The 121,896-nt window shown below is 40.6% G+C and overlaps 9 protein-coding genes across 10 annotated transcripts in view; 1 reads left to right on the forward strand and 8 right to left on the reverse strand.

Moving 5' to 3' along the window:
• LOC115573111 (extracellular calcium-sensing receptor-like) overlaps nucleotides 1-2,585 on the reverse strand; it is a 6,501-nt gene extending 3,916 nt beyond the window's left edge. The window contains exons 1-5 of the mRNA XM_030403740.1: nucleotides 2,539-2,585; nucleotides 2,035-2,332; nucleotides 1,080-1,874; nucleotides 697-924; nucleotides 481-604 (exon numbers count right to left, since the gene is read on the reverse strand). Coding sequence (XP_030259600.1) covers nucleotides 481-604; nucleotides 697-924; nucleotides 1,080-1,874; nucleotides 2,035-2,332; nucleotides 2,539-2,570 — 1,477 coding nt within the window. The 5' untranslated portion in view covers nucleotides 2,571-2,585. The remainder of the gene's footprint in view (nucleotides 1-480; nucleotides 605-696; nucleotides 925-1,079; nucleotides 1,875-2,034; nucleotides 2,333-2,538) is intronic.
• A 779-nt stretch (nucleotides 2,586-3,364) lies between these two features.
• Nucleotides 3,365-6,718, reverse strand: LOC115572313 (extracellular calcium-sensing receptor-like). Its single transcript, XM_030402247.1, has 6 exons — nucleotides 6,672-6,718; nucleotides 6,160-6,457; nucleotides 5,255-6,049; nucleotides 4,901-5,128; nucleotides 4,699-4,822; nucleotides 3,365-4,272 (listed from the first exon to the last, which is right to left on the reverse strand). Exons 1-6 carry the CDS (start codon nucleotides 6,701-6,703, stop codon nucleotides 3,365-3,367), a joined length of 2,385 nt encoding a protein of 794 aa, XP_030258107.1. The 5' UTR covers nucleotides 6,704-6,718.
• Nucleotides 6,719-8,691: 1,973 nt separating this feature from the next.
• LOC115572320 (extracellular calcium-sensing receptor-like) lies at nucleotides 8,692-14,432 on the reverse strand. Its single transcript, XM_030402259.1, has 6 exons — nucleotides 14,386-14,432; nucleotides 13,872-14,169; nucleotides 12,922-13,716; nucleotides 12,536-12,763; nucleotides 12,205-12,328; nucleotides 8,692-9,614 (listed from the first exon to the last, which is right to left on the reverse strand). The coding sequence occupies exons 1-6, from the start codon at nucleotides 14,415-14,417 to the stop codon at nucleotides 8,692-8,694; spliced, it is 2,400 nt and encodes a 799-aa protein (XP_030258119.1). The 5' UTR covers nucleotides 14,418-14,432.
• Nucleotides 14,433-15,866: 1,434 nt separating this feature from the next.
• On the reverse strand, nucleotides 15,867-19,277 carry LOC115596767 (extracellular calcium-sensing receptor-like). The gene is made up of 6 exons (XM_030442179.1): nucleotides 19,086-19,277; nucleotides 18,646-18,931; nucleotides 17,702-18,526; nucleotides 17,383-17,613; nucleotides 17,051-17,174; nucleotides 15,867-16,918 (listed from the first exon to the last, which is right to left on the reverse strand). The coding sequence occupies exons 1-6, from the start codon at nucleotides 19,229-19,231 to the stop codon at nucleotides 16,005-16,007; spliced, it is 2,526 nt and encodes an 841-aa protein (XP_030298039.1). The 5' UTR covers nucleotides 19,232-19,277; the 3' UTR covers nucleotides 15,867-16,004.
• A 736-nt stretch (nucleotides 19,278-20,013) lies between these two features.
• On the reverse strand, nucleotides 20,014-23,386 carry LOC115596775 (extracellular calcium-sensing receptor-like). Its single transcript, XM_030442187.1, has 6 exons — nucleotides 23,166-23,386; nucleotides 22,788-23,076; nucleotides 21,876-22,682; nucleotides 21,572-21,799; nucleotides 21,110-21,233; nucleotides 20,014-20,918 (listed from the first exon to the last, which is right to left on the reverse strand). Exons 1-6 carry the CDS (start codon nucleotides 23,384-23,386, stop codon nucleotides 20,014-20,016), a joined length of 2,574 nt encoding a protein of 857 aa, XP_030298047.1.
• Nucleotides 23,387-26,551: 3,165 nt separating this feature from the next.
• On the reverse strand, nucleotides 26,552-30,806 carry LOC115571818 (extracellular calcium-sensing receptor-like). Its single transcript, XM_030401437.1, has 7 exons — nucleotides 30,784-30,806; nucleotides 29,396-29,596; nucleotides 29,032-29,320; nucleotides 28,193-28,948; nucleotides 27,867-28,094; nucleotides 27,620-27,743; nucleotides 26,552-27,459 (listed from the first exon to the last, which is right to left on the reverse strand). Exons 1-7 carry the CDS (start codon nucleotides 30,804-30,806, stop codon nucleotides 26,552-26,554), a joined length of 2,529 nt encoding a protein of 842 aa, XP_030257297.1.
• A 3,319-nt stretch (nucleotides 30,807-34,125) lies between these two features.
• On the reverse strand, nucleotides 34,126-37,147 carry LOC115571824 (extracellular calcium-sensing receptor-like). The gene is made up of 6 exons (XM_030401449.1): nucleotides 36,952-37,147; nucleotides 36,578-36,866; nucleotides 35,739-36,494; nucleotides 35,427-35,654; nucleotides 35,194-35,317; nucleotides 34,126-35,033 (listed from the first exon to the last, which is right to left on the reverse strand). The coding sequence occupies exons 1-6, from the start codon at nucleotides 37,140-37,142 to the stop codon at nucleotides 34,126-34,128; spliced, it is 2,496 nt and encodes an 831-aa protein (XP_030257309.1). The 5' UTR covers nucleotides 37,143-37,147.
• An 18,193-nt stretch (nucleotides 37,148-55,340) lies between these two features.
• Nucleotides 55,341-60,668, forward strand: LOC115572324 (extracellular calcium-sensing receptor-like). The gene is made up of 10 exons (XM_030402271.1): nucleotides 55,341-55,600; nucleotides 56,179-56,482; nucleotides 57,240-57,326; nucleotides 57,448-57,555; nucleotides 57,673-57,839; nucleotides 57,952-58,429; nucleotides 58,539-58,769; nucleotides 58,886-59,009; nucleotides 59,102-59,574; nucleotides 59,663-60,668. The coding sequence occupies exons 1-10, from the start codon at nucleotides 55,341-55,343 to the stop codon at nucleotides 60,104-60,106; spliced, it is 2,676 nt and encodes an 891-aa protein (XP_030258131.1). The 3' UTR covers nucleotides 60,107-60,668.
• A 19,401-nt stretch (nucleotides 60,669-80,069) lies between these two features.
• Nucleotides 80,070-119,346, reverse strand: LOC115572390 (neprilysin). 2 transcript variants are annotated; one of them, XM_030402406.1, is made up of 23 exons: nucleotides 118,885-119,346; nucleotides 113,851-114,027; nucleotides 111,980-112,015; nucleotides 109,113-109,274; nucleotides 96,089-96,169; nucleotides 95,578-95,673; nucleotides 95,366-95,484; nucleotides 95,170-95,238; nucleotides 94,471-94,605; nucleotides 93,352-93,453; nucleotides 93,111-93,247; nucleotides 92,839-92,932; nucleotides 91,542-91,670; nucleotides 87,542-87,640; nucleotides 87,355-87,432; nucleotides 87,038-87,141; nucleotides 86,621-86,679; nucleotides 86,411-86,530; nucleotides 85,916-86,049; nucleotides 85,439-85,504; nucleotides 83,872-83,967; nucleotides 83,554-83,630; nucleotides 80,070-83,393 (listed from the first exon to the last, which is right to left on the reverse strand). In XM_030402406.1, the coding sequence occupies exons 1-23, from the start codon at nucleotides 118,925-118,927 to the stop codon at nucleotides 83,294-83,296; spliced, it is 2,313 nt and encodes a 770-aa protein (XP_030258266.1). In that variant the 5' UTR covers nucleotides 118,928-119,346; the 3' UTR covers nucleotides 80,070-83,293. The 2 variants fall into 2 exon arrangements, with proteins under 2 accessions (XP_030258266.1, XP_030258275.1); XM_030402415.1 differs by lacking the exon at nucleotides 118,885-119,346 and adding an exon at nucleotides 115,391-115,671.
• Nucleotides 119,347-121,896: the final 2,550 nt, after the last annotated feature.

The raw sequence follows: 121,896 nt of genomic DNA on the forward strand, positions 1-121,896 counted from the left end.
GATTTTCTTATTCCCCCTTATTGTACACATGCTGTTTGCAATGTAATCCACCATGCTGAAATGTAACAATGAAAATAATTAATTAATTATATTAATTATCACGTTAAAACAAAATAATTAGAACATGATCATGTTTTTTTTAATATTTCCTTGTGTGGAAGCAATATGCTTCTGTCAAATCTGCCGTTAAATGTAGATATAATTTAAATAAAATCTGTTTACTGGGTGGATGTGGTCATCGATGTCCATTTGCAGAAAGACTGAAGAGGGCAAAATCTGTGCGAATGGATTGTTAATCCAAGAGCATGGTTTTTCAAATCTGTTACCAGGGGATTTCCATATCCAGTTTTTTTTTGCCTACCATTTGACCCTAAAGGTCAATAGTTGTGAGGATACTGGGTTTTGATTTGTTAAGATTTTTTTGGTTTGTGAACATGACAAATTTTACATTTTGTTTTGCTTTGCTTTAATGTACTACACCTGTGGTGTTGCTGATTTCTCCTTCTGCACATCTGAAACAGTCATAGCAGCAGACAGGCTTTCCTTTCTGCAGAACCTTTCGAGTTCCTGGGGGACATTTCTCACTGCAAACTGACGAAGGCACCTTCATAAACAAAATGACAACAAGAAATATGTATGGGCATTCTCGTTGACAACGTGTTGTCTTTGCAGACTTGTATTAACAATTCTAATTACCTGTTGTGAGTTCTGTGCCCAAATCAAAGGCTTATTTCGCAAACTCAGTTGTTTGTCTGCAGGTAAAGATGCATCATAAAGACCGACTGTGACAAAGTCCACAAAGCCATTTTCTGTTGGCTGCCAGTTTATAATTTCATACTTTGCTGCTGGGTCTCCATTCTCATTAAAGTAAACCTCATCTCCTTCCTTTGTTGTGAACTGAATCTTTCTTATGTGCTGAAAAATCTAAGAAGATATGCATCAGTGTTGATGGTTATTTGGCAAAAAATGAGTAGGTATATTGTCTTAACAGCATGATTGACAGTCTCCAGCAACTTCTTTGTCAAAATTTAAACCACAACTTGTCAATGCGACTTTTAAGTCTTTGGTGTTCAACTTACCATAAATGGATCTAGCTGCACCTTGGTGTTACATGTTTCATTACAGCTGAGAATATTATGAAGTGCATGGGCCACAGCATACACTCCTTTATAAACATTGTAAAAGATCGGCATGAGCGACATATCAGTGAAGCTGTTTTGCACTTCAGTCACATCTTCATTTCCAGTACATTCTCTCTGATTCTCTGATGATGACTTTGACATGTTGAATTTGCACCTAAAAAATGTCTCCCAAAACTCTGTAAACAATTCATTACTAGATGAATTTAGTGGCTTCACATCCAACATGAACTCTCTCATGCCACTGACATGTGCTTTGGGAATGGACAGGCCTATGGCACCATCCAGAATGTGATGTCTGTCCCTTGCTGCAGTTTCAGAATCAAAGATCCAGGCCTCAGTGCCTACCCACTGATACCCAGTTAAGTTGTGGTTAAAGAACTCATGCATTAACACATACAGCTCCGTGGGGGAGAGAAAAGTGATAATCACCTTGGAAGTGGAAGCCTTGATAATGTCAATTAGCTTTTGTATTTTGACTGATGGATCTGCCCTGTAGAAAGAAACAGAGTACTCCAGACAGATACCCAGCTGCTGGGCAGTTTCTGTAAAAGTGGCCATGCCATTATTGCCATAATCATCATTTGATCTAATAGCTCCAACCCAAGTCCAGCCAAAGTACTTGACCAACTGAGCCAGGGCTCTGCTCTGGTAGTAGTCACTGGGTATTGTTCTGAGGAAAGATGGGTATTTGGTTTTATCACTGAGACAAGCACAAGTAGCAAAGTGGCTGATCTAAAAGAGAAAAGAAAGTATATCTGAGAAAAATACATTCATAATTTACATAATCCACAAATGTATTTTAAATCCTTCTTTTTGATGACACAGATGGACGAGTTTCATTCTCATACTTTTCTTTAATAAATATGATATATATTTTTCCAATTTTACACACCAGTGGGATATGAAAGGGTCCAATGACAGTAGCTATGGCCATGCAGGGAGAGGAAAAGGTCTCTCCCAAAATGGCCTGTACTTTGGCAATTCTTGTACATGGTGCCTCAGCAGGTTCAGATACCACTTCATTACCATTAGCCAAGGCCAGTGCGACCCTCACACCTCTGGCAATGGATGCACAGGCATCATAGATATTACATCCTAGAGAGACGCCAGGCAGCATGTCTGTGCTGTTATTAATCTCCTCTATGGCAAAGAGCATAGCTTGGGCATACTGGAACCCTCTGAAATTTAAACTGGTTGCGGACAGCAAAAAAAAAGTTGTATGTGCAACCACTGTTTCTTTAAAGTAGAAAAAAATAACTCAAATCAAAGAATTTGATGGTGTTAATATACACACAAACAGGAATACTTTGCATGATAATTAATACTCGGTTTGATTATTTTTTGTAGCTGCTTTGTTTCTTTGTTCACTTAGATATTTGAAATCTATGTAATTTACCTGGTGCACTGGAGATGCAATGGGTCATGCATGTAAGTGTCCTGTTGGTCTTTCCACCTGCTATGGAAAGAGAAAATTCCCCCCAACATAATGTCCCCATACTTAGATAGCTGGGGTTTCTCTGGATTGCCCCTCAGCATGCACACCTGATTGTTAGCTTGAGAGAGAGATGCCACCAACAAAAGCTGTAAGAGTGCCCAAACCTTCTCTGGCCACCTCTTTGTGGACATCATGCTGGCTTAGGGATGCAAGCCATGAGTAAGAATCACATGTACCTTCATGCAAACCAAACTGATGTTTAAACATTTTTTTGAACAGCATAAATAAATAGTTTTACATTGATCTTTGATATCTGTGGACACATGAGGTGGATTGAGAGGAGGGAGGTGCCTTAACAGGGTGTTTGGCCGTAGCCTAAGCTGAGTATATCAATTGTATATTCTATCATCATGATGACACAATTTAATTAAATGCATGTCAGTGCATAATGAAGATGACGTAAGGTTGGAAAATAAGGCTCCTTATGCTCCCTCAAATGTCCCCCAGACAATACAGTCAGTATGCAATGATTTATTTAATTTTATGTCTTGTCTTGCTTGTACACAAGTACAGTACAACGAGCACTCACCATTATCATCATATGGAGTGTATATAGCTACTGTGTTAGCAATTACAAGGGCTAGTATTTTTTTTTTACAAATCAAGCTGACACGGAGCAATAATTAATTTCAAGTAATTTTTGTTTCCACTATTTTGTCCACTAGTCAAGTATTCGTTACAATGGTATTTAAATGTCTTTGTCACCATATTATGTAAGGTATTAGAATCACTTTGGTGCCCCCTTTCCCATCATGTTCTTTTTTGTATTCTTCTCTGGTTTCAGTAAGATAATATAACATTTTGGAATAAAAATACAAATGAGCAGTCCAAAACTTGAAGCCAGAATAGCAAATATCTCCACAGCTACACTAAACTTCCCAGGTGAGCTGACATACGCTGGGATAAAAGTGATCCATACTGCACAGAATATCAGCATGCTAAAGGTGATAAATTTGGCTTCATTGAAATTATCAGGCAGTTTCCGAGCCAGAAAAGCAAGACTAAAACATAACATGGCCAGAAGTCCTATGTAACCAAGTACAGCCCAAAAGCCTACAGCTGAGCCCAGAGCACACTCTAAGATGATTTTGTCCTTGAATTCCTTAAAATTCTTAAATGGAAAAGGGGGAGAAATAGTTAACCAGAGGATACAAATGATAACTTGTATAAGAGTGAAACCAAGAACAGTAAGTTTTTGCTGTGCAGGCCCAAACCATTTCATCACATCACTACCTGGGAGTGTGGCCCTGAAGGCCATTAACACCACTATTGTTTTCCCCAGAACACAAGAGATACAGAGGACAAAGGTGATGCCGAATGCTGTGTGTCGCAGCATGCAGGACCACTCAGAGGGCCGGCCGATGAAGGTCAGAGAACACAGGAAACACAGACTCAAAGAGAAGAGCAGCAGGAAGCTCAGCTCAGAGTTGTTGGCCCTGACAATAGGAGTCTGTCTGTATCTGAAGAAAATGAACGCCACAACGGCAGTCATGCATGTTCCAAGAAGAGAAGCTGCAGTGAGCAGTGCTCCCATAATCTCTTTGTATGAGAGAAACTCTGCTTCCTTCTTTACACAGGCATCTCTTCCCTCATTGGACCAGAACTCGGGGTCACATCTCACACAGGTGATAGAATCTGAAAAGTAAAATTAAAGCAGGTTTTGGATTTGTTCATGGCATCTGTCTTTTTTGTGCCTATGTTGCATATGTTCTCCATCTACAAGCCAGACACGTATTGATTATCACATAAAAGACAGATAACACTCAGGGTTGAATGTAATCATGGTTTTTGTACATAAACGAGACATTACACATGATTCACATGTGTTTATATTATAGAATGTTTTTTTTTTTATTATTATTTCAAATACAAAAGTACAAGCTCTCAAAGGTCCATTACTTAGGATTCAGTGCAATGAACACAATAGGCACTTCCTGGAGCCACCATTGACCATTGCAACATGGCTAGTTCTGTGGATATAGGATTTTTGATGTAATGATTTTGGTTTTTGGTTTGCTTAAAATAACTTACTATCATGACATCTTTAACAACCTACTGCACCTGTCATATTGCTGATCTCTCCCTCTGCACATCTTAAACAGTCATAGCAGCAGATAGGCTTTCCTTTCTGTAGAACCTTGCGAGTTCCTGGGAGACATTTCTCACTGCAAACTGACAAAGGCACCTGGATGTGCAAAATAACAATGAGAAATATGTATGATAATGACAAGAACATGAAACATTTTAAAATGTATTAGCTCACCTGCTGTGATTTCTGTGCCCAAATTAAAGACTTATTTAACAGATTCAGCTGTTTGTCTACAGGTAAAGATGCATCATGAAGACCAACTGTGACAAAGTCCACAATGCCATTTTCTGTTGGCTGCCAGTTTATGATTTCATACTTTGCTACTGGGTCTCCATTCTCATTAAAGTAAACTTCATCTCCTTCCTTTGTTTTGAACTGAATCTTTCTAATGTGCTGTAAAATCTAAGAATATATCATTGTAGATCATTGTGTAAGTATACACAGTACGACATAAAGATTGATACTTTTTTTCACCAAAAATGTATTAATTTTGTTAGAAAAGAAGAAACAAAATGGTGTTTAACTCACCAGAAATGGATCCAGTTGCACCTTGTTGTTACATTTTTTATTACAGCTGAGGATATTATGAAGTGCATGGGCCACAGCATACACTCCTTTATAGACATTGTTAAAGATAGGCATGAGTGACATATCAGTGAAACTGTTTTGTACTTTAGTCACATCTTCATGTCCAGTACATTCTGTCAAATTCCCTGCTGATGACTTTGACTGCTTGAACTTACAGCTAAATAATGTCTCCCAAAACTCTGCAAACAATTCATTACTCGATGAATTGAGCGGTTTAACATCCAACATGAACTCTTTCATGCCACTGACATGTGCTTTTGGTATGAACAGGCCTATGGCACCATCCAGAATGTGATGCCTATCCATGGCAGCAGTGTGGGAATCAAAGATCCAGCTCTCACTTCCTACCCACTGATACCCAGTCAAGTTGTGGTGAGACAATTCATGTATTAACACATCCATATCCATGTGGGAAAGGAAAGCGACAATCACTTTGGAAGTGGAAGCCTTGATAATGTCAACTATCTTTTGTAATTTGTCTGGTGGATCTGTTCTAAAGACAGCCACAGAGTACTCCAGACAGATACCCAGCTGCTGGGCAGTTTCTACGAATGTGGCCATGCCATTATTACCATAATCATCATTTGTTCGAATAGCTCCGACCCAAGTCCAACCAAAGTACTTTACCAATTGAGCCAAGGCTCTGCTCTGGTAGTAGTCACTGGGTATTGTTCTGAGGAATGATGGGTACTTGGTTTTATCACTGAGACAAGCACAAGTAGCAAAGTGGCTGATCTAAAAGAAGAAAAAAAAGTAATTTCAAGAATAAAACATTCACAAACCACACTAGAATTATTGTAACATTTTCTTTACAATATTATTTAATTACAGCTAATCTCACCCACCAGTGGGATATGAAAGGGTCCAATGACAGTAGATATAGCCATGCAAGGAGAAGAAGATGTCTCTCCCATTATGGCCTGTACTTGGGCAGGTCTGGTACATAGTTCCTCTGAGGGTGCAGACACAAGTTCATTGCCATTAGCTAAGGCCAGTGCAACCCTCACACCTCTGGCAATGGAACCACAGACATCATAAAACATGTAGCCCAGCGAGATGCCAGGCAGTATGTCTGTGCTGTTATTAATCTCTTCTAATGCAAAAAGCATAGCCTGTGCAAACTGGAACTCTCTGAAATTCAAACTTAATGCAGACATTCATAAATAGTTTGATTGCAAAAAATGAGGAAATTAAAACATTTAATGGTGTTATGACATACAACAACAGGGCATATTTCTCACAATAACTCCCAGTTAGATGACCATTTTTGTACCAGTTATTTATCTACATAGTTTTTCTTCAAAACTGGAAATCTACATAGTTATACCATGCCATCGAATTCTATGATAAAATTTACCTGGTGCACTGCAGTGGCAGTGGTTTGTCCATGTAGGTATCCTGTCTGCCTTTCCAGCTGCTGTGGAAAGAAAAGATTCCCCCCAACATAATGTCCCCATCCTTGAATATTTGGGGATTCTCGGGATCCCCTGTCAGCCTGCACACTGGCTTCTCAGCCTGAGACACAGACACCACCAACAACAACTGTAAGAGCGCCCATCCCTGTTCTGGCCACCTCTGTGTGGACATCATACTGTCTAAGAGAACTAAACCACTAGGTGGCATCACATGTACCTTCATGTTAATCAGAAGCTTGCACTGATATTTATACAATTTAGAGCAGAAAAAAAAACAAAAAAAAACAAAACAAAGTGCGATGAAAGTAAAGAGAAGCCCAAACAGATTGCTTTTGGGCCTTCATCTAGTTTTGAAAAACCTTTTATTTTTATCACAGAGCAACATTCATTTGTGCTATAAAAAGGTTTCCTTTTTCTTTATTTTCTTTTTTTTTTGTAATTTGGAGGGAACATTTCCTCAAATTTATGAATGCAGTTTCAAAATTCAGAAATACTGCAGAATGGGGGCTCACTGAAATGCCCCACAATGCATTTTTTGTTCTTTTTTGTATTTAGGGCAGTGCATCAAGGTGTATATACAACATTATCATATTTTAATGTTGTGTTAGCAGTGTACGTGCATTCAGAGTCTCCACCAACTCTTCAGCTGCTAAATGCTCTACTTTGGAGCTGGGAAGATAGTATACCGTTGGTTCTTATATTTGTTCTGCAGAATGCAGCCTGTTGTTACTGATAGCTGTGAAAGTTAATCAAAACTGTAAAGTTGCTGACTTTAATACCAAAGCAGAGCAACATAGAATACACTTGAAATATGGTGGAATAACAGACGCAACTAAATGATGTCTTTATGCTGATGTCTCAAATAAATTACATACATAATCCATTTAAAATAAATAGATAGTCCTGGCCCTTGTTGCATTGTGCACCTCCATAAATGTCTAAATTGTGTTTATTGCATAACTCTGCCCTGCTAATAATGAGGCCACCATCTTTGGCCAATTTAGCTGATTGTGCTGAGCCTTGCAGTCAGAACAAAATTTACATTTTCAATTAGCAGAACCAAGAGGAGCTTTACCAACAATAGCATAGATCTGCTCTGCTCTACAGACCAGGTTAATTAGCTTTACAGTCCATGGCAGTGCTTCATACGATACGATGCAGTAACACACTAATTGGTACTCAGAATGAAAAAGAGTGATTACACTCAACTTTGGGCAATCACAAATGAGAAGTACTTACAAAGAGTAACAGACTTGCAATAAATTCACCTCAGGACACCCTCCTCTGAAAAGTAAAATTGATAACCAGCTAAATCCTCGACTTGTAAACAGTGACTGTAGTGCTTCACACACACAACATAAACCACTTAATCAACTTCTCTATAAAGAAACATTTATTGATCTAATAACTACATACATATCCAGCAGTTACTGAACATATGATATTATTAATAAATGCAATGACGATCTTAGCACTGATACAGTGATAAAAATGAATGAATGAATGAATGAATGAATGAATGAATGAGGACCATAACCTCCAATTCAAGCAGTGACTCATATCTTGGCAACATGGTGGGAAGCACAAGAAAAATACCTAAAACCATTCTATATTCTTCCCATTTGATGGGAGACACTGGTTCTAACCTATCACTTCGTATTCACTCTTATTAATCTATAGCAGGACCCTCAAATCAAATGGAAAACAGAGGTTTCACTTTGTTTCAGATGCCAAATTGTTTTTGGTTGGGGTGTAGGGGTCAGTCAATGGCGAGTGCAGATTCTCATGTGAAAGACCTCAGGCCAGGGTGCACTTGTACACACACTGCAGCTAAGCCAGAGCTGATCTCCATCATCGCATGCTGGTTACCACTAATTACAGCCCTAAATAAATAAATGAGGGAAGATAGAAGTCTGTTTCACTGGCTTGATTACAAGTTATGATATAAAAATGACAATTGCACTAGAATGCTTTTGCAACCTTTGGGGTCCCCTTTCCCATCATGTTCTTTTTTGTATTCTTCTCTGGTTTCAGTAAAATTATGTAACATTTTGGAACGAAAATACAAATGAGCAGTCCAAAACTTGAAGCCAGAATAGCAAATATCTCTACAGCAACACTGAACTTCCCAGGAGAGCTGACATACGCTGGGATAAATGTGATCCATACTGCACAGAATATCAGCATGCTAAAGGTGATAAATTTGGCTTCATTGAAATTATCAGGCAGTTTCCGAGCCAGAAATGCAAGGATAAAACACAACATGGCCAGAAGTCCTATGTACCCAAGTACAGACCAAAAGCCTATAGCTGAGCCTAGAGCACACTCTAAGATGATTTTGTCCTTGAATTCCTTAAAATTCTTGAAGGGAAAAGGAGGAGAAATTGTTAACCAGAGGATACATATGATAACTTGTATAAGAGTGAAACCAAGGACACTGAGTTTCTGCTGTGCAGGCCCAAACCATTTCATCACATCACTACCTGGGAGTGTGGCTCTGAAGGCCATTAACACCACTATTGTTTTCCCCAGAACACAAGAGATACAGAGGACAAAGGTGATGCCGAATGCTGTGTGTCGCAGCATGCAGGACCACTCAGAGGGCCGGCCGATGAAGGTCAGAGAACACAGGAAACACAGAGTCAAGGAGAAGAGCAGCAGGAAGCTCAGCTCAGAGTTGTTGGCCCTGACAATAGGGGTTTGCCTGAATCTGAAGAAAACATAAGCCACAACGGCAGTCATGCATGTTCCAAAGAGAGAGGCTGCAGTAAGCAGTGCACCCATAATCTCTTTGTATGAGAGAAACTCTGCTTCCTTCTTTACACAGGCAGCTCTTCTCTCATTTGACCAGAACTCAGGGTCACATCGCACACAGGTGACAGAATCTGAAAAATAATAGAGATGCAGGTATTAAACAGACACCACATGATTACAGGATAATGTTATCATGATGAATAATTTGGATCACATAAAACAAACAGCAAACCGCTTGACTGGTTGGGTCTAGTGGACCTTTGATAGAACCTTAGGCAGGAATGCTTAATTGGGGTGGCAGATTACACCCAGCCCATCTGGCAAAAACCTGCAGCATTCAACGTGAACCTACATGTGCTTGGGGGTCACCACTTCTTTTGGTAGAGGTTTTGGTTAACAGAAATGACATTTTAGCAAAAAAAAAAAAATCATGCGGAAGTGCATCAAGTCTTATGGAAAGCCCAAAAGTTTAGTCCTGTGAAGATTATTCCTCTTGGCACCTCTGTTGAACTGAGATAAAGTAACAGTCACCCTTATTGATTGCTCTTGGTTATCAACAACTTCCCTGTCTGGCCAACCTCTCTCAACCCCAGAGATGGACATTGACTTTTGTTTTGCCTACAATCATGCCCTCCCTCCCCGTTTCTTCTTCCTTACACTGGTCTTTCTACCTCAGCTGGGTTTGCAGAAATGACGTTTTTGAGGACTGTAAGTGAGTACTGATCTACTTGGTGAGCCCCATACCACGTATACATTCAAATAACCAGCCCTAGATGGTGGGGCCAGGGTCTCTTGCATTATCTCTGGAATGGACTGGTAAAGCCAAAAATCTGTCTTTTGGTGGGCCAGCCCACCAATCTGAGCCCTGCTGGGAAAAGGTGAAAGTACGAGAGGAGGGAAAGCGTAAAGCAGACCTAGAGGCTATGGGTGGTCCATGGAGGCGAAGTGTCAACAATGTGTAACTTTTTGGAAGTAAACAAGTCAACTTCTCTACATTATTAACATCTGAGGATGTGATCTCTGATCTTATATGTTTGGACCCCTTCTTGACTTGATATATGCTGTCAGTGTTCAGTGGTCACTGTACTTGAGAGAGAGCACTCCACATTACTCTGTTGGCTGAGTTCCTCCACCAGCCCGTGAAACCTCTGCAAAACCTTTACCTTGGTCAGGTGAGGCACCTGTGCGCAAGGCAGCACATGTGCAGGAGTGCAAGGAGAACTACTTGAAACATGGCTATCATTAAGCTCATGATGTGAAGGAAGAGCCCCTAGCTGACTCAACAATGCAGCTAGATATAGCTGGTAAATGAGTAGGTAAATAGGTAAATGAGAAATAGGCCTGAAGGTTCATGATGGTGAACCAGTGCTCTGTGTAGTAATGACCTGTCCCACATAACTGTCAACATTTTGATTCTCTGGGTGGCCTGATGTCCAAGATGGAATGAGACCTCCATCCCGCTTGGAAACCAAAGAAAGGTGGAAGACAAACCCAGCCTGCTGATTCCCAGAATTTATGGCTGCTTCAACAAAAGGTTGGATAGTTCTGCCTACACTTCTGCATTTTGAGAGTTGTTCACTGTGTTGACATTGGCTGACCATGCTGCTACATAATTGACTAACAGGGCTTGCTGGCTTGTCAGTAGAGAGGGGCTTGCTTTGATGGCTGGGTAGCTGGTCATTCTGTTGTCCCTTTCCACCAGTTGTTAGCCTACAAAAAGCCTCCGGCTGGGCCCTCTGGGGTCGGTTGACATACTCCTCTTGGGCCCCTGGTGCACCTGTAAAGGCTACATGAAACCTCTTTCCCACAGTGGGGACTTTCCTGTGCTCAAAAATGTTGCTTCGCACGGTCTAGACTTAAGACCTCAGTAAACAACCCCATTCCTCTCGCTGGAACTGTGACTGAGACAGCCACAGTAGGCACCTTAGGGCCTAAAATGATTTTGGGGTCCTGCCTGCCACTCCTTCATAACAGAAAAAGTACGTCAAGCAACATTATGTAACTTTTTTACGTTAATATAACAGCCTCAAAATAATTTTGACGGTTCAGTGTCTTGTAATAAGGTGAATGGTGTCTCTGTCTCAGCCACTGCACCCCCCATCACATATTTCTGCTCGATGTAACTTTAGTCAGAGGGTAGTATCACACAGTTACATACATGTTTACTTCAAGATACACATTTTTTAAGACATACCATTGTGATGACTTAATGAGTTTTGATGCTAGTTAGCCCCTACATTATGTCTGACAAATTGTTACAGACCTGGGATTTGTATTTACAACAGTGGCGTTGCACTAAGAAACTGTGGAGGGTGTCAAAATGCACAAAGGCCAACTTCTACATGATGTTGTTTTAACTACAAAGCTCTTTTTAATTAACTGTATGGGGAACTTTTCACTCATTGTGGATTCACTAAACAAAAAAAAGACAAAAACTGGGAAAGTAATTTATATCAGTTTATAATGGTATCAAATAATATACTGCTGATGATACACAATTGCTCCATTTTCCTCCCTCATATGTGGCCAAAGAATTGGGCTAAAAAAAAACACAGACTGCACCAATCTTCCCTGGGATATACTATTTCTTACTATAAACAATGAAATAGGAGTTATTTTACACTTAAACTTAATGAACATGGGCTTCAACCTGGATTTGCATGTGACGTTAAACATTTAAGTATTTGTTTATGATTGTAATGCAACTGCAAATAACTACACCTGTGGTGTTGCTGATTTCTCCCTCTGCACATCTTAAACAGTCATAGCAGCAGACAGGCTTTCCTTTCTGGAGAACCTTTCGAGTTCCTGGGGGACATTTCTCACTACAAACTGACAAAGGCACCTGCATAAGCAAAGTAACAATGAGAAAAAAAAATATGGGCATTCACTTTGACAATGTGTTGAAAGCCTCTATCATTCATTTTGATACATTGAAACCAAACATCATGATTATAAAGTATGATTTTCTTAACAACTCAAACATTATAACCATTAATAATTAATATCATATTATTAATCATTGATAATAAGTGATCACATAGAAGCTTACCTTTGGTGAGTTCTGTGCCCATATTAAAGACGTATTTAGCAGATTCAGCTGTTTATCTGCAGGTAAAGATGCATCATAAAGACCGACTGTGACAAAGTCCACAATACCATTTTCTGTTGGCTGCCAGTTTATAATTTCATACTTTGCTGCTGGGTCTCCATTCGCATTAAAGTAAACTTCATCTCCTTCCTTTGTTGTGAACCGAATCTTCCTTATGTGCTGTAAAATCTAAGAAGATATGCACCACTGTTGATCATTTCCTGACAAACATTTTGGATGTTATGTCTCAAGAGATAGAATGATTGCAACAATTTATTTTGCAATACTTACACTATCTTCTTTGTTAATTTGACTTGATATGAAGACAAAATCTGTGTTCAACTCACCATAAATGGATCCAGTTGCACCTTATTGTTACATGTTTTATTACAGCTGAGAATATTATGAAGTGCATGGGCCACAGCATACACTCCTTTATAAACATTGTAAAAGATCGGCATGAGTGACATATCGGTGAAGCTGTTTTGGACTTCAGTCACATCTTCATGCCCAGTACAGTCCGTCTGATTCCTTGATGATGACTTTGACTGCTTGAACTCACAGCTAAACAATGTCTCCCAAAACTCTGTAAACAATTCATTACTAGATGAACTGAGTGGCTTCACATCCAAAATAAACTCTCTCATGCCACTGACATGTGCTTTAGGGATGAACAGACCTATGGCACCATCCAGAATGTGATGCCTATCCATGGCTGCAGTGTGGGAATCAAAGATCCAGGCCTCAGTGCCTACCCACTGGTACCCAGTCAAGTTGTGGAGAGACAATTCATGTATTAGCATATCTATATCCATGTGGGAGAGAAAAGTGACAATCACCTTGGAGGTAGAAACCTTGATAATGTCAATTATCTTTTGCATTTTGTCTGGTGGATCTGTTCTAAAGAAAGACACAGAGTACTCCAGACAGATACCCAGCTGCTGGGCAGTTTCTGTAAATATGGCCATGCCATTATTGCCATAATCATTATTTGATCTAATAGCTCCAACCCAAGTCCAGCCAAAGTACTTGACCAACTGGGCCAGGGCTCTGCTCTGGTAGTAGTCACTGGGTATTGTTCTGAGGAATGATGGGTACTTGGTTTTATCACTGAGACAAGCACAAGTAGCAAAGTGGCTGATCTAAAAGAAAAAGAGAAATTATATTTCAATGCTAATATATATTATTAAATATTTACAGAGCACACTAATATTGTTTTAAAACATGTATTAATGACCAACTAGAAGAGGAAGAATTATTTATTCACAAATATGATTTTATTTCTACCAATACACACCAGTGGGATATGAAAGGGTCCAATGACAGTAGATATTGCCATGCAAGGAGAGGAAGAAGTCTCTCCCATAATGGCTTGTACTTGGGCCGGTCTGGTACATGGTGCCTTAGAGGGTGCAGATAACCCTTCATTACCATTAGCCAATGCAAGTGCAGCTTTCAGAGCCCTGGCAATGGAGCCACATACATCATAGATCTTATATCCCAGAGAGATGCCAGGCAGTAGATCTGTGCTGTTATTAATCTCCTGTATGGCAAAGAGCATAGCCTGGGCATACTGGATCCCTCTGAAATTGAAACTTGATGTGGACAGTTATACATAGTTGAAATTACAAATATGTTGTACTTTATAGCAGCAATAACAGTACAGGACAGCCTTTGATTGGTTAAATCAACACAACATTTTTCATGTTAATTCTCAGCATAATTTTTTACATTTATATAGCTATTTTTTATCTGCTCCCACTTTCTCTTAGACATTTCAATTGTAAATATATTTTAATGGTGTAATTTACCTGGTGCATTGCAGTGGCAGTGGTTTATGCATGTAGGCATCCTGTATGACTTTCCAGCTGCTGTGGAAAGAGAAGACACCCCCCAAAATAATGTCCCCATCTTTAGATATCTGAGGAATCTCTGGATCCCCTCTCTGTCTACACACTGATTCCTCAGCCCGCGAGAAAGAAACAACCAACAACAGCTGTAGGAGTGCCCAACCCTTCTCTGGCCACCTCTGTGTGGACGTCATTCCATCTAGAGCTAAACTACCCAGTGGCATGACATGAACCTTGATGAAAATCATAAGCTTACACTGGTATTTATACATTTTGGACCAGCATGACAATACTAAAAGAACAATGATGTTTTATCCATGGACCTACAAGGCGGGGCGAGAGGAGGGAGGTGCTCAAACAGAAAATTAGTTTTGGGGTGTCCTCTCTGTTTTATATCGTATCTGTGTATGTCATCAGATTAGAATATTCAGTCAGGCTGTGCAAAAGTTTTGCCTTCCTTACAATAACATTGGAGGGGCGGCTGTAGCTCAGTGGGTAGAGCTGGTTGACTGGTGATCAGAAGATCACTGGTTCGAATCCCGGCTCCCCAGGGCGGGACTGAGCTACATGTCGAAGTATCCTTGAGCAAGATACTGAACCCCAAAGTTGCTCCTGATGTGCAGTTGGCACCTTGTGTGAAGGCAGCCACTGCCATCAGTAAGGGTCCTGCGATGAGCTGGCGACTCATTCAGGGTGAACCCTGGCCTACGCCCCTAGAATGAAACTGGATTTGGCCCCAGTAAGCCCCGCAACCCCTTAGGGGGGAAAAGCGGCAACATCCCGCGACCCTCACGGATAAGCGGAAAAGAAAACGGAACGGAACGGAACAATAACATTGGACGTTTATCGAGGCATCGTTTTGAACTTGAATTTATAAATGATGCTCCTTTTTCCTCCTCCTCTCTTCTCACCCCAATATATGGTTTTAGACATGCTTTATTTCAAATAAGATGGGGCCTTCATAATCAGCCTTTAGTTATATGGGTTATAGAGCTCTGACAGTACGTCATTGCAGGCTTTAATGTATTACTGTAAACAGATCAGTACTTAGTTGGATCTCTTTGACTCTGTGTTCATCAGATGGGGTTGTAAGGTGCTGTAAAGACTTCTGAAGTCCACAATTAATTAAATGAGAGTGACAGACTCCACCCCAGAACATTTATTATCACCAAGAGCCTATTATTTCACTGAACATCTACTGAAAATGACTGATATATTCTTAAATTATCTCTGTCATGTGTACTGCATAGAATAGTGTTGTTACATAGTTTTTATATGTAGTATGTATGGTGCTGTACTTTAATGTGAAACCATTCTTTATATTTTGTCATGGCTGTGAAAAACAACACAACAAAGACTGAAGATGTCACGTGGTGTTTTCGTTTTATTTTCAGTTATTTAAAAATTGAACATGGAGGTTCATTCTTGAACTCGGGAGCACACAAATACATCAGATAAAAGTACGAATTAAAGGTTGCTATACATTGCTTTTTTCATTGCTAGGGAATTAGCCCCTTCTCAAAACCATCAGAGACAGAAAAGTCATAAGTCAAAAAATCTATTGTGACTTAACAAATAACTCAAAGGTCTCTTGGGGTGACTTTACCCATCAAATGTTTCTTTGTATTGTTCTCAGGCTTCAATAAAATTATGTAGCACTTGGGTAAAAAAATGCAAAACAGCATTCCATAACTTGAAGCCAGAATAGCAAATATCTCCACTGCAACAGTGAATTTCCCTGGAGAGCTGGCATACGCTGGGATAAAAGTGATCCAGACTGCGCAGAATATCAGCATGCTAAAGGTGATGAATTTGGCTTCATTGAAATTATCAGGCAGCTTTCGAGCCAAAAAAGCAAGAAAAAAGCATAGGACAGCTAGAAGCCCTATGTATCCTAACACGGCCCAGAACCCTACAGGTGATCCTAAGTCGCACTCTAGTATAATCTTATCTTTATAGTGTTTCATATTTTTGAATGGAAGGGGAGGATTTATTGTCAGCCAAAGTATGCAAATTATAACCTGAATTATGGTGAAACCCAAAACACTGAGCCTCTGCTGTGCAGGCCCAAACCATTTCATCACATTACTGCCTGGAAGTGTCGCTTTAAAGGCCATTAGCACCACTATTGTTTTCCCCAGAACACAAGAGATACAGAGAACAAAGGTGATGCCGAATGCTGTGTGTCGCAGCATGCAGGACCACTCAGAGGGCCGGCCGATGAAGGTCAGAGAACACAGGAAACACAGAGTCAAGGAGAAGAGCAGCAGGAAGCTCAGCTCAGAGTTGTTGGCCCTGACAATAGGGGTCTGCCTGTAGTGAAAAAATATCAGGGCTATAGTCATCGCCAGGCAGGCACCGAAGACTGAAAATGTGACTAACAGTATACCCATCAATTCCCTGAAGGTGAGGAACTCAATAGCTTTTAAGTCACAGTTATTCCTCTCGTCGTTGGACTTGTACTCGGGAGGGCATTTGTCACATTTCACTGCATCTGAAAGCATAAATACATTTAGGCTGTACAGCACACACATCTTCAGGTAGACCAGTAAAGTGCCGACAGTGATTTTGCCCAATAGAAACACGATGAGAGCAAAAGTAAAGGCTAGAAATCCTGCAGTCTCACTTGTACTGTTGCTGAACTCGCCGTCAGCACAGGTGATGCAGTCAAAACAGCAGATAGGCTTGCCCTTGACAAAAGCCCGGCGGGTCCCTGGCAGACAGCTCTCACTGCACACAGACCTTGGTACCTGCATCCCAATGAAAGCATGAAAAAAAACATCCATAAGGACTTCTCGGCTCATAATCATGTTAATATGGCAATAACTTATTACTTTTGATTAAATTTTCATAGTGATCAATACTGTCAAAGATTACTTTTTCTTTTTAAAAATAAATAATGTCAAGTCCAAACTAAGATTTTAAAAAACATCAGGCTCTCTATATGTTTTATTTTACCTCAAGATTCTTGTCAGCCCAGACTGCTTTCACACCTTCCTTCATCTCAAACTGCTGACCCTCAGGCCGGGAGGCATCATAATAGCCAATGGTCTCAAAGAGAATGTAACCTGTCTCATCCATCTGCCAGTTTACCAGAGCATAACGTGCCACAGGGTCACCCAACTCATCAAAGAACACATTTTCACCAATCTTAGTGGTGAAATTGACCTGCGTTAAGTAATGCAGCACCTGCAGGGAAATAGTGATGTTTTTATTTAACTACATTATGAATACAATAGTTTTAATGTAGGGCACAGCCTTTTTTTTCCATGTTTACCTGCCATGGTTGGACAATTTTCCTGTTAGCACAAGTATTGTTCGCAAAAGGCCCCTGTCCATCTTTGCAAGTAAATAGCATGTGCAATGCATGAGCAATGGCATATGTGGCCTTGTAAACATTATTCATCAGACTGGCATCTGACACATCAGTAAAGCGTGTGTTTGTGTCCCACAGAGATTCCTTCCCAGTGCATGCTGCAACTAACCCTTGAGCTCGAGTCTCTGCTTGGGGAATCAGGGTGCAGCTGAACACCGTCTCCCACAGCTCCACCAGTCCTTGGTCTCCCGGTGTGGTGGAGGGCCTGCTGTTCGCTAGAAACTCCTGCAGCCCAGGGATGTGAGCATTTAGTGCTGCAAAGCCCACAGCCCCCTGGACCACAGCGTAGTTTACCGGAGAGGCAATGTAGCGGTATGTGATCCAGCCCTCGCTGCCCACCCACTGCAGGCCCGTCACATTCTGAGCATGAAGCTCCTTAATAAGAATGTCAAGGTCTGTGCCATCAGCAAATGCCACTATAACCTTGGAGGTGGATTTCTTAATAATGTCCACCACTTCTAAAAACCACTTCCTGGGATCAGTTCTGTAAATAGCCACCGAGTACTCAACACACACACCTTCCCTTTCTGCTGCTTCCAGGAAAGTTGCCATGCCGCCATTCCCATAGTCACTATTCGTTCTGATAGCTCCTACCCATGTCCAGCCAAAGTGTTTCACAAGCTTTGCGAGGGCTTGGCTCTGATAAATGTCACTTGGTATGGTTCTGAAGAAAGAGGGATAGTCTTTTCTGTTGCTTAGACATGCACAAGTGGCTGAATGACTGATCTGAAGGTAAACAGTCACAGCACATTTTCAGATGTATTATCTACCTAATATGAATCAAACATTTACACGTATTATGTTACATCAGTTTCAACAACAGCTTGCATGCCCCCAACACTCACCACAGGTATGTAGAAGGGTCCCATTGTGCGTGCAATACCTATTGTAGAGGTGGATGTGGTTTCCCCTATGACAGCATGCACATTGGTGAGTTTGTTACAGCTGTCAGCCCCACTCTCATACCTGTTCATCAGGTTAAGTGATGCCCTGATGGACAGAGGGATACTGGGGCAGGAGTCAAAGATCCTGTAACCCAGAGTCACTCCTGGCAGCAGCTCTGAGCTGTTGTTGATCTCGTTAATGGCAAACATCATAGTGTACGCATACTGAAGCTCTCCTGGGTCCAGTCTGAACAAAAAAAAATTTTAAAAAGAAAAAAAAAAAACAACAAAGCAATAATCACATATGGATGCACAGGAATATCATCTTAAAACATGAGTAAACAACACCTAATTGTGATGAGGATTACAGTTACAAGTGCATTTCTTTATCCCTGTCTTACCCTTCACACTGGATTGTTCCTGGGTTGACCTGGAGAGCTGGATCAACAGTGACTGGATTCTGATGGAAGGAGAAAATGCCTCCAATGTTGATGTCTCCCTCCTTAGAAAACTGAGACTGCTCTTTTGTACCATAAGTTTGACACATAGGACTCCCTCCTCTGACAGCCAGAAGGGAAAGAAGTAGCACATCTGCTATCAGCAGCATAGTTTCTTAACTCAATATTTACCACCCAAGGCCCAAAGATAAGACTTCAATTCTGAGCATTTTTATAGGCGTTGTCTTTTAACTATCACAAAGCCATAGGGACCTGGTTGCACCATATGTCTTTCTCTTCACCAATGACAGTGCTTGTGGTGTGACTGACAGATGGATAGGCTTATTGGATGTTGTCTTTTTTTCTGAGAGGCTATTGTATTTTGTAGGCCTTTAATATTTCAGTTTGGAATTTACATTTCATTCCAAGTGATGATATATATTTTTATTTTATTTAGTGTTGGGGACGGGGCTAATAAAAGGTCCTCCTCAAAAGAGGCAAAACTATCCCAAGTAAGATACTGAACTCAAAGCATCACATTCAAACAACGAGTTGTGGAGTTTTTTCAGGCATTTGATTCAGCTTTGCTGAGAATGCTCGATTTAGACATCTGTTTCTGGAATGGCAATTAACTGAAAGTCTTTATTGAATTCAACAGTCTTTGCAAAACTGCTTCAAGAAAAATTCCAATATGTCCAGTCCCTTGTTCCCATTTTAACAAATAACCACATGCAAGTAATCTGTATATTGCTTGATGGCCAAAGGCGGCAGAAAATGAATTATTTCAAGGCATTTAATGGAGTGCGCTCATTTTTCTTATTTCATAATCGCTTTAATAATTGAAAGAAAAAGTAAAATGGCAACATTTCAGTGTTACTATCCCCTTTCATGGTTATTTTGATTGGTTTCTCCCCATCATATGTTTTTTAGTATTTTTCTCTGGTTTCAATAGTAAAATATAGCATTTTGGAGCAAATATACAGAAAAGCAACCCAAAGCTAGAAGCCAGAATAGCAAAAATTTCTACAGCTACAGTGAACTTCCCAGGAGAGCTGACATACGCTGGGATGAAGGTGACCCAAACTGCACAGAATATCAGCATGCTGAAGGTGATATACTTGGCCTCATTGAAATTATCAGGCAGCTTTCGAGCCAGAAAAGCAAGGATAAAGCATAGCACAGAGAGGAGTCCTATGTAAGCTAACACAACCCAGAACCCTATAGGTGAACCTAAATCACACTCTAGAATAATCCTTTCAGTAGCATGGGCAGTATTTTTGTAGGGGAATGGTGGGGCAAGAGTTAACCAGACCACACAAATTAATATCTGCAGTAAGGTGCAGCTGAGAACACTTGTTCTCTGAAGCGGAGCAGAGCACTGAGGGACTGTGTTTGCTGGTCTTTTAGCCTTAAAGGCCATCACCACTGCTATGGTTTTAGCCAAGATGCAAGACATGCACAAGGCAAAGGCGATGCCAAAAGCTGTGTGTCGCAGCATGCAGGACCAATCAGAGGGCCGGCCGATGAAGGTCAGAGAACACAGGAAGCAAAGAGTCAAGGAGAAGAGCAGCAGGAAGCTCAGCTCAGAGTTACTGGCTTTGACAAGAGGTGTGTGTCGAAACCAAAAGAAGACACATGACACCACCAGTGTTAAACTTGCTCCAAACAATGAGAAAGCAGTGAGGAGGGCCCCCATGGTTTCTCCATAACTTAGGAACTCAATCACCTTCGGAACACACTGGCTGTGATCTTCATTTGACCAGTACTCCAGAGGACACCGTGAACACTCTGCAGAATCTGAAAATGAAGAAAACGAAAAGTACTGAAAGGCTGTAAATGAATGCCGTAAGATAAAAGTTATGAGATCCGGGCTCGTATTGAAATAATCACTGGCTGTTTTTAGTAATTTTAAGTTGAGATACAGGAAAGCATTGATTTGCACACATATAACATAATGAATACAAACAGTGAGGAAAGCTCTCGCTCACTGCTGGAGTTGCTGATCTCTCCAGCGGCACAGGTAACGCAGGAGAAACAGCAGATGGGTTTTCCTTTAATCACAGCCTGCCGGAAACCTGGCTGACAGCTCTCACTGCAGACAGACTGTGGCCTCTGTAATCACACAAAAATCATCAATTACTCAGTCTGTTATTTAACTGGTTTATTCAGCATTACGGGTAATTACTTTAGGCTTCATACACTAACATGAGAATTGACATTTTTTACATGTGTCATGTAAATCTATACTGTATACAGTACACACAGTGATGGAATATAACATGTAAACATGTAAATATATGTGTAATACGCTTTTACTTTAACCAAAGTAATATTTCGACAGGTTAGCTTTACTTTTACTCAAGTATTCTAGTATACTTTAAAAAAAACTGAGTGTACTGTACACACATACACCCACATTTGCGTGTACAGTATTCCAACATGTTTAATACCTTTTGGGATTCAGCAGCCCATGTTATGTTTATTCCATTCATGGTAAACTGCTTTCCATTTGGTAGTGAAGCGTCATAGCTCCCTACAGTCACAAACACAATATCTCTGGCTTGGTTTCTCTGCCAGTTCACCAGTTCATATGTTGCGGCAGGGTCTCCATTTCCATCAAAATACACCCTTTCTCCTGACTGAAGAGTGAAATTCACATCTTGGAGGTGTTTCACGATCTATCAATAGAGAGCAGAGGTGAATGATTTTATGTATTGAAAGGATCTATATAACTCATGAGGGCGAACCGCTCACCTGCTTTGGCTCAAAATCATCTTCCCAGATGCATGACTGATTCAACGCTTCACCACTTTGTCCACATTTTAAAATGCTATGCAGGGCATGAGCAACTGCATACACGGCCTTATACACATTGTTGGATATCCTTAGCTCTGACACATCTGTGAAAGGATTGCTGATGTCCCGTAGCTGCTCAGAGCCAGAGCACTGGGTCTGACCACGCAGGCTGTTTTTGAAACTACAACCAAATGTGGCTTCCCAGAACTCTCTCAGCAGATTATTCTGAGGGTCCTGACTTGGGTTAACTTGCAAAAGAAACTCTCGCAGACCTGTGATCTTTGTCTTTCTGATGGTGAAGCCCAGAGATCCTGTCAGGATTCCCGAGTACCTCTTTGTGGCAAGATGACCTGCTGTAATCCAGGACTCACTGCCCACCCACTGCAGCCCAGTCAAGTTCTGTTTCAGAGATTCCTCAAGCAAAACATCCATTTCGCTCTGAGCCAAGAAGGCAACTAAAACTCTTGCACTACCACTTTGGATCACTCTGACCACCCTTGCAATCTGCTCACTGGGGTCAGTCCTCGAGATGGCCTCTGAGTACTCAATGCAGACCCCCTCCTGACTTGCAGCTGTGATAAATGTTGCCAGGCCATTGTTACCATAATCATTGTCACTTCTAACTGCCCCAACCCATGTCCAGCCAAAGTGCTTTACCAGTTTTGCCAAGGCTCTGCTCTGATAGTAATCACTTGGGATGGTTCTGAAGAAGGAGGGGTACGCCTTTCTGTTACTCAGACAAGCACAAGTGGCAAAGTGGCTGATCTAATGAAAAAGCAAAAGATATGAATTGAGTATTAAGTGACAAGAATAACCTGTGATCATCAAGGAGCACAGTGGAACAAGTCAAAAGGGAGCACAAATATTTACCACTGGTATTTGGAAAATCCCTGAAATTTGGAGCATGACAATGGTTGAGGAGGACTCAGAAGCTCCAATAATGGCATGAACAGATGACTGGCTGGAGCAGGTTTTTCCCAAAGTCCTTTCCTGTCCATCCAATAGACCCATCATTGCGCGTGTTGAAGGCAGTGTTGAGCCGCAGCTGTCGAAAACTTTATAACCAATTGAGATATTAGGCAGCAGAGAGCTGCTATTGTTGATCTCCTCGATGGCAAAAATCATTGTTTGGACAAAACGAAATTCTCTGAAATTGATCCTGAAATTAGTAAGAACAGTTTTCGGATCTTATATTGTTTTTCTTCTGTTTAGAAATCAACAAACAAGACAGGTGAAAACAAACAGTACCTGGTGCATTTAAGACGATCTGGAGTATCAATGAAGGACAGCGGAGGTTTTGAGATTTGGCTATGGATGGAAAAAGCTCCTCCAATAGTGATATCTCCTTCCTTAGATAACAGAGGAAAGTCTGGGCTCCCCAGCATCTCACAGAGCGTAGTGTTTTCTTCTGCTCCAAAGGCTCTCATAAAAAGCACAAACAGCAACATGACATAGACACAGTCACACATCCGATACAGAATGACTCATATAGGCCTGTACTCTGTGATGAGTTCCTCTATCACTGGACGAAACAGTGTTTGCTTTAATGGGCAGATATTTAAACCTCTGTGGATGATGAAGATTGAAAGTCCTCCCATCAAATCACTATGTGATGATGTCATATCGCTTTGCTGTTCTTCATCTGAGATGGCATATTCTGTTTTTAGATCTTTTTTTTTCATTTAATTTTGAGTAATGTTTATTTGGGGCAGTAGGCATCACTCCTCAGATACCAAAAAGAGGACACAAACATTTGATGATGTGTATATATGTATTCATACATATATATAGGATGAAAGGATGATAGAATTATGTCTATATTGGATGATTCTACACTTCACAATGTTGTACATGATTGGAAGGGCGGTGTATTCTCTCTGCCTTAGGATTTCCATGAATGCATGTGGAAGGCATGGAGGGTCCCAGACCAGATCCATACCGCCAAATATAACTTACTGCATATTCAGATAAGTGCACTGTGAGTAAAGTGGTCATGACTGATTTACTATTAAGTTGTTAAAGTGAAACTCTCGCCAAAATGCAACCTAGGCTTTTTTTGTGAATGTATATGATTCAAACCTTAGTGTAAAAGCATTATTACGACGAAAGAGGCACTTTTAAGATTTACCGTATTTTTATTTTCGGGCAAGCTCATTTTCAGTGGGAGTTCAAGGGGCACTTTTACGCTAGCATCAAAATCGCCATTTTTAAAACACTAAGAAGGCTCGACACAACATGAAACATTGCTCGTAGTATTATACAGGGTCTCTACAAATGAACAAGAGCATTGAGAACATTGTTTGTGTACACAGAGTTCGCTAAAAAGTAAGTTTCTAAACAACTCACGTTAGCAGTAGCTTGTTCCGTTAGCTGCCGTCATGGCAGCCGAGAAGTATCGATCTCAGAATGTAACCTAGAGGAGAGTTAAGGTGGACCGCTACTGTCTTCCAGCAACAACTATCCAGGATATCTCACGTGACTTTTCCAGCTTTTGATTTTAGCACTGTTTCTTATATGAGGCTTCTTTTTCAACTTCAAGGTCAATATTGTTTTTCACTTACAACAAACAATGACTCATCCATGCATGTATATGGAACTAAGCTTTAGGAGCAGGCCATCTTAACTCACCTTCATGTTAGGTTGCATTCGGAAATCGACACTTCTCACTGGAAAACATCTGCTAACATGAGTTGTCCAAAAACTCTCTCTGAAAATGAGCTTGCCCGAAAACGAAAATACTGTAAACCTTAAAGGAGTCATCACCCGAAAATCGCAATTTCTCTCGTTAAATCATGCATATTGGTGTTGGACCTCTGTTGAAACTTGCCTGAAAAGCTGGAGTTTGAAAGTGGCTTATTTTTTTCGCTTTGGCTCTTTTTCCGAACAGGAATAGCGCACAAAAGTGCGCGTTCCTAAAGCACGAGATTTTGACTCTGCTCCTGTGGTGACGTTACCACAGGAGGCTACTTGCATAAGCATCGGCTCACAGCCGTCCTCAGCCAGACTTTGAGTGAGCACGCCGAATCTGCTTATTTCTCTGTCATTTTCAGGCCATACATCGTGACCGCCAGCATTAAAACTCAGGTCTTACATGTAAAACACGAGTGTGAAAAGTAAGAAGGAAAAAAAAAGAATTTACCATTCAGAGACATCCTGCTGTAAACGTGTCTCTTCCACCGTCTCTGACTCTTCACTCTCCCGTTCGGGTTCCGACTCCGGCTCGTACATAAATGCCTGAATTCCGTAAGGTTCGTCATTTAGTGTGTGCGCCATGACAGGGGGCTGTTTATGTTTTGGAGTCTGTGTGTGCATGCAGGCTCGCCCCCCATTCCGGCTCTGTCCTTCCTGCGGCCAATCAACGCGCCTCATTACATATTTATACAATGCACATCCGGACTGGTCAAAACCTCGCGCATAATCTCGCGTGAGAAAGTCGCGGTATGAAAAAGTGTCAGAACAAGCTCTATGTTTGATTTTTTATTATTTATTTTTTTTCTAATAAGTTTTAAGAATTGATCCAAAGCGATCCAAGAGGGACTGGATATGTAAAAAACCAGGTGATGACTCCTTTAAAAGTAATTATGCTTTTATACAAAAGTTTGACTCATATACATTCACAAAAAAAGCCTAGGTTGCATTTTGGTGCGAGTTTCCCTGTAATGTTCAGCCTATGGCACTGAAGAACAACATTTTGTTACACTAACATGACTTTATAACTTTATATGCTAGCATAACTTTATGCTAGCAAGCAGCAGGCATAGTTAGCATTCATGCTAATGTCATAGCATGATATCATGCACACAACATCTCAAGGCCCAATTTTATATTTGCAAAGTATTTCTCTTGTGTGCATTGCAAACTATTTCTATCCTTACTATGTTTGAATGAAACCGTAGAAGATGCTCAGTAAGTGTAGTATGTAAATCTGTTGACAGCACATGATAAATAATGCATATATGGTTACCTACATACATAATCTATCACAACAGGGCATCACTTGCTTACATCTATGTTTTATCCCATCTGAATTTATTTTTAAAAGTTACGGCAGGAATACTTTATAAATATTGTTTTAAATAAAGCCTTTTAATCCACATGCTTTGCAAAATATGTGTATATTATTCTTGTATGACCACAACATGGCCATTGTCCCTATACATACTATGATAGGTGGAGCTGTTGCTCTAATTGCTACATTTTTCTGCAGATGGGTTTACATTGGAAATTACAGTGTGTCTAAGTGTACCTTGTCTGCTGTATGAAAGAGAAGCAGGAGAATCAACCTGGGAATCAGAAAAAATTAGCAGGACCTTAATGTGGTAATTAACATGAAAAGACAGGCAGTTATTTTGATACTTTTAAATCTTGTTTTATTTATATGACATAAAACAAATATTAACACTGTGCATTGTAAGTTTAATCATCCACTCCTTTGTTGGAAAATCTCATTTTTAATGAAAACAATCTTAAAAGATTTTTACATTGAAATGTTTTATTGTTGCACTGCAGACACAAACACAGGAAAAAGCTGAGCAACATTTATGTTTAAATGGATACTATTTAAAACCACTAGTTTTACATTGAATATAAAAAGACTTAGCGTGATTTCCTCTAAACTGATAGCTACCGTAAATTTAATCAGACCCGGTTTTCCCCATCAGATGTTTTCTTGTGTTCAGTTCAGGTTTGAATACGATAATAAAGCACTTTGGTGCAAATATACAGAAAAGTAGCCCATAACTGGAGGCTAAAATAGCAAATATCTCAACCGCCACAGTGAACTTCCCAGGAGAGCTGACATATGCTGGGATAAAGGTGATCCAGACTGCACAAAATATCAGCATGCTGAAGGTGATAAATTTAGCTTCATTGAAGTTATCAGGTAACTTTCTGGCCAAGAAAGCGAGTACAAAACATAAGAAGGCTAGGAGTCCTATGTATCCTAGTACAGCCCAGAACCCAACAGGTGATCCTAGAGCACACTCAAGAATAATCTTTTCTTTGTAGAGTTTCATGTTTTTGAAGGGAAAGGGCGGGTTAATTGTCAGCCAAAGTATGCAAATTAAAACCTGTATTAGAGTAAAACCCAGAACACTGAGTCTCTGCTGTGCAGGCCCAAACCATTTCATCACATTACTGCCTGGGAGTGTTGCTCTGAAGGCCATTAACACCACTAATGTTTTACCGAGAACACAAGAGATACAGAGGACAAAGGTGATGCCGAATGCTGTGTGTCGCAGCATGCAGGACCAGTCAGAGGGCGGACCTATGAAAGTCAGAGAACACAGGAAACACAGAGTCAAGGAGAAGAGCAGCAGGAAGCTCAGCTCAGAGTTGTTGGCCTTCACCAAGGGAGTGTCCTTATTGATCAAGAAAAGAATGGCCACAATTAAAGTAAAGAGTACACCAAACAATGTGAAAAATACTAGTATTATACCCATAACCTCAGTGAAGTAGAGGAACTCGACATTTTTCAGTATACATGCATCTCTGTTTTGATTGGACCAATACTCTTCAGGACACTTTTTGCAGTCATTAGAATCTGTAACAGAAATATTTTCAATATTATTGTAATTTAATAAATTACATCCTAAAAACGTAAATAGGAGGCTGCACCATAGCTAATTTTACCATGATACATAGAGTGTGGAAAACAAACAGCGTATCCGAATTGCTATATCTCAGGTCTGTTGCACATATACCTGTGCTGTTGCTGATTTCTCCGTCTGCACATGGTATACAGTCATAGCAGCAGACTGGCTTTCCTTTCTGAAGGACTTTATAAGTTCCTGGACGACAGCTCTCACTGCATACTGACACAGGCAACTTCGAATCAAAGAAAAAGAAAGATATTAAATGTAATTAAATAATCATTGCAGATGAAATATTGTTGAATTACATAGCGACCAGCATTATACATTTAGGTGAATTGTCAATTCAGATATTTGCCTCTTTCTTTCCTCCATTCCAAATTATTTCTTCAGTCTTGAGGACAAACTTCTGCCCAGGAGGCAGAGAGGCATCATAGTATCCAACAGGTTTAAACTGGACTGAGCCGTCTGATCCACGCTGCCAGTTCACCACCTCATACTGAGCTACAACTGCTCCAGTGCTGTCAAACCAAACCTGGTCCCCAGTTTTTATTGTAAATTTCACCTGCTTCAAAGACTCCACCATCTAAATAGCATTAATTTAAAATGTCAAAATAGCATACAGAATAAGTAATCTGTAATAGAAATGGGAAATACACATTTTAGTAGCCAGTTCCTTTTTACCTGCCAGGGAGAAACCTTTACATTCTTGTCACAGCCCTGACTTTTGGAGCACTTTAGGATGCTGTGCAGAGAATGGGCCACAGCATAGATGGCTTTGTAGATGTTGATGGGGTATCTCAGCTCTGCCACATCATCATCATAATCTTTAAACTCAATTAGATCCTGGTTATCTCTACAATGCATTGTTTCAGATATGGTATTACTTTCCGTCTCCTTGCAATCAAAAACTGTCTCCCAGAAATCTCTGATTATAAAATCATCCAAACCACTGATAGTGGCCTTTGGCACAGCAAAACCCAGTGAGCCTCCCAGCACACTGAAGCTGGTGGGAGTTACCAGGCTGTCAGCAGTGATCCAGGCCTCCACACCAATAAACTGCAGGCCTGTGATGTTGTGTAGACTCAACTGATGTAGAAGCTCATCCATCTCTACGTGGGCCATGAAACCAACAATGACCCGGGCAGTGCTCTTTCTGATCACGTCTACCACTTTCATTACCTTTTCTGGTTCTGCCCTGTGAAATTTCTCTGTATACTCCACACACACTCCTTCCTCCTGCGCTGCGGCAAGGAAGATGGCCATGCCATTGTTGCCATAGTCACTGTCGCTGTTGACAGCCCCGACCCAAGTCCAGCCATAGAACTTTACCATGTGGGCAAGTACTCTACCTTGGTAGAGATCGCTGGCAATTGTTCGAAAAAAAGAAGGATACTCCTTCCTGTTGCTCAAACACTCACAAGTAGCTGAGTGACTTATCTGACAAATACACAAAGAGGGAGACAGAATGAGGACAGCTTACAAATGATACACACATTGATGCACATAAACAGTCTTCCTACCACTGGTATTTTGAATGGTCCAGTAGTGCGTGACAGCACAATGGTTGAAGTAGATTCAGACTCTCCAATAATAGCATGAACAACTGATTGACCAGAACAGATTTTTCCTGAACTCAACTCATCACTGTTCATCAGAGCCATGGCTGCACGCATTGAGGATAATGTTGAGGCACAGTTATCATAAATACGGTATCCAATAGAAACATTGGGAAGAAGAAATTCACTTCTGTTTATTTCCTCAATTGCAAAAATCATGGTCTGGGCAAATCGAAACTCTCTGAGGTTGACCCTGAGAAAAATACAAGTGTGTATTTACTGTTACGGAACTCAAGAGAATATACATTTAAACAGTGCTGAAAATTACCTGGAACATTTAAGACGTGTTGGTTTCTCTGTAAATGAAAGCGGAGGTTGTGTGATTTTACTGTGGATGGAAAAGGCTCCCCCAATCATGACATCTCCCTCTTTAGACAGCACTGGAAACTCTGGACTCCCTCGTATCTGACAGAAAGGGGCTTCATCCTCCGCTGCTCCAAATGCAGAAAAGAATAGCATGAAAACCAGACTTGTTATTACTTGTGACATTTTCTTCTACCAATTGCTGATTGGCCAGAGCCGCCCAGTCTGGTTGGAGTCACAGTGGTTTTAAGTGTGTAATTTTATAATCTTAGGTGAGGTCAGAGCTCACTCACCTCACACTATCCAATCAAAGATAAGTAGGATAGGACATTTGTGTCTTCTCATGGAAGTAATTCATGGAATTATTGGGCCATGGCACGTGTAGTTACTTAGCAGATTTAGTTTGTTCACAGCTCATGACAAGATATTAAATATGATGCTTTGTTAAAGAGTATACAACAGTAAATAATAGCTCCACAGTATAACAATCCAGCATATTTTAGGACATAAGACCATGTAAGGGATAATTCTGAATATTTAGTATTTTCACTTCTGTAAAGTAAAATTGTAATTACATGATAATTTTACATTGAAGTATTTCTATTCTATTTTATATACTATGAATATATATATAGTAGTGGTATACCACTCTGTCTTCACTAAGCTTACTGTCTTCAGTTACTTCAAGAATAAAAAATACTATATAGAATATATAGAATTCTATATAGAAATGTATATTCTTGAAGTAGCTGACGTTACCTAAAGTAACATGAAAAAAGTAATAGTGAAGGTAAACAAAAAGCACAAACCATTCCAGAAAGCTGAGTGAAGACAGAGTAGTATACCACAACTAGGATACTACTACAAATCAAGTGTAATGGACAACAAAATCAAACAACTGAAAACTGCTGGCAAAGAAGGCCATTATGGAGGTGAAACTGAATAATAAGCAGGCTGTGTTCCAGTCACGTTACTTCCCAAACATATTTGGAGATTCAGACAATTTGGGATATAAGCACGCTCAACAAGTTCTAGAGACCCTCACAACAGTGCTGCCTCAGGATCACCTTTGGTGGAAGAACAAGAACCTTTGAGTTTTATGTCCTTCAATGAGGTATTCTGCAAGTTCAGAAGGTGCACAAATGCAATCTTGGGACAATTGTGTCTGGAAGGTCCTTCCATCAATAAGTACTAGGATTACTGCTGGCTGGTGGTGCTTACTCGGATTGTGCCCCTTGCTCTTTTGAACATACACCCAGTGCAACACTGCCTCATGATCCTCAAACTTGCACGAGGGCCAATGTCGTGTTGCAGTGTGGTGCCAACTGACATCTCCCTGGTAGGCTGGGGTGCCATACACAAGGGCAGAGAGGCATCAGAAGCCAGTTCCATGGATCTTATCATAAGACATCTATCTTCTTGAATTGCAAGCTATCTATCCAGCTCTTATGAACTTTCTGTCGGAGCTGAGAAACCACCATGTGTTTGTGAGACCCATGGATCCCTGGCTCATGACAGAGTCAAATTTCTTATCACGGGGCTGCCCCAGTCTGTCATTTGCACTTTGCAAAGAGCCCAGACTACATCAATTAGGGCAGACAATTTCTAACATCGGGAAGCGTTTGAATCACGGTACAACTTAAGACAGGTGGATCCTCTCTCCTGTATCACCTACGACATACTCCAGGAAAGATTAGAGTTGTTCAAGTTGACTAAAAAGAATGGGAAGAACAATCGGTCTGCGCCTGAACCTTGTAGTCCACCTGACTTGGTCTGATCAAAATCCCACTCCAGTCAGCCTACTGAGTTGTACCCTTTCCAGCCTGCTCAAGACAGTGAAACTGGGTTGAGTGGGTAGTCACTGTTTTAAACAGTTACGGCCTAAAAGGTGTATCTTCATTGTACACAGGGCCACAGCAAACCAGCTCATTGTCTGTTACAAACCTGCCTTGAGCAATCAGTCTCCAGGACTAGACTCTCTCATAGGGTTGTAGATGCAATTCAACAGGCGTTTAAGAATGTAGGCAGGCTGAACCAAGCAGGGGTCCATGTACATTCCAAGACCTCACTGCCTCATAGGCCTTTGTTTATGTGGTATACAGCACCCTGTTCACTGAAGTTGTACAGCAATCAATGACGCAGGACATGGCCTGAAATACCATGTCTCGGGACCACCCTGTTTGGGAATGTTTGTAGTTTGTTTATAAGGGTTTGAGTCACACTTTTCTTTCAAAGCTAGCCTTGAAAACTAGAGGTCACATGTATAATCCAAGTTCATGAGTGGGGGGTCTATATGTCAAGCTAAAAGCAACTCTGAAACGTATTCCAATCAAGGTGGGAGGCCATGTGTATGCAGTGCTTACATGACCATGTGTTTCTAGTTATTGTATGTCCACCACATGAGTCATAAAGAGTATCCAGGTAAGCTGCACCTGTGAGGGTGGAGAGAACATGTGATAATGATTGAAGCTTTAAATAAAAAAATACTAATAAATAAATAAATATATATATTTGCGTTATTACATAATGATTATCCTCAAGCATAAATTACTTTAAAATGACTTTGGCACATTAACATCATTTTGTATTATTTTACTCTATGCGTTTCATCATTTTCAGGGAATTTTGTATTTGGATAAGGGAGCTGATGTTACACTTTTAACAACATATTCAAATAAACAATTCAACACACCTGCTTTAGCAAGGCATTCGACCATATGATATTTAATTTGGTGTTATTGTTATTTTTCAGCCACAGGGAAGGTTATTGTCAGCTGGTACCTCCAAGGCCCTCTTTAATTAAAAATGAATTGTTGTTTGTGTGTTTTTTTAGATGACCTTGACCTACACCTCAGGCTCTTCCTGTTCACAAACACTCTAACAAACTAACGGACTCCCTCTAGAGTTCACAGTGTCTCCAACCTGCCCCCACACCTGAGCTCAAACTGGAAGCATCCCTTTAAGGCTGTTGCATCATAATCCCATTAGGGCCTCTCCTGGAGAACTTGAGGCCTTTGTCAAGACATGTCATGCCCTGTAGCCCAAACTTTTTAATTCTTTCACTTTTTATTTTATCACAGTGTTGCCTTTTGAAGTCAACTTCTATAATAAAGACAGAACAAAGATATATAATTAGAGCTTCTATATTTTTTAATATGTGGGAAGGGGATTCGATTTTGACGTGATGTGCTGAATGGTAGACAGCATACATGCATGTCAAGTTGAATAAAATCCCAAAACAGACCATACATTTAATAACAAATTCAAAATGAATCAATATACAATGTTTTATTCATAAAACTAAATTATCAAAATAGGTGACCAATCCAAGATATGTTTTCTGGATCAACAAAATAAAACATCTGCTCTAAAAGAAAATAACTTTCTTTGTCACCTCTCTTTGCACACCTGGCTGACCAGGCGGCTCATACTGTCCAGAAACTCATGTCATGAGCATTCGGAGGACAAATCCATTACTCTTTTTTGCACAGTTCCCATATCCCTATGTCTTAACACAAAAGGAAAAAAAGATCTAAAAATATTGGTATTGAAGTTAATTAGACCTGCAGAATAATCAAATACCAAAAGTATTAGTATGAGCCTAGTTGATAGAGTTGCTATGCATACACAATCTATGTATATTAATATACAGTATGTACAGATTGAAGAAGTTGTTTTAAGTGAATGAATTTATGAAAGCTACAATATATTACATGTCCAGCAGGTGGCAATAAAGAACAGATGAATTCAGCATTCTAACATGCAAACTGTTGCTGTAGGCTATATACCAGCATGTTTTGATTCAGTAGTTGTATGCATGGATATACTAAGTGTATCATAAGCATGCTATGATACTTAAATTCAAGTCACAGCTGAGACATACAGTATTTGAGTGTAATGAAGTGTTCTTGAGGCATCCTAAAATACAACTTAGACTGCTGAAACATCAAGTCAGATAGAGGTGACCCTGACCTGCTTGATCTGAAATAAAATAAAAGTTTTCTCCCAATTTCCACTAATATTTGTTATTTCTTTGCAGTGAGCATCAATCTTTACAGCCTGAATTCTAGCCATGTGATATTTTAATCAAACCCTGAAAATGTGCTTACTTAATATCATATGTGCTATATGTCTTTTTCTTTCTTGTGACCTGTCACCAGTTCAATCCCCAGACTACTCATGCACCCAAGGCCTTTAACTCCCAGCCTGCTTCAGTTGAGCCATTCACTTGTCCATTAGATCATGTTTGTATTGGCCAGGTTCAAGGTGTGAATGTCTGGAACAGGTTAAGGCTGAACAGGGCATTCCTGAAAAAGAGAACCTGCCTCATAAGGAAACTTCCCTAAGAATATAGTAATAAATAAATAATATAATAAGGTTTAGATGTTTCTTACTGGGGGTACGAAAGAAAGAACCGTCTATGTGATAGAGGTTGATATCAAGTTCAGGTTTGCTTCTTGTGAAAAAGCCCTTTCATGCTCATGCTTTTAATAAATATGTGCATATTGTGCTTTTGTGATGACAATGTCTGGTGAAGTCTTGCACTCTAGAAATCGAGTGCAGGTCCTAATAACAAAATAGGTAACCATGGAGCCTTTTTTATTATTAAATGAAACAAAATGAAGAATAATAGTCTGCATCTTTAGATCAATTACTATCAAGTAACAGTTCATTTCCTTTAAACTTATATCTCTATTATACAGATCTCATTTTCCCCATCAGATGTTTCTTTGTATTAAATTCAGGTTTGAGTACAATAATATAGCATTTTGGTGCAAATATACAGAAAAGTAGCCCGTAACTGGAGGCTAAAATAGCAAATATCTCCACAGCTACAGTGAATTTCCCAGGAGAGCTGACATATGCTGGGATAAAGGTGATCCAGACTGCACAGAATATCAGCATGCTGAAGGTGATAAATTTAGCTTCATTGAAGTTATCAGGTAACTTTCTGGCCAAGAAAGCGAGTACAAAACATAAGAAGGCTAGGAGTCCTATGTATCCTAGTACAGCCCAGAACCCAACAGGTGATCCTAGAGCACACTCAAGAATAATCTTTTCTTTATATAGTGTCATATTTTTGAAGGGAAAAGGAGGGTTAATTGTCAGCCAAAGTATGCAAATTAAAATCTGTATTAGAGTAAAGCCCAGAACACTGAGTCTCTGCTGTACAGGCCCAAACCATTTCATCACATTACTACCTGGGAGTGTTGCTCTGAAGGCCATTAACACCACTAATGTTTTACCCAGAACACAAGAGATACAGAGGACAAAGGTGATGCCGAATGCTGTGTGTCGCAGCATGCAGGACCAGTCAGAGGGCGGACCTATGAAAGTCAGAGAACACAGGAAACACAGAGTCAAGGAGAAGAGCAGCAGGAAGCTCAGCTCAGAGTTGTTGGCCTTCACCAAGGGAGTGTCCTTATTGATCAAGAAAAGAATGGCCACAATTAAAGTAAAGAGTACACCAAACAATGTGAAAAATACTAGTATTATACCCATAACCTCAGTGAAGTAGAGGAACTCGACATTTTTCAGTATACATGCATCTCTGTTTTGATTGGACCAATACTCTTCAGGACACTTTTTGCAGTCATTAGAATCTGTAACAGAAATATTTTCAATATTATTGTAATTTAATAAATTACATCCTAAAAATGTAAATAAGAGACTGCACCATAGCTAATTTTACCATGATACATAGAGTGTGGAAAACAAACAGCGTATCTGAATTGCCATATCTCAGGTCTGTTGTACATATACCTGTGCTGTTGCTGATTTCTCCATCTGCACATGGTATACAATCATAGCAGCAGACTGGCTTTCCTTTCTGAAGGACTTTATAAGTTCCTGGACGACAGCTCTCACTGCACACTGACACGGGCAACTACGAATTAAAGAAAAATGAATAGTGTTAAGTTTTATTAAAAGATTGTTCAAGATAAAATATGTTCATACTACATGGTTATAACTTTGCTGTCAATTCAGATATTTGCCCCTTTTTTTCTTCCAGGCCACATTATGTCTTCAGTCTTGAGGACAAACTTCTGTCCAGGAGGCAGAGAGGCATCATAGAATCCAACAGGTTTAAATTGGACTGAGCCGTCTGATCCACGCTGCCAGTTTACCACCTCATATCGGGCCACAGCTGCTCCAGTGCCGTCAAACCAAACCTGGTCCCCAGTTTTAATTGTCAAATTCACCTGCTTCAAGGTCTCCACCATCTAAAAGGCATTAAGATTGTATGACAAAATATTAATTTATAGAAAAAAAAGAAATAAACAGTTTAATGGGTTTTTTTTTCTTACCTGCCAGGGAGAAACCTTTACATTCTTGTCACAGCCCTGACTTTTGGAGCAATTTAGGATGCTGTGCAGAGAATGGGCCACAGCATAGATGGCTTTGTAGATGTTACTGGAGTATCTCAGCTCTGCCACATCATCATCATAATCTTCAAACTCAATTAGATCCTGATTTTCTTTGCAAGTTGCTCTTTCAGTGACTGTGCTCCCATTTTTCTCCTTGCACCCAAACTCTGTCTCCCAGAAACTTTTGATTAAAAAATCATCCAAACCACTGACATTGGCCTTTTGCACAGCAAAACCCAGTGAGCCTCCCAGCACACTGAAACTGGTGGGAGTCACCAGGCTGTCAGCAGTGATCCAGGCCTCAACACCAATAAACTGCAGGCCTGTGATGTTGTGTAGACTCAACTGTGTTAAAAGGTTGTTCATCTCTACATGGGCCAGGAAACCAACAATGACCTGGGCAGTGCTCTTTCTGATCACCTCTACCACTTTCATGAGTTTTTCTGGTTCTGCCCTGTGAAATTTTTCTGTATACTCCACACACACTCCTTCCTCCTGTGCTGCAGCAAGGAAGATGGCCATGCCATTGTTGCCATAGTCACTGTCGCTGTTGACGGCCCCGACCCAAGTCCAGCCAAAGTGCTTGACTAGCTGGGCGAGGGCCCGGCTTTGGTAGAGATCGCTGGCAATTGTTCGAAAAAAAGAAGGATACTCCTTCCTGTTGCTCAAACACTCACAAGTAGCTGAATGACTTATCTGACAAATACACAAAGAGGGAGACAGAATGAGGAGAGCTTGCATATGATACACACATTGATGCACATAAACAGTCTTCCTACCACTGGTATTTTGAATGGTCCAGTTGTGCGTGACAGCACAATGGTTGAAGAGGATTCAGACTCTCCAATAATGGCATGAACAGCAGATTGACCAGAGCACCTTTTTCCTGAACTCAACTCATCACTGTTCATCAGAGCCATGGCTGCACGCATTGAGGATAATGTTGAGCCACAGTTGTCATAAATACGATATCCAATAGAAACATTGGGAAGAAGAAATTCACTCCTGTTTATTTCCTCAATTGCGAAGATCATGGTCTGGGCAAATCGAAACTCTCTGAGGTTGACCCTGAGACAAGAACAGAAAAATAAAAACTTGTATTTGATGTAACAAAACTCATGAGAATATGCATTTAAACAGTGCTGAAAATAACCTGGAACATTCAAGACGTGTTGGTTTCTCTGTAAATGAAAGCAGAGGCTGGTCGATTTTACTGTGGATGGAAAAGGCTCCCCCAATCATGACATCTCCCTCTTTAGACAGCAGAGGGAACTCTGGATTCCCTCGTATCTGACAGAAAGGGGCTTCATCCTCCGCTGCTCCAAATGCCAACAGCAGCTCCATGATAACCAGACCTGCTATCACTTGTGACATTTTCCACTCCCGATTGTTGATGGCTCAGAGCCACCCAGTCAGGTCAGGATCAAGGTGGTCTTAAGTTCGACATTTTATAATCTTAGGTGACGGCAGAGCATACTCACCTCCTTCTATCCAATCAGAGAAAAGTAAGACAGGACAGTTGTGTCTTGTCATGGAATTGATTTATGTCTTTATTGCACTGTGGTAGATGTACTTAATTTGCATATTAAGTTTGTTGTACACAACATCTGATATGTTATCACATCTGTTGCATTGCCTTATATTGAATTGTCCAAAAATATACAAAATAGGCAAAATAATACCTCCACAGTAACCAGTTGCGCTATTTGAGTACAAGTCAATGTCTCAGTGTTGGGCAGGTTACTTTCAAAATGCAATATAACATATTATGAGTTAACTTAATTTTATAGTAATAGATTACGTTACAATATTACTGTCTGTGTAGAGTAATGTATACATTATTACACCAGTTTTTAGTTACATAAAGAAAAGTTAAATAGCCCAGATCTTTTTTATTGAACGAATGGCCTTGGACACAGGGATGAGCAGGCAGACAAATGATCACAGTTTGATATATTATGAGATAGAAATACATATTTTGAATTGTAAGCTTAGTCATACGAAACACAATAGACCTATACACCTCTATAATGTAGCCTTTAATTACATGACAAGAATAATGTGGATTGTATGTGGCATAACTGTAGTAATGTATTACTAAAATCATATCAGTAACGCGTTATTTTACTCCTGTACTTAAAGGAGAACTTCGGTCGATTTAAACATGCAGCTTCATTGCTCAAGCTACCCTTGACTTGCCAGTACCGAAGACGCGAACACATTTGGTCCAACCATTACAGAGCTCCGTGAACAGAGATTTAGCATTGACAGCTAACAGCATGGGGTCAGAACTTTACACTGTGTTTTAAGCGTCTTAACATGCTCCACATCTCACACCAAAAGTTATGCAACATCAGCAGACAACTTACAACACAGCACTGTAGCGTGTATGACTCAAAATGAATTAAAAAGTAGTTAAAACAGTGTGTTTGTGCAAGCAGCCACATACCTGTTTGTTGACATCGGCGTCTTCCGGTAGCTAGACCAAACTAGTCGATCCGTCGAGCGTGCGCTTACTCCCTCACTGGCGGAGACGGAAACGTATTCCAGCATTTTCGTGTTTATGTTCATAATGTACATGTCCATGTTACAGCCTGTCATGAGCCATGAGCCTTACAATAGCCTGTTAAGCCTGTTAAGTGCACACTCGATGGATATACTAGTTTGGTCTAGCTACCGGAACACACCGATGTCAACAAACAGGTATGGAGCTTCTTGCATAAACACACTGTTTTAACTACTTTTTTATTCATTTTGAGTCATACACGCTACAGTGCTGTGTTGTAAGGTGTCTGCTGATGTTGCATAACTTTTGGTGTGAGATGTGGAGCATGTAAAGACGCTTAAAACACAGTGTAAAGTTCTGACCCCATGCTGTTAGCTGTCAATGCTAAATCTCCGTTCACGGAGCTCTGTAATGGTTGGACCAAATGTGTTCGCGTCTTCGGTACTGGCAAGTCAAGGGTAGCTTGAGCAATGAAGCTGCATGTTTAAATCGACCGAAGTTCTCCTTTAAGTTCAAATACAATTGTATACAAAGAATATTTCTATGCTCAAGCATTTCTACTTTGACTTATATAAGGGATATGAGTACTTCTTCCATCTCTTGAAAACAGAATGACATTCACTACAATGCTCTGCTTGGCCCTTAAAATGCAGTCAATACTGCTGTTCTGTGTATGAAAAAGCAGCAGTTACAGAGGGTCCATCTTTTCTGGTCTGGTCATGTAAACTGAAAAATTGGCATAAAAGCGTGTCATGTAAGAAACAGTTAAAACCAGCAGACCTCTCCTTCTTTAACTTTTTTTGTTGTTGTATGCCACAGTTCCTAAGGTGTGATGTGCATAAGGATATGCACACACATATTGATTATGAAGTTTTCTGAAATAGTTTTGCTGAAAACAGAAATAACTAAGTGACAAAGTAATAGTATAAGTTTTGAACTCATGCAGTTCGCAATGTTCTTATTGCAGTTCACATTTTTTATAATGTCACTTATCAAATACAAAGACTGTTCATTTGATGGCAGTTTCGAATGTACTCGCATATTTCTTCAGTTTTTTTTATATGTATTGTATTCAGAATGAATGTATATGTGCCCCCTCTATAAAATTAATAGTAAATGTATTCGCTTCCTCTGGTTAGGAGTAGACTGATTTGAAAACATCTACAAGTAGATTTTTAGTTTTAAAACTGTGCTGAACATTAAAAAGAGGTGAAGAAGAGAGTCAGGAGATCTGAGACATTTAATGTTCATATATATTTGATCTTATCTGAACATGTTTCTTTCATTGTCATTGTCTTTTCTGTTCAAATATACTGTGTCAACATGCCATAAAGATTTTGTATTAAAAACAAGCTTTTTAAAAGTGAAAAATAAACTTATTTCTTTGTTTACACAATGATTATCCTCATTTAAATGATTCTGACACATTCACATTGCTTGAACTTGTACTTGGATAAGAGAATTAAAGTTACACTTCTGACAGCTGATCAAATTAAACGGATCAAACACACTTGATTTAGAAAGGCATTAGACCATGTGATATTTAATTTGGTGTTATTGTTATTTTCCAGTCAAAGAGATGTTTATTCGTCAGCAGATATGCCTCTTAAGCCCTCTTTAATTAAAAATATTTTTTTGTTTTTTGTGTTTGTAGAGATGAACTTGCCCTACACCTCCGGCTATTCCTGTTCGCAAACACTCAACTGAGCCAACAAACTGCCCCCTAGAGTTCACAGAGTCTTCACACCTCTCCTCAGCTTACTCTGGAAATTTCCCTCCATGTTGCATCATGATCCCATCGGGGTCTCTGCTGCAGAGCCTGAGGCCTTCATCAAGACAATACCCCTAAAAACTTTCATGAGAACACGATTTTGACCTTTTAACTCAACAAACTTTAAGAAAGAAAGAAAGAAAGAAAGAAAGAAAGAAAGAAAGAACACTGACATTTCATTTTAATCTTACACCTTTGACCCTAACTCTTTAAACCAGGATGTGGACTTTATGGTCAAATATATATGGGCAATGTAAGGGATTGAATATCTAAAAGGTATACAGGCATTTCATTGATACTGATATATAGATCAACCCTTACCCCAAATCTAACCCTGCCAAGCCTTGACCCTAACCCTAACCCTAGAGCTTCCCACTGACCATGATGTTGACTTTTTAACTAAAGAGCTGGAAGCTAAGCTCTGAGTTTTTGGCCTTCACCAAGGAAGTTTTCTTATTGATCAAGAGAAGAGTGGCCTAAGGTAAAGTGAGGTGAACAGACCTCTGTTGAATGTATGATGCTGTACTGTGCAATCTGTTCCTATCATCACATAAAATGTTTTTTCAGAATGATGCTGAATATCATATATGTCAAACAACATTGTAGTCACCAAAGCCACTTTTAAGGCAATGAATTCTCATTTAAGTAATGTCACCTTTATTATCATTATTATTTATTTATTTGAACATGGAAAGCACACAATAAAACATTAACCCTGTATATAACAAGGAGAGATGCATTGCACCATTTGTTGGTTGGTTTGTCAGCAGAATTACACAAAAAGAAAAAAAAAAAAAATCACAAAACTAGAATGGAGGATGAGTTTCGGCCCAGAATAGACCCCATTACATTTTTGGTGTAGATCAGAAAAAGGGACAGCTCCAGGAATGTTTTTCTCATTGTCTTAAACACTGCAAAATTAGTGTTTTTTCTTAATTGTTTAGGGAATAATACAAACAATCTTTGGGTGGCTGATATATATTAGTGAGTACAAGTTGATGCAGATCAAAATAAAAATCCGGATGTAGCTGATTTAAAAATGTTTTTGTTTTTTTTATATTGGATTAGACTTAATTGAATTAACGGGGATTGTTGATCACACTCATTAGTTTTAAATGACCTTGTACGTTTATGTTGTTTTTTGTATTATTTTACCTTTAGTGTCACATAATTTTAAAGGAATTCTGTATTTGGATAAGAGAATTAAAGTCACACTTTTGACAACTGACAAATTTACATTGCATTTTGTCTTACATCATGCTTACATCATTGTAATGAACTTGTACTTGGATAAGAGAATTAAAGTCACACTTTTGACAACTAATCAAAATAAACAACACAACACAGCTTATTTACCAGTGCCATTGGACCATGGGATATTTAATTTGGTGTTATTGTTATTTTTCAGCCAAAGGGATGTTTATAATACAGCAGATATGCCTCTTAAGCCCTCTTTAATTAAAAAGAAAAAGTTGTTTGTTTGTCTGCAGGGATGACCATGACTAACACCTCAGGGTCTTCCCACTAACAGCCATAACACAGTAACAAACTAACTAACTCCCTTTAGAGTTCAAAGTGCCTCCAGCCTGCCTCCACATCTCTCCTTTCAGTTGGAAACTTCCCTTCATTGTTGTTGCATCATAATCCCCCCAGGATTTCTCCTGGAGAACTTGAGCTCTTTGCCAAGACTGTGCCCTGGAGCCCAAAATCTGACACTTCTATGTGATCATGATGTTGCCTTTTGAACTCAACAAACTTTAATGATGAAAGAAAGGCATGATCTGAACATTTCTGTTTTTTTAACAGTGGGAAGGGCAATGAGCCTTTAAGCTGTGCAAAGTAAAAGACTGTCATTTCATTGTCCTTAATTGGATCCCTTAGCCCCATTATTTCTTTATTTTGACTATAATCATAACACATTTTGGCATTTTGGTATGTATAGTGGCCCATAATTGGGTGCTAATCTCCACAGCCACAGTGAACTTTAGACTGTGCATGTGCATAGACAAAGCAATATGGTACAACATAATTGAATATCATATTTTTTTCTTAGCACTATGATCATCCCTATTAGTGATAAATGATTTTGACACATTTGTCAATTATTTTGTTGTATATCATTTTTAGTGAATTCCTTTTTTGGATACGAGAATTATAGATGCACTTTTGACATCTAATCAAAATAAACAATTGAACACACCTAATTTGGCAAGGCATCAGACCATGTTGTATTTAATTTGGTGTTATTGTTATTTTTCATCCAATGTGTTGTTTGATAATCAGCTGGTGTGCCTCTTAGGCCCACTTTAATTAAAAATAAGTTGCTGTTTGTATTTGTAGATGTGCCTGTTGAAACACTTTCCACCTCTTTACAGGGTATGTCTTTGGGGGGCTGATTTATGATTTAAAAGTGCAAGAAGCCTCAGGCCTGACAATGACACACCTCAAGCACTTCCCAATCACAACAATAACACATTCTAATGAACTAACAGTCTCTCACTAGAGTTTATGGCATCTCCAGCCTGCCCTCACACCTCTCCTCTCAGCTTGCACTGGAAACTTCACTTCATGTTGCATCATGATGCCCCCAAGGTCTCTACTGGAGAACTTGATGGATTTGTCAAGACTCTTCCCAGGAGCCCAAGTGATATTGCCTTTTCAAACTTTCAAACAACTTCAATAATGAAATAAAGAAAGACATAGTTTACAGTTTTAATGCTTTGTTTTAAAATGTGGGAAGGGGGAACAAATCTCAATGTGATGTGCTGAATGGTAGACGGAGACAATTGAATGTATTTCATTTGGAAGCACAGTGTGCAAAGAAAGACAGAAAGTACAAATACATACTTACAAATGAAAAGCACCATTTATCATGTTTATCCACACAAAGGCACATCAAGACAATCAAATCAAAATCAAATAGGAAGAAAGGACTAACATCCTGGAATTGGTCTTTGCATTGCTCCCCATATTGAGTCCTGTTTTCCACGTAACAGTGTATAAGCACACTAATTTTGGTCCATCTATCTAAATAGCATGTGTTTACCTATACATTACACCATTCAAAGTATGACTGTGTAACATCTCATTCCAATACCAGCCCACCCAATTGGGAGGCCACCATCCAAAGATTTTTAAACTTAATGGCAGGACTTTATCCCACTCAGCATTAGTCAGATTGAGCACTGATGTTGGGCGATGTGGCCTACTTCACAGTCATCCGAAGTTGTCTGATGGGGTTGAGGTCAGGGCTCTGTGCAGTTTCCATACCAACTGCCCATTCTGATCGACCTGGCTGTTGAAAGAGGGAAGGGCCTTCACTAAACTGTTGCCATTAAGTTTTAATATATTATTGTCTAAAATGGTTATTCCCAACCAGGGGTAATGGTGCATGTTGTCATAATGTAGTGGTGGTACTTGGCAAAACAAGATAAAAACTAGAGACCATCTTGCAATGGGATCTCGGGCTGTGACGCCTGCAACGTATTCATGTTCGAACCCGATCACTCAGTAGTCATTTCAACTTTAGTAAAATGGTACTCAGTACTCACGGGTTGTATCACCAACTGACAACTTAATTTTGATCTCACTACACCAGGGGTCACCAACACGGTGTCCGCGGGCACCAGGTAGCCCCCAAGGACCACATGAGTAGCCCTCAGGCCTGTTTTAAAAATGAAAATTGAATATTGATATTATCTGTTTCCCACCTTGTTAAGTCATTGTTGATAATTATTGTGAGAAATCATTAACGTGATCAGTGTCTTCACATAGATGAGTATCATTAATCATTAATAATCATATATAACTAAAGCAAATTTGTTTTTTCAGAAGAGTGTATCAAACTGATAGCCCTTCGTATGACTCAGTGCCCATGAAGTAGCTCTCAGTTTCAAAAAGGTTGGTGACCCCTGCACTACACAGATGTGTGGTTTCGTGACAGCATGTTTAAAAGTTGTGCTTCTGCGGTACTTCCTGTTTTACAATAGGTGTCTTCAGGATATCATTTTGCCGTGATGACACATACACACATAGAGTCATATGGTGAAAATATGACCAGCCAATACGGTCGTAATTTTATTTAGGTTCTAAACTATTTTCCAGTTATGGTGGAGAATCAATCGTACAATTTGTAATCAAGATTTAAGATTAAAATCGCATTAGGCTGGTTCTCAGTGGATTTAGTATCACAATAGCCATGAACCCACAGGTTACAGCAGGTCGACTGCACATCGGTCAGTTGATAAACCTATACCACCACATGCTGAGCTTGAATGTACATGCCAAGTAGTTAACAAGTGAAAAGAAAAGTCAAAATATACAGTATGTGTAAAAGTAATGGATATATGACTATGAGTCCTGAATTTTGTCCTATTGTTTCCTAAGGTTTAGAGGTTAGAGGCTAGAGTGTGAAAGTTTCTACCAGCCCTTATGGTTCTTGTGTGACACTAAACTTGACCAAAAACAATTTAAAAATAGAACAAAATGTAATGGCTAAACTTGTAAACACATTTCCAGCCCCTCGGGATAAACATATGGACACACAATCACACCCTTGTCTTTGTTTTGTAATCTGTCTTTTGTCATACCATGGGCAATGTTGCCATCTCCTGGCAGTGTTGTGCACTTGCTGAACTGCTTACATAGTGACACATGATGAAAGGAGGTTTCTGCTGTATTGTTAAGTACAATAGGAATAAGGTAAAGCAATAAAAACAATTAGTCCAATATAATTATGAATTAAAATAAATGCAAAATATGACACAGAAGTATAAAGGTTGAAATTGACCAATGTTGGATGAACCATAAAGAACCATGCTATAATAAGACAATCAAAAATCAAAAGATTGACACACATTGATTGATTGATTGATTGATTGATTGAGCACAGAACTTAACGTTCATCAATCCTAATATATATATATATATATATATATATATATATATATATATATATATATATATATATATATATATATATATATACCTGTCTTATATAACAGCGCCCACTTGTGGTATAAAGAGCAATAGTATATCTGTTTTATATAATAACAGAAGACAACAAACGTGTTTAGTGTACTGTGAAAGCCGAGAGAATGTGGTCTGTGTGAGAATGTCGTGGAAAATTGAAGGTATTTTAGTAAATGTAGGTTTTCTGTCACAACTTTCACATGAATATGATACTATATGCACCTGCATCCATTGTTAATCGTTTGTCCTGATTGCCAGTTGTGACTGCTGCAACGTTATTTCCTAAATTAATTATAACCAAAATACTATTACCTTTACAACTCCTCCATCATGGCTAGCATAATAGCCTTTAAAACAGCTATTAAAACACCTGGACACTCATTGTGGATCATCAAAATACCTGTTACATGTACCTCTTACCGTTACACAGTAAGAATAAGACACTTTATTAACTTTAATTAATTAATTAATTAAAATTCTGAGATGGTCTCGATCCATGATAATAAGCCTGCATTTAACAGACTGCACTGTTAAATTACGTCAAAATGCGCTTGAATTAATATCTTGCACGTGCGTGATACTAAGTCGCGCGCGCGAGATACAGTAAGTCGCGCACGCGAGATAGTAACTGGCGCATGCGAGATAGTAAGTCGCACTCACGAGATAAAAAAAAAAAAAACCGTCCATGTCACCTCCAGGGCTCCGTAGATTTTTTTTTAATGAAGTGAAAAAAGTTTTGAAGTCGTTTTTTTTGGTGTCATGTTATTAGCCTACCTGTTTGATATTTCGATTAAACATAAAGCTTGCTAACTTAGTTCACGTTGACTAATTTGTGTGATGGTGTTAGATATCTAACGCCATCATATTGTCAGGCAGGCTAGCTGATAACGTTAGCCGATGGCCCTGCACACTGAATGACCTAAGTACAGAGGCTTGCTATGTGCTAGTGCTATGTTATGTTATAATAAGTAACGTCATTAGTGGTCAAACAACAGTCCACAGGCCAACTGTTGCCTGCAGCGCTGCCTGTTTAGCAGCAACAGGTCATGCAGAGCCTGAGTCTATCTTCTCACACAGCCCAGTGGATTACTGCAGTCAAGCCAGCCGTGGTTCACCTTTGCTTGGTCAAATCAGCCGCACGTTGTTTTCTAGTGAGCGAATCTACAAACATTTACGGTAATCGTAATGAAGCTGATTTGAAGAGCTGCTGGTAGTGACAGTGGGGCAGACTGCAGTCACACAGTCAGACCCCGTGAAAATTACATACTTTTACAGTAATTATTCCCGGTAATAAACTGAAGGTATCACGAAGGTATGCGTCCGGATTTCAAAGTAAAGGACGACAGAAAAAACTTAAGGATATTTCACCCAACTTTGATGTGGAATGAAAAGCTTATTTTCCATAAGTAGTCTATGATTCATATACTGCTGAACTTAGTACTTCCTAGACTACCTGCATGCATAATATTAAGTACTTTTACTGTGTACTGTTGGAGTAATCCTTACATTTTTCAATATGCTTAATTAAGTTAATTTAAGTTACATATTCATAGTAAACACACATAATATGCTAATATTATCTGTCAATATGATGTAACCGACCTGTATAAAGCATGTAAAGCAGAGGAATTAAGACACAGTTTAACACACAGACACAGAGGTATTGGGTCATTCTATAATGAGGGGTACATTTCAACCAAAAAGTCAAAATAACAGTATGATTTTTTGATAAATAAACTAGATGTTTCCATAATATACACAATTGGCAAGCTGAAATTAACTTAATTAAGCATATTTAAAAATGTAACTTATGCTCATTGTTTGGATACACATTTCACTGCTCTTTTACAGAAGCAAGGTATGTAGTCTATTGTATTTATAGGTGTTTTATACACTGTATAACTACACTATATGAAAATTGTGTTTGGAAACAATTTATGCTGTGAAATTGACCAAGAGAATGTAATGTATTTACAGAAACTCTTTGAAAATGTGAAATTGAACTACATAAACCTGAGAAGAGGTAAAAAGATATGCATTGTGCTTATGTGACTGTTATGATACATTATGTTAAACAAATCATACAGAGAGGCAATCTGGAAAGGAAACAAGACAAACTGTGTCCTCATTCCCCTGCTTTACCTGCTTATATCGGTCACATAATTGTTACCGTGGCCTCCCAGCCCTGGGACCTTTTTGTGCTCCATCTTCTTGATGTTACTGTCAGCTAGGATTGGCAAATCTATCTCAACTCTTCTCTTCTGCTCCAAGTCAACCACAGTCAGTGTCTGCTGGCAGATGGTCAGCTGAATTCTCAAGTTGTATCTGTGGCCATATATGCTTGGGGTGTTATGACTGTAAAAAGACCTACTCATGAATCCAAGTTTCAGATTTGCACAGTTTTGGAGGAAATACTCTGATCTTTTACTTAACAAAAAGGGCGAACTATCCTTATTATCCTTGTAGTCTGTTAAGGATTTTGACACAGGATTACTCAAACAGTACAAAGTAAAAGTACTTCATATATGCATGCATGTAGTCTAGGAAGTACTAAGTTCAGTGGTATATGAATCATAGACTACTTATGGAAAATAAGCTTTTCATTCCACGTCAAAGTTGGGTTAAATATCCTTAAGTTTTTTCAGTTGTCCTTTACTTTGAAATCCGGACTCATACCTTCGTGATACCTTCAGTTTATTACCAGGAATAATTACTGTAAAAGTATGTAATTTTCACGGGTCTGACTGTGTGACTGCAGTCTGCCCCACTGTCACTACCAGCAGCTCTTCAGAGCGGCTTCATTACGATTACCGTAAATGTTTGTAGATTTGCGCACTAGAAAACAACGTGCGGCTGATTTGACCAAGCAAAGGCGAACCACGGCTGGCTTGACTGCAGTAATCCACTGGGCTGTGTGAGAAGATAGACTCAGGCTCTGCATGACCTGTTGCTGCTAAACAGGCAGTGCTGCGGGCAACAGTTGGCCTGTGGACTGTTGTTTGACCACTAATGACGTTACTTATCATAACATAACATAGCACTAGCACATAGCAAGCCTCTGTACTTAGGTCATTCAGTGTGCAGAGGGCCATCGGCTAACGTTATCAGCTAGCCTGCCTGACAATATGACGGCGTTAGATATCTAACACCATCACACAAATTAGTCAACGTGAACAAAGTTAGCAAGCGTTATGTTTAATCGAAATATCAAACAGAGTAGGCTAATAACATGACACCAATCATTTTAATGCTGTAGTTAACAACTCCACCACTGCTCCCTGGCTTGCTGGCGGCCATGACTTGCTTGTCAGAAAGACGTCGTTGGTGTAGACACTTGTCACTCAAACATGTCTGACCAATGGGGAAGCACCCGCCCACTGCGGGATGTTTGTGTCAAAAGAATTCAATAAAAAAAAAAAAAAACGACTTCAAAACTTTTTTCACTTCATTCAAAAAAAAATCACTTCAAATGATTTTTTTTTTTTCAGGGGGGGATTCAATTTTATTTTTGCATTTGAACAGTTTTTTCTTTGATTGAAAATATTTTTTTCAATCAAAAAAAAGTGTTCAAATGCAATTTTTTGAGTCTCAAATATTTTTTTGCATTCAAAAACTTTTTTTTCCATGATTGAAAATGTTTTTATTTTTGATTGAAGTGATTTTTTTCATGGAAAATATTTTTTTTGTTTGAAGCAACTTCTTTTTTGATTGAATTATAAAGACACAAATGTCCTACCCATAATATGGCCCAAACACAAAACAACATTACTTCAATCAAAAAAGTTGCTTCAAACAAAAAAACCTGTACTTCTATCAAAGAAAACGTTTTCAATCAAAGAAAAACAGTGTTCAAATGCATTTTTTTGAGTCTCAACTATATTTTTGCATTCAAACACTTTTTTTCTTTGATTGAAAAGGGTTTTTTTGATTGAAGTGAAGGTTTTTTTTATTGAAAATATATATTTTGATTGAAGCAAACTTTTTTTGTTTGAATAATAAAGACACAAATCTACCTTCATAAGCTTCTGCACTATGTACAACCTTTCAACTGAATTAAAATTGTTCAGAAATCTGGCAATGCTTTAGGATTCAAAGGATGACCTTCAGAAATACAAAGAAACATCATCTGATGTGAATTACCATTACAGACTCCCAGAGGGACTGGAATCTTCAACAGCACACAAGTGCTTTGTTTGCCAAAGGCCAGCAGAAACCATAAGGACTTCGATAAGGTCATCTTTTGTGATAAGCCTTTTTGGTCTGCCCAAAAACTGGCTGTCTGATGATTACATGGACACCTAAAGAGGCCCAGAAGAGTGTCTTTTTTAAAATGCGAGAATTTCTAATGATTTGGGGGCATTTTCAAAGAGGCTAACAAGGCAGATTTATCTCTCCGTAGGGTGTATGAAGGTGCCTGTAGAGGAAATGTTTTTCAGACCATGCTTCCCAACTCTGGTGACCAGGACAATTACGTACATACGTCAAGGCCAATTAATCCCCTTTAATTCCATCACATCTAATCCAATATCAAATAAAACATGTATAAATCCACTAGATCCAGATTTTATTTGGATCCGCATCAAATTGTACTCAATCATAGGTATCCAGATTTTTTTTCCCCATTACATTACATCAAGATCCATGCGTTATTCCCTGAGAAATGTATGAAAATGTTGAAAATGTATGCAATGCAATGCTAAAGACAGTGATAAGAATGTGCTATGTGTAGCAAATGTAGTTGTGTTATACTTTGGGACAAGCCATAGGGAAATTGGACGATAAAGTTAATCTAATCTAATCTAATCTATTCTAATTTGATCAAAAAAGATGACATAACCTCCTTGGCAGAGGTTCTAATAAGTCAGGTTTATTTTCCAGTTAAATATAAAGTTAAAGCATGCTTAGCCTTGTACCAGCATTTGTGTATGTATGAATGTGACTCTGTGTGTGTGTGTGTGTGTGTGTGTGTGTGTGTGTGTGCGCGCGCGTGTGCGTGTGTGTGTGTGTGTGTGTTTGCATGCATGTTTGTGTGTTATTGAGACATTTATGACACAAATTATTCATTCTGCATAACACAACATGCTTTGTCAGGTTTATTTGTCATACACTTACAAGATGAACGGTGCTGTATCTAAAAGTTTAATGTTATCCTCACTGTCTGAAGAACCATTTGAAACTTTTGTGTTGCTAATAAGCACCTTATGTGAATCACAGAATATGACAAAAAGCATATGAATAAATAAAATCCCAATAAAATTGTTTCATGCACCCAGATAAACTGTGTATTCTTTTTTTTTGCTAACTATTTTATCAACTAATTAGTGTTGCTGATACTGAATGATATTGTTTAATTGATGTGAGCGGCTTGTTTTGAAAGAGGCAATCATCTTCCATGAATGACTCAAAATTAATTAATTTCGAACACAACACCTGGTGAGCTCCTGTTTCACAGCCTCAGGCCAGATGTCATCAGTCTTGTCGGAAACAGTTGCTTGTCTTTGCTTGCCCCGCTGGCCCCTTGTTTCTCTATCAGCCCCCTGGGTAAAGGGTAAATTGGCAGGTTTAGGATGATGCCATGGCACCACCGCCCTTCCAGAATATACACAATAACAACTTCTCCCAAGTGTGTGTTATGCTTCAGTAGAGGTTGTTATTCATGACTGATTAAAATTAGAATTAAAAAAACACTTCAGCCTCAGAAGTTATACCTGATGTGAAAGTTCACAAACAAGTCACCCCCCAACACACTGCACACATATGCACACACAAGTACACACACATACATGCACTCCTCTGCATATTGTGCACTTCTCCAACTTTTCCTTGTTTTTATCTGTAGCTACTCAATCAAAATAAGAAATATGATAAAAGTAGGCCTCGATGTTCCTCAAATGTTCTCTATAACATATATTTGAGAATAAATCTGCTCCTCTTTTTGAATTGTGTTGATTTCTTTAACTGATATTTCTAAAGATTATCACAAGGGCCAATTTCTAAGGACATTTTCAAAATGAACTTTAATATAACATTGTGACACTCATACAATATGGAAACAGATTTAGGATGACAACTTGAGACTATGAAGAAACTTGTGCCAGTGTGTTTTAGAGAATCAATTACATAGCACTTGAATAAAAATCTGAATCTGAGACAAATACACGTGACCAGGCAAGCTTGATCACGCAAACACTTGTGTGTTCCCCTTTGCAGCAATGACCAGATAACCAGATATGTACATTTTAGCTTTTATCATTTTAATCAAATCTGCCCTAGTGTCCTGAACCTTCTGTATTTTCAACGAAATTTCCATGATGTCCAGTTGAGATAAGGATGCCGTGTGTGACTGAAACACCAACATCTCTCTGATTACACTTGAGGCTATCTGCCTTTTTTGGTAATGGCTGACAGGAAACGGGGGAGAGGTTAATATGACATAAAACAAAAGTCCCTGGCCAGAATGGAACCACTGTTGTTGCATGTTACATGTTATGTGAGCCAACATGACTCTGCTTTTAAGGCAATTTTGTAGGAGAAAATATGGCACTATTAAAAGATTTTCTTGTGGCCATGGCAATTGAGATGAATCAGATGTTGTCTGTCAGCAGGGACGCAAACCCAGAATGAGAATGATGATGGTGCACTGTAAGACACAGAACCTCCCTCCACTGCGATGGTCTGTTCCTGACTCAATTCAAATGGCTCATTGCTTCAGCCTGACCAAAACTGGGAAGACAGGACATCACCAAGCTTCTGCTCTAACCTGCCTACACCATAGGTCCACAAGTGGTCCATGAGAGAGATGCAAAATGCCAGACTGCTAAACCTGTAAACCTGTTGGAAAGGCATGGACAATTTAAGGGGCATCGGACACACATTTCTCACAACAAAATCTTGCTATACCACGTTGAATCTGATTAAAGCCACTAAATGTATCTATCTGCTGATGTGGAAACAAGAAGTGGACAAGCAGTTAAAATGACTTTATCCCTTAAAAACAATGTTGTGATCTTACTTTTGAAATTACTGCCATTAAAAGGTAACTTGTTATATTACCGTTATCTACATCTTCGCATTATCTACTGAGAAATACCTCCACACAGTGAACATATCCTTACCGAATGCTTGAATCACATCAACTGAGCAGCTTTAGCATTACTGCTCACACGGTACCGATCGCCATGTAGATCTCACAGGCCATTTTACTGTTGAATTTTTTACTAAGAAGACAAGATACTTAAACACCTTTACTTGGGGCACCTTTACTCATGCTAGCGCTGAGTCAAGATCATGACCTGATGGAGTCAACAGACCGACATCTCTGCAAAAGCAGAGATGCAATTAGATATCATCATTCTAGGTACAATCCTCACCTTGGCAAATGTACGGGTGACATGGTACAAACCTGTGCTTGACTTCCTGCCCAGGATGCAGGCACAGCTCTCACTTAATTTATTCAAGAACAGAAAAATTCAAGAGCTCTGTCAATATCTCACATAAAATGTTACAACAAAAAAAATCAGAAGCTGGACAAGAAGCATAGTAGCGCACCAGTAGCTCGATCGTTAGAGTGTGCGCCCCATGTATAGAGGTCATGTCCTTGCTGCCTCTGCCTAGGGTGCTAGTCCAAGCTGTGGCCCATCGCTTGCAGTGTCATCCCATTTCCTGTCATCTCTCTAAGCTGTCTCAAAAAAAAAGCCATGAAAGGCGCTGGGGGTGCTGAGAAATGTGATATCTCAGTTTATGGAGCCAAGCAAACCAAGGCTGCCAGCCTTTGAGACTGTCCCTGACCCCGGGTTGACATTGCCCAGAGCCTTCAGCATTTCCCCCAGTGTACTGCCACTGTGTAGCATTTTTGACTACTTCAGTGACCTCACCAGGGAAATAGTCAAGGTTTGACCTGCACCTTCCAGCTCTGCCTTCCCCATGGAGGATCTGTCAGTCATGACAGGATTTCTCAAAGTGTTTCTTCCACTGTCAAACAATATCCTCATTCTCGGTCAGCAGTTCTTCTCCCCAGTTGAACCCAGCTGGGACTATGCACTACTTTCCCTCCCAGTATTATCTACTGATTTACTAGAATCTCTTTGAGGGCGACTGAAAGTCCTTCTCCATGGTCTCCCCAGACTCATGCCATTAACAAGTTTTAAAAGGTTTTGCAAGACAGCCCTTCTGGTTTCCCAGAAGTCACCTGGGCCTTTCAAGCATAAAATGAGACCTTATTCTGCTTGGAGGCCTCCTTGACCACAGGTGTGAACTTGTGGGTTCTCGGATTTCCACCACGACTGGCACAGATGACGTCCTGGCCATGACTCTAAGCAGCTTTGAGTTTTACAAACTCATCCTACCCCCAGATGCAAGTGTGGACATGTTTCAAATTCAAAACACAGTTGCAGTTTCCATATTAGAGAGATTCTATCCTTAATAACAGGCCTCGCTGAACAGACCTAAGTGTGGTTTTGTTATTGCTGTTTGGTACTCTGTTTTTTTATGGTGTGTTGTTGTATGTACTGTTTTTGTATTATGCCTCATTGTCTCATTGTCATTGTCTTTCTGTCTTCCTGTCTCACTCTCTGATGCACGTCTTTATAGCTAATTAAACTATGGTTTTATTCAACATACTCATTCTACCTCTCTTGTTGACTAGTTTGTAACTATTTGTAAGTCTCAGTTAGAATCCTATACTCAGATTGCTCTGTCTTGAGTTTTGTTTTGTTTTTTTCTGTGTCTGCTTTTCTGTCTTTTGCCACTTTGTTCATCTGCACATTCAAGGGCTTAGAAGAAAATATGGGGACATCCAATGCTCAGGGGCTTTAATTATCTTGGATCACATATTCTCGTGAGGACGGCTGTGATACAATTGCAGTCTCCGTAATGTTCACCTATAATCAGCTTGTTTTCAGAAACAGAAAGGCTGAGCCTTTTCCGCAGTGTGCATAAAATACTTTGAGTCTTACATCTTGTTAAAGGCTTGCTTACAAGAAAAAAACGAAACAACTGTTTCAAAATACTCAGTATTCTGTCTTAGGGCACCTCAGTTCGTCCTCTTCTGAGTGTCACACTGGGACATATTAAGTGAATAGAAAAACCTGTATGACCTGAGGCAGCACAACATACAGCATTGACTACACAATCAGTTGGGCTCTGTTTTGTAGCCTGGGGGCTTTGTCATGATAATTATATGCACAACATCCTAATGACAGACTAATTTCACCATACTTAACCTGTTTGACCCCCAGCATTGACTACACAATCAGTTGGGCTCTGTTTTGTAGCCTGGGGGCTTTGTCATGATAATTATATGCACAACATCCTAATGACAGACTAATTTCACCATACTTAACCTGTTTGACCCCATGCAAGAATAAGAACAATTAGAATAAAGGTGGCAAAAATAGTTGAAGTTAAATTAAATCATTTATGGACTCTGTTGAGTCTGTCCATTATTTTGAAAGCAAATGAGTTCTTTACCGTTACAGTTTCTTCTCTTTCTCTGTAGTTCTCTGTGTGTAACACATTTGTGTGTGTGTGTGTGTGTGTGTGTGTGTGTGTGTGTGTGCGTGCCTTTGTGTGTGCTTGCATGCTTGCGTGCGTGTGTGTGTGTTTGAAAAGTATATGACTTCATTCTGTAGCCCCTTGTCACATGGGTCGACTGCCTGCCTCTTCACATCACTAAAGGCTGAGTAAGGCCTAGTCAGGCATGACATTGTGACATGACACAGCTCATGTCTTTCTTCATTATGGTCAAGTGCTCATTCCAGTTTCTTGTTGTTGTTGTTACTGTGAAACTGAGGGCTCTTTTTCCATTGATCAGAAGCCCTGAGGAAATTAATTAAATCTGACAGTTGTTATATGAGGCATGTGGCATATAAAGGCTACGGGGCACCATCCACTGGATAGCTTGTCTGTGAAGTGTTGACGTAATGAGGATGTAGCACTCTGAACGTTAACAAGACAGGACTTTATCTTGTGTATATGGACTTGGGTTGATGATAAGATGCTCTGTTACATATTGGTTTGAGTTAGAGATGATTTTGCTAAACTGACTTTCTTTAAAATTTTGCACTCTCCTATACATTTTGTAGATGTGCTTGTCTGAGTTGGGTCATAATGTATTCTTTTCCTTGCCGTAGCTTTTGCTTAGTGCTGTTTGGTCCTTTGTCAGCTTTCAGGGTACATGTCTGGATCATGTGCTGCTTGGACAGGTTATCGAATCATTTATGATTTGAGCTTGTCATACATTTTCTATCAAGGGTATGTGGTGACTTAGCTTTAAGAAAGGATGAATCATTATTGGATGGGGTCGGTTGTACTGAGTCTTCTATGGAGAACAACCAAGCTTGTGTTTTTGAGTTTCCTTTGGTGTATCCTTCTTCCTCCTGCCAACTCCCAACAAGACCAGAGCCAACAGTGCAAAGTAATCCCAGGTTCTATGTCCCTGCCTGTGCTCCAGAAAAATGGGGACATCATTTTGGGGGGACTCTTCTCCCTTCATGATATGGTGGTGGAACCATGTCTGTCCTTCACTTCTAAGCCTCCTCCCACACAGTGCACCAGGTAAGCCGTGTTAAGTCATCAAAATGCTGTGGCTGCAAAGTTTTTGACTAAGCAACTGTGATCGCTGTTCACATGGCCAAATATGGCACAGAGAGAGAGAGAGAGAGAGAGAGCTTTACACTTACACCAATCAGCCACAACATTACAACCACGGACAGGTGTTATGAATAATCTTCTTGATCTTGTTCTGCTGAGAAACCTTGGGATACTGTGTACTGACACACCACAAAAACTGCTCAGGAATGGCTTGAGGGCGGCAACAAAGAGCTGAAGGTGTTGACCCGGCCTCCAAATTCTTCGATCGAGCATCTGTGGGATGTGCCAGAACAAGTCTGATCCATGGAGCCTCAACCCCCCAACAAAAAGGACCCAGAGGATCCACTGCAATCGTCCCTATGCCAGACACCACACAATGCCCCTAGAGGTTTTATGACCATGTTTTGGCAGGTCAGAGCTGTTCTGGCTGCACAAGGGGAACCTGCACAATATTAAATAGGTGGTTTTAATGCTGTGGCTAATTAGTGTATAAATGTGTTGAAAACTAAAAATGCTTCAAACCATCTTCTCTCCTTTTCCAGATTAAACTTTCGGACATTTCGTTGGATGCAAACTATGATCTTTGCAATTGAGGAGATCAACAGAGATGGCAAACTCCTTCCCAACATCACACTTGGCTATAAGATCTATGATTCATGCAGTACACCCCATCAGGCTCTGAAAGCTGCCATGGAGGTAATGGGGAGCAAGATGGATTCAGGGGTTGAAGGAGACATACAGAGAAAAGCCATCTGTCATGGGGCAGTACCAGCAGTCATAGGAGATGGAGGCTCTACTCAGTCTCTCGTAGTGGCCCGTTTCCTGGGAGTCTTCCATGTTCCACAGGCAAGCTCGTCACAGCTTTTTAATAACTGTGTACCAGTTATTTACTATGAGTTACAGCCAGGCATGATAGAGATAGAGAGAGCATTGGATTTTGCATCAGTATGTCTTGGTATTACTACCACTGGGGAGAGTCAAAAACTCAACAATTATTAGCTTTAACATTTGCATACTGGCAGTTAACAGCATTAGCTGGTAATGTTTTCACTTTTTGAGTGTGTCATCAAAGCAAAATGTAGTTCTGTAGACACCAATTATAGGGAACAACCAGAATATTTAGGCCAGTGTTTATTTGTCTGTCTGTGGACAAATTTTTGTTGGTATGAACAGGTAACAACTATGCAAAATGCAACCACCAAACTTTCTTGGTGTGTAGTTAAGATCAAATCAAGGCTGAATTCGAAATAGGCATGGTCTGAATGAGGGCACTGGAACTAGGAGGAATGGTGCCACACTTTGTGCAACACCTGGCCTCATTTTTTTCCACTCCTCTCCAGTTTAGCTGTTATCGTTTCCACCTTGACTGTCTGTCAGTATGTGGACAGACTGTATAAAATACAGCCACAAAACTTCACAGGTATGATGATTACTGAGTAGTCATTGGTCCCAACATGAACATGTTGACATGCCTTGCACCCGGTGTGATCCCATTGCAAGATGGTCTTTACTTTATTTAATTTTTATTTTGGACATTGGAAATTGCTTCTTCCAGTAGGTCATTGTTAAAATAAACTTGCCACTTGTGTTTCTCTCCATTCAGGTTAGTTACTTCTCCAGTTGTGCCTGTCTCAGTGACAAAAATGAGTTCCCTGCTTTTTTAAGGACCATGCCCAGTGACTTCTTTCAGGTTAGAGGCAGCAGACACTATGTGACGTAACCTTTGAACAAGAACAAAAGCATGTCCACGTTTCCATTTCTGAAACAATATAAATCATTCTCTGTCCCTCTCCTCCTCATACTATCTCTAGGTAGATGCACTTGTCCAACTTGTCAAGCATTTTGGCTGGACTTGGGTGGGTGTGATTGCAGGGGATGATGCCTATGGACGTGGTGGGGCAAATATCTTTGCAGATGAGGTGGGTTGCACAGCAGTAAATAAAGACAATGCATTACCATTGTCTTATTTTCTACGCTGAACGTACTTTGAAGGTTAAAAATGAAGCTGTCATATATCTCTTCTGTTGCTCTCTCAGGTTAGAAAGTTAGGTGCTTGCGTCGCCCTCCATGAGATCATCCCTAAGAACCGAGCACAGACTGCTGTTTCATCTATTGTTTCCAGAATCCGCTCCTCTGGGGCTCGGGTGATTTTAGTGTTTGCCGTGGAACAAGATGTAGCTGCATTGTTTGATGAAGTACTCAGGTATAATGATTATGTTCAGAGTCTTGTAACTCAATACCGCAGTTTCGCGGAATTTGAAATTCTGATGTGTTCATCATTGCAAAAATACCATCTACATATCTCTTGTATTTAGAGAGGGGCTCACTGGGATACAGTGGCTGGCCAGTGAAGCTTGGAGCACAGCTGCTGTCCTCTCCACCCCCAAAAAGTATCATCACATTTTGCAGGGTTCTCTGGGATTTGCCATTCGGAGAGCAGACATCCCAGGATTGCAAGACTTTCTACTTCGCTTGCATCCCTCGAGCCCAGATGCCCTTGAAGATCCCTTCCTGAGACCCTTTTGGGAAGAAGTGTTTCAATGTAGCCTGGGTGTACAGGCTGAAGGTCAGGAACATAATGTTGAGGGTAAACCTCGATGCTCCGGAGCAGAAGAGCTGAGGAGTGTGAAGAATATTTATTCAGATGTGACACAGCTAAGGATTTCCTACAATGTCTATAAGGCAGTGTATGCCATCGCCCATGCACTCAAGGCGATGAGAAGTTGTGTGAAAGGAAAAGGACCGTTTCCTCTGCAGACATGTGCTGATACAGACAATATCCAGCCATGGCAGGTACCATACCATATGTTCCCTAACTCGTTCTGCATCAACAAAAGTTATCAACATAATCTATAGGTTTTGGTGATACTACAAGATGATCCAATGTACTTGCTGTCCTTAGCTACTTCACTACTTAACACAGGTGGAATACATGAACTCATTTGGTGATGAAACCAAGTTTGATGATAATGGAGACCCCGTCGCCATGTATGACCTGGTTACCTGGCAGCTGACACCCAATGGAGAAATGGACTTTGTCACTATTGGCAAATTTGATGAGACAACCACAGTTGAAAAGCAAAAACTCAAGATACAGGAAAAGAACATTGTATGGAATGGCAACCAAACTGAAGTAGGGATCTCAATAGTATCAAACAACTTTTCGCAAGTAGCATTTTCTGTGACAATATATTCACTATGTGACTTTGTTGTGACCAATGCAGTAGGTATTTTTAATGTTTTGCTCAGGTTCCCTTGTCAGTATGCAGCAGCATTTGTCCCCAAGGTACCAGGAAGGCGATCAGACCTCACTTTCCTATCTGCTGCCATGATTGTGTGGTTTGTACAGCTGGGGAGATTAGCAATCACACTGGTGAGGAAACTTTGCACATTATGTATATAAATCTGACCTTGCAGTGGTAAATCCACAGTATAGCAGCTAAAGACTTCATATCTTTCCTTAAGATGCCATAGAATGTACACGCTGCCTGCCAGAGTTCTGGTCCAATGCTGAGAGGACAGCCTGTATCCCCAAACAGGTGGAGTTCCTCTCCTTTAGTGACACCATGGGAATCACACTGGTGACGATTTCCCTCATTGGCTCCTTCTGTACCTGCGTTGTGGTCCTCATATTCTCCTGTCACAGGACCAGCCCTATTGTCAGGGCCAACAACTCTGAGCTGAGCTTCCTGCTGCTCTTCTCCTTGACTCTATGTTTCCTGTGTTCTCTGACCTTCATCGGCCGGCCCTCTGAGTGGTCCTGCATGCTGCGACACACAGCATTCGGCATCACCTTTGTCCTCTGTGTCTCTTGTATTCTGGGGAAGACAATTGTGGTGCTAATGGCATTTAAAGCAACACTTCCAGGCAGTAATGTCATGAGGTGGTTTGGGCCTGCACAGCAAAAGGCAATCATTACCTTTTGTACACTGGTCCAGGTAAGACTTCTTCTAATTGCTTTGAGTGCTCAAGAGCATATACATTCAAGTGTAACAAACAAAAATCAAAATGTGTCTTTTCATACAGGTTATTATATGTACAGTGTGGCTGGTAGTTTCTCCCCCAACTCCAGTGCAACTGATGCCACGCGAGAGCGCTATCGTCATCCTCCTGTGTGATGAAGGTTCACAGATAGCATTCGCTCTCGTCCTGGGCTACATCGGCCTGCTGGCCTGCCTCTGCCTCCTCTTGGCCTTCCTGGCGAGGAAACTCCCAGACAACTTTAACGAGGCAAGACTCATCACCTTCAGCATGCTCATTTTTTGTGCAGTGTGGGTAGCCTTTGTTCCTGCCTATATCAGCTCTCCGGGGAAGTACGCCACAGTAACAGAGGTGTTCGCTATCTTGGCCTCCAGTTATGGACTGCTTGGCTGCATCTTTGCTCCAAAGTGCTACATAATCCTGCTTAGGCCAGAAAAGAACACAAGGAAACACCTGATGTCCAAAGTTGTTCTTCCTGACAAATTTTAGGAGATCATTTTTACCACATGTACATTTTAAAGACTCTTTTCAATGGACTTCTTTAAGATAAATAAAAGATATGATATATGTTTATACATGTGCACTTCGCTTTAAAAGAATTTCAGTAACTGAAGGCAGACACAGTTCCTCCTGTACTTAAACATTTACTTTCATGGTATGGGTTTTTTGGTTTAGTTATCGATTCCTGTTTTATTTTGTAAGGTTCATCCTCATGTCTCGTGTTGTGTTACTTCCTGCCCTTGCTGTTGTTATCTCTCCCTTGTGTTTGTCCTGATCAGTTCACCTGTCCCCAGTTGTACTTCTCTGTATTTGATCCATGTGAGGTCCCCTCTCCCCCTTTTGTTCTTTAATATCCTCGTGCTGCTGCTGCTCCTGAGTGTGTTGCATTGCATTTATCTAATCTCCTTCGGTGTGACATTTACATTTCACCACCAGATGGTAGTAGTGTGCTGTCAATGCTGCATTCTGACATTCATCATCTCCTATCTGGAAATGTGCAACAATGCTGTCACACACATTTATTCCTAACAATAACTTTCTCAAATATTTCCCCTCGTACATTTTCCTGTAAACCATTTCAGTCTGATACTACAATAAATTTGCCACTTTGGTGTTATTCAAGATGCACTTTAACTTTATGAATTCATTTAATCAGTGGTGTAAGAAATGAGAACTGGCAGAACAATCACAGAAACAAATAAAAAGAATAGACCAATGTATGATGTAATCCCCTGAAATGTCTTATAGTTTCACTTCCATGTTCAAGAGAAATATATGGGCGTGTACTATAGTTACGCGGGCAACAGTTTACAAAATACATGAATCAACTGAACGTTTTTCATTGTTCCAGCACCATGACACTCCTTCGATATTCTCAGTGGGAATATGAGGGACAGCTCATTGCTAGAGCTGAATGGGGTTTGGCAGGAGTGTCCATGCTGATTTGACCCGAGATAGGATGATGAGGCCCAGGGTCTCTGAGGTATGCTATGTGGAAATCCCAGCTGTCATTGGTTAATTAATCCCTCATACTCCAGAGGCCTTTACATATAAACATCACGCCTGGCTGTTCCCTACGATAACAAACTAAAACGTCAGAGACTTTTCCTGCTCTCCACAGCTGCTCTCAGGCTAACATTGATTATCCGCCACTGATTGATCTGTTGTTCCTCCCAAGTCAGAGGAATAAATTGGAAGACAGAGAAACGCCGGGTGTCTGACGTCCATCGGGGACAGTTGGACAGAAGGGGCAGATGGGCAGCAGTGTTTTATTGACAATGTAATACTCAATTTACATTTATTTCTAACCTTCACTATTATTACCCCTTGCAGCCTGTCCCCTCTCCTGACAGCGAGTACTATAAGACAACAGATAGATTTCTCTTTAGTGCACAGCCGGTCTGTGTTTCATTTCAAAGAATAATCCCTCAGATGGTAGCGCTATTTGCCTGATTTAATTAAGGGGAGCAGAGCAGATCCTCTCCATTCGAGGGTTAAATAATTTGAATGAGAAAACTCTCCACCGCAATTTCTTCAGTAATATGAATAGGCCATCAAATCACAGGCACACAGACGTAAAATGAAGTGTGTCATGACTGTAAAAAAATATATTAAATGAGCAAGTGAGTATAGCGAATAAGTCGAGAACTCATAGAAATCCATTCCCAGAAATGGTGAGAAATGGCACGTGGTGATGAGAGGGTAACTCAAACATGTAATAAGGGGATGACATCTACTAAAATAGAGCTATTTGCTCTGTCTTGTCATCAGTGAGTGTTTCTAGGAAAATATTCTGACCAGATGTTTTCCTTTAATGACAGAAGACTTGTCAAGGGACACTCAAGGGTTTACATTAGCAAAGACAGATTAGAGAAGTAATACAAAATGTGTCATGAATACAAAGTCATGATATGATATCTTGGGGTGACGGGAAGTGTTTGCAGTAAAAGTGCTGGAGATACAGGGATGGATAAAATGGCACAATCAAATTCAGCAGCCATGCAGTAAATTTCAGTGCTGCAGGCAGTATCGTTTGTTTTGTTTTGACTATGTCAAAAGTGTCTCTTCAACTTAATAGTCTGTTTTGAGGGAGTCGTTTGTAGCGTTGTTAAGCAAATATGTCTGCCAGTTGGGAATGCTAACAGTCCACTTGGGACTTGTATTCGACAGTTGCACTATCTGAGATGTCCACCTAACCAATTTGCAACTAACATCAGCAACTGAGTTGGGAAGACGCAATTACAAAAGCAGCAATTTTTCTTAGGTGTCAGTCGTAGGCTGACAAGCACCATTTTTGTGATTATTGAACTGGCAGAAGTCTGATGTCTCTTGTCTGGATTGTTGAGGCGGTGGTCACTAAAAGATTATATAAAATGTTTGAGTTAACATGTACAAAACATAGGTGAACAGACAGGCTAGGGGGAAGAATATTTGCCACTAGACCCTTACCAACATTTTGCAAAATACAAATGCATGTAAACCCTATCCTATCTAAAGAATGACCATAAAGTTGAATAAATAGCTCAATAACAGGTTGGTGTAGCTGTAGAGCTGTTACATTTTACTTTGTGCTGTTAACTTCTCTTTTCTAAATGCGCCAATATTACTGACAAGAGCTGTTAAGGACACATGATGTAGTGAGACAGAAAAGGGATTTAAAGGAGCAAGACACTTGTAAATATCATGTGTCTAATCATTAAGAGAGAATGTTAAATGTCTTGCAATGACTGAAGTCATGACCATTTCTCTTTGCATGATGATGACGTCTCCTTCACCGTAATCCTGGCTTTTGGCAATTTTTCTTTCTTGAAACTAGTTCTTTTCAGGTAGCTTTCTCTCCAACTTTCTTTCTCCTATTATGTTAGTAAGAGCCAGTGTCACAGAGAAGATGGGCACCATAGAAACTGCAGCTGAAACTAATGGTCGCTGCCATAATAGCACCATTCACTGAGGCCCGCGCAGTTGCCTACATTATACAGGGCAGTGAATGATATGAAAGACTCAAAAATCCCTCGAAATTGAACTAGCGGCAGTGGTGATGGCTTTTATGATATGCATGAGTCACTGTGCTAATCTAATTAGGCACCAGATCCATGTTAGGGAGTTCTAAAATGGGAGGACAGATAAGAATCGTGTTGACAGAATGCGATCGAGAGACAGCAATAGAGTTTCTCACACTGAATAATAAGAGTGAGAGAGAACAATTTGCAAAGTGTGCAACACAAACCCTCACAGAGCCGGTGTCTGATGTGCAAATGTTTATGATGGGCTGTCTGGGTGGCACCACACTAACTCATGAGCCGATAATATGACGAGAAGATTATTTCTATTTATACAGACATACATATGCAAATATTTTACTGCAGTCTCCAACAGCAACAATTTACAACTTACATTATGTGCAGATAACACAAGCACAGAAAGAGAAGCGACAATATTTTAAATATAAAGAACACTGAATATAAAAAAATATGTTTTTTGTGCCTCTCCACCAGTTCCCACTATCTGGCCAATCTTCAGGGTATTTTTTCAGGGATCAGAAGAAAAGTAAAACACTTTGGGGTAGAGATGCATAAGCCTGAGGCCAAGATGGCCCTCCACTGCAAAATTACACTTCCCAATTGAGTTGATGCAGGTCACTCCGACAGTACATAAACTCAGCATGCTGAAGGTGAACAGTTTGGCAATGTTAAAGTTGTTGGGGAGTTTCCCAGCTACAGTACAGGAGGAGGCTTAGACATCTGAATAGTACACTGGAGGTGGAACCCTAAAGTCACAGCTTTTAATTCAGCCTCTTCTCATAATTTGAGCTGTGCGACTTCTTCACTCATACAATTTATAGGGTTAACAAAACCCGACAATGTCACGTTAGGGTTCAAACCAAACAGAGATTTCCAAATGATCTAAAAGTATTTGTTAATTTAATGTTTCGAGCAGCATAACAAAGCAGATAAATGTAAGGTTAGCAAAGGACAAACCTGACCACCAGCAGACAAACATCTTGATTAAAAAAAAACAATTAAACCGGTACTATGAAGTATTGGAGATTCAATTTAAACTCTGAATTTTAATAATTACAATATCAACTCAGTAAGAATATGAACCCAGACAAAGGTTGCAGCGTCTGCCAAATATAAACAGAGTAAAACATTATGAAATTGTGTTGTCCTTTCAGATCAGTGTGTTTGTTCAGTTTCTGAAAACAAAAGGAAAAACGTTTTCCACGAAATGACATAGTGCACCTTTAATAGACTAGATGAAATAAAAATCAACATATAGGTCCCACTATTTCATAATCTTTGGTAGTCACACTTGAATAAAGTTTTTAAAAACACTTAATTATTCATGTAAACCAACTGAGGAACATAAGTCACACTGCGCTTTATATTGGTCTGAGTTTGCTCTGGTTTTTACCTCATAAAGCTACTATTTGCTTGAGCTTTCCACCATTATCTTAATAAGATTTTGGGGAGTTTTAAGGTATAAAACAATTTTTTTTTGTTCCTCACAGAATGTCAAGAATAAAAAAATAAATAAGGAGAGCGACGCCATGGAGTTAAATAAACTTGACAGTTGATTGTTGCCTGCATGCAGTACAGGAAAATCAATTGTGAAGTTATTAATGTTTTATTTGTATGTTCAAACAAATACAATGAACCCTCCAAAGTCGGCAGACAGTCTGAGCACCACACAGCTCTCCCTTTCTACACAGCTTCTCTTGTACCAGGAAGAGAAGAAGAGACAGCTACATACAGACATAGGCACCTAGGATCAGGTAATTTTGTAATATTGTATTAATATTTCATCACATATTGAGAATTCAGAAGCAGGGAGACGTTTTGGAGTTTCTCAGTGAGTAAAAGAGACACAAAGACTCAGAAAGTTGTAGCTTATGTCTGCTGCATACAACCCACTTTCAACCCACATCGCTGAAAGTGGCAAACTGATCCTCGAGAGAACACAAAATTGCCAACAGTGACATGTGCCAGTTGATGATGTTGTATTTGAGTCTCCAGTCTCATCAGAGTTAATCCATTTCTTCAAAGGTGTTGTAAAGTTCAATACAGGCAGGCAGGTAGCAGTGGGCTTTCGAAGAGAGAAAGACCACTGCACATCTCATCTGAAATGCTAAAAATGCCTCCTGATAAGAGGCTGCAGCTTCCACACATCAGGACACTGGTGTTTGCAGGAATTGTCCTTTTTCCAGGTTTACAGGCCGGCATATCTTTTATTGCAAGAGCGATAACATACACAGCCTAGTTAAACATAATCAGTGATACCTAACTGGGTCACGTCTGTGCACAAACTCTCTCCAGTGCATAGAAGTAACTCTTCACAGCCAATAGATTGATAGGTACATTTCAATCTAAAGGACACAGCTATTTAAATGAAATGAGAAATGGATGACTTTCTGAATAAAAGTTAAAATGATTGAAAGACTTTTTTTTCCATCAGGTGTGTTCACCAGTAACCTCTGAGTCTAAGCCGTTAATTGTAGCCTCCATGTCTGGAAAGTGCCCAAAACCTGCATTTTCTCTACTCCACAGGTTACAAAAAGATGTCGGATTGTATGTATGCTCATGAGAAAATGACCCTTCTTCCCACTTGATTAATTACCTCAGTAAACAGTTTCCTAATGAGTTTTTGGTCTCAATTGCTACTTTTAAGTCGTCTTCAATGCAGCCTGAAGTTCAATTTGTAAATTATGGTCCCATTTAAGGCCTTTGTACGTCAAGGACGAGTCAAATAAATTACAGGAATATGCAAAATACTTGCTTCAGAACTATTTACACTGGCAGCAACACAAATTGCAGGGCAGGGGCTGTTAGAAAGAACAGTGCCAGAGCTGCAAGAGAGCCTCAAGGATCTTGGGTGTCTCACTGCAGTACTGACCAGCTAACTGACAGTAAGAGGGAGGTCACATTCAACGGGTCATCTCAGCTGACTGTCCCAGGGCTCCAGTCCAGTCTGTAATAATGCATTAATATGTTACAACACCAAAGTTACAAACAAACTAACCGATAGAGGCAACGGTAGTTGCTAAGTCACCTTTGTCATATTGTCTGTATAATTTTGTGTGTGATAAATGACAATCAACAGGTCTGCCATTCTCCTTGGATGTGACGTGACGTCGATTTCGCATAACATGATTGGTTGAATGTCTTAATTTGCCTTTTGAGCCATATCATATTTGCTTTCTTTCTGACATAAACATCATTTTTAAAAAAGACAAAACATATTTGCATGAAAAAAACTCCTCCAATGTGTAAAGTAGTAAAAGTAAATCAGTGTATGCTTCAGAGTGTGGCTACCTTGTGATCGACAAGTTCCGTCAAGTTCAGTAACACTTCCATGTCCTTAGGCTCTTAATCAGATCCAATCAGGTGATCCCCCCTAGCTCCAGCCTCTAAATCAAATATGGTCACTTCTTGGTCCAAAAAAACAAGATGGTGATAGTGGTAAGGCTAAACTCAAGGCCTTAAAAAGGTCACCCACAAACCAATGGTTGACGCCAGGGTGGGTTTACACTTTAACAGGACGTCCCTCCAAGGTCATCACTGAAAGAGCTAACACTGTTCTCTCATAAAAGGATCAAGGTCTTGTGAACTTGGGCTGGGATTTATCCAGGAACATCAGCCTTCTGAAGAGCAAATTCTGCTGAGACAGTGCCATATGTAACCAAGTCTCATTAGCAACCACTGCTTATCTGTTATGTTCTGGTGGAGCAGTTTGTCAGTAGAGGTGAATCTATATAATGTGAAAATCAAATAGTAAATGTTAGCAATTAAATTACCACTGCATCACGATCTGATAAGAAATTTTAATACAGCTCTGGCAGAGGATTTCTGGATGCTTTTGAAAATCTTTTACATTATCTTCCTTTGGTAAGTCTTGGAATAAAAAAGAAGATATTAAGAATCAGAAGAAGAACCTCAGATAGTAAGAAAGAGACAAAATGGTAAAGACGAGAATGAGAAAGAAATAGAGGGGATATGCAGTGTCTTTTTCATCGGAATCACTTCATGGTCGGAAACACACTTCAATTCCCTTGAGTGTGTCCATTAACATCTGAAGCCCAAATCTGTCAAAGGCACCATCCACAGAAACCAGACCCAACCCTGGCCCACCCAAGCAGGCGCAGCAATTCAGCCATGGCCCACGCTTATGCAGCATTGAGCAGAAGTAGCTCATCTGCAGAATAAGAGTGGCTATTAGCCAATGAGAGATGGACGAACAGACAAAAAGATATTTTTTTTAAAAAAGGAAGTGACAGCGAGTGTGAAAAACAGAAATATAATTACGTAACACTTAAGTAGTGCCAAAAAGAAAGTTTATCCCCTGCATTTGACCCATCTTAAATATTTATCTGATGTGAGCACCGACTGTGCAATGCCTGGAATACTGTATTTTTTAGGCTGGTGCTTCATCAAAGGCACTTGTGGGAGCGTCTTTAATATCTGACCTTCATGTCTTTGAAGAAAACAGGTATAGCCAGAGGAAACTCAAGTGAACACAAGGAGAAATCGTACACCAAAACACAGAAGGTAGACTTTTGAGGTTTCAACCCATTAGCTTTGTCTTGTGAGGCTGCAGTGTACCACAGTGCAGCCCAAACAAAATCATCATTAACAATTATCCTCACCATGGGTCATATCCAGCACCCCAGGGGTGTTTGCCACAACAATGGAGACTGAAGTTTACACATCACCAACATTAACTGGGACTGTAGGCACAGATCCACATCTTGAGTTTGCCCAACAAACTTTCTGTTAAGTTACAAAAAAAGATGGCTGTTAAGTGATTGGTGCTCTCTGCTAGCCAAGTATCCGCTGCCAGATAGCTGAGGGGGAAGTTGGACAGGAGGTCTGGGTTGTTGTTGTTTTCCTCCGCTGCAAAGATCATAGCCTGAAGCCAACAATGTGCTCACTGTTTAAAACTGCAGCAGGTGAGACAAGGAAAAATAAATAAATAAGAGGAAAGAGATGTAATTTGTAAGATAAGGCCAGAATCTTAGTTTAAAACATGGACAGAAGTGAATGTGGGGAAATGATAGCGTTGATGTAATTTCAAAGGTGTGTTGTGTTACAGAGATGTCTACTGAAGTTAGCATGCTAACCAGCTAGCCCTAGCCCATCCTGACTCCTGACACCACTTTTTCCGCAAGAGGCGGTAGTTCGTTAGTATCCATTGATTGAACTGGAATATGTTAGAAGCAATGAGTTTGTGACGTGTTCGAACAAGTAAACAAAATTAACAAAATGTCAAGAATAAATTCCTTCTGAACTCATCATCAAACACACACAAAGAAGGTAAAACTCACCAAAACAGCCATGTTTTTATCTTTCCACACCCTTGGGTTGAAATAAATCCTGAATTCACAGAGTAGGATGTGGAAATATTGCAGCTCTAGTCACCGTTTTTCACCCATTACTGTTCCGAGTTGAATCACCTCTGTGTTGTATCCTCAGTCCCAGTTAGTGGCCAGCCTTGTTCAGATGCATTTTCAAAACAGATTGGCTTCAGCCTATCACCAGTATAACCACTAACTGCTGCGGACTTCAGCTTCTGTTAGCTAATTAGCTCAGTTAGCTGTCGAGCCAGGGGAGTGGTTTGCTGTTACACTTCTAGCACAGGAGCTTTGGACTGTGACAAGCAAGGGCTAGCTAGTTAGCATGCTAATTTCAGAAGATACCATAATGTCAAACCACTATTTCTTCACATGCTGTTGACGGTTCATTTTTGAATGCATTCACCTGAGGTTCTTACATATTGCCTCTTTAAGCTTCTCACTCTGCAATTTTAATTCAGGCTGTGGTGCCTTCATAATCAGGAAACAGGCAGGACTTCCCTCCATACATCCCTGGATCAACCCAGCGAGTCAGCAGTGGAGCAGGGCAAAGATAGATATACATCACTTGGAAGATAAGTGCAGCGAGGGAAATCCAAGTATAAACAGCATTGATTAGTTAACACAGGACGCGGCATGTAAATACAGCCTGATGAAAGTGGTAAATGGAGCAAGAGGCAAATAAACACAATGTCCTGTGGAGAGAATTCGTAAATTCTCTTTTTGTGTCTGTTCATGACTTGAAGTGATTTCTAAATGCTATTGAACATATTTTGCAAATAAAACAAATCTATTTTCTTCACAAAACGCTAACCCATACTTCAACTCGGTAAAGTGGATGGATAAATACTTGAAGCAACAATGGGTGGGGATGGGGGTCACCTATCCCCACACCACAGGAAGGAAGAGGAAGAAGATTTATGTGATGAACAGAAATCACTGCCATATGGGAGAGAATCAGATTGTCGCCTAGCAGTGGGAGAACATTGGTTTGTTATTGAAGGGAGATGAGAGTGCATATAGCAGGGATAGCAGTTAAAAAAAATATAGATGATGCAGTTGTAGTTTTTATTATCTTAATGTGAGATACTGTAGCTTCTGGTATGAGCCACAGTCCATCTCCAATTTTTGCACATATTTTGAAAGATCTAAAACAAAAAACACTTGAGTAAATCCTCAGTCTTTGATGGTCATCAACGACCACACTTGTCAGTGATAGCAAGGGTTGGGTAATTCCACACAATTATGCAATCAGTTTGACCCCAATATCCCTCAGACCTCACCACACTGATAATGGGCTATATATGGGCATGTGAAAGTGCTTGTGTAGATGTACAAATTGATTAGAGGGGCCTATTAAAGATGAAAAGGGGTGAGGGGAGAAAGAGAGAGCTGTCATTTTCAGGAGCAGGCCCTGTCACTGACAAGTGCTCATCCAATTACACCATGAGTGTCCTCTCCTTTCCGCACTCTTTTTTTCCTTTTCCTCTCATTCTTCCCTCTACTCTCCACTTTCTCGACCACCTGATCGCCCTCTTCCTCTGCTCTTGTACTTCAGCCTTTGTGGGTACTTAAATAGTCTCCAGTAATTGGTGCTCCTCTCCTCTCATCTACTCTTTGCTCCCTTCTTCCCCTTCCGACTGCTCTCTTTCTATCTTTTAAAGCGCCGATGTGCAAGATATGACCAGAATGGTATTTAAACACGAGTAACATTATCAATAGAATGTAAAGGGACACTAGTGTTGATGTTATCGCAAAGGCATGTATGTATTGTGTGTCAATGTGTTGCAGAGATGTCTGCTGAAGTTGGCATGCTTACCAGCTAGCCTGGCCAATCCAGTCTCTTAATACCACTTTGTACCTCAAGAGGAGACAGTCTGATAGTCCATGAAGTTTTCACTGGTAGCATGCATTTCAAGCCACTTAAAGCCATGCCCTTATACAAATAAATTCCAATCAGATTTTGCTTACTAAAATAATGTTATTTGTTTTCCTGTAGCTTTGATATTACCCATAATGACCAAAGTGAAGAAGAACCAATATGCCCCCCCGAGACCAAGTTGCCAGCGCCAGCTGCAGCAGCTCCTCAAGGGGAATACAGGAAGAGGAGCCCAGGGGCTTGCACAGCTGGGACCAGGTCCACAGAGAAAAGGATGTGAGGGGAATGGTTTCACCTCCAAAAGAAGAGAGGGAAAAAATGTATGTTTCTCTTAGAAATATAAATCTCTTTGTCAGTGTTGAGGAGAAGGGAACAGTGTAAGTTTAGATGGGACCAAAGAAGGGCTGAGGATGGATTTAATTCGAAGTCCACCAGATTTGTTCCACCCTGCCCTGTCGGATTCCACTGTCAACTCCTCACAGCATGGAGCCTGGCGGTGCGCTCATCACAACAAGAAGATCAGAGCGGAGAGAGGTGCCATGTCTAAACGAGGTAAGAAGCCCACATTCCATCCAGAAGGTTTGGGCAAAAGTTTAATTCAATAAATCTTATGCATCCTCACGAATCATTGTTATTATGTCTATATTTGTTTCTCTAGATGCCCGTCCAACAGCTTCGTCCCACAAACTCTTCTCTGTTCTGCTGATCGTAGGATGGATTGCTGCCTGTACAGCAGTTGTGTACTTTGTCTACATTTTTGCTTGGGTAGGATGTGCTCATAAATACATGTATGAACAATACAGCATTATGTGAATGCCCTTCACATATAAAGACGGTTTTGTATGAGCCTCTTTGGCTGTACTTTCGATATATTTTTAGCTACTGGTGTGACTCTGGGGATGGCAGTGTTGGTGTGTCAGACTTCAGTCAGTCTACCGCTTTAATAATATTTCAACAACCATTGGATGGATAGCATGACTCTTTGTATAGACATTTAGAGTAGCCCAGAGTATGATTTCTATTAATTTTGGGCATGTTAGCCTTGTGATGTCAGTATTTAACTCAAAACATCACTATATCTTAGTTAAGCTTTATAGAGCTGCTAACATGGCTGCAGACTCTTAGTCTCATGTTTGTTTGGCTCATTGCGTAGACCTCAGCGAAGTAAGCTCTAAAACGTAAGCACAATGCATCGACAATGACAGACCAGTTTATTTTTATAAGGCTGAATATATAGACACTACACTTTCATCTGCATCCTCTTTTCAGTGGCCAGTAGTCAGTGTGTAGTGGTTAAAAAAAATAGTACATAATCATTTTTCAAAACTTACCACCTCAGACTCAGACGCAGGCTATGTGTTTGTTGTACTAATGGATTTTGATTTCTCTCTTTTTTTGGCAGAAAAGAGGTGTGCGTGGAAGAAATTGAATTCAAGACAGAAATTAAGTTCTGCCTCCATGGGACACAGGGAAGAAACTATCAACTTCATGTTTGGATATTACTTTTCTATTAGAGACATATTCTCAGCTATTTTCAGATAAGTGGAAACACTTGTATAAAAATGAGCAATAGATCTCTGCCATGTTCCAGTGGTAATGATGTTTAGCTCTGAAGAAAGTTTCCTCTGGAATGACTAACTTTCTGTCTTGTTATAAATGAATTAAATAAACACATTTATGCATTCTCCCCATCAGTTTATGTAATACTTAATAAAATCTCTTGTACACTGTGAATTATAAATCTTTTCAGACATCATGGATTGAAATCCATTACCATCAAATAGACGTCCTAATGAGAACACTCAGCAATCTCTATGCACAATGTCAGATGTGATACATTTATTCATTTGGGCAGCTGCACTTCACTCAGCAGAGCTCCTCAGAGCTAAATTAGAAAAAGTGTGTGTTTTGTAACAAAAAGTTCGTAAAATGACGAATGGCTACCTTATTTTGTGTGTGTGCGTGCGTATGTGCGTGCGTGTGTGTTTGTTTCTGGCATAGGCTAATTTCTGGGAGAAATTTTAGACTGAAGACCATTCAATTGGGGGACCACTTGAGTTAAGTCAAGGGCTGGTTTGGGTTGGACAAATCGTGGTTTGAGTTAGAGGTTGGGGTCAGATCAAAGTCAGAGTTAAAGTCATGCTGGTATTGATCAGGATTAGGTCAAGGGTTCCTTTAGCAAAAAGTAGTTTATTCAAGTGTACTACAAGTATACTTATTTTATACTAAAACTGAGGCAGTATACTTTGAACTTTTTATACACTACATTTTATATACTTAAGAAAAGTATAGTGAAGTATACTTGGCTTATACTGAAAAGTATAAAGAATAGTCTAAGACTAAGTACATTAATGCTTAGACTTATACTTTAATACTAAAGCTTATACTTGTACTTTAGTATACTGTGGACTGTGGCGCAAAGACTCTTGGGTATTCTGTTGTTGTTGGTGTAATTATGGTTTGTGAATGTGTTTGTGAATAAGATGATGTGCAAGACAGTTGCGAGTTAATTCACATCCTTGTTATGTGGTTAAATTGTGTCAAATTAACAAAGATGATAAAAATGATGGCACCGTGAGTGAAGGGGTGTTTTCCAGGAGAAACTTCCCGTCTGTTCAGCTATGAGCACGTATGGTAATAAATGGTGAATCTTGACCTAGAGCATGCTAATGTAAGGCTAATGTAAGAGTGCTAATACTTACAGTATCTTGAAGTAAGTACAGCAAAAAGGTTGAGTCATTGAGTTGTGGTTAATTTAGCAGAATAAAAAGCTTTCTCACTACACGCATTTCCTTTGAGGTATTACCCCTGTTATAAACTTACATGTTAATAAACTAAAATGTGGACGAGAAGTATATGCTTAGTACACTAGTAGTATATAGATGAGTGTACTTGTTGTCTACTTGAAAGTGTACTCCTGTAAACTTAAAATGACCTTATAAAGTATACTTAAAGTATCCTTTTATAAACTTAAAATGTTCCAATTTAGTCCGAAGAAGTATTAAATTAGTGTACTTCTAGTATGTTACAAGTACATGGTCCATAGTATACTTGCTATACTTATACTCAAGCATACTCAATAAAATGAACTTCAAGTATACTACTTTTTGCTAAGGGTTGGGTTAGGGTTCGATAAGTCCTGGTTTAGGTTGGGGGTTATGGTCAGGTCAAGGTTAGAGTCAGGCAGGTAGTCAATAAGGTTATGTTCATGCTGTTAGTGATATGAGTTGGCGTCAGGCTGGTAGTGATCAGGCTTAGGTCAAGGGTTGGGCAAGTAGTGGTTTGGGTTAGGTTTTAGGGTCAGGTCAAGGTTAGCGTTAGTTTCAAGCTGGTAGTGATCAGGGTTAAGGTCACTCTACGTGAAATTAATGTAAGTCTTTGTAAAATCAACATGTGTGTTTGCGTGTGTCATCTGTATATGCATGTCACAATACTGGACATCAAAAATATTGGGTGTCAGGACTGGCGATGTCATTGCCATGCCTTCCAAACACCTATCTTTTTTATTTTGTGTTGTCCTGCATTGTCATAGGAGCTGAAGGTGAAAACAGTGGAAAGATAATTTAGTGGGGAGCTGCACTTTCTCCTACACTTTTATTGTTATTTGCTGAGTTGGCCTGGTGGGGCCATTATATGTAAGCACTTGATGAACTGTTTTACTTTTGGCATATTACTGAACTCAAGATTAAAGCAGAATTAAGCCCAACCTCAAAGACTCCTGCCAGTATTTGGATTTCAGCTAGCAGTAATCAAATAACTAATGTTTGCCCAACATGTCAGCTCATAACTTGCCATTATAGCTGAGCCTCCAAATCTGTAATAGTAGCGCTGTCAGCTTTAAAGAGCATTTCGAAGTCTGCGTTTAATAACAGGGAATTAGACGTCTGCTTGTTAATGCAGGTTGTGCCATATCCACTTTCCCGTAAGCAGGAGGTGTAAGCCTCATACGCCCGCACAGGCCAAATAAGCCTGTACACTTGGTGTCATTTTGTGCACCAGATGTAAACATCAGTTCAACAGGGCAATAAGATTGAGATGGAAACTTTCTGTACCACAGCAATGCATTAGGGTTAGCAGAAACACATGTGACCCAACTGCACACAAATGTTCATGAGGGAACACACGCGCACACGTAAAGTCGCTCTCACTCATACACATGCATGTGCAAGCTCGTATTTGAACACAAACACTACTTCATAGTAATTCAGTAGCATCATGTTGTTTGTAACTAGTAGAATAATGTGTTTATTTGGATAACATCAACACTCACACAGGCGCACACACACACACACACACACACACACACACACACTACCCGTCCCAACCATTGCAGTCAGCCCCAGTGTGGCATTTCTGTCCCTCAAATAGATCATTATGCAGGTACACCACATGCTGCTGTGTAATGAGATGTCTTCCAGGTGTGGGACATTAACTCTGTGTGTTTACTATGTAGAGTTTATGTTTATTGCTGTGCTGCTTGCACGGTGGAATGCACTCTTTTGGTGAAAATATGGAAAATACGTGACCCGAAGGTGACAGATGTTCCGCCTTAAGATGAGGCAAAGGGTTGTAACAAAATGTTTTACATTAGCTAAAAAAAACAAAACAAAAAAACAACACAATTAACATAATCTCTTCTTAGTGCACAGTTACACTTTATTCAATCATTTTAGCAATGAAAATGTAATAAAAGACATGTTATAGAAACATGCTCTTTATTCTTTTTTTCCCCCCATTGTGCTAAATATTGGTTGCAATAGCAGTGGGAGCAGTACCAGTGGTGTTTGCAGACATGGCCTTTGAACAACCTGGCCTTAGGCAGAGGTCTTTTCAAAGCATAGGGGTGTTGAGGACAGAGTCAGGTGTCATTTGGTCTTAAACTTGTTTTTGGGGCTGCATGTGAAGCTGACGCTGTTCCCTCACTCAAAGGGAATACTCAACTTGGTTATAACAGTAGCTCTAGGCCAGAACCAACTGGGCTTAAAAAAATAAAATCAATAAAACCTTAAAATAGATTCAGATCCTGAAAACCACAATTGTAATGATGTGATTTTGTTGTGTAACTACAGAACTGTATTTCACACACTTCATCATCAGAAGACTGTAGTTTCTGATTGACTGAAGATTGCCTGTCTCCCTTTAAAAAAAATAATATTCTTTAAGGGTGACTCACCATTTCATAACTATATCATTGTAGAACTGTATCTGTGTACCAACAGTGAAACAATACAAGAAACTACAGCTACTGTGCTCATGGATTATTTGGCCTATGAAGAACATTGATTTGGAAAGCAAAACTAATCCTGTAACACTGAGAAGACGGGAAACTGCACGTCAAGTAAGTGGCATTTCCCGTTGTGACAGAAAGTGCCTTACATCAACTGAACCAATTAAGTGCTGTGACCTTCATGCCAGTCCCAAACTTGAAGCGGTTAATTAAAATTGCAGTCTACATTGTCACTGACTGCACTAAGATGTAAAAGTAATGAAACTGATCTTTCACCTGTCTGCTGCTGACGGACGATCAATGGTTACTTTAACGATGGCAGTCTGTTACTGCACAATACCCTCAATCAAGAGGGTTTCTAGATAAATGTTTTTTGATTGATTAAAGTTATTTGCTGCCTTGAACCAACATCAAGTATTTGATGTAAACTGTAATTATTGGAATCTGAGTGATTAATGCTCCTATCTGTGGGGGATGGGGTTGAACAACTGCATGATTAAATAAGAAAGGGAAAAGTCACAGCACTGCAGTGGGCTGGTCACAACATGAGGAGAGAGTAAACAAATACGATTGCTAAATTACACAAATGGCGTCAGTGAGCCAGTCATTAGCAGTATGTGCCATGAAGTGCGTCAGAGCAAGCAAACATGCAGCTCAACCTGGGAAGAAGAAACAAGATCCAATGCAGGAATCAAGATCAACATTTGCTATTTGAAGAAACAGAATAAGCTGTAATACTGTCAAGAAACTGGATCTTACACCTTTGATGAAACCAAAATTTTGCATTAAGTCAATCACCACAGGCTCCTCTGAACAACACAGATATGTTGAACAACCACAGGATGTCACTGTTATACATTAATTATGGAGTTAGCACAAATACCTGTGTGAGGGGCTCCAGCAGGAGATATAAAGTGAGGCAGCTGAGGCTGGTTTGGATTCAATATTAGTCCTTACATCTGAACAATAGGAGGAAACTGACGTTGCATTGTTCTTCGATATACCATATTAACTTGAGTAACTCTATTTGGATTGAATCCATCTGTTAAAAATGAATGGGGTGATTCCGTGAAAAGGAGCATTTTATCAAACAACCAAAGCAGGCCCTGCTCTGTAGATTAATTTGCCTTACATTGCATGTCTTGCTATGTGACTATTGTGCATTCAAACACTGCAATGTCAGTGCTGAAAAGATATTTTGTGCAGCCCTACACTGGAAACCCAGATTAAATATTAATTTGAGTTTTTGAATGGTCATGGATTATTCTTAAGGTTTCATTAAAAAGAAAGAAGAAAAAACCTCACCCACTGCTAAATCAAATTAGTCTTAGAAATATGGAGTACAATGATCATGGTAAGCACAGTATGTTAACTTTTGGGGGCCTGATTTGTGGCATATTATCAGACTTCCCAGCATGCATTATTTGAGAGTCAAAAGTCTCCTGAGACATCAAGACACTGCTAACCATGATCAAGGTTAGTATGAATTCAGTCTTGATCCATTCATACATACAGTCCAGTAAAGATGAGATAGGAGTGATCTCATCTTTGTATTAAAGAGGTCATATTATGCTATTTTTCAGGTTCATTGTGCTCATTCTTTTTTCGTTTTTTGTTTTGTTTTGTTTGTTGATTTCCTATCGTCTTGTGTCTTTTGTTACTTTCTACTTCCTTCTCACCTGTGTTCTGTTTCCCTCCAGTGATCATTGCTGCTCCACAGTCTGGTTGTCCCCCCACACCTGTCTCACATCAGTCTCAGTAGCACTGTTCCCAGTGTCTCCACCTGCACCTGTTAGTTTAATTTGTATTTAAGCCTGTGGTGCTCTCTCAGTCTGTGTTGGTTAGTCTGTTCTGTTTCCCATGTCAATCTAATGTCTCCAGTGTTCCCTGTCTGTTGAGCTTCGAGTTTTTAGTTTTGGCTTTTGTATTTTTTTTAAATACTGAACTTGTTTTCTTTCTTTTTGGTCTGTGGATCACAGCCTACTTCATTAAAGCTCGCTTTTTGTTGTTTCAACCTGCCTGACTGTTTCTCTGCATTTGGGCCCTCAGCATTTTGCAAACCCTGACAACAGTGAGACTTTCAAATTTGGCACAGGGCACACGGATTCCTTTTTCTTTTATACCAAAACCTGCAAAGAGTGTTGGTATTAAAGCCGCTGCGATTAAAACTTTTAACAGAAAAATTCTGCCTCTTAAAATTCAGAATGGTTGGTTGTCAGTGGCCTTTAACAACGAGAGCACAGTGAGAGTGCACTTCACAATAAGAGCTCCTTTCAAATCAAGTACGCAGTAGCACAGTGCCCACTCTAATTGCCTACCTGAAACACTTTCTCTGTTATGATCCAAACACATAAATCGCACGTGTAGTTCTATGCATGCACATGTGTGCTTCTGTGCACGTGTTTTTTGCAGGTGTGCATATGGTGTGTGTGCACACATTAAATGTGTTGCGCTCCCCTTTCATACACCTCAGTCACCACACACTGCCCCAAGCACTGCCGCACACACACTGACAGGCATTCCAGAGGCCGCATGCCCGCCCCCCCAACACACACACACACACACATACCACTGGACCCACTGTTAGGGTCGCCCAAAGGGCACATGAAGGAAAACTGAGTCGTTTTATGACTAGACAGGAACACAGGGGAGCAGAACTTTGTACTGACAGTAAAAAACAATAGAAGGTCTAGCATGGGTGACTCTTTAAAAAAGGCCTTCAAGATTGGAGGTTTGAAGTGCATAGGTGTTAATTTAAATGATTTCTCTCACTGACGGGATATTTTCCGTCAAATCATGCCTCTTATTAAGTTTTAAAACTCCGGACATCTCCTGTGCTTCGTGTTACTTGAGGATAAAACCTCAGCCGTCTATAGTGTGCAAAGTGCAAAACAGCTCCCAGGAACATGCTGAGGTGCTGTAATGTTAGCTGTGATGTTAGCAAGCATAGCAGCTACCGACAAGGAGGGCGACAGCACGAGGAAAGTGGGCGGTGTGAACCAGTTATCTGCTAGTGCGCTACTGGCCAATGAGAGCAAAAGGGGAAGCAGTAAATAAGCCACTGAAACTGATATTCAGCTGAAAACAATACTTGAATGAGCCTTGAGGTGGGAATGCATCCGCACAGAAACACACAAGCTTGAATTTATACTTTCACCACACATGAAACAAAGTATAAAGAATACGTTACTGAATGATCATCCAGACAAAGGCGTTATAAAGACACTTTGTAGTTGATTTTTCAAAGCCAAACTATCTGACTCTGCCACGCTGGTGACAGTTTATGGAATGCAGAGTCGAACGCTGAATAATGCTCATGTTCTGTTCCACCACCCAGAGGCAGGACGTTCACATTAAAGCTGTTTAGCTGAAACAATGTCGTTCAAACCACTAACAGGCTGAAATGTACACATTGTGGTATACATTTTTAAAAGTGAGGAAATAAATAAAATGAAGTTCGCGAGCCATCCAACTACTTTTGTGTATTTGCACAACTGTGAATCAACTCTGGCCCCTCTTGCACTCTCTCACTCTGAGATATCACTCTGAAATATCCTCAAGATATTTTTGACTCTCAGCTTCGAAGTTCGGCCATATATCTGATGCTTCTTCTTGGCACCCCTGTCCCAAACATCCTGTGTGTTATAATTCTCTTTGGCTCGCTCTCTCTCTTTCTCTCTCTCTCTCTCTCTCTCTCTCTCTTTTTTTTTTCTTTTACCTCTGAACTTCTTGAAGTGCTCTTTCTTATTCCCTGTGCATCCTGGACTGCCTGCCTCTCCAGTTTCAGCCTGGGTACAAGAGATCCCAGTGCCAGGAAATGTGCTTGTGGCTTAACTGCAGCGTGGGATATAAATTTACCAGGAGGCAGTTTGGGGGCAGTCATAAAGATATTGTTTGCTTCGTGCCTTTGACTCACTTCACACATTAGCCCCCAATGCTTATAGGTCCAATTAGAGGGCTGAGCTTTGGCTAATGCTGCATTTAAATGAACTATTTGGAGTTTTTTTTTCCCTACTTCTGTGGAAATTACAAAATGAGCTAAACCCTGTCAAGTCAAAAGTGCGGCATTAATGAAATGGAATGTAGGTATATCTGTCTATAGTTTAACCTTTAAGAACAGTGCAGGCTGCACTCTTGGTAAGGGGCAAAGAGGAAACAGCTACAGAATTTCTGCTTTTTGATGTTGAAATTTTTTACAAGATTTCTGTATGTATGTAAGGTCTCTGCAGTCCAGAGGAAAAAAATGCTAAGTCAAGTCAGCAGAACCAAGATATTCTGAATACTCACATTCTTATGCAGTGCACAATTTTAGTTAAACATTAAAAAATAAAAAAATAATAAAAAGTTCTCTTTTGGAGGCTCTGCAAGAATTACCACCCAATGCTTATAGTGTAATGTAATATTTCGTTCTATCAGATTTAAGAGCTTGCATTCATATACAAGCCTGGTTGAGATGCTAAAACAACACATACACACATAAACACACATTCATGCCTTGTAGGACTGCTCGCCTGCAGGCTCGGCGTGTTATTTAAAGATTTATTTTGAAAGAAGAAAAAAAAATGCTCCTCAAGATGATTATCAGTCATTATTATAAAGTATCTAAATACAGGCAACTGAGGTATATCTGTCTTTCTACAGGTGGAGTGTGTGTGTGAGAGAGAGAGAGAGAGAGAGAGAGAGAGAGAGAGAAAGAGAGAGGCAGAAAAAAGAAAGCCTGAGGGAGTGAGCGACATTGACAGAGACAGAAAGCTTGCACAAGCAATGGTAAGAACAAAACCCAGATAAACAACAACGTATAAAGGCTTGGAGGGTGTCGTATACAGTCTGAAGAAGTGGTCTACATGATCATGGCGCATCGTTCATTGCACTAATTTCTATATAAAAGGCGAAGGCAAAAATTCCCATGAGTAACCTCAGTTACATTTTAACATAGAAAACAAAGCGATACAAAACAATGAACCCTAAACGAGGATCCACTGACTTGATACAACCCTCCGCATTGAGAAAAATGCATGCACTTTTGAAAAGGTCACTGGGTTCCAGCAATAAGTCAGCCTGCAGATTTAAAATGGATAAGATAAACACTCCTTTTCCAAAACTTAATTATATCATCCCTCAATTGACTTTTGCCTCAGTGTGTAAAAGATAAACAGATGAGTTATATGGCACACTTTGTGTGATTAACCCTAAATCAAAGAGAAAACTGCTAACCTTTCTTAAAGGTGTGTAGGATTTAGAGGTATCTAGGAGTGAGTTTACAGATTGCAACAAACTGAACCAACTAATAACACAAAAAGCCCTAAATGGAGCCACTTTTTGGTTGTCCACTCTGGGCTACTGTAGAAACATGGTGGTGAAACACAGCGGACTCTGTGGAAGAGGACCCACTCCCTCTGTAGATATAAAAGGCTCATTCTTTAGTAATAAACACACAACGATTCTTAGTTTCATGTGCTTATACACAAATAAAAACATGATTACGAATATTATTGTCAATTTCTGCCCCTAAATCCTCCCAGAATCCTACACTGTGGACCTTTTATGGAATTGTTCAACACTTTGTCAAACACACTTACTAGCTTTCAGGTTAGTTAAAGGTGCAGTATGTAAGAATCACCTGTGGCTCAGGGGTAGAGCCAGCATCCTGTTATCTGAAGGTTGCTATTTCGATTCCCCTGGTCTGCATGTCAAGGTATCCTTGGGCAAGATACTGAACCCCCTAACTGCTCCAGATGTGCTGGTCGGCACCTTACATGGCAGCTACCACCATCAGTGTAAGTCGCTTTGGACAAGAGTGTCTGCTAAATGCCCTAGAATGTAAATGTACCTTGAATTCCTACTTCCAACAAATAGGGGTAGTGGGTATCACCAGAATAACTGCTAACTGCTATTTACTCTTTTCTTTTTCTACATCCATGAGTATAGCCATTGTTAGCTTGTTAGCTCAATTAGCCATGCAGCTAGCCAGATTACCAGTGTTTTCACCACCAGCACAGGAGCTTTGGACAGCTGGTAGAAAGAGGTCAGGCCTAGGGCTAGCTGTTTAGCAAACTAAGTGCAGTAGATATCTCTTCGACACAATAGGAGGACCTATTTGACATTACATCAATGCTGTTATTTTTTTCACATTCTATTGACAACTTTAGTAAATTTTTTAGTGTTTTGAAGGAAAATTCGCACATGTTGCACCTTTTGGAATATCGATACCATTCTCATATCAGTCTGTTAAATATAAATCTACAGCATGGAGATAATTGTCTTAGATCAACATAAAGACTGGAAACGGGGGAAACAGCACATTTAAAAGATTTTGTCTGCCATAGGAAATTGTGGGAGTCAAGACTCCAAGTTCTGAAAATCTTGTCATCACTAATAATTTGCCAGGCAGCTGGTGGAGACACCAGGGAGTCAGTGCTCCCAGCCAAGAAAAAAATCCAGCACACAACGCCCCATGAAACCACAGCTTGTTTTTAAACCAACCAGAAGAAATGTGGCGCTGCAGAGCTTGAGAGGTGCTTGGCGGACATTTTTTACCTGTTTCCAGTCTAAGCTAGGCTAAGCCAACTGGCTGTAGCGGGCAAACATCAGAGTGGTATCGACCTTCTCGTCTTACTCCCGTCAAGAAGCAAATAAGCGCATTTGTGAAAACGTCAAACGATCCGTTTTACGTCACATTTTCCTTTGTTCCTGCGGATATACACATACACTCACACACGCTGTAGCACAACAGATCCTGTAAGGCATACCAGTTTGCTTGACAAACAGTAGGCAGCGATCATAATGACTCACAAAGACTGGAAAACACACAGAGACTCACATCCACACAGATACACACAGGAGGCTCACTGAACGTATAAAAGGGGTCTGGTATCTGTCGATTGTCAGCTCAATGATTCATGACCAGCTGTCATCTTAAAGGCGAAAACTTCATTTTGGTTTATTTGACATACTGCTAATTAACAGCAGCCGCCTGTCATTAACATTAAATATAGAACAGTATTGTGTAATATATAATTTCGGTTAAATATTTACTGGTCTACTCGACAAAATAAATTCTGATTTCTGTAATAATTTATCTAATCTAGTCCTACTTGTTAACAAAGAGTACATTACGAGTACATTGTAGAGTGTATCAGCATGTAGATGAAGGCTGAAACCAGCTGAGGTTTCATGAGAGGCATATAGCTCAATCCCACATACAGTGCAGTGGTTCAGCCCTGTTACATGTATATAAGTGTGAGTGGGTTTGTGCTGTATTCATATGCCAGTGGGTTTCAGCACATTTGTATGTCTGCCCCTCTCCTTGCCAACTACTTGTACAGTATTTTGACTGAAACACACTCACACTCTAATACACATTGGCAGACTCACAAATGCTGAGTAAAACAAGATGAAAATGGAGAGAAGGGAAATAAAAACAGAAGAAGTGATTGTATCCAGTGAGTAGCAGAATAATCAGGCTGATTGAATGAACTACAGTATCAGAGTCAGAGAGACAGTGCTCCGTCTGTCCGTGAGGGTACAGTCCACTGCTTTCCTCAGAGGAAGTGCATACTGCAGTGTCAGTCCACCAGCCCTGGTCCATCCAGTAAAGAGCTAAGGGGAGCTTCCGCTTCCCTGTAGCCCCCAACGAGTGCTCCAACAGTCAGAGGGGAGAGGTACTGTAAGGGGGCAAGGACGACCCACGTCAGAACAGTCCCCATCCCAGAGGTCTGCGGATCACCACACACGGCAGGTGTTTTCAGGGACCATGTAGCTGCTCTTGTTGCAGCTGAATGCTTTGGCAAATTCTGGGAAATTTTGAAGGGAGCCCAGTACCCTGTGACACATACAGAGGAGATTGTTGGTTGGGGGTTAAAGGTGCTGTATTGGACATATGTTTGAGCTATAGATGGTATGTCATCTTATCAAGGTTTTAAAAAGTGTCATTTGTTCATGCCCTCTCCCTTGAAGCAGACAGCTGATTGATGTTAATTTACCTGAATTTTCCTGGACTGTGTACGTCGACTTTAATGGAATTAACAGCCTGCTCAGGTCGGTGTGTTCCACACCACACCTGGAAAAGTCAGACGTTAAGACAAACAGCATTAGAGCTCAGATCACCAATTATCCCTCAATCCATTGATCCATCCATCCATCCAACCATTGCTCAACCAAACCAGTCTTCCATCCATCCATTCATCTAATAGTCCGTCCAGTTACCCACCCATCCTTCCTGCCATCATACCATCCAATTATCCATCCATGCATCTTTCCATCCATCACTCAACTGAACCGGTCATCCATTCATCCGTTACCTGCGCGAAGTTTAGGAAGAAGAGCTGATCGTGGGAAAGGTCGATGCCAGGCAGTGTTGGCTCCTCTCCATGCTCCTTCACATAGTTCCTATAGGCCTGCAGTATCAATAGAAAACAACATGTTCTCATCTTCTTTGACTACTAGCGGTGTAATGGCACACAGAATTCACAGTACATACCTCTATATAGAACAGGTTATGTAAGTAACTTATTGAAAGGCACGGTAAACAGTTTTGATTTAAATGAGCTGACAAATAGCACACATTGGGTATTCAGGAAGCTTATTCCGCAGGTTGGGGGCATAGAATGTAATAGCTGCTTCATTTTGCTTGGTAGTGCACTCAGCAGTAAACAGGGAACATATGCTGTGGCATAGATCATGTTTTTATGCAGTTCCTTTGATAATGTTTTTGGCTCTGTCTGCTTTCACATCAAGAGGCTGCTTAAAGTCAGCGCAGATAAGTTATTGGAGTTGCACGATTGACACATCTGTGTGATGCCATCTAATATGTGTTGGCACATGGCCTGCGTGTTTCAGTCCACATACAAGTGTGGAACAACATCAACACAATGAGCCCATCAGAATCAGCGCTCGCTCTCAGAAAATGTTCTACACACCTGATTTGGAAGAAGCAATCAGGCCATTTTGAGCTCTTTGAGACTCTGCCTCCTGTGTTTTATCTGAACTTGCCGCCGCGCGTAGCGAAATAGTGTCCTCTTCTTGTTCTTTTTCTTTTTTCTTTTTTTTTCTTCTTTTGTTGGTTAATGGAGGTTGGAATACAGCTTTTTGGCACCCATTATCACCAAAGGCTGAAATGGCTCAAAATGGCCTAATTGCAACTGATTCCATATAATACCTCTGCTAATTAAATGTGGATGTCGCTAACAATGTCATTACTATTCAGTGGTAAACTTGGAAAACAGACAGTGAACAAAGGGAGTTACATTTCAAAAAGCTGCTCCAGTTTCAGATGTTATCATGTTGTCATCATTAACATGTTTCATTTCTGTTAACACTGCCTGTAGACACCTTCTAACTAGCTGACCGGACAGAAACTCTGAAGCAGCGGTTGATTTTATGCGTCGGGCTGTTTATAGCAAAACATTTGTTGTGGCAGCAGTTTATCTAAACTATCATTTCAGCAATTAAATTAGCATTTCAATTCACTTTTCCTGTCCAGGATGAACCTTTCATTATAGGACACAGGTGTACTGCCTGAAATCTTGATCCGAGAATAACATAAGAGCTCTTTGCCTCAAAGTAAAAACAAATCTACAGCATACTTGTATGATACCATGGCTGATCTAAAAGGAAAACATTTGTTATCTCTTTTGTATTCAAATGCCATTTCCTCTGCTCACCTCTGGTCATAACCAGACAACAATATCATGTCTCATCATTTTCGTGTTTACAATGGCTAATGAGGCAGTCAGTGACCTGGCAAGATGACACGTCTATTAATGTTAGCAAGCAGACGAAAATAACAAACCACCGAATGGCATCCTCTGTCATCTTTAAACCAGGGCTCTTAAACTGAGTTTCCGCCTTTGTTTTCAGGCTCATTACCTGATATGCCTGCCGTATCCCTCCATTGTCAGCAATGTTCTCCCCGAGGGTGTTGTTACCATTTAACTAGAGAGAGGACATAAGGGGAGAGTGAACATAAAGACTTGCAAGGAAAAAGGACAGTGGGAGATGGTAATTTCTTCCTCTGTATTTGAGCCGATCACAGATATTACTCTTTGGGATACAAGAAATCATCATCCCAGGGGATAAAAGAAGCACTGTTCAAAGTGATAGGACCGATGAGGGGAGACAAAGAGAGGGAGAGGGATTGAGAAGTCAACACAGAATATTAATGGCACCTGAACAGAGAAGAGATGAGCCTGCAAAAAGTGGGGTGGAGATGGAAATAGACAAAGGTAACAGGAAGCCAAACAAAAGAGAGGAAAAGCATGGTTTGGGAAAATATTTGAGAAAACACTGTTGCAATGTTGAGATGAGGAAAGACGAAGGAGAGAGAGTAGAGCGACCAGGACTTACATGAAGTCCATTGGCCAGGTCCCAGGAGAAGTTGCCATACTGGTTGACAATGCACTTTGACAGCTCCAGGAACCTCTGAGTGGAGTCTGGTGTCCACCAGTCCTTCAGGTCACCATCTTTATCATAGTTACGACCTGAAACAATAGACTATATTGTTGTTATCTATGACAGCGCTAAAATGCTGCAAGTGACAATTTTCCATTCCATTTCATTTCATTCATTTCCACTGTGTGTCTGGGTGGCACGCAGTTGCGAATATCAGCACAAAAAGGGTCTTGACATCTTTGAGATTGAACACAGGAACTTCACACAACCCAATGACAAATGAGGGTAATGAAAAATGATCTGAAGCAGCACACACAAAAGGCATTTCAAAACACTTTTTTTTTAAGTGGTGCCAGTTACAGACAGGGCGATATTTTGATCCAAAAACCAATATAATCTGCCAAAGCCACCTCTTGGAGGAAGTGAGAGCAACAGTGCGGAAAATCATACCATTGTCATCAAAGCCATGAGTGATCTCGTGACCGATTACCATGCCGATGCCGCCATAGTTGAGAGATTTAGCCTGGCCTTTGCTGAAGAAAGGCGGCTGGAGGATACCTGCAGGGAACACTGACACAAGGGAGAAACAGACACACTCAATATGTGACTAAACCCAGAATGGAGAATAATTGCACACATGTGATTTGTATGTGAAAATACCTATTTGGTTTTTGCTGGATGAGTAGAAGGCATTGACTACAGCTGCTCCGGTTACCCACCTGCAGGCAACACGAAGGGGGGAATTAAACAGGCACACAGTGAAGAGCATTTTCATGCAGCACAATCTCAATTTAATGAAAGACATCAAAATTAACCTGTGGCTAATAAAAAACTAATATTAGCATTCCTGCTGTGCTCAGTGAAAGGCTGAACTGTATCTCCGAGTAGGAGTTTGAGTGGGAGAATGTGAGTGCTCTGTGCTAAATACAAGACAGTGTCACAAGAAAACACAAGCAAATAAGTCATTTATTATTACTGATTTAAGCAGTTATAATCATAATTTAAAATGACTACACATCTGGTAAAAGCCTGTTTGCTGCACATTGATTGAATTCTGCCCCCAGGGGGGACTCTTACTCCTCTTTGTTGACTTTGACTCTGAGTTTCCGCAGGCGTTTCTTCTGCACATACTCCAGGTTCTGTAGGATGTTTTCAAAGTACTCCTCTGCACTGTAGCTCAGCTAAAAACCCAACACACAGCCAGAGAAACGGGAGGATTAGCCGTGATGAGAGCTATCAACACTTGGTCATATGCGCACCAGCAAAAGCCAAGAATTTGCCAAGATGTTTTCACAGAGCTGATACGAGGCTTGAATGAACCCACTCTGAGTTCCGTTACACTAATACAGCGGACGAAGGAAAACATTCATAATCGCATCTTTTCAGGCACTCACGTCTTTGTATTCATTGTTAAGGTATTCGTCGTCCATTATGTTGTCAGAATAGCCGATCCGTTCCCGAATAGCTCGGGCCTATAGATAAGAAGAGAGGAAGATTCGACAAACAAACGTCTTAGTCATCACATAGCCTAAAAATGAAGAATAAAACACAACACAATAGACAGTTTATTACAACCAGCACCTTCTCCTCAGCTGCTTTCTTGGTCTCTGCATCCATCCAGGTAAGGTCATCCAGGTTACTGATGAACACCTGGCGGATGTCTTTAATCATCTCCTCCATCTGATGCCCACAAACACACACATACACACAATGAGAGGAGGATACAAAACTCACACATATAACAATCAAATATACATCATGGCAAAATCTCAACACTAACTGTCAGTCAGTACAAATTCTCCACTGTGTGGGCGTTTTTCTCAAAAAAGGTCTGCAAAGAGGATCCAGTGGAAAGCACACACACACACACACACACACACACACACACACACACAAATCTTGGAACATATTGTGCAACACAGTCATAAAAACACCAGCCTCATCTTTACATAGTCACATATCAATGTGGAAACACTCAAGGTTACACTCCCACCGTGTAGGAGTCTGATGACCTTGGGTAATATTGCCAGCGCGATAATGTTTCTGTGATTGATATGACAGATGAAATGGGTGTTGCATGGATGACATACTTTTGTAGGCTAACCTGGAAGTTAGATGCGCCCCGGTGCCTTTTGACTAAAAGCTTATGGGATTTCTCTATTGTATTTTGGATTATTGCAGAAAATAAGCTCTGCGGCAAACACAAGCTTATGATACTTACACATTTTGCTTAGCAAAATAATCCTCACAGATGAACGCCGATGTTGTGTTTTTTGAAGCGTAAAGTAACAAGCTAATGTTAGGCTCTAAACGAAAACCCGTAAATACGTTTTTTATAAATTTTTGTTCCCTTGTCTCATTTTTCAAATGAGTTTTCGGTTACATATCCAAAATAAGGTCAATTTTTACCACAGGCTTAAGATATTAACAAAGTTCTGTTATGTTCTTAGACAAAAATATCTCATTAAATGTCCACCAATTGAATTATTATGTGCTCATGAGTCATGAAAACAGGGGCTGATGAGAATTGGCAAAATTAGACTACAGCGGTTGTCTGGAACATTAAAGGTCAACACACACTGAGCACAGAGACTTATCTACTTACTAGTCCATCTTCAGAGGCGGACTGTTCTAACCCTAACTTAACAAGTTGAGGACTAATACATTTACAGGAAACATGTTTTTAATAATTATGTGGTAAAACGTTAAGTGGCGGTAACGGTTAAGTCATGTGACCACAATGTAGTCTGTATTTCTAGCGATGTAATACAAACAAAAAGTGGTGTTCATCAATATGTAAGTTTCATGAACGTGTGCTTTATTTTCTGCAATAATTCAAAATCCAATATCCTATTGGCTTTTTGTCGAGGAAACCAGGGCACTGCTAATTTCCGGGGGGAGGGGGAATTGCAAAAATGCAGACCAAAAAAGCTGTGATCACATTTCTACTTCTTTACGAAAGTCTTGTAACCTTATATAATGTTCTACAGATGTGTGCTGCACTGGCTTCAGATTTGCAGATACATTATTGATAATGCTGCTGATTTAAATTTGGCATCTTAAAACCTTTAAATATTTAAATTTACTTGTAGATGCATCCCAACGGTTTAGGGTTTTGTGTTACTGAAATAATAGCTGTATAACTCTGGAGTAAGGAGGAGGCGCTTGTGCTAAATGTTTCAACATCAATATAAAATATCAAACAAACAGGTTATGGTACACTTACTAAACAGATGTGTGTAAATAAGAAATATTACTATGTCAGCATACTTGTCCTCACATAACACATTGGCACATCTGAAGTGGTGCCAAGATGACGAGATTTTTTATTTTCATATGTAAATCCACACAGCAAGGTGCTCTAAAATCCACATCCGAAGCTCAGTTTTCAGAGGGAACCTGTGGTGTAAGTTGAATGTTTCTGTAATGTATTGCTCTTGAGTTACAGTATTTACAAAAATGCGCCTACACACAGAGAGACAGACTGACTGACTCCACCACGATGGCATAATTCTGTGCAAACCACGCAATGTACCATGGTTACTGGACGATAAAACTACAGAGTTTGTCCACAAACAAAACAAAAACAGAATTAGAATAATTCACAAAAAAGTACCTGAACCAACAAAGGAATGTAAAGGCAATGTAGGCAGGCGAAAAATGAAAAACTGCCCTTGGAGCTTTTGCCACCCTTCCAGGACCTTCCAACCACAGTTGTGCTCTGAAACCACAGCAAGCTGACAGAGGCATTCCAGTGTCTCATCATATCAGCAGACCCCTCGCTTACACACTGCATGACTACTGGGACAACATGTTGTGGTTGACCACAAACCACCAGGGACCACTACTGATGAGGCTTTTATGAAGACCTTTTAGCATACAGCATATGTGTTTCGCGCTTGTGTGTGTGTGCACATTTGTGTTTTGTGCGTACAAAGGGCAAAGTTATTACATATCATTATCAAATAAGTATTATATATATTTATAATATACAATGGTAAGCCTACTAAAACTATATGTTTCATGATAGTTTGGAACTTTAGAAATACAATGGTTTCCCATTATGGGCCCTTATCCACAGCAATTACACTTGATTTAATTCATTCTTGCGCGCAAATCCCTTAAGCAATGGCATCCAAGAATCAAAAATTAAAATACTCTTTATGCAGAAGAAATGCCACTGTAAGTGATTTATTATTATCTTTTATATTTTTGATTCATTATCATGGATGAATCAAGGTATAAATAGTATTCCTACATTATAGTTGTACATTGGTCTGATTTTAACTACTTTATTTACTGTTGGGTAAGTTAATTAATAAAATAATATAATCTCTTAAAGCTGATCTTATGTTGAATAATTGCAATGAAGTATTAAAGGGTTAAACCACCAATTTAAACAATAAAGTGTGTTTTACAGGTCTTGGGGAGCACGACTGCATATGTGTAAAAGTAGTATGAAGCCTGTTGTGGCTCCAGAGGAAGCTGCATGTAATCTAATAAATTGCCTCCTGTGATGTCACTCAGTGTCTAAGTTGCATTGTGGGTGATGTAGGCACCAGGTTTTGAAGCAGTCCACTGGTCTGGCATTGCACTCCTGTGACACTGTTGGATTTGAAAAATATATAATCAAAACTGATACAGCAGAACCAGATAAGATTCTTCATCATTTTCAAAGCCTGGCACCTACAGTACCCATAATGCAACATAGCCCCTCAGTGCCATCAAGGGGGTTTTCTGTAGGCAACTTCCTCTGGAGCCAGAAAAGGCTCTGTACTACTTTTTGACATAGGTGGTAGAACTACCCAAGTTACCCTTTACGTAGCAGTGCCTCCGAAATCTGACAAAGCACACTACATTTCACTCATGATCATATTGGAAATAGCTCTGTGGCTGAGAGAAGGTTGGTATGTTAGGAGTGCAGTCTGTGATCATGTATCCGGAGAAAGGGGTGTTGATGAGTTGATATCTGACACACACAAGCACACACTCAGACACATTTACCCACAAAGATGAGCCCACATGTGAAAGCTGGCAAAAATCCAGAAGATGGCAGAGATTTACACTATGTGAGATGCTCAGCATTACAACAGATGTACACGGTCGCACACACAGTCGTGTGCCAAAGCACGCGCATACACACATGCCCGGAGTTGAGATTTGGTGTGGGTGGTGTGGGTACGATAACAAGGACACCTTGTTCAGCTGCTTTCAATGCAAGGGGTACAGACAAAAAAATACAGGAGTGTGGTCGTGATGCAGACTAGGGTGACAAAAAGAAAGGTGAGGGACTACAATACTCTGGCATGGGATGTGCCTGAAACACATGCTCCCATTCTGTATGTATGAATAACTTAGTACATAAAAACTGTATCTGTGAAATTCCATGCCCTGCAGATTCATCTAGATGACTCAATACCAGTCCGAAGTGTCAACAACGAGCAAACATGGCACTCAATCATGGATTACACAGACTCTGCCTGCGTAGTAGAGAAATCCTCTTGATGATATGTCAGAGCATTTATCCTGCATCAACTCTGATCAAACATCATAATGTAGTGAATAATGCACCCCCACTGACCAATTCTTTGCTCTTCTCAGAGAAGGCCTCCTGCACATACAGTCGTCCAACAGCATTGTCCATGTTGTTGTTGACGTAAAGTGCACACTGCCGCCACACTGCCGCCTCTGACGTGGTACCAGACAGAGCCTGCAGGGAAAGTAACAAGGCACCGATCAATTAGAGATGCAGGATAAACCACTCAGCATTTTGTGTAAAAGGACCCAGGGCGATTCTTTATTTGCACCTTCATTATGAATTACTGTTACACTGAGGACTATAAGAAATAGGGCAGAGGGGAAATGATTGGATTATGAAGAGGTTTAAGATTAGAAAGAGTTATAAATGTGGAAGAGGAATATAAACAGAGCATGCAGACATCTAGTGTTTATAAGAGCCCCAGCTAATACCTTGTATAGGTGTATATTTCTGTCAATACTAAAAAATAGCAATAAACTGTAGCAAAGAATCATTTGGAAAGAGTCTTACAAAGTTGTTATGCAAAGTCACCAAACAGGTTTATTTAGAGCCATGCAACATAGGGATGGCAATGTCTTTTGCTCAGTCCAGATTTAAATATCTTGACTATTGGATGGATTTCCTTGGAATTTTGCCCAAACATTCATGGTCCCCAGAAGATGAATCCTCCACAGTTGGGTGATACCTTGACTTTTGGCACACAATGAGGTTGACACTCTGTATTTCTAAGTGAAATCTCTCAACAACTGTTTTTTTCTGAATTGCCAAAAAATTCAAAGACCAATGTGTCATTTGCAACCTGCTGCCAGCGAGACCATTGTTTTCCTAGGCTCCCCCCACACATTCTTCTCTTGTGCCGCATGTTATGTTTTTAAAGCCGTTTATACATGCACATTAACGTTGAAATATTCTCAACTTTTCAGCGAGAGACATGCTCAACAACACACATCTGTCTTGCGGATGTCAGTGTGCGTTCCAATTCCAAGACGTAGTATGAGGAGCATTTGCTAATTGGGAAGATGTTAACAAGACAAATGTTGCTGTCTCGCCAATGTCTTCCCAATTACCTTATGCTCTCCATACTACACTTTTCCAATGTAGCTTCTTTCCGTTGGTCCAACGCTTGCAAGAAGAATGTGTGCTATCTGGGGTGACAACTTAGTCTTGCAAAACCTTGGACCATCAAACATGCTTCATGTTAAAAAAACAGATATTGTCCCATATACTTTTCTTTGTAATGCTCAAATTTCAATACAGGTATCCACCTCTAAAATTAAATGTAACTTGGCTCTTGCGTTTATTGACAGACAGGTTCAGTGTCAGGGTCCTGGCAGTGTACCTTTCGGAAGGCCTTCCTGGTGTCCCTGTAAGCTCTGCTCAGGCCCACCACCATGTTCATAGCAAAACGCCACACCATGTAGTTCTGCAGATCCCTGTGAGGAGTGGAATGATGTTCAAAGAAACTCTGTGGCTGACACAAAGCTTCAATACATATCAGTGACGGGCAAGCAGCTGTTTTCATTGCGCGTGTGTGTGCTTACGCCCCCGCAAACACACACTCACAAACAGGCTATTATGCACAAACACGAATACAGACTCATACAAACAGACCTCTTGCTATATCTGGCCAAGATAAGGTTGAGTCTTCTGTAATAGTTGGGGGAGTAGTTTATGACCTTCTCCGTGTCAGGAACACTAATGTTGACTGTGTCCATTATCTTAGCGGTGAAGTAACTCCAGTCAAATACCTTCAGGAAAAGACAGAGACAAGGAGGAGAAAAGGAAAAAATAAGAAACAGGAACGAGCTAAACATAAACAACACATTCTAACAGATAAAGAGTGTATTTTTACCTGTGATTCAACCTCAAGGGTGAAGTTGGCGTTCAGATCACCCAGTTCCATCTTGTTATAAAGCAGTACTGGGTTGTTACGGTCCTCCGGTGTGTCAGTAGCCTTGGAGAGTGTGCAAGACAGAGAAGTTGAAAATCAAGAATGCTGTCACAACATAAGCCTCCCGTTTCCTGACACATGCATACAATTTGCAGTGCAGTGTCCAGCAGCAACAAACAGATTTGGAGTCCAAGGGGGCTTCAGGTTTGTAAATGTCAGAGCTCGAACTGTGACTGCCTTGTAAAAACCCAGCAGCCGAGTGGAGGGCAAGTGAAGCATGGCATGTGAGCGGAGCGGGACCAGCACAGAATGACAAACGTGGACTGTTGAAACCTGTTGATGTCTGAAAAATGTGGCTGTGTAGGGATCAGGCTGGTTTACGGCTTGTTTTACACGGCAGCGACTCCTGACTGGAGCCACAAACTCGCAGAGAGGAGAGAGAACTGGGCTACAAACGGTACAGTGGAAGGTCATTCTGTCAGAAGTCATTTGCTCACAAAATCCTCCTGCTGTTTGAAGCTGAGATGGAAGCTGAGGTAATTGCTGCAGCAAAACATGATTTTTCTTAGTTTCTGAAAGATGAAAAGAGCGCTCTTTCGAAGTTCTCAGATACCCCCTTTTTTGGCCAAAGCAAACCAAGTGCTGGTTCTGGGCTGGCGCTACTGCGGGTTCACATGGGTGAACCATGGGTATGAGAGCCACCATAGAGTCACTGTCTCCTATTTCCCACCATTACTATGAACAACTATGGAACTGTAGACCACTGTTACTTCAATTAGTGAAAACAGTTCATTATTTAGATAATTCTATTGTGGATAAGTCAGAAAACACTACTTATGCTCTGTTTTTTTAAAAATGGCTGTCATAAGCAGTTTTAGGTTGTCCTTGGTCATGATAACACCTCCCCATAGCCCCTGATGTAAGCGATTCTTTGTTCTAAACCAGCAAAGTGTTGAAATGCAAAAGAACTGGTTCCCAGAGTAGGCACTGGCTCTGAACCAGCACCTGAACCGCCTTGGTTGAAAAGAGGTAGGATCTGTCCGACCGTCTGGTTGAGGAAACATTTTAATCAGCACTTACATTGGCGATGTCCCTCTCCAGGTCCATAATTCGTGTCACTTCCTGCCTGATGCTGGTTTCATTGACGGCCAGACCCCGGTCAGTCCGGATCAGCTTGGCGAGGTCAATCATGAACTTTTCGTAGGCCCGGCATGCCTGTCAAAAACACAGTCATTCATAATATTTTTAACTTTACTTCAACACTAAGAAAAGTCTAAAATCTGGATGCAACAGCGTGCAACACACACACTCATGCACTCAGACTGCCTCAAGCTAAGTGTGGTTGAGTGCTTCTCTCCGCATATCAATCAAGAGTCTATGGTAAATTGTAAAGTAAAACCAGAGCGGTGGGATGTCAGCTCTAATCACCCACATCTGGTCTGGATTGAGACACAACCAAATCTGTTCTGTTTTGCCTCTTTGATTTTTATCGTCATTTGCTGCCTGCATTTTTATGCATCGTGTACATGCACGCTCGCAAACAGATGTAAGCATACAAATAAACACAAATTTAATTACGGTTCTGATGTTTCAACTGATGCCCTTGTCATTTGTTGCGCATCATGTTTCCCGGAAAAAAGTCCAGGGGACATGGAACCCAGACTGAGTGGCAATGGCCCAAATGAACACATGGAGTTGTTTACTTATAATACAAGTGTGTGTGTGTGTGTGTGTGTGTGTGTGTGTGTGCATCTGTGTACATGTGAAATAAAATCCTACCTCTGAATAGGGTCCGGAGCAAGCGTAGTAATCTCTCGACAAGAGGCCGAGGCTCGTCTGCTGGTCAAACTGCCAAAGAAATCAGAGTTGAAGAAATTGGTGGGTGTTTAATTTTGAAGCTGAATAAACGTGATGTCACTGAGCGTCTGAGAGAGAAGGCAAGCGAGACGAGGGCTCGCCACAGTTGCACACCTACATGAATGATGTGCGAATTGGAGTCCCTGTCATCGGTGCCCACGAAAAAGTTAACCAGGAGCTGAGTTCCATATTTCTCGTTGAGCCTGGCGACGACGTCCTCCAACCTCCAGTTTTTGCCTTGACGAGCGGAGAGGGAAGTGAGAAAAGTGAGAAAGAACTAAATGATTGTGTGACATCTACTGTGTGAGACTGTGGAAGAGAATTCTTTACCATAATTAGCCTCCCAGTTGTTCACAGCTATGGGCCACTCAAACACATCAGGCAGCATGTCGAGCAAAGGTTCTCCTCCTCTGAGCTCAATTAGACCTTAATGGAGCGTGGACGCAAAAATGTGTTTTTAAGAGCGGATACATTTATTTCATCCAAATTACAAGTGAGAGAATTCATTTTAGAAAAGAAAAGAAACCTTGTTATTATTCATATATTGTACTGCTTACCAAGCATAACTAATCTAATCCCATTTGAGAAGTTTATTGATGTGACTTCTAAGCCAAAATGCTTTTGAAGAAAATATTGACTTGCATTGTATAATGCTGTGAATATGAAAGACTAATTCTTACTTTTAAAACTAATATAAATTGTTTTCAGTTTTGTTTTTTGATGAAAGTTTGGTGATAAACTGAGTGAGAGACACTTAACCTTTGATGACAGAAAGAAACATTCTCAATTTAGGACAAAAGAAGACACAAAAGGTGTTGACAAATGATGCATGTGGACGCACTCTCATTGGTACAGGACTTGTACAGGGTCTTAGCCTTGGTGAGTGCACCTGCTTCCCCCTCCACCGTTTCTTCAAGGACACCTACAAATAGAGCAGAGAAACAGAACAAGCATGAAGGGAAGAAACACAGACAGAAAGATAAACAAGATAAAGGAATGAGTATACCAGTACAAAGAGGGACGGGGGAAGACAGAGGAAGGGTGTAAATAACCTTAGGTACAATGCAGAGGTTTTTTTCATGTTTGTGGATTCAAAATAGAATCCAGCTGTTGTCCAGATGCATTTGATCGTCTTAATTAAAGCATGTCATCCGTCCCTGTGTCAGACAACGCCAGAAAAACAAAGTGATGACTCCAAACCACCACGGTACATAGCAGCCAGCGACAATACAGACAATGGGATATTATTCATAGGGTGAAAAAAGAAAATATGTTGATGGATGCACGTAAATGGGGGAAAAACTATTACGCACAAACAAATGGGACAAACTGATGGAAAAAAATTGTGGACTTCGGGAATTCTGTTTTTTGACAGTAAAGTGGCGTAAGGGATTAGAAAGGGCTTCAGTGCACGCACTTCTGACGATGTTTGGGGTTTCACAGTTGAATGAGTTACTTAGGCTATTGTATTGGGAGAGAGGGTCAATAAGAAAGCTATCCAACCAATTCTCAGCCCCAGCGTGACAAATGCAGCAGCCTCGTCAGGCCCCATGCCCCTAAATTCAAAGTCAGAGTCAGGGGATGGTCACGGTGGTTGGATAGCTCATACAATGGACTTTCCATGTGGAGACCTGGGTTTGTGCCCTATTTCTGACCTAGAGTAAAGAGTGTTTTGTTTTCAAGTAATACTGTGTAGTAAGTAAAATTAGTTAAACAGTGTAACTTAGGTCATATAAGTAACATCACTTATGTCACTTACGTTATGTTCGATACAAAACTAAACGTCGTTATTTCAATCCAAAGAACGATCTTTTCCTCAAGCCTATAATCAAGTAGTTTTGGAGCCTAAACCTTACCAAACCCAGACCATCTGACAACGTTTATAACAGTCCACAAGCCACACTGCAATATCTGAACTGTTCGTCAGCAAACTCAAATAGGGTGCTGTATATTATTACTGCAAACTCGAACGTGGAGCCGGTCACAATGGAAAATGGACGCTAAATGGGTACGGAGAAGATCAGAGTTTGAAGCTTAAAGGTCTAGTTTGTAATATCAATAATTGTTGGGTCTCATCTCCACCCTCCGACGCTTTGGGTTGGTCGGCCGGCCTGATCTACCAACCCGAAGTATTTCACAAGTAAGTATTTGACAAGATGGAAATACAACTCAACAATAAAACATCTTAAAAAATTGAACTTAAAGGCCACTGACAAGCTGCTGTATTTGAAGAGTTTGGAGTGAGAATGTGTCGAGCAGTCAGAATTAGAAAAAGGGTTGGGGATATTATATTCTTTTAAAAAGCCAAAGAATTCTTAGGGAGCTTTGTTTCCTTCTATTTCTTTTCTCGCACGAAAGAGATGACATGCAGACACGCCGTCAGTCTTGACAGCTAAACTAGCTAGAGTGTTTGCATCATGTCACATAATCAAGACTTGAAATGGGACAACATCAATACCCAGCAATCCATATTTGTATGTGATAAAAAAAAAAATAGTGAAGAAAATAACAAAGGGTTTATTCACAGAGTTTATGCAGAATAGGTATATAGTTTTTTTGTAATGCTACTGACCATTTTCTAAAAAAATTAAACAAAAAGAATCAAACAGAAACCATGATGGAAAACAGTTTGCCATTTCGAGGGCACGTATAGCAAATGACACCATTTGCAGTTCGATGTGCTTTCATCTTTGAGCAAAGATGTATTTCAGGGTGACAAGCTCCCGTGCCCCAGTCAATCACACTATCTGTGCTCTGTATATTTATGGCCTTGGCACTAAAGCTGAATAACAACAGAAGAATTGTTTCAGGCGACAACTGTAATGAAGTTTTTGTGTTTTGATGATGAAACTGGCCAATAGTTGAATGGATTATTCTGTTCAGAGAGTGTATAAAGCTTCAGTCAGTTTTCACTGTTCTGGCAATTTTTCATCATCGTATCAAATCCACTTGTGTTATATCATCAAATGCATCAAAAGCACGACAATAACTGGCACATCAATGCACAATTAAAAAATGTTCTCTTGTGCTGTGCGTGGCCAAGCTTTGCTATATGTGATGAATAAATAATCAAGCACAAACTATTTATTAGCTGCACCGCAATTAATCATTTCATTTGGGTGATTAAGTATATGTCATAGAGGTCAACACTGCTATATTAACCAGAAATTATAGTGACACTCTGCAATGCATATTTTAACCTGGGGTGCTAGAAAACTGGACACTGTATTCAAGGGGAAGCGAGTGACCTCAGAGCAGGGAAGCCAAAAAGGTGGAAAGAAATCACAGAGCAGTAAAGCTGAAGGTGGGGCAGTAAAGGGCCATTTGAAAAACAAGAGTGAACACCATTGCTTGTTTTATTGCCCGCGTTCATTGCCTCTTCAACACCTGTTGTGGGCATATGGACGCCAGTTAGCTCAGCCTCAGGCTGGATAGCGTTTCTAGGTAGACAGCTAATCAAAATGAGTGATAAGTGTTGGGGCGTAAACTTGCTCAACTGAGGGGAGGAGAGTGGGACCAACAGTGCTCTTTTCCTGCACAGCCTCGAGGCACACAGTTGAATAGTGTAACCATTCCCTCAGGATCTGTTGTCGCTTTTCAGCAGCATCGAACATGAGACTGAGCTTAAATGAATGTTCTGATGATCAAGGTTCAATCTGACACCCACATTGTAATTCTGGTACTTTTCTGAACACCACCATGGTGAATAAAAGCGTTTTGCTGCAACGGTGTTGGAAACTGTGTGCCCTCTGTCCTTCGAAAAGAAGAGAACCTCACACCTACTCAACAGGCTTCTCAAACTTTACCTCCGCTTCAACTTAAACAGTCTGATGATTTGTCGTTCAGTACCAAAAATGATGAAACTTAACCTACGCTATATAACTACAACCTCGTGACTCTCACGTCTCAGTTAGCTGCAGTTTAACTGGTATGTTGCGGCTCCTGTGTGTTGCAGCACTATTCTTAAAGAAAGGCCTTTCCTGTCTGAGACTGGAAGCACTTTAGCAAGTTAGTTTCGCCATTGCGATTCTGAAGGGGTTTTGATGTGATCCTTTGAAGTCCATCTGGTCCTGGTTCAGTGGCCCAGAACTATATTGTTAAACTAAACTGAAAAACAAAACCATAACTTATAATTATGTTATTTTTTATGTAATTTTTTTATGAGGGATATCTTTTGTCTTTGGGGTTGAAAATGAGTGTTCCCTATTTAACAGTTTTTGATTTTTTTGCTTTGTGGAGTGTATAGTATTCACAATGTGTCTATTTGTTTATAAAGACTGCAGCATGAATAATGGATGAAGTACATCTCTTTAAAGTCCAAGCACATGTGATCGGCTACCCGTAATGCAAAATGTGTGCAAACTGTTGACCCTCAGATTGATTTTGCTGTTGTTGATGGTAATTTAGAAGAAAAGCATGAAGAGCCTGTTGAAATTGGAGGCAGCCAGGAGAATGCATGAAGTAAAAATGCTTGTCATTTGACATCCATGTACATTCACATTTATATCACACATCACTGCATTTGAATGCACGTATTGAGAATTCATCATGCGTTTGTTTTGACTATTTGAGATTCATACATTTGGATCGTTAGTGTTTTCATGCTCGTGTGCACATTGCACAAAATGCTCATGAAGTTGTTCGATGAGGGAAACAAACTGAGAGCGCTAAAATAATGTTTGTCTGAAGTCTGTAGTATTCCTAATATATCCCTTTCTCAGGTTTAAGGGTTTGAAATGCTGTTAATTATTAGCATTAGCTAGATTAGCACTTCAGAATGCATTTCACTCATTGACATCCACCCAGTTAGCAAGCCAAGCCAGGCTCTGCAAACACAGTGTGCCTCAGTGTAATGCATGTACAAGTCAAAGAGACAATTTAATTGCAAAAGCTCCTGTGTCCTTTAAAGAAGAGAAAAACTTGGATAAAATGAAGTTTGGATCTGGCTTTTAGCTTGTGAGACAAACCCAGCCTGTCTGAATGTAATCCTGCCTCCTCTGCAATAAAATGTGCTAAAATAAATTATGCCACATAAAAACAAAACAAAAACTTAAGCAATCTGTGTTCAGACGTAAGTAGAACACAAGTTCATATCAGTAAAACTACATTTCCTATTTTCCTAATTCAAAGGTACAATGGGTAACTATTTAGGGTGTAAACATTAAGAAAATTAATTATCAAAAGAATGGAAATGACATTAGGATATACACTGATGTTAGCATGCTAACCAGGTAGCCACAGCCGATCCCGATGCAAAGCTTCAACAGTCCTCCGGTCCTCCGAGCTCCCGGTCTGGACAAGGAGTTGGCAGCAGTTAGCTGTTACTCTGATGTTATGCTGCCTCCTTCTATGTTTTGTTTATGAATTCAACAGGTCACCACTTCTTACATATTGCACCTTTAACTGTGATTGAGATCACACTTAGTCATGTCTTAGTCTAAACTAACTGCCATGTTGGTCTTGTTTGAAATCTAGGTGTAGAGAGCCCATGGCAGGGCAAGGCAAGTTTATGTGTATAGCACAAATAAACAAGGCAACTCAAAATGCTTTACAGGGGCATAATAATAATTCAAAAGACATTAAAAATTGCATTAGAAATACATAAAAAAACAAGGAGGAAGACATCAAGAAACAAAACTTTAAAACAAGTTAAGAAATAGGAAAGTAGGCTGAAATATAATAGGTTTTAAAGAGATGAGACTAGAAAATAAAAGTCACAGTGCAGTTTAAAGCCTTGAAATTGCTTCAATGAAAGCCTGTGGCAAACGAAAAGGTCTTCAGTCTTGATTTAAAAGAGGTGAGAGTTGGAAAAGACCTGCAGTTTTCTGAGAGTTTGTTGCAGATATGTGAAGGCACAATAACTGAACTCTGCCTCTCTATGTTTAGCAGAGGGACTGAAAGCCGACCTGTACCTGACGACCTCAGAGGTCTGGATGGTTCATAGCGTGGCAGTAGATCAAAATTGTAATTTGGCAAGAAACCATTCAGTGCCTCTTAAACCAACAGCAGGAATTTGAAATCTATTCGTTGACTGACAGGAAGCCGTGTCCAGAAGATCCAAGAACTTAAGAGTGATGTGATCTACTTTTTGGTTCTTGTTAGGACTCAAGCAGCAGTGTTCTCAATCAGCTGCAGCTGTCTGATGGATTTTTTAGGGAGTCCTTTAAAAACACCGTTACAAGTCCTGTCGAGACATAAGTCCTTTTATCCTGGATATATTCTTAAGGTGATAGTATGCTGACTTTGTAATTGTCTTAGTGTGGCTGCTGAAATTCAGGTCTGAGTCCATGATACAGCGGGTGAGTGCTGCTCATCTGGTCGGATGCAGCCAGGATGTTTGTGTGGCTATACCAGGGTGTTGCCTTTGTTGGTAAAGTTTCCAATGCTGGGAAAATGCCCCCTGTGGACACATACCATCATGTGAGATATCACTGAGAGTTTTAGAGGTGTTGGTAGGTGGATTTTTTGTTGGTGTCATGTTTTTGGGGTTTTTTTTTTGGAGGGGCAAACGTGAAAATAAACTTTAAATATCAATACCACATTTAAAGGAAACCCTTTGAAACACGACTTCAGTGCCGCCTGTCACTTGTGAAGTCATCTATTCTAAATGCTGCATATGGAATCCACATATATACACAATCATACTGCAGATCTCAATGCAACTCCAGGATCAATACTGGAAAGGGGATGGGTCTTAAATTGCACAGCCAACTGACAGGAAAACCCTCCCCCGAGTCCAACGACACATCACTCATGTCACCATGAGTTGGGATCAAGAGATAAAGATGACAAAAATGAGAACCATTTTCGGGACTTACTGTCAGACCGATCACAATAAGGACAGTTAGATAAAGCATATCGAACAGAATTAAGACAAGGTTTATCCCTTTCTTTAATCTGTAATTTCACTGAACGTCACAACAGATCCTCGTCTTAAAAACAAAAAAAAACTGATTATGCCTGTTGAAATCTAATTATTTGTTGTGCAATCAGACTCATTTCTTTCCCCTGTTTCTACGTGTTTCATTCGTTGCTCTTTCTACCCTTTCATTTTTCTAGTCCTCCTGTTTTCTCATTACCATGTGTGCACTATTTATGTGCTCATTTAATCTTAATGAAGTCCTGAGATAGGGACCCTTCACAGGGCGCTTCCTGCAAAAGGGCACAGATCATGTGTGTGTGATTGGATTACTGACTGCCTGGTGCTAATGTTTAACCACAGCAAAGGCTTACCCCTCTCTCTCGCTCACACACACACACACACACACAGACTCTCTCTCCCTCACCCCGTATGTGTGACCGCTCGGATTTATTTGAGAATGGATTTTGTGCCACCTGATGTTTGTTTGAGACATCACGTCAATTTGAACCAAACCACTCAGCACGATACAGAATCTGAATTTTGAGTTTCATCCTCTCCGCGTTGCCATTTTATCCTTGACTGCCTCTCGTTCCACCAGGCACTCCACTTGCAGTGTTTTCAGAAAGAGTTTAGCTTCCAATTTATCATCGTGACGCAGTTCTCCGGGGTATATTGCACAGAGAAGCTGCAAATGAGGTTGAAACCAAAATGAGTTGACACTTTATGCAAGTGATAAGTCTCAATCAGCCGCGACAGAAATGTTTACTGTTCTCTCTGTGTTTTATGAAACCATAGAGAGCTAGATTTCTTTCGACATTCATTTGGCTCTAACATCCTTGCAGTGGTAATAAACCCGCACGGACACATATTAGTCAAAATAACTTCAACATTTCATACAACCACAACAAAAGCCCATTTAAAACTTCCTTTCCTACATTGATGAAGCTGTAAATCCCTTCATTGAGGTATTATAAAGGATTATAAAATTAAGTTTTGTGAGATTTTTGTTTACAATACAAGTGTCTGTTTATTTCTTTTTTACTTGAATTCATGTGTGTGTGTGTCTGGGGTTGTTCAAAATAAGAGGACCTACACAGGGCGTTCACGGTCGGAGAAGTAAAAGTCCTGTTTATTTTTACAGGCACTGTTATTTGGCTGACCGTTGGAGCACTTTCAAGGCTTGGATGGCAGTGAATGTCTCCTGGTTCACTCCTTACGTTTACCTCAAGATAAGCGGGTGTGTTAAAAAAAAAGAAATGGTGGTTCTTGGACAGAGAGGAAAAAGGCCGTCTTCATCGAACTGAAAGGAGAGAAATCAACAACTCCCGAGGTTTATTTAGATACAAAACATGCAGTCGCTGAATTTAAAATTCTAATGCCGGCTCTACTAAAGATGACCAGAAGCTACGGTTTACTTCTTGGCGGAAAAAACAATGATTAATTGTGCAGTGTAAATCATTCTTACTTGTCACTTTCTGCTGAATCTGGCAACAGTAGCGATGACTAAGTAGTTTACGTTTGCTACAGCTCTCATCCGCACCTCTGACTGGCGTCTTCTCCGTAGCAATGGCGGCTAAGGCCCATTGGTATCTTAGAGCCATCTGCCATAACAAACATAACGATACAAAATAAGATTTCCCAGATTTCCATTACATAAACCAATAACTAGTATCTTCCGGAAACTCCTGTGTTTCTCTCTTCGGGAACATTAAGGATGATATTAAAATGAGAATACGCATACCTCCACCAAGGCCCACCAGTCCCCTTTAATTCAATCGATATACTCAATTCAAGCATCACTCTAAATCTAAACTAAACCCATACTAATCATAAAAAGCCCACCAGAGCTAGGATCTTTAAATAGTACTCATAGATACCTGACACTAAAATACGCCTGGCTTTTTTTCATGAAGAGGCTCCATTCCTTTATCTGGATGCACACCAAGAGTTAATGAGTTCTATTCTGGGCCGAGACCCATCCAAGTTTCATGGAAATCCAATCAGAAGTTTTTGTGTAAACCCGCTGACAAACAAACGGACACAGGTGAAAGCATCACCGAATTGGCGGAGGTAATAATACCTCCAGATCCGGTGACCGGGTCTCAGTCTTTTTGGTGCGGATCCAGATAAAGTGACGGATCCAGGAATCTTTTCTCACTTTCTTTAACAGTGTGGGATATGGGGTATGTTTGATGCTATCATTAATTTGTCATGGAATGTGCATTTAGGTGGCTGCTATGTAGAATTTGATGTGATGCGGGACTGTTGGGCCTTATGGTGGAGGTATGCACTCTACGGAGTGCCACTCAAGTGTTCATTATTAGTTTTCACAATAAATTTTTTAATCGTTTAAAGATAAAAGGAATGCTTAATCATCATTACCCAGAGCCCAAAGTCATGTCTTCAAATTGCTTCTTTTGTGCTACCAGTAGTCAAAAAACCAAAGACGCTTCATTTACCATCATAAATGACAAAGAAAAGTAGCAAATCTTCACATTTAAGAAGCTGGAACTAGCAAATGTTTGACATCTTTGACTGAAATGATTGGTTGAAGACCAAAATAGTTGGAAACACATCAAGGAATCCCATACTGATGAAAATGAGACCATGTATCCCCATCTGACTCTAGATCACAATAGTCATACATTGTTGTGATTTGTTACTTATGGATGGAATAATGTGGATGTTCCCTGTTGCCGGGAAGACTCTGGAAGCCCTTCATGAACAGTTTCCCACTTTCAGAATCACTGCTTTAAACTTAAAGTTCAAAATTGATTTCGGTGAGCTCCTGATTTTTCCACTCGCCCTGCCATTAGGCCAAAAACTGTCCACAATCTGTCATTTCCTCGGTGCCATGTTGTCAGTCAAAGTCATGCCCCTTGGCTCATCTCACAGTGTAAGAGAGTCATCTGCATGTACCCGGCACAGTGCTGGCGGTGAGACAGCTAACAGGGTGGATTATTACCTCAGTGGAGGTCTAAACTCTTTTCCTGCTGTTTATAACATCCTAGCAGGGAAAAACATATTCAATTCAGGATTTCTGTTGAATGTGTTTTTGTTGGCCAAAAATTGTTGCATTAATATTCATAATATTTCACTTGGCCAGAAACCTCTGGTCTGCTATCTTTATTTGATATGTTTATGAGAAATACAGTATTTATGGTGTTGTGCAACGGGTCTGGGCTGGAATTCTGATATCAGGGAGGTCATGTGAACAGACCGTCTCATTGTAGTCAGGATTGTTTGATACAAATACCGTTCCGATTATTGTTATCGCAAGGAAAAAAAAAAAAAAAAAAAAGGACAGACACTCCGTCTCTTAGATGTTGTGCTGTGTGTCATAGGCCGTTAGCAGCATGCCCGACATCCATCACACATCTGAGCAGCTCTCTGACGTCACAGATGGGCTTTGACACTCCGGGTGATGATAAATTCAACAAGGAACATAAGCTGGTTCGTGTGTTGCATGCCTCCGGCCGGAATTATCTCCTCGCAACGAGATTCAGACCTGGAGCCATGCGAGAAGCACCTCGTGTAATACAGAAGAGCAGCAGTTCGCTCACGCTCGCAAAAGTCTCACGCACGCAACCCCGCGCACTGACAGACGTGCGCACACACCAGGCTCAGCTTAGAGATGACGACCACATGCTGTTTCACATTTCCCGACCTATCCTCAAAGCTCCTTCCTCGCTCCACCTCAAAACCCCCTCTGGTTAGAGTGTATCTCACCTATCGTTTCCCCTTTATCACTCTCATTTTGTCTTTCATTTCACCTCAGTGCTCATTTTTGATTCTTTTTTTTTTTTCCTTTTCTTTCATCCCCCTCTGCCCATTGTGCTTCCCCTCTTCCTCTTCCTGACACAAACTAGTTAGTAATTAAAATGCTCACGGTCAATTGGGCAAATCATTGCACAGTATGCCACACCTGAGTAGAGGGAGGTGGAAAAAACAACACTCAGACAGTCGCGTAACGCACACATGCACACACACCACAATCAAGAGTGCAGAGCCTCATTATGAATCATTTATGGCCTTCTACAGCGGCGGAGAACAATCCGAGGCATTTACAAGCAGCAGCAAAATCTGCGCGGCCGTCCACGTACGTGCACACGCACGGGGCCTTTTTTCTTTATTGCTGTCATGCAGCCCTAGAGCGCCGCGGCGTCCAGGTGTTTCCAGCCCCCCGAAGCTGTTGACAGGAAAAGGATCTGTCCATCAGCGGGCGGTGGTATCCAAGCAGGCAGCAGCAGCCAGCCCCGGGATCAGAGGTTGCGTGTTTGATGTCACCTCCAGAGTAGAGGTCGCAACACTCGCTGAGGCCTCACACTGCCGGGGCCTACAGCTCGACATGCGTAAGCGGTTGAGAAACACATGGAACTCTGAAAGCGAGCGGGTCTTAGTTGCTACTGTACATGTTCGAAAAGCGGAATGTGCACATGCCACGGGGTTGGAATGTCAAATACTGTACAATCTTAAATACACGGTGTTCTCTTTTAAAACACACACACACGCACAATGTAAACCCGAGCATGTGTGCACACAGCACAGCTCTGACTGGTAGGCCACAATGAAGGAATGAGCACAACATTTAAGCTGTTAAATGATTAGGACCAGTTCTTTGGCAGCTGTTAGAGCAAATAGGTCATTGATTGAAAAAAAAAACATCAACTGTTGCACTTTGCCCAATATTTCATCATCTCGCTCTTGTTTTCGGACAGGCGGCAAATATCTCCCGTCACCTCAAGACCTCTGGTAGAAATCTGCTCGATCGTAGTAAAAAACACAACAAAGTGTGAAATGACGCCACACACTCGCACAGAGACGTGCTACGTACGTAAGTGCACATACAGTAACAAAATGCCCGAAATGAGCCCTTGTTGAGCAATGTTTGTTTCCCTTTTTCCCCCCCGCGTGTGATTTTTATGGTTGTTAAGACTGCCACGGAGAAAGAGAGGAGATGGAGAGAGCGGAGCAGAGCAGAACAGATGGGCTATAAGTTGTCACAATGCAACAAAAAAGTTAGCATGCATCATTTTTTTTTACATCAATTCTCGCAGCTGCCTCCGTTTTTCCCAACGACTCTGTGCCATCGTGTTTGTTTGAAATGGAATTACAAAAACTCTGCAGTGCCTCTGAAGCCATCATGTTCGAGCAAATCATCGCAGAAGGAACAACAGCCAGAATTTCAATAACGCACTTTTGTAATTAGGCCACACAGAGCGAATGAAGATGCACTTTTCCCTCCGCGAGCACCCTCAAAAGGGACAAGCGCTGAATACATTACAAGCAATCTCTGAACCCTAATGAATGTTCTATTGATCTGGAAAAAAAACAAAACAACGTGTGGTAGTCAAGAAAATAAAAAGGAACGTGAGGGCAGTGAATACGTTTGAAGGCGTTCGTTTTACCAGAACACAGAATGATAAAGCTTAAAAGGAAAAGTTTACCCAAATATTTAAATTCAATCATTGTCTGCCCACCCTCACGCCAATGGAAGGTCGGGTGAAGTTTTGTAGTCCACAAATGATGGACCCCTAAACAACTGAAGCAGATGGGGACTTGTTTTATCTAAAAGCAACCAAAGAAAACATAAAAAAATGGGTCCATAAGGCTCAATAGGTGTACTCCAAGTCTCCAGAAGCCGCAAAAGGCTCCAGAAATGTATCGCAGACTACCTTCACCCAAGTTTCCATGACTGAATTTTCATTTTTGGGGTGAACTTTTCCTTTCAAGGTTTAAGAAACAAAGAATATTTGTTAATGACTCATATTAGATACCCTGTGCTTTCAAACAACAATGTGTCGTAAGACTCAATGCATATCATGCATATTAATGATGTACCGAATAAACAAATCTATCCATTAACACCCACGCTCAGTTTTATATTTAGGGAAAATAATCTGCATGTCATCGACGGACAACAGAAAGGCAAGAAAGCAAAGGGAAAAAAGAGAGAGAGAGAGAGAGAGAGAGAGAGAGAGAGAGAGAGAGAAAAGGGGCTCTTCAACACACGAGACTCCGTGTTTTTCCATCAAGATTGGACAGATAAAGTGCTCGAGGCTGCTGCGAATTATCTGAGTCCACGAGACAGGCTGCACTTTAAACCCTGGTTTCTCCTCTCCCACTAAGGATCAATCTTTCTCTCCCCCCTCTGAATCACTCTGTTTCTCCTGCAGCCGATCTGCACTGTCTTCATTATCACGGAAGGGACCGGCATATAAATAGTAAATTTATGGTAGATGAGGAGTTTCGGTTGTCCGTGGAAGGTTTGTGCCCCTTGAAGATTTAGCACCCGGGACCCGACCGGCCTTCCCGCAGACAATTCGTGGTGAAGTATGGACCCTCACACACACACACACACACACATCCGCGAGCGCTTGCACATACGCGGCGTAACTTGACCCTCTCTGTATCAAGCATGCCACAAGGACACTAACAAGTCTCTAATGCTTGCTAAAAGCTGGCAAAACACCTGAGACATACACAAACACACACACACACACACACAAACATGCTATTAAGGTTTGTCTCACTACTGTGTGTTGACGTCTTTTCGAAAGAAAACGCCTGAAAGCAAAATCCACACATGCACACGCACACACACACGCACACACACATACACACACACACACACAAATAATTCCTGCTCTGTTGACAAACCCAGCTCACATGGTAGTACAGAAGCCAAAACTCCCATGGCATCTGTGATATCTATAGAGCTGCGCTCCCTGAAGGACAGCCCTCTTTAGCTCATATTCTCAAGCAACTGAATCAAGCTGGTCTCTCACACGGCGCAGTGAGTGCAACTGAAAAAGACTTAGTGTTCTACACTGCTTTTACAACTCTTAATCACGGATTAAGCAAAGTATTATATCTCTAATAAAAACAGGCATCGCGGGTCTCCACATCTTTCACAAATGAGCGGCCTGTCTGTACCCCGCTGTATATAGATCTGTGTTTTTTTGCCTGTGCGTGGGCGGGTGGATACGTGTAGGTGTCCGACCTTTCAGGATGACCTCCAGCTCGTCTCGTAAGATGTCAAAGGTGCTGTACCGAGAGCTGGTCTCGGGGATGATGTTCTTTTTCAGCCAGCCTCCGCAGGCGTACTGGTAGAAGTTGTCACAGGGGTCCACGCTGGCATCCATGTTCTCAATGAGACGGGACGCTGCACAGACGGAGAGGAAACACAGGTCTGAGAGCGTGCTAAAAGAAATACCTGGCAGGAAAAAATCAACCACCGACTAATGATATAAAAGCTTTGGTAGTATACCATTTTGCATGTGAATTTCCCTCTTACCAGCCTGATTAGCAAGTCTATGAAGTGCAGAGATGCATGTTGTTTCACTAAGTAATGGTTTGACATTTTCAGAAACATGTTTATTCACTTTCTTCTCGAGAGTTAAAGGGGGAAAAAAAATGAAAACCACACGCATATGTGAGCTTAGCTTAGCTTAAACACTGGAAACAGAGAGGGAGCCAACAAGATCCATGTGAAGGTAACAAAATTCTACCTAAAAAAGCACATTAAACTTACATTTTATGTGACATTATATCCGTATTGTTTAATTTGTAGAAAAACTGAAGTTACATGCTGTTTCTTTGAGGTTACCAGGCAACCAGTGGTGAGTCCAGGAAGTCACTGCGCCCTACCAAGAAATAGTCCTGCACGTAACCCCAACAAAACTACAATTTGTCATCGTTATGGTTCCTTTTAAACGGTGTTGGGGTCACATATTACACATTACTTGCTGATTTACAAAAATAAAATGTGATAACCTTACTAAATGATCCCCTAAAAATAGTAATTCATGATGCTCTCTTTACATTACTGTGGCATTACTCCACAATGTCGCCTGAGATGCATTGATGCCTAGTAGACCATATTCCCAGCAGACAGTACAATTTGTCAAAGCAGGAAAAGCACAGTAGTGACCAGTAACTTTAACGAGGGCTTCATTCTGTTGCGGCCTTATCCACACATACACAGGTATATTTTCTAAACAGGGCTTTAGGAAAAAGAATATGTGATTCTCCTCTGAAAACGCATTTATAACATGACTGCTCCTAAAGAGAACCTTCCTGGATAATTTGTCAGCGAAACCTTGCAAGCAGCCATTTTCTTCTCTCTTTTCCATCATTGCATTACCAATGTCCAAACATGAAACAATGTTTAAACAGTGTAACATCCATTTCATCACTTTACAAAACTGAAACACTCCTGATAAACGTGTGCATCTGCGTCACTGTTTCCAAAATCCTCAGTTGCTGCCTCTTCACCCTGGCTGGAGTTTTCCAAAAGGTCAGTTTTCAGTGACTAGAAATGCCGTTTATGTGTATGCACAGAATAAGCTTCCTGTTAAGAAATACCCATGTACATGTGTGCAGGGCCTAAGTGTCCCAGAATGCCATGTCAGTGAGTGAGCATGCACAACACCAGACCCCTGGAACTAGATGATGGACGGCCTCAAAGGCAAAAGTGCACCGAAAGCGTCTGACGCTCATGTTTTTGAAGCCCACCCATTGTTTTTAAATGTCCGAACACACATTAAAAGCATTTTGAGGCGCGTCAAGCTGCCTCGACGCCCATACTCCGACCTCGTTTTCGATTTTTGAAGCTTCAAATAGGGACCCAGTGACCATAAATGCTTTTTTCCGCCGCCGCGGTATCCATTTGGAAAGAGCTAAAAGGAAAAAAGAATGTAAGGAGAGACAGAGGGTGAGAGATATCACAGCTGTGCCCTGTGAGGACACGCTGCCGGGAAAGCTGTCATCAGTAATGACCAAATTCGGCTATTGTGAAAACTTAAACTGAGGTAACTGTAAGTGTGAGGAGGCAGGAGGAGAGGAGGCTGTCGGAGCAATGTCAAGACAGATTCAGAGCTTTCATTTTGGGTTTAAGGAGCCGCACATGTTTATATACGTGTTGCAGGGATCCTTGGGCACGGCTGAGGTCACTATAGGGTAATATGAGGACATACATATAAACACTGCTGATTCTGTGACGGCGGCATTTCAAATCTGACACCCGCAGTGCGCCATAGCAGCGTGAAATGACAGGCTTCATTTCAGACGCGTCAGTTGCGCTTACAGTGCGCGTGGTGCGTTGAGACTGCTCGCCAGACTGTTTCATGCTCTAACAAACTGTACACGAGAAAAATAATTCATTAAAATATCATTCAAAAGGTTAGAAACAAAAGTATGAATGCAAAATGGCAGTAATTGGGTTTGGTGCAGAGCCAGTGCTGGAAACGTGCTAAAAGTTTTTAGGGCTGTAATTAAATTACATGAGGGGCTGCTGAGGGATCTCTTCTGACGAGGGCTGTCTGTCATATCTGACTGAACTGGGACACTGGTTCCCCCAAAAAATGCATCTTAAAATGAATTGGCGTCTGTTGCTGGAAAACTAGAGTAAGTAGAGCTGCAAAATCTTTAATTAACTGTGGCCGCGATTTCGCAAAAAGAACTAACGGGGAGCGTTTACAGTCAAGTTCTAAAAGCTCCACAACAATCCTCGGATATGTTGAAACACTTCAGCTTTGGACACACGTCGCACACCCAGATCCCGGTGGATTTGCTTAAACTGTAGATACAAGCTCAAACCCATTACCAGTTTCTCAACTCCTCTTGTACCGTTGTTCAGAGGTGAGCTGGGAACAATAACCCCTTGCAACATATTTGCACTGATCACTGTTTTGACTTAGAGGCAGCATATTCACATTTGAAGAGGCCATTCTCCTCTAAGTACGTCTGAAATCCCCCGGCTCTTGCAGCAGTCTCGATTTTTTTTTTCCCCATTCTGTCCGCCTCTGTGAAAAATCAAAGCCTTTAGATGGAGACAATAAAGAAACGGCACGAACACAGAACACTTACCTGACTGCGTGCAGTCGGCTGTGGTGCAGATTTCATCTGTAGGAAAATGCAAAAACAAATTGTCACTCAGTGGTATTTTTGCAGTCATCAGTCATTCATGTCCAACGCTCATTCTCTGCTTCCTCTTTCTACAGCTCATTCTTTACACTCATACGACTGCACAGAAGTGTTTCTCTCGCTCTGTCAGGAATGATTTAGGTGCAGAACTGGCAATCAAACACAATCTGACATGTTCTGACGCACGCACGCACACACACACACACAAGTGAACTGTCATATGACCTTATACACTGCCTCATGCATTATGCACATGATGTGCACACAGGAGAGTGCACACACTGGTACAAACACAGACATAGTCATTCAGCTTTCTCTTTTTTCCTGGCATGGCGGTTTACACATTTATCAATCACAGGACCGCACGAGATAATAATAGCAGCCTCACACACGCGCTCACCCATACCCAGTTGTCGTGATCTTTCCATTTAAAGGGGCACTATGTCGTTTTCGGTGAAGAAATTCAAACTCTGAATTTTAATATTTACAATATTAATGAGGTCATACTAAAAACTCAGAAATATTTATTTTTTCTCCATAGCTGAATGAACAAGCTGTTCTCAGCGGAAAATAAGGTCCCCAGAACACTGTTTGAAGCTAGAAAGGTGGCAGGGTCCGCCATGTATAAACTGTAAAATAACATGAGATTGTGTTGTCCTTTAAGGTCAGTTTGTAAATTTAGTTCATTCAGTCATGAAAACAAAGAGAGTTTGTTTTTTTAGTTTGTTTAGGCATTTAAAAGTCAATGAAGATTTATTTCTTCTGATAGAAATTTCTTTCCCTAAACTACATAGTGCACCTTTAATCGGATTGTTTTTCTGTTCTTGACCTGCTGAACTTCACAGTTCCATTATCAATCATTTACTTACAAAGCTATAAATAAGCTGCTGACCAGCATGTTAATGTCATACTAATAGATAACTTTCCCTGTGCTGCATCCCAGTGATCCACCCTCCTGGGACTTATAAGTGATTTATAAAGGTCCCCATCACGGAGACTTTGTGTTTGTACATGTTATCATTTGATATCCAAGTCAAAAAAGCAAGCAAAGCAATTGTCAGGAGATTAATGATTGTTCTTTTCGAGAAAAAAAGAAAAACCACGAGATGCTTATATTGTGACATTGATCTGTAGCGGGTTCGATTGGTTTCCCATGGCGAGGAAAGCGGGGGCGTGGGTTCCTGTTTGATTTCACCGTGTCCCTTTTAAATGATCCATATCTCATAATGCGAATTGATGACATCTGCAGCGAGATATGAGACACACAATTCCTCATCATTTACACAGAAAAAGCGAAATTGCACCATGCTTTGAGGCACACGTCGTGTCGATATAAGACTGGCTGAGAGCGCGGAGGAAACTCTAAAGAGGACCTTTGCACACTGCATTCTTCTTTCTGGCTCAGTGGTCGTACTTTGGCACTCTGCGCTAAAAGCACACAGCTCAAGTGTCTTCTGTTCACCTGAACACAATCCACTTCCTCAGCAGGCTTACCCCTAACCATGAACTCAGCTGGAAGTGATGGTCAGTGTGTGCGCTCGTTTTAAAACAGGTGAAACTGGAGAAGTTCTGAAAGGTTTACTTCATATCGTGGTGACAGGAACAACAAAAGAAAAGTCCTCCACGTTGAATGGCTCCCGAAAATACATTTTAATTACATGACGCACTTCTTTTGATCACCCTGGTTTTTCTGCCACAGTCTGACAAAGATCTCAAGAAATGTTCTTTTTTTTTTTCTTGGAGCCTCTCAGAGTTTCAGATATTTCTCACTTTTTCTAATCACTTCTCTGTATTTTTTTTTTTTCAGCACTCACCAGTCTTCTGCGTGGCGAAGAGGATGACGAGGGCAACGATGACGATGAAGAGCAAGGAGACGATGGTAATGAGGCCGATCTCCAGGGAGGTCCAGCGGGGCTTCTTCGCCGATTTAGGGGGGTTGGTCTCCGTCATTCTCGGGTCTCCTCCTTCTGCTGCCGTCTGTATCAACTCACCTGAGGGGAGACGGCAGGAGAAGGGCTGAGACGATTAGTCGACTGATCGATCGGCGATAATTCTGATCATCAGTTAAGCATGATTTACTGAGCAAACATGCCGAACTTTTATTGCCCCTGCAGCTTCTTAATTATGGGAATGTGCTAGTTTTCTCTGGTTTATCTCATTGTAGATTCAATTTTATGTCAATTTTGGACTGTTAGTCACAACACAAGAAACTGTGGTAGACATTTCTTATTTTCTTTTTTTTTCTAACGGACTTATCAATTAGTGGATCAATTAACGGCTAAACTTGAAAAATAAAATCGCTAATGTGTGTCTAACATGGTTATCTTTGATCACTCTGACATTAAAATACATTGAACAGCTGGACACAAGATGTCTCCTACACATAACATGTTTGACAATTCAAAAGATAATTTTCCAAGTCAAAAATGTCAGTTTGTCATGAAACCAATTAAATATAACACGTTGAAAATATGCAAATTATAAAGACTACACAGTCAACAGATGCATTAGTGACGTTGTCTAGTTGAACGCTCACCAAAACCACATGAACATTGTAGAGCTGCTACTGTATATGTTTATATATCTGTGCATATATATATGTGTATATCTGTATATATATATGTACCTTTTTCTGTGCTGAGTTGGCGACCATGTTTTTGTTGGTGACACGTGATGAGTGAGACAATGTAGTTCACTGATCGGTTGAACACGAAACTAGATGGTAGTTTTGGTTTAATTAAGACAAACTGCGACTTCCTTGACTTAATTCCCTTTAAATTGCAAAACATCATATGTTTGATTCATGGCTACACTCAAAACGGAACAAAAATGTGTTTGTCTCTTCCCATTGGAACTGACTTCAGCACTCCACTGGACCGGGACTGGCTTCCAAAACTATTTGTGATGTAACAAATGATGCTCATAGACCCCCCTCTTAAAATCTGATTTTTCAATAAGCACAGACAAATTTTACACTTTCGGCAATGATGCGTCACGCACAGTGAAGCTCAAACATCCAACTGTAGGATCATGAACAACTAAAGAATCTGTAGAATCTGTTTGTGCATTTCATCACATCGGCATTCATCAAATAATCTTTGAAACCAGAGAGTTTTTTGGCTCTTGGAGAACACAGCAGTTTCAATTGAAAAACATATTAATTTTGACATCAATAAAGCAAACATTAATTTTTTTCAGGCACAGGCTGAAGAAGGAATCACAGCCAGTGAAAGGGAGGTAAAAAATAAAAATACAAGGCGGTGATATGAAAACAAATGAGGAAAAAATAAGACAAACAGTATTTTTCTGAAAACCAGTCTTGGAGTGAAAGGTGAGAACAATGAAAGTTCTTACCCTCTGGTGGCAGTACACTCCAGACAAAAACAAACAAAAACCAAAAAAAAACAAGCAACACAAACTTCTGAAGAACGGAAAACAAGTGGGACCTCTTCCTCCGCTCCTCACTGCACACTGTTGTTTGCGTCTCTGGGGCCAAGTGAGAACTTTACACAAAGTTCATGTAACAAGCAGTTAAGTCTATCTCTGAAGGCAATTAATCCTTAATCCCTTACCGACGGCATGCACACACACGCACATACACACACACACACACACACACACTCGCGCGATCTCCTCTCAGATGCATGCTCGTCCACGGCCGCGCTCTCACACACACTTTTACAAGCTCGTGTCATGAAGCGCCTGTGCAGATGGGTGGGTCTCTCTCTGTGCGCAGGCTGAGATGAGGGCTCAAAGTCTCTTTGCTGCTTTTAAATAAGTCGACAGCCACACACACACACACATGCACGCACATACACAGCATCTCCTACTGTACAAACACACACATCTGAATTCATCACTCCTTCACATAACCACAGTCCTGCTGAATGTCAAATCCCCTATCATTCTCCTTCATGACTAAACAATAAGCCTGCGTACAGTAAACTCCCCTGGTTACAGTCATTATCCGGCCTGGTAATTGGCCATTACTGTATACAACGACCACAGCTCGCAACAAGCTGCTCTCTCAGCTCCACAGCAGTGCTACAAGCAGGCATGACCTCACTATAGGTCATGAGATTTACAACCTAGGGGGTGGTAATGGATACCTTCACGTTCAAAAGATGTTACTCTGCAGCGGGTGTAAAAGCAACAACAAAATATGGAAAGGAAAAAATGAGCGTCTGGAGGCCTGAAAAAGAGGCGATGAGACGGCAGGATCATGACACAAGTAGATTTGTTAATCACAACTTCCTCTCCGGGCTGCAAGAGGGGGCAGAGACTTTTCTTTACTTTTTATCCTTTTTTTTTTCCACGAACAAACACATCACCTTGACAGCAGTCCCACAGCTCTATTAAAATCATGCCTGCATGTCAGCGTCGGAGGGGCTGTACGTTATGTTCGCTCGCTCTAATCTTGGCACGTTGCGCGCCGAGAAATGAGACGCCTGCAAAATTTATTTTGAAGGAAAGGGGACATAAAGACAGAGTGAAGGAATGTGCGAAAAAGAATGGAGGGGAAAGGGAAGCTGTAAAAAAGCTGAGTGGGACACCGAGAGGTCCTAAATTATGTTGAAGTTCCTCCCTCTCGGTGTGCTGAGGCATGTTGGGTATGATCCTTAAGGACCACTTACTGTATGTTCCTCTCGTGCACTATCACTCAGAGATAAGACTTACATTGTGTTTCAGTGACGTGACGCGGAAGGAACTATGCGTGCTTAAAGTCAGATAAATCTCATTGAAATTTATCAGCACTGCTTCTGGGTCAATGCAACAGCAGGTTAGTGTGTCGCTGGATGCCTTTAAAGGGTAACTCCACCAATTTTACACATTAAAGTGTGTTCACAGGTGTTGGGTAGTACTACTGCACACTGTATGTGTATAAAAGTAGTAAAAAGCCTTTTGTTTTGAGGAAGCTGCATTTTAATCTGGTAAACTGCCTCCAGGGATGTCACCCCAGTCGCAGAGTTGCATTGTGGGTTGCATTGCACTCCTACTACACTGTTGGACTCGTTATGGACAGTTTGAAAACAAAATCAATACAGCAGAACCAGAGACATCGCCTTCTTTTATTCCACCTATTTTCAAAAGATTGGCACCTACATTACCCACAATGCAACTTGACCACTGAGTGACATCACATCATTACATGTAGCCCGGAGCCACAAAAGACTTTATACTATTTTTTTTTTTCACATATGCTCTTGTACTCCCCAACACCTGTAAACAGTCACGGATTGTAACTACGTACATTTACTTAAATACAATATTGAGGTACTTGAGTTTTTTCATTTTCTACTACTTTATACTTCAACACCACTTCATTTTAAAAGAAAACACTTTTTGTACTTTTTACTACAATACAGCTACTAGTTACGTCACAGATTGCTGCATCAGAGCCAAAGTGTGTGTTTTGAAATGTTTTTGTTTTATCAGCAATCAGATTAAAAGAATACTGATTCTGACCCATAGCATACAGTGCAAATACAATATACTGTGCATTGACATTCACTTTTACATTTACACTTAAGTACATTTACCATCAGATAGTTTAAGACTTTACTCAAGTATTATTCATATGGCCGAATATTTCCCTTTTACTAAAGTAATGTTTCAACACAATATATTTACTTTTACGGGCACTTGACACAACACTACCTGTTCGCCCTATGAGGATACATCCAATATGTCTGTGAGATACTTACAACAAGCTGTCATTTCTGCTGCCGATGCTAACGCTCCTGTTGCAGGGCACAGTCACTGCTTTTTCAACTTTCCATAATGTGGCTCTGATGTTTTTCCTTGAGATCTAACATGTGCTGCAGTGTCTGAATTATTAAGACAATCAACACCAAAAGTCAAAACTCTCTTTTTCTCCTTTTTCCCCGCTCTCTGTCTGTCTGCCGTGATATATCTAATACATAAAAAAGTTCCCATGTCTTGTGGGACCTCACAAACCCCTTCAAAATTAAACCCATCATTCACTGAGACACCTGAAAACACCCATGTGTCTGCACACACACACACACACACACACACACACAAGTCAACACTAGCCCACTAGCACAGTCAGTTTCGCTCTTTTTTTTTTTTTACAACCAACACGAACGTGAGCCATGAACATGCCATGTACCTAATTGAGTTTGAATAAGTACAGGAATGTGGCCTACTTTAACTTAAAATAACACCTTCTCTGGGATGTGGTATCCAGCGTGGGCCTATAGCCGCACACAGAAGACTAAAATCACTTTAAAATCATTTTCCGGGGAGGAGACTTGATGCCCAAAGGTGCTGTGATCCAGCTGAAATGAAGTCCACCTCTTAAATTGCTTTTCTAATGGTTTTTTGATAGCAGTATGAATGGAATGGGAAGTATAACTTTTAAAGGAACATTGCAACTTAAAAATATCACACAGCTGAAAGACAGTGAACCCAGTCCACCACGTAGGCTTGGGATACTTCGCTGGAATAACACGACGCTGTGGATGAAAGGGTGTTTTCTGATATGGCCGAATGCAAATAGGTGTCAAAACTCCAGTGATAAAAATATTCAGCTGCAGCACGCACACACACACACACACACACACACACACATCGAGCGAGACGCAGTCAGATGCGTGCCAGCTCCTCGTCTCCTGTTGCACGTCGGGAATTCCAGTGGGGGGGCTGGCATGATCAACTGGTGCACGCTGCCCCGTGTCACTGAGCCGGCACGCGCGCACGCAAAAATGATGGCCCTGACGCGCGCGCGCACACACACACACACACACACACACAAGCAGAGAGACAGGGACGCACAGAGATGGCACCGCGTTATAAGAAGCGCTCGGGGTGCGTGAACGACTTACCAGATGTGTCGGGAAATTTTCGGTCGATGATATATATGGGCATCACATCCACTGGTCAGACATCCATCAAATCCACAAAGGGAGCGCGAAGTGCTGATCGATCTCTCACAGCCTGGGTTTTTTAACAAGGCACACACCGATCCCGCCTCTCTTCTTCTTCTGCCTCTTCTTCTTCTTCTTCTTCTTTTTCTTCTTCTCCTCCTCCTTTCTCCTTCTCCTATCTTCCCTTTGGATTTCTATTCTGGGATTCACACAAACACGCACTCACGCACGCACTCACACGCACACGGAACCTCCACTACAACTCCCCACTCTACTGTACCACATCTACCCACAGAGGATCGCAGAATTTAAATGAGCCATCAGACTCTTGCGCGGCGCAATTGGTCAAGTGTGCGCTCCGCGGGGGGGGGGGGAGGAGGAGGGGGGGATCCCATATTCATACAGCCTATGACATCCAGTGAGGCGGTGAAGCAGCCCTCTGAAGTTCCCCGTACCGCCGAGTCGTTGCCTCCTCCGTCAGGGCGGTGTTTAGAAGTGACCCTGTCAGCGGCACTTGCTGTCAGAGGCGCCTAAATAGCTCCGGGGCGCAGATTCAGGTGTAGAGTGTGATGAAGTGATGTGTAGTATATTTCACTGTAACCACTCATATGGCTGTCAGCAGCTCATCCAAAAGCTCTTGCATGCGCACAGGAAAAATTCCTTGTTGTTATCATGTTGCAGGGACGCACCGTGGCGAGCTGATAGTAATCAAGTGGAATTCTCGACTGCAACAATTTGCATTTAGAATATGAAATGATTTGTTAAGTAGTTAAAAGGCATGCTGTTTAGGGCTTTTACTAGGGCTGTCATGGTTATCGTGGCCTTAATAATTAAACATAATGACTCATTGTGTGTGACTACTTTGCAAATTCATTGTTAACTTTGTTCATTTTGTAGGGAGTGTAGGGAGGCAAAGACAGAGCCTGTGACCACCTACTGGATTTTTCCACTATGTGATGGCGTTAACCAGGGTTATGATGAATAACCACCACCAATGATGACCAAACAAGAACGGAAAGAAACAGAAATGACTCACTACATGACACGATCTTGTCACATCAGGGTGTTGACTTGATGTCATTATTACATTTTTAAATATTACGACTATCGTCAATATCCCTAAGTCACAACAGCCCTGGTCTACACAATGCAAGATGGTCTTAAAGGTTCGATTTGTAGCCAACTTATCACATGCTGATGCTTTGGGTTGTCGGCTGACCCGACCTACAATCCCAAATCATTGGTATTTGACTAGATGGAATACCTGAAGCGTCAGTGTTTGACAAGCTGGGGATTAGACTCAAAATCAGAATTGTAAGTTTCATTTTGGTCCCCTGGAGGTCCATTTACCCTTCTTTTGGAACCACTCACATTCAAATAACAATTTAAAACCCTGATTAAAGCCCATTTTTGACTGTCAGTTCTGCAGCACGTCGTCATCCTGACACAAAAGCAAGATCAGCGTGTTTGAATAAATTGTAAAATACATTAAACGAAACTAACTAGCTCTGCATGCGGCACAGCTTTACATCCCAAACCGAATCTACCTAAAAGGCAACATATATTATGCAAAACATTAACTCATTAATATAGGCCGCTCTTAGTAGTGTAAATGCAACCTTTAAGCTAGAGTGAGGGTGGAATTTCACAGCATGCTTATGGTAATGTCGCATTTAAGAGTTTCTTGGACATCTAGGCTGCAAATGACTGTGGTTTCAAAGTGTGTGTTGGCAGCAGCAGCCAATTTGCACCAGAGCAGTCATTGAAAAGCTTCTCAAACTGTGTTTAAATTCAGCCTTGTTTCACCTACAGACACCTGTGCATGCGCTCTTGTGACCTGCAAATGCTGAAGGGCTACCCTTGCTGCTGTACATGACTGTCCTCATGTATGTAAATCACATAAGCGGCTAAGTGCACCATGTATAGGGTTGATCCAACATAATTGCCATGGAGAGAGATAAAGGTCATCACCAGCACCGTAAAATGTAAAACCCTGCTTGCTCTGAGATCTCTGGCACTCTAAAACCACTGGGTGTTCATTAGCCTACATACAATTTTACAGTGACAGGGCTCACTATCCCGCCCAATAAAAAAAACCTTTTACTTGGATCCATTTACTCCGTTTTGTCGCTGTTTGGTTACATGTGGCCCTTTTGCTCGTGCCCTCCTTCATGTTGAATGCCAAAGTTCATCAGGGGGTCGCCCCTGCGAGCGCAATTAGCTCCGCAAACACACGAGGATGTTGGGGCTGAAAGTGAAAGTTAGCATGATAGTGAGAAGAAAGCCAACAGAGTATGTCACTGCGGAGAATAAATGACCTAATTTCAGTGGGAGCAGGGGAGTCTGAGGATGAGAGCTTGACGTCATTGTTATCAGCAGCTGATCGCATTCATGCTATTTATGTTAGGCTGCGATATCTTATGTGCGTTTTTATATTTAGATCCAGGGCATTTTACCATATGCTCCTGTTCAAAGCAAGTCGATCAAAGAGCCGTTTTTCAATGACACACACGTGCGCCTCGATTGGGAAACTTCTAAACTGTCTTTGAATACACCTAAATCCGATCACGTGGCCCTTTAACTTCATCTCTACATATGCGCTCATTAAAGCTCCATTAACAATTATCCTCTCAAAACTTAAAAGATAAAATTCTTAAACAAGCCATTTTGAGTGTCGCCCCCATCTTGCCGTCTACGTTTCAGCGCTTCTGATAATGAACAGCTTGATTCCCCTCCGAGGGATTTACGCCTGTGCATGAGTGTATTTTTTTGGAATATCTGTGAAGCTGAACTGACAGCAGTTTTCGCAGCGGCTGCCTGTCATTGCATCTAAAGGATGTTCACATTTGCTGGCAGTGCAACCTCTGTGATCATAATTTCCATCATTTTGTTGCTTTGCTCTTCAAATAAAACCCCTAGCCCCCTTTCTCTGTTGGCCATTTGAGCTCTGTTCGCTGTCAGTAAACGCAG

This window comes from Sparus aurata, chromosome 2 (genome assembly GCF_900880675.1).
Source record: "Sparus aurata chromosome 2, fSpaAur1.1, whole genome shotgun sequence".
NCBI classification, from domain to species: domain Eukaryota; kingdom Metazoa; phylum Chordata; class Actinopteri; order Spariformes; family Sparidae; genus Sparus; species Sparus aurata.

Bases quoted from the DNA above. Each gene is read 5' to 3' on its own strand.
- LOC115572324 (XM_030402271.1), top strand. From the start codon at position 55,341: ATGGGGTCGGTTGTACTGAGTCTTCTATGGAGAACAACCAAGCTTGTG. The intron at 58,430-58,538 runs GTACCATACCAT...TGCTGTCCTTAG, and splicing joins ACAATATCCAGCCATGGCAG to CTACTTCACTACTTAACACA. The intron at 59,010-59,101 runs GTGAGGAAACTT...TCTTTCCTTAAG, and splicing joins GGAGATTAGCAATCACACTG to ATGCCATAGAATGTACACGC.
- LOC115572320 (XM_030402259.1), bottom strand. From the start codon at position 14,417: ATGCATAAACCACTGCCACTGCAATGCACCAG. The intron at 14,170-14,385 runs GTAAATTACACC...GTCCACATCAAG, and splicing joins CTGCCACTGCAATGCACCAG to TTTCAATTTCAGAGGGATCC. The intron at 12,329-12,535 runs GTAAGCTTCTAT...TTGCTTATGCAG, and splicing joins GGGCACAGAACTCACCAAAG to GTGCCTTTGTCAGTTTGTAG.
- LOC115596767 (XM_030442179.1), bottom strand. From the start codon at position 19,231: ATGTGTCAAACTTATGGTACAAAAGAGCAGTCTCAGTTTTCTAAGGAG. The intron at 18,527-18,645 runs GTGAGTGTTGGG...GTTTACCTTCAG, and splicing joins GACCCTTCTACATACCTGTG to ATCAGTCATTCAGCCACTTG. The intron at 17,614-17,701 runs GTAAACATGGAA...ATTTCCCTGCAG, and splicing joins AAATTGTCCAACCATGGCAG to GTGCTGCATTACTTAACGCA.
- LOC115596775 (XM_030442187.1), bottom strand. From the start codon at position 23,386: ATGTGTGACTGTGTCTATGTCATGTTGCTGTTTGTGCTTTTTATGAGA. The intron at 23,077-23,165 runs GTACTGTTTGTT...TACTAATTTCAG, and splicing joins GATCGTCTTAAATGCACCAG to GATCAATTTCAGAGAATTTC. The intron at 21,800-21,875 runs GTGAGCGGTTCG...CTCTATTGATAG, and splicing joins ATGATTTTGAGCCAAAGCAG to ATCGTGAAACACCTCCAAGA.
- LOC115572313 (XM_030402247.1), bottom strand. From the start codon at position 6,703: ATGGACAAACCACTGCCACTGCAGTGCACCAG. The intron at 6,050-6,159 runs GTGGGTGAGATT...TTCTTCTTTTAG, and splicing joins GACCCTTTCATATCCCACTG to ATCAGCCACTTTGCTACTTG. The intron at 5,129-5,254 runs GTGAGTTAAACA...ATATATTCTTAG, and splicing joins TGCAACTGGATCCATTTCTG to ATTTTACAGCACATTAGAAA.
- LOC115571824 (XM_030401449.1), bottom strand. From the start codon at position 37,142: ATGGAGCTGCTGTTGGCATTTGGAGCAGCGGAGGATGAAGCCCCTTTC. The intron at 35,655-35,738 runs GTAAGAAAAAAA...AATGCCTTTTAG, and splicing joins TAAAGGTTTCTCCCTGGCAG to ATGGTGGAGACCTTGAAGCA. The intron at 35,034-35,193 runs GTATATGTACAA...TTTCTGTTACAG, and splicing joins AGAAATCAGCAACAGCACAG to ATTCTAATGACTGCAAAAAG.
- LOC115572390 (XM_030402406.1), bottom strand. From the start codon at position 118,927: ATGCCCATATATATCATCGACCGAAAATTTCCCGACACATCTG. The intron at 109,275-111,979 runs GTAAGTGTTCTG...CCGTCTGTGCAG, and splicing joins AGCCGACTGCACGCAGTCAG to CGTCCCGTCTCATTGAGAAC. The intron at 86,680-87,037 runs GTAAGAGTCCCC...TGTTGCCTGCAG, and splicing joins GTCAAAGTCAACAAAGAGGA to GTGGGTAACCGGAGCAGCTG.
- LOC115571818 (XM_030401437.1), bottom strand. From the start codon at position 30,806: ATGCCTCTCTGCCCTTGTGTATG. The intron at 29,597-30,783 runs GCACCCCAGCCT...AGTAATAACAAG, and splicing joins CCTCTCTGCCCTTGTGTATG to TCTGGTTTTCATGCTATTCT. The intron at 29,321-29,395 runs GTAATTTTCAGC...TATTTTTCTCAG, and splicing joins ACACGTCTTAAATGTTCCAG to GGTCAACCTCAGAGAGTTTC.